At 43.3% G+C, this 144,179-nt stretch overlaps 4 protein-coding genes and 1 long non-coding RNA gene across 5 annotated transcripts; 3 read left to right on the forward strand and 2 right to left on the reverse strand.

The window, feature by feature from the left end:
* Positions 1 to 4,799: 4,799 nt before the first annotated feature.
* On the reverse strand, positions 4,800 to 95,785 carry daam1a (dishevelled associated activator of morphogenesis 1a). Its single transcript, XM_086127343.1, has 26 exons — positions 93,436 to 95,785; positions 74,907 to 75,121; positions 74,734 to 74,823; positions 69,866 to 69,937; positions 69,164 to 69,258; positions 60,199 to 60,418; positions 59,408 to 59,521; positions 51,514 to 51,624; positions 50,988 to 51,091; positions 50,841 to 50,907; positions 49,332 to 49,449; positions 49,084 to 49,222; positions 45,567 to 45,625; positions 44,947 to 45,134; positions 44,207 to 44,458; positions 42,602 to 42,709; positions 42,414 to 42,511; positions 28,629 to 28,713; positions 26,447 to 26,553; positions 25,899 to 25,987; positions 23,941 to 24,109; positions 14,833 to 14,940; positions 13,849 to 13,909; positions 9,302 to 9,436; positions 6,443 to 6,613; positions 4,800 to 5,541 (listed from the first exon to the last, which is right to left on the reverse strand). The coding sequence occupies exons 2-26, from the start codon at positions 75,087 to 75,089 to the stop codon at positions 5,335 to 5,337; spliced, it is 3,150 nt and encodes a 1,049-aa protein (XP_085983469.1). The 5' UTR covers positions 75,090 to 75,121; positions 93,436 to 95,785; the 3' UTR covers positions 4,800 to 5,334.
* A 5,525-nt stretch (positions 95,786 to 101,310) lies between these two features.
* Positions 101,311 to 107,194, forward strand: LOC147196773 (uncharacterized). The gene is made up of 2 exons (XM_086127344.1): positions 101,311 to 104,972; positions 106,329 to 107,194. Exons 1-2 carry the CDS (start codon positions 102,426 to 102,428, stop codon positions 106,662 to 106,664), a joined length of 2,883 nt encoding a protein of 960 aa, XP_085983470.1. The 5' UTR covers positions 101,311 to 102,425; the 3' UTR covers positions 106,665 to 107,194.
* A 3,250-nt stretch (positions 107,195 to 110,444) lies between these two features.
* Positions 110,445 to 110,870, reverse strand: LOC147196774 (uncharacterized). Its single transcript, XR_015102672.1, has 2 exons — positions 110,562 to 110,870; positions 110,445 to 110,483 (listed from the first exon to the last, which is right to left on the reverse strand). It is a non-coding gene; the product is annotated as an uncharacterized LOC147196774 (long non-coding RNA).
* Positions 110,871 to 123,208: 12,338 nt separating this feature from the next.
* gpr135 (G protein-coupled receptor 135) lies at positions 123,209 to 131,723 on the forward strand. Its single transcript, XM_086127692.1, has 2 exons — positions 123,209 to 124,724; positions 128,589 to 131,723. Exons 1-2 carry the CDS (start codon positions 124,618 to 124,620, stop codon positions 129,916 to 129,918), a joined length of 1,437 nt encoding a protein of 478 aa, XP_085983818.1. The 5' UTR covers positions 123,209 to 124,617; the 3' UTR covers positions 129,919 to 131,723.
* LOC147196776 (uncharacterized) lies at positions 128,650 to 137,647 on the forward strand. The gene is made up of 5 exons (XM_086127693.1): positions 128,650 to 128,800; positions 133,008 to 135,959; positions 137,027 to 137,209; positions 137,338 to 137,426; positions 137,560 to 137,647. The coding sequence occupies exons 2-5, from the start codon at positions 135,921 to 135,923 to the stop codon at positions 137,615 to 137,617; spliced, it is 369 nt and encodes a 122-aa protein (XP_085983819.1). The 5' UTR covers positions 128,650 to 128,800; positions 133,008 to 135,920; the 3' UTR covers positions 137,618 to 137,647.
* The last annotated feature ends 6,532 nt before the right edge of the window (positions 137,648 to 144,179 follow it).

Consider the following 144,179-nt stretch of genomic DNA (forward strand, 5'->3'; position numbering starts at 1 on the left):
AATTCCTTCAGTTTTTCATTGATGAGGTTTCTACAGCTAGGAGTCTTGTTTTAAATACTGTATCACATTTGACGACTCTGTCCATGTTCCGTGTTCAGGTGTGTTAAATTATTTTGAAGCTGTGTCCTTGACACTTTTAGAGGATGTGGTTTGCCAGACTAAACCATCTGGCTCCCCTTGTAACTCTGTTCCTCCACATTTCTTTCAGGAGGTTCTCCCGAGTATTGGTACATCGGTCTTGGCCATTATCAACAGCAGCCTCTCTTCTGGTATAGTTCCGCAACAGTTGAAACATGTTGTGGTGCAACACTTGCTCAAGAAACCTGGCCTTAATCAAGATGTACTGCCAAATTTTAGGCTCGTTTCCAAACTGCCTTTCATTTAAAAAAATTCTGGAAAAAGTGGCGAACATGTCGTTAAAATCGTTCTTGGATGAACAAAACATGTTGGCGGTCTTCCAGTTTCAAGATGATGCATTGCAGAGTCAGCCCTGGTATGTGTTTCTAATGACATTCTCCTGGCAAATGACACTGGAGACTATGTGTGTCTGGGGTTTATTGGATTTAACTGCAGCATTTGATACAGTCGATCACAGTATTCCGTTGACTCGTTTGCAGCACTTGGTGGGCATTGGCGGTCGCGCTCTTGAGTGGTTTGGGTCCTATTAAGCTGACAGAACCTTTTGTGTCAGCCTTGGCTGCTCTGAGTCACGGACTACCCCACTGTCGTGTGGTGTTCCACAGGGCTCACTTCTGGGGCCTCTACTTTTCTCACTGTATATACTCCCATTGGGTTACATCTTAAGGAAACATGGTATTTCCTTCCACTGCTATGCGGATGACTGTCAGATCTATGTCCCACTGAGCAAAAAAGTGGCTTTCTCATTGAGGCAACATTTATCTTGCCTGGAGGAAATTAAGATGTGGATGAATGAATGATGAATGAACAATTTCATTGGACCCCTGTGTACTACTCATTCATTTTATTGGTCGACTGTTGCCAGGTAACACATTTTTCCCCGCTACGGCGAAAAGAGCGGAAGTTGTGATTAGTCATACAATCTCATTGGACCTCAGTGAACTACTCATTCATTTTATTGGTCCATGTTTTTCCCGCGATCGAAAAAAAATAATTCAAAAGACGCTTAATATTACACTCGTAAGAGGGAGCACATAACTCCGACTCTGGCATCCCTTCACTGGCTCCCAATACATTTTAGAGTTCTTTTAAAGATCCTCTTGTTTTCAAGTCTTTAAATGGCCTCACTACACCTCACCTCTCTGAGCTCTCTGGAGATTGAACATTTTCCGTTGCTGGTCCCTCTCTTTGGAATGACCTCCCACTGCACGTTCGTCAAGCCCCCTTTCTGCACATCTCAAAACGTATTTTTATTCTTTGGCTTTTGACTCAGCATGAGACTTGATTTTTAGCAGCAGGAATGCCCAGTGAGGCAAAGCGCGTCTCACCAAATTTACAGACACGATGTGGGGCGGTATGGCTCAGTGGTCAAGTGGCCATCTTCCCACCCAGAGGTTGGGTATTCAATCCCCAGTCAATGTGATCATGTCAAAGTGTCTTTCTGCGAGATACCAAACCCCCAGTTGCTCATCAGTCGGTAAATGAAGAAAAAGCGTGAGAGGTAGAAAAAGCACTATCCAGTAAAAGTCCATTTACCATTGTTCTAGATCAGGGGTGCCCATTACGTTGATCCTGATCTACCGGTAGATCCAAGACAGGTCCCAAGTAGATCCGAGGAGTGTCGAGGAGATAAAAAACAAACAACCATTTGTGTGTCTTTGTACATGTTAGTAATATATATATTTTTTGTGTTAATGTACGCTGCACCCTAATCATCCTATCAGTCTCATTTTCACCAAAAAATATTTAAAAAATAAAATGAAGCAGGTAAATCTTGAATTTACGATGGCGCGTGATTACGTCACCGGAAGTTGTTAGCGCTCAGCAGTCTGCAATTGCACCTTGTGATCAGAGCTGTTGCGCTCTATCTTTTATCGTCATTATTCTCATTCAGAGTTTGCTTCGTGTACAATTCACTGAGGGCACAGGCAAAGAATAGGAATCTAGGAGGGCCCAGGGAAGCACTTTAAAACGGTACGTGTGAGCTACGATAGTTAACAGGCTGCAAAAGTGCATCGCATGCCTCAGTTTCAGGCTGTTTCTCATTATGGCGTGCGTGTGCGTGTGCGTGTGTGTGTGTGTGTGTTAGAGGTGAGACCTGTCCTAAAAAATCCAGCCCGACCCGACCGGGCCCGAGGGTATGAAAGCCCGACCCGGCCCGAGCCCGACCAATGAACTTGATTTGCAGGCCCGAGCCCGAAGCAAACCCGAAATTTCATATTTTATTTGTGAGTATTTTTGGCAGAAAAAAACGCAAGATTTCTTAAGGTTAAAATAATCTATACATTTTTATGAACATGACAAAAGCATTTGCACAACGAAATAACGCTGAAACACAGAATAAGAGGCCAGACAAAGAGAGATCTTGAGGCGCATTTGCTTAATTATGCAGAGAAATCCTGCAACCCACTCGGCTTAAAAATAGAATAATTCAAATCAAATAAATAGGTAAAGATATATGAAATTATTTCAATAGTTTTGTTTAAACGAAATTTGACATACAAGTTTCAATTTTCGTTATCTGTAATTTGGTGTGACATGTGCGCAGTGCATGCTCAGCATTTGGCCGTCTGCGGCTGCGCTCCTGTTTAGTAGTTAAATAGCAATTACATTACAGCGCCTTCTGTTTTATCCAAATTGTTTGTTTTAAAACAAGAATTCCTTAGTTTAGTATCCGCACACCGTTTTAGTATACATTTTTTAAAACATATATTTATTTTGGATTGGATTGGATTGGATAAGCTTTATTGTCAAATGCACTGTCTGTGTAACATACAGCACAGATGAAATTTCTTCCCTCTCAATATACATTGCGCCGACATTCCTCCCAATCAAGAAATCAGTGCTGGTACACGTGTGCTGCCGAGAAGGCGCAACCACCAAGCACAAATTCTTCTTCTTGGCAAATGCCATGGCCAAAAATGCTGAAAACAGTCCACATCAGGTCCACACAATGTAACAATAACACTATGTGACAAAACAACAAAAAAACAACAAAAACGCAAGGCTCTTGAAGATCACTTGCCAATGGCTGCCTATCCGGGCGCCATCTTGGGAAACGAGAGAGAAGCACGACCCGACCCGAACCCAAAGCAATGATTGACATTTTAGGGCTTGGGCTCGGGCGGCCCAATCTTACCTCTAGTGTGTGTGTGTGTGCGTGTGTGTGTGCGTGCGTGTGTGTATGTGCGCACGCGCGCATGTGACGGTAAGGGTAGATCCCGGGAGGTTAGTTGATCGAAAAGTAGATCTTCGGTCCAAAAAGTTTGGGCACCCCTGAACTTGACGATTACCCCGGCACAAAAATGACAATGTGCCTATTTTTACACTAAGTGTAGACTACTTTCTGTTCTCAAATTGTTGGATGAGTTGGGAGCGAGGCAACGCACACCATGTGCTGGCATGCCCACAGACACGCAACACGGCCCCAAACATGCATGACGAGACTTGTGCTGGCACAAAAATCAAGTCATGCTGGTTTTTACACTGAGTGCGCAGGCGTCAGTCTACCAAAATGGGGCCCTTGGACATGATTCCAATATATGAGAGTGTTACTCTCTAGAACTGTCCTAATTTACATAATTACATAACATATACTGGAACATTATGTAAAGAAGTGGAAAATATTGAGGGCATTAAATCAAGTACTTTCTTGGCACATGCTCTTTCTTTAAATTAGTGGTTTTCAAAGTGAGTGTTACCGCCCCCCAGGGGGCAATATGAACTTTTGAAGGGGTGCTGGCGAGGAAACAGTCGGATGGGGGTGTTGAATTTGTGAAGGGGGCGTTGGAGCAATTACAGTAAAATGTGACAGTCTACAGTAAGCGTTCCCCCAATCGCTGCAACTCGACGTACGTGCCATTTTGTAAGCCTGATTTGTGTTCCTTTTTCTTGATTTCCATTTTGTAATCCTACCAATATCAATAATTGAGTTATCAGATGAACGATAGCTTTTGAGTCATAATATTTCGCCAATCATTCGAAACCATTGTTCGGGAAGACTCAATTAGTTTCGCATTTCTGGTCAACGATGAGCTACATATGTATGGTGGGTTTAAACTCTCCAATCTCTAAATTAAGATGTCCCAGGAATAATTTATCAAGCCTTTCACACCTCAGCATACAACTGTGTTTTTAAAACTATATACGCTTGTTTTCAAATATTTTTTTGCCTAATCTCAATCGTAGTTTCTAATTGTTACTCAATTTTATGCCTCTGAAAACAGTTTGCATATTTTTCTCCAGGGATAACCGTGGCAACCCCAGACCATCGAAAAAGAAGTGTGGGCAATACTGTACTCTGTGGAGTACTTGAAGTATGGATTTAGACAATCACCGACCAATTAACAACAACCCATGTGCTTGGTTTGTAAGCAAACCTTTTCTAATGAAGCAAAAAAAAAAATTCAGTTCAAGGTGTTTGTGATTGAAAAATAAATGTTCACCATTTTTGTTCATTAAAACCTTTTCATACTCTTCAAATCGTTTGTGATTGAAGAATCAACCAATTCTTATGACATTTGACATTATCGTCATTCTGGTGTTTGTTGGAAGGGGGGAAAGGGGGGCGGGAGGGGGCTGGCATGTTGGTCCGACGGTGAAGGGGTTGGTGGCAAAAAAAGTTTGAAAACCACTGTTTAAATGATTAGTCAACCCCAGCGTGTATTCACACCTACACTGTTTAATTAAACAGATTCGCCGACGCTGTTACAAAATTTAGAAAAATAGCGTTGCAGAACGTGCATTGAATGACCTCCTCTTGACTAATTACAGCAGAAATGGGCAGATCAAGCATGCAGCATGTAGGAATTCCATACTTTCCGCCATTTTTGGGTTTGTGGTATCGGTGCTGCCCTCCTAAATTCTGTCCAATGGGGGCATTGATCGTCACACGCGCCAATGTGTTTACAGAAGAACTTGCAAAAAATACGGTATGAATACGAGCCACACCAACCACACCGCGATTGGTCCGAACCAACCAAGCGGCCCAAAAGACCTTACACTTTGAGATGCATTTTTATGTATAAAAAGTGGTGTCTACTCTAATTTCAAATTATATTCCAATACTGCAACATGGTTTACGTATTTAGTATTTGTTCATACAGGTATCATATCAATGCATACATAGTCTCATCCTGTAATGCTACAACAGGACTTTCACTGTCCCATTGAGATGTTGAGATCCCCTGTGACACGTCACTGGTTTAGTTTTGTTGCTGGTCTCTCCCGGTTGTTGTTGACAGTCTCTTGTCGCCGATGTTTTTTGCGAATCATTCTGGAAAGATTCTTATCAAACACTTCACCGGAGCGAAGTGCAGACACCAAGTCATCAAATTCACCTCCTTCATCTCCTTTCACATTTATTTGCGCTTTCTTTGCCTTCTGCTCCCTGTCTCTCTTCATCTAGAAAAAAATCAGAAAAAAAACAAGACATATTGAACTTTATTTCACTATTAAATAAGACTGCATGTGCAATATTTGTCTATAGTGTAACCATTGCACTCTTTGAAAGTAAGTCATAAACTCTTCAAAATCACGTCTTAAAATGAAGTGCTGAAATGCGTAATAAATTATCATTGCATGTAGACTGTATGGTGGGGTCGAATGCAGCGGTCCCTTACATTACTTCCGTTTTATTCATTTCGAAAACTGCATGAGGTTTTATTTAGAAAAATAACCGGATTCTCTCTTACATCCGTCTAAAGTATGTTACAGGTCAAGGTGCACTTGTCGGTTACCGCTGAAATGAAACCCAAGAGCGAGCAAAATGAGTAAAAACCAAACGTCTTTTGAAAGTTTCTTTGGGAAGGGGAAAAGGCCCAGCCAGGAGACAGAAGAGGAGCCTACGACTTAAAAGAAAAAGAAAGCTCCATTTCATGGATAGTGTCAGAGGTCCTACTTAAAATACGGATTTATCTCACCGGGAGATTCCCATGCACCAAGCCCACTCTGCATGTGGCAATGGTGAGTCGTATTTTTCATTCACTTTGTATTTGCAGTATATCTTATTTTGAAGGCACGATTAAACGTTACCATAGCGACGAGAGAGTGGTGCGGCCAGATAGCACGTTCCTCGTGTCATGAGAAAATACCACAGTTTTCATGCAGGTCATATCATATTATTTTGTTGTTATTTAACAGCCACACCTTCAACGCCGGTGCATGAAAATATTGTCTGACATTAAACCGGTCAGTGGGGCAAAAAAAGTTGGGGACCGCTGGTCTAATCTATTCAAGTCCCATGTAAGCTCTTGTAGATCAGGTAAAACTCAGCAGTTGCAGTGCAATGATAGCGTTCTCCAACCTTGGCCTCCAGAAGTGCCCGTTTTTCTTCCTCCTCCTTGCGTCTAGCCATGTCCTCATTGGCCTGTTTAGCCTCTGAGAAAGATGACAGGAAAGTGTCGAAGATCCCAAAGAATTCATCAGGCTGAAGCTTGGACGAGTCTTCGCCAAAGTGTTGCAGCGCTTGGCCAAGCTTGAACCATATAAGGTGCAAACACGATGTGAGTTCAACAAATAAACAAACACTGTTCAATGGCAAATCATTTTTCGAATTGAAAAAAGGTTTTTCATTGGACGGATGTTTATAATTTGCATGACATTCTTCAACGTTGGGGCTCCTGGCTCTTCCATTTGAAACCTGCCTGTTTTCCTCCCCCTTGGGTGCGTGCGCGTGTGCGTGTGTGTGTATACAGTGGTACCTCTACTTATGCACGTCTCTTCATACGAAATTTTCAAGTCGACATGTCTCCATAGGAAAATATTGCCTCTTGTTACGAAAGAAATTTCAAGACACAAAAGGCCTGCAGCTCCAAGTTTCCTGAACGCAACATACTTATAGCTGCTCTGCCATTGGCTAGTACCGAGCATCATCATGGAATCCCATTGGCTAAGAGGGACCTCTCCCGTGTGTAGATAGAAAATGTTGAATTGGCGTCCTCGTCATTCGCCCCTCGGGCCATGAGGCGTTGCCATAGAATTACGTAAATGTGAATCACCCTGAAAAAGTGTTCACCACTCCGGCGATCGCTCACTATGCTGATGTTTGCCTTGAACATTTTCGTAAGATTGTTCAAAGCCGACAAAAGCAACCGTCCTTGGATCAGTACATGACAAGACACCAGTAAAAAAACTACTCCTGAGAGAGAACATGAACTAAAGAGGGAAAAAACAATGAAGACGCAGTTAAAAGTTAAATGACCATAATTTTTATTCTTTCCTCTATTTTTTGTTTTTTACATTATGCACAACTGTCATTTATTGTGCTATAATCTAAATGTAACATGTATTTGTTACATATTTTGAATGCTTTTTTAACATGTGTGTCAGAATTTTGGGAGAGAGCGGTGGGGTGGGAGGAACTTGGAACAGATTTACATGGGTAACACGTCTCTACTTTTTTTTAGTTTTCTAGTTAAGAAATTTCTTCAATTTCAAAAGTAGAGGTACCACTTGAAGTGTGTCTTCGGCCCATATTTAGTCTTGCCTGTATAACTCCCTCATGTCCGCAATGAAACTCTGTTTTGTAACCAGATGTGTCCCTGAAGCACACCAACTTATCAGTTAACCTTGCTGAACTGCTTACTGGAGACTTTGTGGTGACATTCAGGACATAGGAATGCGCCAGTTGATACCAGCTAGAATCGGTTTGGACAGAAACATATTGCCGAGTGGCAACAGCTTCGGCACAACAGCTTCGGTACCGCCATTCTGATAATATAAATATGTTGTGAGTCCTTTGTGTCTTTGTACTTGTGATGGGCTGCAGCCATTGTCTGTAACGCATTGCTGCCCGGAATATTCTGTAAATAAAAGCTTTGAAGAAATTGTTCATCGTCTACAGCCTGTATTCGGACAACTAACATTCTCACCACCCGAAATTAAACGAACACGCGGAGGAAAAAAAGGCCACCCTCCTCCAACACACTGTAGTATATAAACATAAATATAGCGTCAAATATCTTGACCTACACTGTTGAGTCTCTTTATTGTTTCATCAAAGATGTCGAAGCAGCCGTTGCCTCCTTTGATTTTTCCCATTTTAAATGGATACACTTACTAGTTCAGTCTTGGATGAACTCATCCGAACTTGTCATTTCTGGTAAATAGAGCTCCGTTAACTGTAGACTTGATAAAAGACAATGGGCCTACACCAGTAAATGGCATGGCTCCCGAAACCACAACTGACTGTGGAAACCTCACATTGGACTTTAAGTAGCCTGACTTTTGTGCTTCTCCAGTTTTCTTCATGACTCTGGGACCTTGATTTTAAATGATATGGAAAATTTACTCTCATCTGAAAAGAGGACTTGGGACCACGGGCTTGAGTCATGGAATTCTACAGCTCTGGCCCTTGTATGCAATGTCTACATGTGGCGGTTCTTGATGTACTGACGCCATGCTCAGTCAACTTCTTATTAAACTCATCCAGATTTTTGAATCACTGTTGCTTGACAATCTTCTCAAGGGTGCGGCCATTCCTGTCACTTGCGCATCATTTCCGACCACAGTATCCCCTTCCTCTGATCATGTATCATCTGCGAGCATCCAGCGTCTTTCACAAATTGTTTTGATTGACATGTTTTCTCCTTATTGAAGGTTTAAATGTTAGTTTTCTGCACAGACGTCAAATCAGCAGTCGTCCCCATGATTCTGATGCCTACTAAGCCAGACTGAGTTCATTTAAAGGTTGGGGAAAACTTCTGCAGGTATGAATTAGCTGGTAAAATAGGGACACAACGAGCCTACACTACAATGTTGAACTTTGTCATGATATTGGATCTGTTTTGTTTTTAAGGGTTGGCGTATTTTGCTTTGTGTGTGATGACACACAAAAAGTTTCACTTTTTGAAACAGATGATTGAAATAAATGCTGCGATTGGCTGGCAACTGGTTCAGGGTGTCCATCCGCCCACTGCCCGGAGACAGCTGCCATCGGCTCCAGCATGCCCCGCGACCCATGCGAGGAGAAGCGGATTACAAAATGGATGGATAGATGGATGAAATAAATAGACTTTCCCTCAATATTATAATTTTTGAGCACCCACCTTATATTTTGGTAAAGGCTTACGTGACACTTTTCTTTCAATCTTGAGACTCTCATGTCATATTTAATGTCAACATCCTTACAAAAATAACATGCAGTGAGTAGGTGCTTGCTTACCAGATCTTTTGCCTCAACAAATGACTCTTCAACTTCAGACAAGCTGAAGGATGCCACAGTGAGGAACTGCCTGACGACAGGAACAAATTTATCATTTGGGCCGAGAGAGGTTTGACTTTGCTGGTACTGTAGTTCCTGGAAGTGGAAGTACACACATATACTGTACTATAAACTGTAACACACTGAAAATATACTGGCGGTCTCATTGTATCAGTGTTTACAGATTTTAACTACTGTATATGTAAATTGATTTATTTCAGCTCCTATCAGAACTAAATTCAAACAAGAAAATTGTGAATCATTGCATACGGTCATGTCACAGCCTGTTTTAGCAGTGTACACAGTACACACATCTGATGGTCATGCCATGTGCTCAGTGAGCTGACTGCTTTCAAACTTAGCCTAAGATTTGGTGCCTCCACGACAATACTGTATGCGATCATTTACTTTCCACTCGGAAAAATGGGTTTGCAGACCAAAGGTTAATGCTGCAGAAAATAAAAGTTCCAATTGCTTCAGCTGCCGTTTGAGAACCGCAACCTGAAAATTCAGAACCAAATTGAAGGATAACCTTGCATATGTAAAAATGGCCATGCTTGCTGCATCAACTCTTCTAAAGTTAAGCCATGTTTTTAATACAGTAAATATTCCCACCGACCTCTGTCAAACGGAAATTCCCTCACCCGGAATAAAAACCTATGCATTAAAATTTCGACTATGACATTACATTAACGATCAATTTATAACACCTGGAAGCCATCCGGAAGCCTGCAGCAGCATCAACTCAAGCAAGTCCTGCTCGATACTGCTGAATAACTGTGTCCGCGTCGCTATTTACTCTCATTGGATCCAAAATGGTGACATGCAAGTGACTCTATTGGCATGAGTTTTACTGGAATTGCAAATAATTTTGTATTTCCTTCATTTACATTTACATCCTGTAGATCATGGTGTCCAAATGAAGAGGAAGGGTAATGACTGTGGAAGAGAGAATGCAATGCATCCGGTTACCTGCTAAGAGTAAATTGCTTGTAACTCGACGGACAGTCCCTGCTGAGGAAGACGAAACCACAAACAAAAACAATAAAAACTTGGCCTGAGGGAGCCCTCTCTCAGCTACAGGACTGCTTCTCAAGGACTGAATGAGATTTATTCTCCAACCTCAACCTGCAAGAGTACACTGACACCGCACTCTCTTACATCAAAAACTGTGTTGACACTGTCTGGTCAGGGTTTTTCCAAACCATAAACCCTGGATGAACAGAGAAGTCTAGTCTCACTCTCTACTAAAAAACCCCAACACCGCCTTCAGATCAAGGGACAGGGCCCTGTACAGCGCGGCCAGGTCAGACCTGAAAAGAGGCATCAGGGAGGCCAAAGCAGCCTATAAGAGGAAATTAGAGGACCACTTCGCTGTGAATGACCCCAGGAAGATGTGGCGGGGAATAAATCACATCACGAACTACAAAAACAGAAACGCGGTGAATGCTATGACTGACACCTCACTGGCAGAGGAACTTAACAACTTCTTTGCCCGCTTTGAAGCAGCCAGAACCCCAGCAGTCACTCCACACACACCACTCCCCAGCACTTCCACACTGACACTTCAGGAGCACGAAGTGAGACGTGTGCTAAAGTCTGTGGACCCCAGGAAGGTGGCTGGCCCGGACGGCGTACCTGGTAAGGTACTAAGGGCATGTGCAGACCAACTCGCTGGAGTTTTCACCAGGATTTTCAACCAGTCTCTGTCACAGGCCATCATCCCATCCTGCCTCAAAGCCTCCACCATCATTCCCGTCCCAAAAAAATCAGCAGCTGACAGTATCAATGACTACAGGCCTGTTGCACTTACGTCTGTAGCCATGAAATGCTTTGAAAGACTGGTCTCACAGCATATCAGAGCCTGCCTGCCTCCCACTCTAGACCCTTACCAGTTTGCCTATAGGGCAAACCGGTCCACCGAGGGTCTTATAACCATAGCACTCCACACCGCGCTGAGTCACCTGGAGCACCCGGGAAACTACGTGAGGATGCTCTTCCTGGATTTCAGCTCAGCCTTCAACCACATCATCCCGGAGATCCTGGTCCAAAAACGGACTCACTTGGGCATCTCCACCTCCATCTGCCAGTGGGTTAAAAATTTCCTCACAGACCGCCCACAGTCCGTCAAACTTGGCCCCCACTTCTCCTCCACCATCACACTCAGCACCGGTTCTCCTCAAGGATGTGTTCCCGCTCTACAAATTTGACTGCTCTCCGACCCATCTCTCAAACACCATAATCAAGTTTGCGGATGATACAACCGTGGTCGGACTCATCTCAGGGGGGAATGAGTCTGACTACAGAGACGAGGTCAGGTTGTGTGCTCAGCAAACAACCTGCCACTGAACACCACAAAAACAAAGGAGATGATCCTGAACTTCAGGAAGGGACGAGCGGACCCAGCGCCGCTTTACATTCATGGGGAATGTGAGGAAAAGGTGAGCTCCACTAGGTTCCTGGGTGTGCAGCTCTCTGCGGACCTCTCCTGGACAGCCAACACCACGGCGGGGGTGAGGAAAGCCCAGCAGCGACTCCACTTCCTGAGGGTGCTCAGGAGGAACAACTTGGAGGAGAAGCTGCTGGTGATGTTCTACAGAGCTACCATTGAGAGCACCCTGGTGTACTGCATCACAGCGTGGTACGCGAGGTGCTCAGCAGCAGACAGAAAAGCGCTGCAGAGGGTGATAAATCTGGCCCAGAAGGTCACTGGCTGCTCTCTGCCCAGCCTGGAGGACATTGCCAGCTCACGTTACCTCAGCAGAGCTGCCAACATCATCAAGGATGCATCCCACCCCACCAACCACCTGTTTGCCAAGTTACCCTCGGGCCGGCGTTACAGATCACACAAAACCCGGACAAGCAGATTCAAGGACAGTTTTTTTCCTCGAGCCATTACTGCAATAAATAACCACCGAAAATAATCAAAGCTACTGCATTTTAAACCTAAACTCACTAGCTCACTTGTGCAATAATGAGCAATATCTGAGCCATTCCATTTCATGTGCAATATGTGTCCTGTGTGCAATATAAGCCTCAGTCCACACTACCACGACTGCTGCTGTTGTTGTTTGTTGTTGAGTTTTGTATTTATTTTATTTTATTATATATCTATATATTTTTTTCGAAATGCACTAAGGAATGGCACCCAAATTTCATTGTATGCTATACAATGACAATAAAGGCAATTCTGATTCTGAGTCGAGTAAATAGACGTTTCCTGGAATGCTTTACCTGTTATCATGCTTAAAAACCTTCCGCTAACTGGACTGATAAGAGAGAAGGCGAGTTCCATAGCACTGACTTTGGGCATAGAGGACTTCAAAGCGCCCGCTGGCTGGCTTCAAAAGTTCGTTGCACGACATCAGCTGAGCAATGTTGTCTTGTGTGGTGATCGGGGGGGATGTCAAGTTAGAGGCAGTGAATGAGTGGAACGAAAAGCCACCAGGTCTGTTACTGATCTCCGTTTCCAGCAAATAGTCTTAATTTTGTTATACTTAATTTTGTTCACATACCTGTACTGTATGCTGCAGTTGTTGTGTTTAAACAGTTTTTGCACCATATATCTTTGCATTTTATTGCTTGTGTACATGTATTTTGTTAACATACTTGCATGTTCATAAAGGACATGTACCATAGTTGTTTCTCACATAAGGAAATTCTGTTATAAAGAAAGATTGGACAACACAAATATGATTCCTTACTTGAGAACAACTTACCTGTATACCCAAAATGACCTGATTATGACTACCTAATGTGTGTGCTCAATGAACATGCGCACTAATGCGCCCCTCCTGGTTGTGCGCGCACACACTGAACCTGCATTGTATGTTGTTATTAAGCATGGGCTGATATTAGATTTTGTGAGCAAAAATATTGCCGTGTTACAGTATTAAAATAACTTCTCTAAAATAATCCTTATTTGAAGTTGTGCAAATAAAAATGGCATTTTTACACCATTGTACACAATCTATTTTATTCTTAAACAAAATATAGAATATTTTTTACATTAAGCACTGTGTACCATTTTAAGTTTAAATAAATGAATGAGTGCATATCAACATTCTTTTGGTTTAATTTCTAAGCAAGTCACAGTGTCCCATCACTGGTGACCCTATTTTATAAGAAAGCCATGGACATGTTGTCCTTGGAGCTAACTAGTAAACACTGGTGCATACTCTTTTACACCGATTTTTTGTTTTCCTTAAGAAACCCTCCATCCATCCCCTCCTCCGTGCTTAACTGCTCACAAAGGAGGGAAAAAAAGTTATTGCAAGCAATAAGCTTCAAAGAGGCGGCTCCTTAACGCAACTCTGCAAGCAGCCAATCATATTGTACTCTGCTGAGGAGTCCCCTCAAAAAAGAACAGAGCAGCTCATTACCGATGACCAACAGTATTAGTGTTTTTTGACACCCCGACTTTTTAAAACCCAGGTAAACCATCAAACCGGTAATCGGCCCGTGCCTAGTTATACTATCTATTAGACAAAAAAAAAAAGTTCTCTTACCGCTTCGACGCTTTTGATACCAGATCGCAAATTGGAAATGTCTTTCTCCAATTCCATCATACTAAAAAGATAATAAAAAAGAAACAGAGAGGAGTAAAATAAGATGATGAAGAAAGCAAGTGACATCATCAATCATCAAAAGTTAGTTTCATGTTTGTAAGGAAAATAAATCACATTCTTCAACATTTACGCGGATCTGCAAGTGTTGGTGGTTGATTTTGCCCCCCCCCCATACCAAATACTGAATGCTTAGTTATGTTGACTGTATATGTTGTTCAACTTGTTCAACTTCAGAGGTGTCAAATCCAGGTCTTGAAAGTAAAAAAAATTGCTTCATTCAAGAATAATTAAAAAAGAAAAAAAACTGAATATTTTTCTGGACATACGCAATGAGCTGAAAAATGTACATGCATTGTTTTGTTTTGTTTTCCACGCCAACGAGGTAGCTGGCTCAGCTAGCTGGCTATCTCTCATCTTCTGGCACGCTGTGGTGGATCCTGCTCAACCTTCCCCCTTTCATCTGCTGCCACTGCCATCCACCTTCTCCTTGAATCTTTTACGACAATTTAAGGATTTAAAACCTGCATTAATCCATCAGGATTGTACCTTTGGCGTTTGTGACACGGGATTCTAGTTAAGATAAGCGGTCTTAAAATAAAAATTAAAACTTCGTCAACGATTTGTCGTCCTCGTCTGCTGCTGGGGTGCAGAGCACGCACCACTCACCTTAACATATGAGCCCAGCAGCATTTTACTTTCCTTATACTGCTTGCCCTTGGGGCACTCTGAATGGCCAAATATCACATTTGAACAATGTTCTGAGTTTCCAAACCGTCTGGGTTTGCAATAATAATAATGCAAGAATATATTATTGCTTTATAATGGTGGCATATCGTAGCACATCAGCATTACATTACATTACAACATGATATAACAAGTTGACGGTCCATTACACATGATTAAAAAAAATGGATTTGTACTTACTTGACTTTTGCAGCTTCTGGCACATATTGCAATTCCTCATTCAGGGCCATTACCATAGGGAACTTCTTCTCCAATACAGTGACAATGTAGTTGAGCAGAGTGATGTTTCTACAAATGGAAAATTGACCCACTTTCATTGATTATATCTCTATGTGTTTTATGGAGGGGTTCGACCTTTATGCGAAAAATGGCAACATATCCCACAATCGCATGCATTCAACCATAGCAGTCGGATGTGTCAACTTGTCATTGCAAACAACAGTACTTTGTTAAGTGTAAATATCTAGATTAGTTTACGTGACTAGAAGCTTTTAGTGGACTTTGACGACATGTAGCAATGAAGGAATACACAGAGATTTTCGACAGGCAGGCGTTTGATTGGAGATTTGGATCCTTATAAACTTCCAACAGCAAGTACTGAAGAAAGATCTTTCATATATATCTCCATCCATCCATTTTCCGAACCGCTTTATCCTCACTAGGGTCGCAGAGGGTGCTGGAGTCTGTCCCAGCTGTCTTCGGGCAGTAGGCAGGGGACACCCTGAACCGGTTACCAGCCAATCGCAGGGCACACAGAGACGAACAACTATCCGCGCTGACACTCACACCTTGGAACAATTTGGAGTGTTCAATCAGCCTGCCATGCATATTTGCCGGGTGCTGCCATGCACAGCACCCGGAGAAAACCGACGCAAGCACTGGGAGAACATGCAAACTCCACACAGAAAGGCCGGAGCTGGAATCGAACCCGGGACCTCTGCGCTGTGAAGTCAACGTGTTAGCCACTTGCCTACCAGGCCTCCCTTTTATATATGTGTGTATATATATGAGCTGTCAAATGATTAAAACATTTAATCTAATTAAAAACGCAACTGTCATAATTCACTCAAATTAACTGAAAATTGATCGTGATTAGTCACGCATTTTTTATCGTTTCTAAATTTCCTTTTATATTTTTTGTCCTATTTTTCCCCATTTTAATGCTCTCATCAACATGGAATCATGAATCAGTTTTCTATATGCAAAATGCAAATATTTACTTAAATAACAATTTTGATTTTCAATTTTACATGAACATTTCATGGAATCAAAACAGAGCAATATAACATTATAAAGTGCACATCTAAGGTAAACTAGTCCTCAGCCTATAGTGGATTTAAGCCATGGTTGCATACTACATTTTTCTCAAGTTTGCTTTGAACACAGCAGTCAGGCTATGTTGATTCTGTTGGTCCTTCTTGCTCGGAAGTCTCGCTACGGTTTTGTGTAGACATCATTTCGGATGACTACACTTGGTTAGATGACAACACTAGAGACGTTTTATTTTCAGCTAGGTCGCGACCACTGCACCGCTGAACTCTTGACGTGCCTCAGTGGCGCACCGTCGCTGTCAGACGAACACAGAGAAGCTCCACCCGCTTTATTTAAATGGCCACGGAACACTGTAACCTTCCACACAAAATAGTTCCAAACAAGTAACAATCGCGTCAGTGGCATACATCGTATTCGACAGGCTACCTGCTCTTTATTCACCAGAGGCTCATCAACCTAGTCTCTTATTTCTCTCCCGAAACAGTGTCTTCTCCGCTACGTACAATCTCTGTACACAGCTTGTAATGGATGCTCTCGCTGGCAATCCGTAGTGGAGTCGTTAGACGCAATGCGAATGATTTCAGCTTGAGTCGAGCTGTGGACAATGTTGACAGGCTTGCATGCAGTAGCCATACATTTAGCTATGGCTTCAGCAAATTTGTTCTACGTTGTGTCATCCATTTTCTTCGCTTTGAAATGATCCACAGCTGTCTGTCTTAGACGAGGGGGCGGAGTACTCCCATCAGCGGTGTGCTTGGCCATTATGTGGTATTTCAGACTCGACGTGCTATGATGATAGCTCAGTTTACGACTGCAAAACATACAAGTAACTTTGGTCTTGTCAGTGGAACTACAGACCCAGGACACGCTGGAGAGACTATGTCACCACAACACCTCGGGATCCCCCGGGGAGAGCTGGAAGAAGTAGCTAGGGAGAGGGAAGTCTGGGCTTCCCTGCTAAAGCTATTGCCCCCGCGACCCGGCCCTGGATAAGCGGTAGAAGATGGATGGATGGATGGACGTGCTATGATGATAGCTCAGTTTACGACTGCAAAACATCCAGGTAACTTTGGTCTTGTCAGTGGAACTATCTGGCAACTTTTTAAAATAAAAAAATTGAATCCCGTTAAAATTAATTTAAATTAATGCCAATAAAAAAGCACTAACCTGACAGCTCTAATATATATATATATATATATATATATATATATATATATATATATATATATATATATATACACATATACAGTAAATATTCCCATCCCCGGAATTCTATGGAAAGGAATATCCTTCACCCGGAATAAAAACCTATGCATTAACATTTTGGCTACGATATTACGTGTTACCGGAACTTGCGTAAGCGGATATTCCACTACCCGTAACCCAGATGGAGGTGAAATGCCGCGGGAGCTTAAATACACGCAACGCCCACCCGATGCGATGGAAAAGACACAACGCTGAAACAAGTTTTCACTTCGCGTTTTTCGATCATCCGATTCTAAACGACGACGTGTAAGTGAGTTTTTATTGCCGTGCGTTTTACTCTAATTGTGAATGATTTTAACTTTATTCACTTACATCCTGGAGAACGCGGCACTAGCTTAAAAGCAGCACCCACTCGACATGACCGAAGAAACGTGTTCGCTTCGCCGTTTTCATTCATCAGATTCGAAACGAAGACGTGTAAGAGACTTTTTATTGCCGTGCGTTTTACTGGAAATGCGAAAGATTTTAACTTTATTCACTTACGTCGTGGAGATCATCGCATCGAAACTGTAACGACTGGAGCGGAGCGAGTGAAATGCATCCGTTTGAGCGAGGCTGGACACAAAGTTAAAAAGATCCAGCAGACACTTGGAGTCGGAAAGACGCAAATCTACGAAACTTTAAAAAACAAGGCATCGATTCAACTCCTGATGACAAGCCACCATCCAGCAAGGAAGCAATGCAAATGGCAACAGGGATACACCTGTATTATAGTTTTTGTTATATAAACAGTTTTTGGACAGTTTATTTTTGTATTTTATTGATTGTGTTGTTACACGTGCATTTTGTCAACATACTTGCAGGTTCATAAAGGACATGTACCATGCTCATTTCCCAAATGAGGAATTTCTGTTATCAGGACAAATTGGACAGCGCAAACACGAGTCCGTACTAGAGAATATTTACTGTATTAGTTGTAGAGTAAATAGCACAAAAGTGGGGACTCGTGGCTTTGGTAGATTATTTCTTTGTTCTTGGGCTTTATTTCTGTGTTGTAATAATTAATGCCTCTTGGCAATTAATATTACGCTGTTGGAAAGCTGGTTTAGTCACCTCTTCTATCCTGCTCGATTTGTACAGAACATGCAAGTGAGATGTCCGTATTAGAGAATATTTACTGTACAATCAAACCTCGGTTTTCGAATGTCTCTGTTCTCGACCAAATCGGTTTTCGACCAAAGATTTCGGGGGTTTTTTATGCCTCGGATTACCATCGAAATTTGGTTCTCGACCAAACTGAGCGCACTTGAATGCGCCACATGACTCCTCTCGTATTCCTTACACGAAGAAGTGACGCTTCCTCGTGTAGCGTTCCATTGTGAGCACACGTGTTCAATAAAGATTTTTTTTTTTTAAAGAGTGTGGTTTCGGTTTTCGAACAAATCGTTTTTCGAACAGCCTTCTGGAACGGATTATGGTCGAAAACCGAGGTATGACTGCATATATATATAGATATATACATATATCTATATCTATCTATCTATCTATCTATCTCTCTCTCTCTCTCTCTGGTTGGTAAGTTGTTAGTTGGTAAGGCATCGGTTTAGCGTACGGTATGGTGTACGGGAGACGGCGGTTCGAATCCCGCTTGGGGCAAAAATGAGCACATAACACCATCCAGTGTGGGTCCTTGGGCAAGATCCTTCACGCTAATGCCTACCTCATACAATGGTGAGAGACAATAAAACGAATGACATGCCGGCTCAGACGCCGCCCGGCCAAACAAGGTCTGCGTCAGGTGCTGGGGAACCAGAGCACCTTGATGAAAAATGGGCTCTGCAAAGCGGAGATGGGCGAGATGCGATAACATGGCTCTGTTGGAATGCTACTACTCAAGCAACCCTAGTCAGAGGGGTTACATGCAGAGAATGTGGGCTAAATGGTTACTTCGAAACCCACAGTCACGGTTGACCACGAAACAACTAGTAGCTCAGTGTTCCAACATCCACAAACGGCAACTGCTGTCACAACTTGAGATTGATGAGGTACAACGCAGGTTCCATGGTGAAGGGCCCGAGGCTGCCAGATCAGAGGAGGAGGTCATACCAGAGATTGGGAGGCAAGCCCCAATGAATGCAGATGATGAGATTGGGAGGCCAGCCCCAATGAATGAAATGCTGAGCGAGGCAGCAACTGACCTGAAAGCTAAGATCATGGCGAGAATGAAAGCTGGGCAACCTAGAAACCGATTACAACGGCTATGTGAAGTACCACCTGAAAGCCTCATGGAAAGTGTGAATGCAGCACTGAGGGTGATCCCTACCGTAACGATCACGGAAACCAATGAGCTGATATACGCTTCAGCATCAGTGATCCTAGAGACGCTTGGCTATAAGAGCAACCATGGAAGCCATGAGATACGTTACCCACCATGGAAAAGATGGTTGGAGCCTAAGATCAAGGCGGCTCGGAAAGATGTGAGTCAATTGACGGAGGCCCAGAGAGGTGTGATGAAAAGGCCGATCCCCGAGAGGTACATCCAGATGACCATACCTGAAGCACTCGAAACTGCCAAACAAAGGCTCCAAGCCTTGTCCAGTCGCCTAAAGAGGTACACGAAAGAGAATGAGGCCAGACGAATAAACAGGCTGTTCGCAACACAACCTGCGAAAGTGGTTACTTTCTTACAACTTACTAACAACAGAGCTGACCCACCAAGACTGGAAACTGAAAGGTACTGGAAAGGCATATGGGAGAAGGAGGTTGCACATAACAGCAGTGCACAATGGCTGGTGACCCTGAGAGAGGAGCACAGCACCCTCCCTGAACAGAACCCAGTTACCATAACAGTGGCAGACATACAGAAAAGAGTCTCAGATATGAAGAACTGGACAGCACCAGGCCCGGACATGGTCCACACCGACTGGCTAAAGAAACTGACAGCACTCCATGAGCGCCTAGCAGCACAAATGAACCAGCTGCTGAGGGATAGGACTCACCCGGGATGGCTAACCAAAGGGCGAACGATCCTGATCATGAAGGATCCCTCAAAGGGTGCAGTCCCATCCAACTATCGGCCAATAACCTGTCTCTCCACAACATGGAAGCTCATGTCAGGCATCATTGCGGCTAAGATAAGTGGACACATGGATCAATACATGAGCGAAGCACAGAAGGGCATTGGTAGAGATACCAGAGGAGCCAAACATCAGCTCCTGGTTGACAGAACAGTCGCACAAGACTGCAGGTCCTGACATACCAAACTGTGCACAGCCTGGATTGATTACAAGAAAGCCTATGACTCGATGCCACATACATGGATCACTGAATGCTTGGAGTTGTATAAGGTGAACAGGACCCTAAGAGCCTTCGTTGCGAACTCGATGAGGATGTGGAAAACCACACTCGAAGCCAATGGCAAGCCACTTATCCAAGTGTCCATCAAATGTGGCATATACCAAGGTGATGCACTCTCCCCACTGCTGTTCTGCATAGGACTGAACCCCCTAAGCCAAGTAATCACCAAGGCAGGCTATGGATACCGCCTCAGAAATGGAGCTACGATCAGTCACCTCCTCTACATGGATGACATAAAGCTGTCTGCTAAGAGTGAAAGGGACATCGACTCCTTGATCCACACAACCAGGATCTACAGCAGCGACATCGGGATGTCATTCGGGTTTGAGAAATGTAGTCGGATGGTGACTAAGAGAGGAAAGGTAGTCCACACTGAAGGGGTCTCACTCCCTGAAGGAACAATAGCAGACATTGAGGACAGCTACAAGTAGCTCGGTATATCACAAGCCAATGGCAACCTCGAACTGGCAACAAGGAAAGCGGCTACGGCCAAATACCTCCAGCGAGTGAGGCAAGTCCTAAGAAGCCAGCTCAGTGGCAAGAATAAGACCTGGGCAAGAAACAGCTATGCCCTGTCAGGGATCAGATACCCTGCAGGAATAATAAGGTGGCCAAAGGAAGAGATTCAGACCACGGACGTTAAGACCCGAAAGCTCCTAACCATGCATGGAGGGTTAATATATATATAGTTTGCATGTTCTCTGCGTGTTTTTTCATCGGGTTCTCCAGTTTTCTCCCACATTCGAAAAACATGCTTGGCAGGTTAATGGAACACTCTAAATCGTCCCTTGGTGTGAGTGTGAGCATGGATGATTTTTCGTCTGTGTGTGGCCTGCGATTGGCTGGCAAACGGTTCAGGGTGTCCCCCGCCTACTGCCCGAAGACAGCTGGGATAGGGTCCAGCACCCCCCGCGACCCATGTCAGGATAAAGCGGATTGCAAAATGGATGTATCTGTATTTGTATGTTTGTATATCAAAAAGTCTGTGCACATTAGTCATACACGTCATACTGTTGTCCATGCAAAACGTAGATGTTTGCAAACAGTAAAAGGCAGACATGCTAATCAAAACTAGCACTGATGTTACGTTAAATGATAAACTTTCAAACAACACGCAAAGAGCAGTCCAGGATGCTGTCTACTTATCTTTTTGTATGACAACTATTCACGAAGACACGGGAAACAACAATATGACTGCGTTGATGTGAATGCTTTCTACCATCTTTGTTACCGATTTGTTGCGTGACTGTTGTATGTGTTAGTTGCTCCATGTACAGCACTTTGTATGCAGCGATGGCTGTTTGAAAGTGCTCTATAAATACAGTTGAGTTGAGAGAGCTGAGTTCAGACGACCATGTGATGATCAACCGCTTTTCTTTTGGGTAAGTGTCAAAGTCCTGGTTTGTGATGATTTTCGGGAGACTAAAGAAGCCTTTACCGCCCTTTCCCCCCGTGACTATTACAGCCAACAATGGGACATGTACAAGGCATGGTGAAAAGTAAAGGACTCTCTGTTCGTGGGACTAGCCCAGGGGTGGGGAACCTTTTTGACTAAGAGAGCCATAAAAGCAAAATATTTGGAAATGTATTTCAGTGAGAGCCACACACACATATATATATATATATATATATATATATATACATACATACATACATACATCCATCCATTTTCCAAACCGCTTGATCCTCATTAGGGTCGCGGGGGGTGCTGGAGCCTATCCCAGCTGTCTTCGGGCAGTAGGCGGGGGACACCCTGAATCGGTTGCCAGCCAATCGCAGGGCACACAGAGACGAACAACCATCCACGCTCACATTCACACCTAGGGACAATTTAGAGCGTTCAATCAGCCTGCCATGCATGTTTTTGGAATGTGGGAGGAAACCGGAGTACCCGGAGAAAACCCACGCAGGCCCGGGGAGAACATGCCAACTCGACGCAGGGCGGCCGGAGCTGGAATTGAACCTAGTACCTCTGCACTGTGAGGTTGACGCGCGAACCACTGGCCTACTGGGCCGCCTATATACATACAGTATATATATATATTTTTTTTTATACACGGTATATTCAGATTCAGAAAACTTTATTTATCCCCATGGGGTAATTTGGACTTAATAGGCACGCTCTGCACAAGAAACATGAAAAACAATGACAAACATGGGATACAGTGCAAAGGGCTTGTCGGTACTCGCCGTATGTACAGCGCCCCGAGATCTTAGTTGAGAAAGTAAAACACTAGGGAAGGAGAGGGGGAAAAAAACATGCTCGAACTATTCTCTACTGAGGATAATTTAAGTCTCGGAAAAAAAAGACCCATATATATATACAGTATACAGGTATATACTGTATATATATATAACTGTATTTTAAAAGTGATTTCAACAAAATGTCAGTATCATAAGCCTCTGAATGTATTCTTTCAAATTATTTTGTGATAACACTCACCATGAATGTGAATGTTTTTCTGTTCCTCATGATTGCTAAAAATCCAGCAAGACTATCGGAATGAAAGTCATCTTGCCGGGTCCATACGCGAACTTACTGCTGGCTAGCTTGCAAACTGCTCCGTAGCATGCATGCTTCCTTTCTGCTATCTCTCGCACAGTATTTTGATGGGAACGTTGCATGGGGCATGTCAAAGTGCCGCTCTGCATTCGACCGTTTCATCGATGGTATTTTGTCATTGCAAATCAGACACACAGCAGAACCCGTTCTCTCCACAAAGGCGAATCCTTTGGTCCATTTGTCCCGAAGTCTACCAAACTCGTCATCTTTTTTTCGTCTTACATTTTATTCGCTTAGGATTAGCTTTGAGCTAATGGCCGAGCGGGTTGATTCAGAAGGGGGCGTATACCTGTTTCCACAGCAATGGCAACGTTGGCCAGTATCATCCAATCAAAATGGCTCCTGGAGCCAACTGCAGCCAGAACGAGGAAATGAGCAGTGAAAAATCGATAGACAAGCGAGAATATATATATTTTTTTATCTGCAAGCCAGATGCAATTATCAAAAGAGCCATATATGGCTCGCGAACCATAGGTTCCCGGCCCCTGGACTAGCCTTTCAATGTATGCGGCGGCAATGCATTGTGGGAGATGCAGAAAAGGCCAAACCCCTCCTTAGGCTATTAGAAATGGTCTACTGACAAACACTATTAGTCTTGGTATAAATATGAGCTTAGTTTCTATAAATAAGTGGTTCCCAACCTTTTTGTCCGCTTTTCTGCCTCGGATAATAAATAAACCGAAAGTACTGTCAGTTTGTTATTCTTTCATCTGTGCGGCCTGCCAGCCAGGTAGTTGGAAAGCGCTTCTATAAATAACTTTTTTAAACATAATTTTAATGATGAAAAAAATACCATTCTGTCATCTAAAATGGATTACATCAGTGGTTCTTAAATTACATAGTTATCCAGTAGATTATTAACACATTTTATTTTAGAATGTCAAACGTACTTGTCAATGCTTGACTTGGTGTCAGCAATCTTGTTCAGACTTGAAACTTTAAATCCATAAGCATTTCCCCTCTGTCCTTTATTCATGTAGTTCCCGAAGGCTAGAACCACCTCTAAGAGTTGACGTAGTGTTCGGCTCTTCATTACCTCTCTGGATGCAAGACACAAAGCTGAAAACACAAAGACATGAAGGCAACGTTATCACGCTCAAACCAGTTTTAAAGCCAATGACGGGAGGCCTTGGGGCCAAAACGATCTCAACCTATTCTCAAACTATAAATGGGATGGGATGGTGGAATGTGAACCACCCGGTTTGCCACGTTTGGTCAGCAGAACTGGCGCTTCGGGATGAACCGAACGGCTATGCACTATGGCAGGGGTGTCCAAAGTCGGTCCTCAAGGGCCGCTGTCCGGCCTGTTTTCCAGCTCTCCAAGGAGCAACGCACCTGAATCAAATCATCAGGATCGTTCTAATGCTGCTTCAGAGCTGGCTGATGAGCTGATCATCTGAATCAGGTGTGTTGCAGCCGGGAGAGCTGGAAAACGGGCAGGAAAGTGGCCCTCCAGGCCCGGAGCTGGACATGCCTGCACTATGGTAACCCGTTCTGGAGAATTACATCTTTTACAAATCAATATTGTACTTGCATACATCAGACTTTAATTTGGCTCATCAATATGCAGTCAATATGGAACAACGCTAGGACATAATGTTGTATTTGTATCAGACATCAAATATATTATAATCCTCTTTGATCCATCATGTTATCGAGGTGGTGTTCAGTTGTTCAGGGTTTTTTGCCCAATATGGCAAGCATGGACCAAGTTTTCCTTTTGAGTCATGGGGGCCCACTAATAGATCTAGACAAGGAGGCTGGGCCCATAGGGAACTGAAAGATGGGCTCCACTGTCTCTGAGGTTGATGCCACTGTGGAAGTTAAAACGTTCCTTGATGTAGGACCTCGAGGGTGGATGAGATCCTAAAAGGAAAACAGGTTGTGGGGCTACCTTAGTTGACGATGATCTGCAAAATTGATTGGACGTTGGCCACAGAGGGTACTATTTTCATGCCCAGCACAAGTCTAGCGAAAAGCCCAGTCTCACTGTGTGGATGGGTGGAGTTTTCGTTCTTTTAGTATTTTTTGCAAAAAGGGGAGTTTGCGCTGTTGTGGGAATGAACAGAACTAACTCAGTTACTGGCCAATGAAAGCGGATTAGCTCATATCTTTTATTTTCAGCATGAGAGGTGTGCACAGACTTTGCCATTGCGGAAAGAGAAATAGACTCGTTGGAGTGCATGCAAAAGATTGAGGCGCACAACGTTCGTTGAGAAAACCTGCATTCAACTGAGGGGTGAACGTTAACAGTTTTGGCAAAGGTAGCAAATGTAGAGTTCTTGTCAGGGTTCGTTCAAGGTCAATGGTTAAAATTTCTTTGCGACAAAAAAAAAACAAACAAACAAAAAAAACAAACGCATCTGTCTCCGGACGTTTGTGACCTTGAACAAACACGAACGGGAAGTCATCCTTTGCTAACATCGCTAACACAGGTGCTGGGGAAAGAGAAATCTGTGCTTCCCTGCTTAAGCTACTGCTACTGTGAGACAACCCCAGGTAAACAGAAAAAAAAATGAATAGATGGATTGATCAAAGACAACATTTCTTTCTAACAGGTCTACACCTTGAAAATTTTTATAAGCACATGCACATGTTATGGTAATGGCAGTGCGAACAATCATACGCAGTTTTAAACTGATCATTGTTCCCACTTTGATGTTTTCTTGAGAACCTTTAGTAGAAACAATTTGGAAAAAAATAATCTTACGATTCATAATTAGTAGAACTAACCTGGAAAATCCTGAAGTGCAAATACAAATCGACACGTTAGACTTTTATAGATACTTTAGATATGTCAGAACAAAACAGAGATAATTTAAATAATTGAGGATTTTTCCTTACTTACCTTTGATTTTAGGTTTGACATCAGTCAGTCTTTCGGCAAACTTTTTCTTGAAGTAAAGAGACAAGAGTCTCTGTTGATAGTGGTTGATCCTGCATGGGAATTGTCGGACATACAGTATTAGAAGGGAGCTCAAATATGAATATTAATGTGAAATAGTGCCCAGCACAATAAATAATTTTGTCTGTTAAAGATTTAAATCTTGGCTTGTTTGGGTTTACAGTGGGAACCGGATTTCCACACACAGCCCAAAAACATGTTTATTTTATATTAATTGGAAACACTTCCATGTCCATCTTAATTTTTTTTAGAATACAGAAATGTTAGGGAGCCTTACCGAAATTGTGAAGCATAGAATTGTCACAAATATCCTCAGAAACCAAGGTGTTAAGATTCAGCATTTAGACAGGGAAAGCTCAACTCCCAACCAAAATAAGCAAATCAAATGATTAAGAAGCCCCTCATTTAGCTACTCATGAAGTGTCCTTTGTTACAAAGTCATGTTAAAAGACATTTACATGAACTGTGGTCAGTTGTGTTTTACCGCGTACCTGCTCATCTCAAACAGAAAGCGGTCCGCTTTGGCCATACGCTCAAGTTCATGCTTGTGTTCCTCCAATAGTTCTATGTCACTTTTTTCAGGAACAAACTTGAGAAGCTTCATCACATAAAAAAAAGACAGAATTACATGTCAACTAATGTGTGAAATTTTAACAACCAATAGAACGTTTTAGGGTACGCCAATATTTTTCAGTTTTTCTTAATTGAAATCCATGCAGTTCAATGTTTCATTGTAGTGTAAAATGAAAGCATCAACAAACAATTTGAGTTACAAAAGAAGTCATGGAATCTATTCGAAAACCCAAATGGAATCAAAATCTTTGGCATTTACTGTTTTGCAGCTCATCCCACTTTTGGCATTCTTTCTGCAGTGGAACTCAAATATTTTTTTCTGAAAATCTGTACGATTTGATAAATGTGTGGCACTTTCAGGTTGCTTTGTTTTCGATTATTTGTCCATTTCATTTCAAACCACCTTGTGGTTTAAGCCTGGAGACTGCGCTGGGCCATTATCTTGCTGTAGACCTCTGACCTTGACCAGCTGAATTCAGGCGGAAGGTGGACTACATCCTGGACTGGTCGTCAGTCAGTTGCAAGACACATCGTGGCATCACACGGTGACGTTTAGTGGAAGGACGTGTCCTTCCATTTCAGAAGCCTGTGCCGCGCACAAAAATGGCCGACAATCCAGACACGACACTTCCCTCACAACCAACAGGTGTGGCTACCCAAGCCACTTGATCAAATCAGGGAGGGCTGGGTATAAAACAAAAGTAACAAAAGGAGTATGCACATTTTGTGCAGGCTGTTTTTTTTGGGGGGGGGGGGACTAATAGAATCATCGAGGGATAGAACTGCGCCGTCTCTGGACTTGATGCCACATAGGACGTCAGCGAGGGACATTTGGCTTTTCATAGCCACCCGTTTCCCTGGAGGGTGCTAGGACAATGAAATGATTTCTCAATTTTTTTCTTGGACAAACCCAGTATTTTTTTTTATCTGAGATCTCAGGCATTTTTTGGGGTCAGATCTGTTACCAATAATAGGTAACAGATCTTCCTAATAGGAATTAATACCAAACCTATACCAGAACTTAAATTGCGAAAATCTGATTTGAACACCTTAAGCACTAAGAGGGACTTTGAGAAATACAGTGAACTTGTTTTTTTTCTTCTTTTCTTGTTCGGAGTTAACGGAATTTCATGTCAATTTCATGTCAAAGGAGAGTACTGTATTCCCAGTTATCCTTTATGAAAATACATATCCAATATATATTTTTTTGATACATTTCTGCCTGTGTGTTTTATTTCTGTTGGAGGTTTCTCTTTACTCTGACTGGAGTTTGCTGTTGCCAATCTCACTGCAACCTAAGATAAGTGTACCCTAAATTGAATAGATTTGGATAATTTTATAAATTTGCCAGACATTGATTTATTTGCTCTTTGACACCTTAGTACAGAGGTAGGCAACTCCGGTCCGCAGCCCTGCTTGTTTTTGAAATTCCCTCTTCCAACACACCGGATTCAAATGATCATAACAGTGATTAGGCTTTTACAGAGCTTGCTGATGAGCTGATCATTTGGATCCGGTGTGTTGCAGCAGGGAGATATGGAAAACATGCAGGACTGCGGCTCTCTACGACCGGAGTTATCTATCCATGACTTAGTAACTAAGTCTTAGTAGAAGGGTGACACTAAGTACCTACACTAGTGGTAACTACATTTGCAAATAAACCTTCATGGTTGTGGTTTGCTGTTAAAACTTGGTGAAATTATTTAATCAAGACTGTCATGTATTTGTTCGCAGGCTGAATTGAAGACAAGCAGGGTTGTTTTCATTTATTATATATCGTAACAGTTTGTGCCTCCTGTACAGTAGGTGCCGGTATGTACCACAAAGCTGTAATCTGCCAATGAACAAAGAAGAGGAAGGAGCAGAAGCACATAACGAGTATTCATAGACAGGAATAGGGGGGCTGGTGGATTGACTGACTGACGGCCTGAGTGACGGACTGGCAGACTGATGAATTTAATAGACGGAATTGTTAAAATAACTCAATCGACTGATGATTACAGTTTGGATCACAGGCCGCTGACGAATGACGGACCATCAAATTGTTGTAAAATGTCCACCTCTGCTTCTTATATAAACCGCTTACACGTGATGCATTACCTGTTCAAGCATGTCTCTTGGCAAATCTTCCTGTTCATCCATGGATAGGACTGCTGAGCGAATTTCACCATTTGTTAGTTTCAACCTATGACATACAAAAAAAAAAAGAAACAGAACAAACAACTATTACCACAAACTGGCAAGTTCTGCTCTTTGTCAGACAGCACTGACCAAATGATGCTTTGGTTTTTTGCCAACAGACCTCTGGCCTAATATAATAATTTACGGTATCTCCCAAAAGTGAGTTCAATGCTCACAATTGTATTTGTATGTGTGTGTGTGTGTGTGTGTGTGTGTTCACGCACGCACACACCCACATACACGCACACGCACACACACACACTTTATTTATTTAGTTATTTTCCTGCCTGGCTCTCGGCAAAGACAAACACTTTTTTGCTCTGCTCTTGTCCCCCCACGCCCAACCATCCTTAGTCCTCTGTTTAGTAATTAGTTCAAATCTGGTGTCTTCTCTCTTATTATACCCTCCAGCCGTATTTTTTTTCTTCTAAAAAATAAACCATGGAATTAGTCAGATGGACTCTCAGAATTATGGTTAATTTTTGGAGGGGGGGGGGGGCAAAAGAGCATGATATGGGGAGCCTTCTTGCCCCTCTGGGACATTTGCTGCTTGGCACACCTCAGATCCTTTGCAGAAGTGGAGTTTGGCTTGCCTGAGAATATTGACTGGAGAGGATGTGGAAGACATCTCCAATATTCACCTTATAGTGTTGGCAGTTTCCTGATCTATCGCAAAATTTAGCCAGTGGGAGAAGCTTCATTAGCAGGGAACAAGCTGCCGGCCTTAAAAGATAGGCCTTCAAGCCCCTATCTTTTAAGGGCCTTAAAAGATAGGGGCTTGAAGGGCCTTAAAAGATAGGGGCTTGAAGGCCTATCTTTTTTTTTTTTATAACTAGCATCTTTATTATTTCAACCACACATAGGACCATACAAATCTGAACATATGAATACAGAGGACGTCGTACATTTCCGCCCGTGTTTAGTTTCCACAACAACGTCCATACATGGCTGTGACGGCCCTTTAACATAGGAAACAACAAATGACGTACAAACATATTTGGGGAAAAAAAGAAAAAGAAAAATAAACAACACACCTACAAATAAAAATAGCAGAATATTGTGATCAACAGTGACAAATGTCCCTTTTATTGGATTTATATCCGTAATCTATAGTGACCTCTCCCGATTTGTGGTGTCATTCCCTCCTTCATTTGTTTTTGTACTCCTCCCATTTTTCCCATCTCGTTTTAAACTTCCCTACTTGGACCCTTAATATGTATGTGAATCTTTCCAACTCAAATATTTCTCCCACTATTTCCAGCCATAGGTTCTTTGTTGGCGGGTCAGTTTTAAACCATGTTCTTGTTATGGCTTTCTTGCTGGCACCCAGCAACACTTTTACCAAGTACTCGTCACTCGTCAGTACATTTCCTTGATTTATATCGCCCAGATACATCACTAAGCCGGTCTTTGGTATTTCATAACCGAGTATCTTCTTCAGTTCTCTCCAGACCCCTTCCCTTCCCAATAACCTTTCAGCCTTCGACATTTCCAAAATATGTGTGCATGATCTACAGATCTGTCCTGTCCACATAACCGCCAGCACTCACTCTGCCCTTGTTTGTATTTCCCGGTCATCTCTGGGGTTATAAAAATCTCATGATATTTTTCCAACCAAACTCCCGCCAACGTCTCGAAGCGGTTGTTGATTGTTGTATCCTGCACATATTTAACCATTCTTCTTCCGTTATCTCGGTTTGGAGTTCTTTTTCCCATTTCTCTTTTACATACAGAGTCGAATTCCCCTTGTTCAACAGGAGCCCTTTGTAGAGGGATGAAATCACGTTACTCTTGCCCCCGTTATATGCATCCATCATTATCTGTATTACATCATGTCTTTCAGTTGTACCCATTTTTATTTCTTTTGTATAGTAGTCTCTAACTTGTAGATACCTGAAGAGGTCGCTCCTTTCTAGATCAAACATTTCTTTCATTTTTTGGAAGGTCGGCATCTCCCCCTTCTCTATCATCGTACTCATCGCTGTGATACCTTTTCTTTCCCATCTTTTGAAACCATAATCTTTCCCTGGTTGAAAGTCCTCATCATGTGATAGCCACCTTAGGATTTTCACCTCCTTTTCTAATTTATTTTCTTTTAATATGGTGAACCACGTATTTAAAGTGAATTTTGTTATTTGATCTATCAAGCCCTCCTTTACCCTAAATAAATAATCTTCTGTCCCCCAACAGTGTTTGAGTCAGGTATCCCTCAGCCCTCACTTCAATTTCTTTCCATTTTGCTCTATACTCTCCGTTACACCAACATGCTACTGCTCTGAGTTGTGCTGCACGGTAGTAATCCTTAAAATTCGGTACCGCCAATCCTCCCTTCTCCTTGGGCAACTGTAGTGTCGTCAGCCTAATCCTCGGCCGCTTAACCCCCCCCCCCCCCCAGATAAATCTTGAGGTCAGTTTATCCCATTCTATAAATTGTTTCTGTGGTATGGGTATAGGTAGCGACTGATAGAGGTATAGCAATCTCGGCAGAGTGTTCATTTTGACCATTTCTATTCTAGAGCTTAAGTCTAGGACATGTGTTGACCATCTCCCAAGGTCTGCCTTGATGGCTTGATTAATCTTTGTGTAGTTCGTTTCAAACAGTTTGTCCATGCTTTTCGTGACATACACACCTAGGTATTTTACCGTCTCACTGTCCCATTTTACTTTGTATTTTCCCTTCATCAACTTTGATGGTGTGTAGTTGAGTGCTAGGATCTGCGTTTTTGTTACATTAAGTCTATATCCTGAGTAACGTTCATATTCTTCCAGTTGTTCCATCAGTTTCGGGAAGCTCTCTTCCGGTTGTGTTACGTATGCTATCAGATCATCGGCAAACAGGCTCAATTTGTGTTCTGAGCCTCTCAGCTCCACGCCTTTGATGTTGTGATTCTGTCTGATTGCCTGGGCTAGGGGTTCGATGAAGATATTGAATAGTGTTGGTGAGAGGCAACATCCTTGTCTGGTCGACCTTTCAAGTGTTATTCGGTCCGTCAAGCTGCCATTCACTTTCACTCTTGCAGTCGGCCCATTATACAGTGTCTGTACAACTCTAATCGAATCTCTATTGAAGCCGAATTTTTCCATGACTTTATATAGATAGACCCACCGCACACTATCGAATGCCTTTTCTGCATCCATGCTCACCAACACTGCACTCATTCCTGTCTTCCGAATCGCCTCCACTATGTGTAAAGTTTTTCTTATATTATCCTGGGCCTGTCTACCTTTGACAAAACCCGTCTGGTCTCTTTCTATAATTTCAGGCATGAAAGTCTCGAATCTTTTGGATATGATTGAGGTATAGATCTTATAATCGACGTTAAGTATGGATATTGGTCTGTAGCTACTACATAACTCTTTATTTTTGCCCTCTTTGGGGATTATAGAGACTATTGCCTCTTTCCATGACGGTGGAATCTTGCCCTCCTTCATGGTATATCGTAGTGAAGATAGCAAAAGGGGACGTAGTTCCTGTCTAAATATCTTGTAAAACTCTGAGGGGAAGCCATCACGACCCGCAGCTTTACAGTTTTTTGTTCCGCTGATTGCGATCTCCAATTCTTCTGCAGTAATTTCAGAGTTCAGGGATTCATTATCTTCTTCCCCTATTGATGGTAATTCCAGGCCCTCCAAAAATGTTGTGATACTCTCTTCGTCTGCTGCATCTGGTTGTGTATATAAAGTCTTATAATACTGCTGAAATGCTTCCTCTATTTCCTTTGGTTCTTTTAATAATTCATTCGTTCTGGGGCACCTAATCTTATGAATTGTGTTCAACACTTGTTGTACCCTTAACCTTCGTGCCAGTAATTTACTTGCCCTGGACCCCCCTTCATAGTAAACCTGTTTCACAAACCGTGCTCTTTTTTCCACCTCCGTTAATAATATTCGATCTACTTCCTTTCTAGTGTCTGTGACCTTCATAAGTACCTCTGCGTTATTTGTTCTTTTATGCTGGTCTTCAAGTTCTTTCAGTTGTCTTGTTAAGTTTTCATATGATTCTTGTCTTATCCTTTTAAGCCGTATTGCATGTGCTATAAGTTTTCCTCTTATTACTGCTTTCAGAGCATCCCACACAATATTTGGGTTAACTTCTCCATTGTCATTTTCTTCCCTATATTTGACTATATCTCCCTTTATTTCTTGTACCAATTCCTTATCATTCAATAAACCTACATTCAACCTCCAAATTGTAGATTTCCTTCTACTGGTCAATTTCACTGTCGTATACACAGCGCTGTGGTCTGACAAATCTGTGACACCAATTCTGCATTCTTCCACCCTGTGTCTATCCTCCATCTTCATGAAAAAATAGTCTATTCTAGCATAGGTTGCATGTGGATGAGAGTAATGTGTGTAGTCTCTATGTAACGCGTGTGCATCGCTCCATACATCAATTATCCCTAGTTGTTTTATTTGTGTGTTGATGCACTTGGTTATATGTATCCTAGACTTCCTTGTGCTTGTTGTATCTAAGTCATGGTTCAGCACCACATTGAAGTCCCCTCCGCATATCAAGATCCCATCCATTTCCACAGCTATGACGTTGAAAAGGTCTTCAAAAAAATTCCTTTCACTATCTGGTGGAGCATATACATTGATTAATGTGACCTTCTCGCCTTCCATCGTCCCCTTGACCACTATATACCGCCCTTCTCTATCCTTTATCTCTTTGTCAATTTCAAATTTCACTGAGTTTTTCATTAATATAGCCACCCCTCTTCTATGGCATTCTTTAAATGAACTATAGTATGTATTAGTGTACCCAAACCTTTTCAATTTTTCATGTTCTTGTGGCGTCAGGTGTGTTTCTTGTAAAAAAATGACCTGCATCTCCTCCTTTCTTAATTTTGTCAACACCTTCCCCCTCTTTAGTGGGTTGTTCATGCCATTCACATTTAATGACACCACCTTAATGTCTCTATGTTGAACCATCATTCTTTCTGGAATATCCTATATTTACCCCCATGTCACCGATCACAACATACATACTAAACACTGTAACCGTAAAACATAAAAAATTGTCATCAACAATCAGAAATCGAACCTCCAAAGCTTTAAGGGATTCCCTTTTCACATCCCCTTTCCCCTGTTGGTGGGTGGGGGGTAAAGCCTCTCCTTGTGAGAGGGCCCCCTTAGTGGCAGAGATCATCTCCAGTGCTGATCTCCCAAGCTCACTACAAAAGTCCAACAATTCAGTACAAGAGCTCCCGGCCAGAGCTTTGTAGATTTCTAAACATTCTTTAACCTTCTTCAGTGGATTATTTCGGGAAATGAAATCCCGCCTATCAATCAAATTACATTGCTCTATATATCCTTCGTTTACACCCGAACATTCAGAGCCTGTCGACAGATTTCTAATTATCTCGACTCAAAGTTGCTCCCCCCTTCAAAAACTTTTAACAGCATCCCCACATAAAATTTGTTCTTTACTCACCAACCGTTGAACTAGGGAAATTAAAGAAAGTTATGTGGCTTCCAAAAGTCCTTTGAAAACAACTGCATTCCTGTCCGAGTTCTTTGTTCCGCAGCTTTTGTCCTTCATTCTCCTTGTCTCGTTCAAATTTTCTCACATTCATCTCTTGGTCTTTGTCCACTTGCGCGCTGCCTCCAGTCTCTGTTGTGTCGTCGGGTTCTCTTGTCCAAGGCTGGGCACCTGCCACCCTCTCATCCGCATCGCCTCCGCCACCTCCTGAGCGCTGTTGTATATTTTCACTCCTTCAGTCCAGTGGACCCTCAGTGTGTCCATCGGGGACTGGAACCTAATTCCCTTCTCCTTTAGAATTTTTTTAAGTCCAGCATATTCTCGACGTTTAGCTGCCACTTCTGTCGCGTAGTCATGGTCAAAGGTCACTCTGTTCCCCTTCACTTGAAGCGGCGTTCGCCAGGCCGTCTTGAGTACGTTTTCTTTGATGTTGAATCTCAGGAAGTTTACTATCATCGCTCGTGGTGGTTTGTTCAATAATGGCTTTGGAGCAAGCGCTCTGTGCGCCCTTTGTATCTCCGGGGATTCCCAGCTCTTTATGGATCAGCTTATCAACAAAGTCGATTGTGGAATCTCCCTCGACCCCCTCTTTCAGTCCCCAAATTCGGATGTTGTTCCTCCTCGACCTTCCTTCCCAGTCGGCCACTTTCTGTTGGAGCTTCCTTTGTTGTTCGAGTGAGACAGTAAGAATTTCCTGTACCTCTGTACTCCAGTCCTCCACTTCACCTGCTCTTTCTTCCAGCATCTCTATATCCTTCCTTTGCACCCGGATGTCAGCGTTCACGGATTCAAGCTTTCTGTTGTTTCCTCCCGCAAGTTTTCTAGTCCTTGTTTCATCTCCTCCATTTGTTTGACGATTCTGTCCAACTTGCCGTCTAAATGGTGTTGTCCCGTGTCCATTTTGGCTCTTATTTCTCAGAGTCCGCTCTGTAGATTAGCCTGCAATGCCGAGGCCCAGGCAGGTTGATTGTCGATGTCGCGAGCTAATGCTATGTTAGCAGTAGCCGCTAACGCTGATCCCCCTTCATCTTCGTCGTGCGTGTTTTCAGTCTGTTTCTCGCTCTTCTTCTTCTTCTCCCTTCCCTTTCCCGACAGAGCTTTGTTCATATCCATCTTATCCTATGTTCGGGTCGCAGCCTCCGTTCTTTTGTCGTTTTTTTTCTCCGTTTTTTGCTCGTACGGCCGGGAGCTCCACGCGTTTGCCGAAGGCCTATCTTTTAAGGCCGGCAGCTTGTTCCCTTCTAATGAATGATCAACACTCAGACTCTAGCATTGACCGAAGTCAATTGCAAAGCGGATTCAGTGATGGAGTCGCTTCGCAAAATGGAAAAGAACGAGGTGTAGTTGGCCCGGCGGCCTGGAATAAACTGAATGATTGATTGAGGATTCGGCAAATTGACCTCATTGAGAAGTCAAAAGCTAAAACACCTTCAAGGCTGTCTGGAGTTATGGACGGCCTGTTCCCAAAACAACTGCTCTCTGGATTTTCCCCTGGATGGAAAAAATTCAATAGGACACTTGCATTCCTATTTGCCCTTTACCCCTCCTTCATGAGCCCGAGTCTGCCCTTCAGCCGCAAGTGCTCAACATGCAGACATAAACAGAAGACAATAACACATGCCCTGCAATATAAACGTCTTTGTCGGATTGCTATTTTCTCCAGCTCGACATGCTCCAACCTGTTTGGCTGCAGTGCTCCCATACTGAACCGCCCGCCAATCTGATTGTGACGCGTTTCCCTGTCCCCCACACCTCTTCCATCCTCCCCATTCATAATAATAATAATAATACATTTTATTTATAAGCGCCTTTCAAGACACCCAAGGACACTTTACAAGAACAAAAAACACAAAACAATACGGGTTGGGCAGCGGCAGCCAAACGCGCCAGCGTTCACTCAACCCGGAAGTCAGAAAGAAACCACAAGGGAGGGAGAGGGGGAGAAAAAAACCCACGCTCGAACTATCCTAATTTTGAGGATAATTTGAGTTAGGCAAAAAACTCCTGCACAAGCATATGACAGTTACAACAGGTCACAAGACATAAACAATGAAGACGGTGATACAAGGGAGTGTATGCAGGAGGGGGTGATGGTGGGGGACTAGCTTCCGTGCATACTTTCATCAGGGGAAGGTCGAGATAGCAGATGTTGTTTTGGTAGCAGGCTGCCCAAGAATTTAAGACAGCCTTGAGTCCATGGCTTATGTGTCTCTAGTGGCGTCGATCAGCCAAATCCATGATTTCTGTCAATATTTGAGCACGGATTCCAGTTTCTCCAAGTCCTTGACCATCTTGCAGAGATGCTCCAAAACCGCAACAGTTTGTGGTTGAGCACAGTGTGAGTCTGAGTGTTGGACATCCGCACTATGCCATCCTTAGACCGGCAGCCTCTTCACTTCCAATAGAGCCGCTCCCGTCGGTTGAATTTTGCGATAGATCAGGAAACTGCTCACAACGAACAGCAGCATACCTGTTATCGGAAGGCCGATAATGTAGATGTCTTCCACATCCTCAATGGACAGTGTTGACAGGCACACCATTCTCCGCTTCCTCCAAGGATCTAGGGTGTACCCAGCAGCAAAAGTCCCCGAGGGGCAAGTAGGCTCCCACTGCCTGCTCTTCTCGTCGAGAAAATTTTGTCATTGGCATCGAGAGATCAGCCAACCAATTCCATGTTTGTTTTCGGATGAAAATACGACAGGAGGCTAAGAAAGTTAGACAAAAGACAGTACATGGACTGAGTGGCGAGCAGGGAAGGGTGGGGGTGGGGATGGGGGTGGGGGACAGGAGCAGAAAGCAAAAGCGTCCGCCTTTGTCGAGAGCCAAGCAAGAAGTTCACGACTCTAAGTTTTGAGATTTGTTGTACTTTTCTCTTAAATGTACGCTACATGTACTGAGGTTCTGTTCACGTGCTCAAACCATGCTCCTACTTCAGGAGAATAGTTGGAATCTGTCTGGGGGTTTTTTTACCCCTCTTCTTCCCTGTTGTTTTCTTTTCACATCGAAGATATCGGGGCACTTAACAGTGAACCGCCAGGCTTTCGTTCTGTCTCCCCCTGTTGGTCATTGTTTTGTTCCCCTGGACGGGTTGTAACTGGGAACATACAGGTAAATTCCCTGTGTGTGTTTTATATAGTTGGCCAATAAATTTGATTCTGATTCTGATATCTTTTCATGGACAAATCGAAAGAAATGGCACTTTTCTATCGTGCAATGTAATGCAGTCAGTGGACAGTTTATATATCAGTGTAAATTCCCCTCAAAATAACTCAAAACACAGCCATTAATGTCGAAACCATTTGCAACAAAAGTGAATATAAATCGAGCCATTTTCCCTCCCTGGTATCATGCGGCTCTTAACTCATTGAATCCCAGCCATTGGAGCAAACTCCTCAATCGCCGCTGTTTTTGACTGATTTGCAAGGCCCACAGATTATTGTGTTCTATTGCGTTATAAACATGTAGCCTACCGAAAGAAATTGAGACTCTCTAATTTCAAATATTTTCAGTTCTTTGGCAATCAGCATTAGCAAAAAGCTACATTTTCATCAGATTTTGAGAATGTCTTTGTAGCTTATTCCTAGGCTAAAAGAGGAAAGAAAAAAAATCAGTCTGACTCCTATTTCTTGTCCATCATCGTTTGCGCTGGCCTTTACCTCTATGTTAGCATGTTCAGCTGTGCTAAATTCTTTTGAAACTGTGTCCTTGACGCTTTTGGAGGATGTAGTTCGCCAGACGAAGCCATCTGGCTCCCCCTGCGACTCTCTTCCCCCGCACTTCTTTCAGGAGGTTCTCCCGAGTGTTGGTGCATCGGTCTTGGATATCATTAACAGCAGCCTCTCTTCTGGGATAGTTCCTCAACAGTTTAAACATGCTGTGGTCCAACCCTTGATCAAGAAACCTGGTCTTGATCCAGATGTGCTGTCAAGTTTCAGGCCCATTTCCAAACTGCCTTTCATTTCCAAAATTCTGGAAAAAGTGGTGCACATGCAGTTGAATTTTTTCTTGGATGAACATAACATCTTGGAGGTCTTCCAGTCAGGTTTCAAGACGATGCATAGCACGGAGTCAGCCCTGTTACGCGTTTCTAATGACATCTTCCTGGCAAATGACGCTAGAGACCACGTGTGTCTAGTTTTATTGGACTTAACTGCAGCATTTGATACAGTGGATCACAGTATTCTGCTGACTCGTTTGCAGCACTTGGTGGGCATTGGCAGCAGTGCACCTGAGTGGTTTAGGTCCTATTTAGCTGAGAGAACCTTTTGTGTCAGCCTTGGCTGCTCTGAGTCACGCAATGCTCCCCTGTCATGTGGTGTTCCACAGGGCTCAATTCTGGGGCCTCTGCTGTTCTCGCTTATCTGCTCCCATTTGGGAGGAAGAAATCAAAACCTGGATGGCACAAAATGTCTTGAAATTCAATGAAAAGAAGACAGAGGTGATATCGTTTGGTCCCAGTGGCCCTTGTACATCCCATCCTGTAGACTTGGGCCCCCTGTCTCCTTATCTTAAGTCAACAGTCTCAAACTTGGGCCTTAAACTGGACAGTGATTTCAAACTTGATCGGCAAATTGGTGCCGTTGTTAAATCCAGCTTATTTCACCTTAGGCAGTTGGCCAAAATAAAACCTCTCCTCTCACATGAACACTTTGAGACAGTAATTCATGCCTTTGTCACATCCCGGCTCGATTACTGCAATGCCCTTTACTTTGGAGTCAGCCAGTCCTCCATTAAGCGCCTTCAGCTGGTCCAGAATGCCGCTGCTCGCCTCTTGACTGGTACTCGTAAGAGGGAGCACATAACTCCTACTCTGGCATCCCTTCACTGGCTCCCCATACATTTTAGAGTTATTTTCAAGATCCTCTTATTTGTTTTCAAATCTCTGAATAATCTCGCGCCACCTTACCTCTCTGAGCTCATCCGCCCCTACACACCTGCCCGGCGCCTCAGGTCTGTGGACCAGACATTATTAGAAGTACCAAGAACTAAACTGAGGCTCAGAGGGGATCAAGCCTTTTCTGTTGCTGGTCTCTCTCTCTGGAATGACCTCCCACTGAACATTTGGCAAGCCTCCTCGCTGCCCATCTTCAAAACCCTCCTCAAAACTCACTTGTATTCTTTGGCATTCGACTCAGCATGACTTACATTTGTTCTTGGTTTTACTGTTTGGTGCTTTCTACCGTCTTTATTACCGATTTGTCTTACTGTTTATTGTGCATGTTAAATTGCTCCATGTACAGCACTTTGTATGCAGCGATGGCTGTTTGAAAGTGCTCTATAAATACAGTTGACTTGACTTGACTTAGCATTTACATGAAAGGAGCTCGCTTTGCTTACCCGACTGTTCACAAGCGAGTTATACATTTATATTGAATGGCCACAAATGAGCAATTTGGGTACATATTGTATTTGCTGTATATTGATCGAGAAAAAAAGTTGCAACTTTAAGCATCTGCCCCTCCAAATTTCTAGTTTACACCAAATCAAATACGTCGAACATGCTCACCACAAGAAAATAATTTCAAGTAGACTTTATGTATCGATGTCTATTCTTAAATAACAATGACTTTTTAAAGTTATAGTTTCAAAAACACAGTCTCTGAAATGTCTTATCCATCACTTTGTTGTTTTCTCAATTAAATGCAAAGCTGAAATGAAGTTAAGTTCATAGTTTACCAGCTATTGGTAATGTACACCAGGCATGTCCAGCTCCGGGCCTGAAGGGCCACTGTCCTGCCTTTTTTCCAGCTTTTGCAACACACCTGATTCAAATGATCAGCTCATCAGCCAGCTCTGAAGCAGCATTAGAATGATCCTGATGCTTTGAATCAGGTGTGTTGCTCCTGGGACAGTTGGAAAAAGGCAGGACAGTGGCCCTTGATGACTGGGTTTGGACACCCCTAATGTAAACTGTCTAACCGAGTAACCTTAGCTCAGGGGTCGGCAACACGTGGCTCTTAATTTAAACACATTCACAGGAGCTGCTGCTGGCCACAACTCACGCCCATGCTTTCCACACTCAGACTGACTCCTCAACCTGGCTCGCCCCCTCTCTATGACGTCAGCCCCTACTCAACTAACCCTTAAATACACAAATAACAAGAAACAGATATTACAGTATGGTTTCTGTCAGAGGACAAACATGACACAAACATTATTATCGTTTTCCGATGCTGTAAAAATGTGTCGGAATAAAGACTTAAATGTCAACATTTCGTCAACGAATATTTGCGTCATAACCTGCGACACACGTTTCTATTAGCAGGGCGGGATGTCAGTCAGAAGGCTGTTGTTGAAAAAAAACTTGAAAAAACAGCTCTTTTCATGTACAATTCACAGAGGGGACTTGCTAAGAATGGGAATCTGGGCGGCCAAGAGAAAAAGTTTTACACGTGAGCTACGATAGTCCGTGCCTTGTTCATCTTAGAGGCCGTTCTGGCTGTTGCTCATTACGGCATACGTGTGTAAGTGTGTGCGTATGCGCGCGTGTGCAATAACGGGTCGATCGCGGGAGGTTCGTTGTTCGAAAAGTAGACCTTCCGTCAAAAAGGTTTGGGCACCCCTCCTCTACAGGATGAACTGCAGGCGGAAAAAAAACTTTTAATCATGAATGCTCGTTGTGTATTTGTAGCAAACGTAGTCATGCTGATAGCAAGCTAAGATAGCTCATATAGATACATACAGCATGTGTTGCCTTCATTATCAGGCTCTTTTTTTTTGCGGCTCCAGACATTTTTGTTTTTTGTTCATTTTGGTCCAATATGGCTCTTTCAACATTTTGGGTTGCCGACCCCTGCCTTAGCTACACAGTTTACACACCTGGCTAACTTGCATCTGACAGATGAAGGTAAGCGATATAGACCAGGTTCAGACTGCGTGCAAATCTGATCAAGATCAATCTTACCTGTATCTGATTATTTTTTTAATGACAGTCTGAAAGGCTCAATTCCAAATTGGTCAAATCTGAACTGGGACACTTTCATATGTGTTCCTTGGTCGGATAAGTCTTGGATTTTTTATTTTATTTTTGCAATGCGATCGCAGTCTGAACGGCCAGGTTGCATATATCCGACCTCAATGTCATCTGATGCGCTGCGCTCAGGCAGGGCTGAGTGGGCTTGATAACTGATTCTCCCCAACTCTTCGGAAAATTACCTACTTACTGTACATTTCCGAAGATTTAGCTTTTTTCACCGTAAGGTAGCAAATCATGTCTTCATCAGTAGCTTTGCTTTACCTTTTATTTGTTACCACTACCTCCTCTCTGCCATTTAATGCTGGATCCTTCCTATCCCTCTTAGCACTCCAACACCCTCTTTGTCATCCCCAAACATCACTAATTGGAGTGCATCCATCCATTCATTTTCTGATGGGGGGGGGGTCTATCCTAGCTGTCTTCGGGCAGTAGGTGGGGACACCCTGAACCGGTTCCCAGCCAATCGCAGGGCACACAGAGAAGAACAACCATCCGCGCTCACACTCACACTTAGGGACAATTTTGAGTGTTCAATCAGCCTGCCATGCATGTTTTTGGAATGTGGGAGGAAAGTGGAGTACCCGGAGAAAACCCACGCAGGCACGGGGAGAACGTCCAAAATCCACACAGGAAGGCCGGAGCCGAGATCGACGCAGGTTGATTGGGCACTCAAAATTGTCCCAAGGTGTGAGTGTGAGTGCGGACGGTTATATGTCTATGTGTGCCCTACGATTGGCCGGCAACCGGTTCAGGGTGTCCCCCGCCTCCTGCCCAAAGACAGCTGGGATATGGCTCCAGCATGCCCCGCGACCCTTGTGAGGATAAGTGGGTCAGAAAATGGAGGGATGGATGCATGGATGAACTCATATAGCATTTAACACACAAAAAAGAGCTCCTTTGAATAAGTCCCCTCACAACAGAAAATTGAACTTGAAATATCAGCTCGTACAAAACCCACTATAGCAACTTGATTTTCTTTTCATCAGTCAGCTGAGCTTTGATAAAGCACTTGAGACGACACACGGCTGGCATGCTTTTGGCGCGGTTGTGCCTCAAGTTATTGATCTGGGAAAAATAAACTCTTAAAAGTTACCATGTACCCCCAACAATGTGCTCATGTATCCAGAGGGGTACACGCACCTCTGATTGGGAGACACGGTTTTAAAGCATAACAGTTTGAGCAGTATGAAATGACTATTTGTCATTATTTAGTTGGCTTTTTTCATTCATTGCACACACTGACCGTGACAGCAGAATGTTGCAGTTTTGCGCTCTGCGACCATCGATCACAGAAAGCTCTTTGACTCTCCTTACAATGGCATTGTCATCATCAGTTTCTTTCTGTTAAACAGGGAAATTGTTCAATGTTTAGATCTTTTTGCATTTTGCAGCCAAAATGTTAAGTTGCAAAATACTGAAGCGTCAAATTACTTGTGGCCTTTGGTAAGCTGAGAACGTCTGCTGGAATTTGTCAAGATCCAGAACTTTGAATGCCTTGAGATCGTCAATTTCTGCCCAGATAGTGCCTTTTATTTTGCTCTGCGGAAAAAAAACAACAAAAAAAATGATCTGTTAGGTATAATTGTCCAGTTTCTGCTCATGGTGTCACAGTTCATCCAATATTTTTGTTGTCTGTCATGACCTATTGGTCTGTCATGACCTGGTGCTATGTATGTCATGCAACCCTGTAGGGGAGACCAAGGCTTGATGTCACACTTTTTACACTCATATATGTCTTGGAATACATCACATACATGTACCATAATTTCCGGACCATAAGCCGCGACTTTTGGCACACGCTTTCAACTCTGCGGCTTATTTAATGAAGCGTAAAGTTAAGGTATGTTATTTAACCTTTGAAACCGCTTTCTGTGTCCCATCTTTCTTTGTAAATATCTCTCTCCTGTTACAACGTGGGCACCTGTGGCTTCTAGAGAGGTGAGGCGTATGTGTGTGCAAACTGTCTATTCCTTTAAAAATGTAGTGCATGCTGCTTATTATTAGGTGAGCTCTGTAGTCCAGATTTTACAACATAAACAAAATGTGTACCAGAAGAGAGACCAAAGTCTCAGATGTATACAATATTTTGTTATTATATCATTTTCATTCATTCCTATCATACCAATTCCATATTTTGTGTATGTGCAGCGTCATAAGCAATTTAATAAGTGTGAACATGTGGCACGTTGCCCCACCATGGGGTAAGTTGTCTCACTATCTGTTGGAAGATGTCAAACTGGATTGGAAAATTCTTGCTATTCTTTCACTTGAAAGTGAGCATTGAAGTCAGGCACAGGAAATGTTTATCATTGACCTTGAAAAAGTCATTGAAGAAAGGTTACCATATCAAGCATAGGGACTGCTGGCACTTTGGCCATGGCTTCCAGCCTTAAATGTTTTACATTTCTTCAACTGAAAATTCAAGACTAAATTGAATGACAAACAAGAAAGCGTTGGTTCATCAAGAAACTCTCAACAACTGCAAGGTCTACTTAGAAACATTCAAACAAACCCAAACTAACACGTTTCCTCACTGGTCAGACACGTCTTCTGAATTCTGGCATATGTGAACTGATTTTCAGGGGTGCATCTTTCAGGGTCCCATCCATGACAACAGATCCCATAATGATTGATATTTCGCCCCAAACTACTGTGTTTTCTAATACAAGCTCCAGTTGAAAAGTATCTTTAGATGGAGCAATGCCTGCGGTATGACAAGATGGCTGAATCTCTCTTCTGCCTCACATATAACTGATAGGATTTTTATCTTGAAGAAGGTAGATTTGAAATGAATAAAGTTAATTTAGTTTTTTTACTTTGGGTTGTGCAAAATGGTTCATCTGCGCTTATCTCATCTTACAGTGTGCCTGCATCCTCTTTTCAGGCAGGACACCGCCCCTGATCATACAAAGGAAGAAAACATTCCACCTTTTAGTTGTGTCCTCTGGTGGAGAAGATAATTGCAGTGTGACACCTTACCCATGTGACAACAAGCCACACATGTCTCACCGACATGACAGTCAGCAATACTTGTACCTCAGGTAGCTTGCTCCAGTTGAATGACTTCATTGGGTTTGTTGGCTGAGGAATATTTTTCTGCGTGATACTTCCAAGAGGAGCCCCTGGAGGTGGAGGTGGAGGTGGAGGTGGTGGAGCAAATGGAGTAATACCAAAAGCTGCCAGCCCTCCTGGTGGGGGAAGAGGTGGAGGAAGAGCAGGAGACGGAACAGGAAGAAGAGGAACCAAATTGCCTCCTGTCACAGGAGGTCCCCCCGGAACACTGGATGCCTAATTAGAGCAGTAAATAATCAATCACTTGTTGAATCATTGCCATGCAAGAAAATAGATTACATTTTGATTCAAATAAGTGGACAAACACACTTAAAAAAAACAATGAAACCCATAAAGAAAATGAAAAATAATTGAAATGAATTTCATTTTGCTTAAATTCCCTTTTATGAGATTTTTTGGGCAGAATATGTTCAATTAAAAAAAAAACATAATTCTACTTTGGCAAATGTGGCTCTGTCTGGAATTTATTTGATTCATTTATGGTTATGGACACCCATTAATTTAATATACAGCACACGGTGGATGTTTTCTTTTTTCTTTTTGGTATGCATTTGTTTTGATTTTGTACATCTCACATGCATTTTCAAATGCATAACCCTGGATAACTTTATCGGTCAACTGCACCTGGATTATTTCATTGTGAAATGCAGACCCGTTGGTTTCAACTCCTTGATAAATATTCGATCATTGTGTTGCGAACATACAGAACCGAGTTGCTGCAGCCGAGCAGAGAGTTCCACCAGTTGTTGTTTGGCTTGCTTGTGGTCATTGCACTCTCGCTCCAGTTTGTCTTTCAACTTGTTCAGCATTGCCATCATGTCTTCTTTTTCCTTATTCTTGGCCTCACACTCCCTTTCTTTCTTTTCAAAACGTTGTTTTAGTTCCTGATGATCTAGGGTGGGGAAAAAGTTGTCTTGAAATAATTATTAAACCTTCTGCTGTTAAAATTGTGTGGTAAGCTACACATAAGCGATAAGAGCTTCAAAAGACATAGAAGTATAGAAATTGTATTACACATTACACATAGCAGTAATAAACGGCAGTAAATAAGTAGTCCTTTTCTTTGAGGGGAGTGTGACTCTTCACTCTGTTCAAATGAAATCATGGGAGCAGTGAGGAGAAGAGCTGCCAATTCATGATAAACAGTACATTACATTACAACCCCAAAAATAAGATATTTGGGTAGCGATATGAATTATTTTTGATCTCCAGCTAAATTTCTCATTTTTGATGATATTTAAAAAAATCTACGTGTCTGTATGTTCCACTTTATTTTGGTCACCACATGAACAGGTTCAGAAGAAATGTGGGGTTCGTTTCTCACCTTTTCGCATTGAATCTGCTTGATCTTTCCAATGCCTGACTTCATTTTCCTTGACGAGCCTTTTGAGCAAAACATAAGCAGACAAGTTTCAAGGAACTTTTTTTTAGGTAACATACACAAAGATGTCCTCCTGAATAGAGTACATGCAGTAACTTTCACTTGTGCTTATTGATATTTTAATGGTCTTTTTTACAGGATTTAATAATTATACAACATACATTTCATTTGTTTAAAACAATATTACATACATATATACAGTATATATATATATATTAGAGCTGTCAGCGCGTTTTTATTGGCATTAATGTAAATGAATTTTAACGGGATAAAAATTTTTCTCGCGAGATTAATGTGGCACACGTCACAGCGGATGTTACGTTGCTCTATAAATAAACCAGAAACAAAACAACAAGCGCGCTGCACAGGTCCACGCACGTTTGTTTTGCCAGCCACGGCAGCGCGAGACACCGAAAACGGATACTTAGAGTTTATGAATGGAAAGTTTACTTTTAAAAAGTTGCCAGATTGTTCCACTGACAAGACCAAAGTTACCTGTATGTTTTGCAGTCGTAAACTGAGCTATCATCATAACACGTCGAGTCTGAAATACCACTTAATGGCAAGCACACAGCTGACATGAGTACTCCGCCCCCTTGTCTCAGACAGACAGCTATGGATCATTTCAAAGCGAAGAAAATGGATGACACGACGAAGAACAAATTTGCTGAAGCCATAGCTAAATGTATGGCTACTGCATGCAAGCCTGTCAACATTGTCCACAGCTCGACTCAAGCTAAAATCATTCGCATTGCAACGAACGACTCCACTTCATGATCAGGATCGTTCGCCCTTCGGTTTGCCATCCTGGGTGAGTCCCATCCCTCAGCAGGTGGTTCATTTGTGCTGCTAGGCGCTCATGGAGTGCTGTGAGTTTCTTTAGCCAGTTGGTGTGGACCATGTCCGGGCCTGGTGCTGTCCAGTTCTTCATATCTGAGACTCTTTTCTGTATGTCTGCCACTGTTATGGTAACTGGGTTCTGTTCAGGGAGGTTGCTGTGCTCCTCTCTCAGGGTCGCCAGCCATTGTGCACTGCTGTTATGCGCAACCTCCTTCTCCCATATGTCTTTCCAGTACCTTTCAGTTTCCAGTCTTGGTGGGTCGGCTCTGTTGTTAGGACCCTGCCACTGAGCGTACACTTTCGCAGGTTGTGTTGCGAACAGCCTGTTTATTCGTCTGGCCTCATTCTCTTTCGTGTACCGCTTTAGGCGGCTGGACAAGGCTTGGAGCCTTTGTTTGGCATTTTCGAGTGCTTCCGGTATGGTCATCTGGATGTAACTCTCGGGTATCGGCCTTTTCATCACACCTCTCTGGGCCTCCGTCAATTGACTCACATCCTTCCGAGCCGCCTTGATCTTAGCCTCCAACCGTCTTTTCCATGGTGGGTAACGTATCTCATGGCTTCCATGGTTGCTCTTATAGCCAAGCATCTCTAGGATCACTGATGCTGAAGCGTATATCAGCTCATTGTTTTCCATGATCGTTACGGTAGGGATCGCCCTCAGTGCTGCATTCACACTTTCCATGAGACTTTCAGGTGGTACTTCACATAGCCATTGTAATCGGTTTCTAGGTTGCCCAGCTTTCATTCTCGCCATGATCTTAGCTTTCAGGTCAGTTGCTGCCTCGCTCAGCATTTCATTCATTGGGGCTGGCCTCCCAATCTCATCATCTGCATTCATTGGGGCTTGCCTCCCAATCTCTGGTATGACCTCCTCCTCTGATCTGGCAGCCTCGGGCCCTTCACCATGGAACCTGCGTTGTACCTCATCAATCTCAAGTTGTTACAGCAGTTGCCGTTTGTGGATGTTGGTTCGTGGTCAACCGTGACTGTGGGTTTCGAAGTAACCATTTAGCCCACATTCTCTGCATGTAACCCCTCTGACTAGGGTTGCTTGAGTAGTAGCATTCCAACAGAGCCATGTTATCGCATCTCGCCCATCTCCGCTTTGTTCCAGTAGCCCATTGAATATATATATATATATATATATATATATATATATATATGTATGTATATATATACATATATATATATATATACACACAAACACAGACACAGTCTGTGCTTAAATACAGTGGTGGCTGGTGGAGTTTTCTCCAGGGGGGTGCAAATTTTACTCCAGCTTGAAGGTGTTAGTTTCAAAAGGGCTTTTTTTTCTTCGATACTACGAATGCAGCCAATGGTGCAGTAAAGCTTCTTTCACCGTGGACATTTTGATAGTGGTATTCCAGCAGTTTTCAGTTCATGGTAGCTTTGAGCCTTTGGGGTTTATGGCATCTCAAATATGCTAACCCAGGGATAGGAAACTCCGGTTCCTCGAGAGCCATATCCTGCCTGTTTTCGATCCCTCCCTCCTCCAACACACCTGATTCAATTGAGGATGATCTTTTTAGGCCTCTACAGAACTTGCTGATGAGCTGATCATTTGAATCAGGTGTGTTGAAGTCGAGAAGGCTCTAAAACTATGTCATGTTTCGGTTTGTGACCAACAGTTGGCACTGTGGGGCTTTTCCCTGCAGCTGCACACCTGTTGGTCGTTCGGCAATTATGGCTATAAAAGGACTCACACCCAACCACTCATGGTCGGGTCATTGGTGCTCTTTGCTGCTGGCATGATTGTTTGTCATGTTTCAGTCATGTTTTGGTCATTGTTATGTTTTATCATCAGTCATGTGTTTTGTTTGATACTTTGGACTTTGTTTGTTTTGGATTTAGTTTTCTCTATATTTAAAACAATTCTTCAAGTACACCCTGCTCCTCCCTCCTGCCTGCTTTTTGGGGTCCACCACCACCTCACAATGTGACACCCTACCCCTGTGCTAACCTAACTGAAGAATTACTACCTCAAAATTAAATTTACCTCAATTCAATTCCTCGACATCTAATACCGGAATCATATAATTTTTATGTTCCAACAGGACAATTCTCCCCAACACCTCACTCGTTCTGGAATGGATTAGGCAAGGCTGAAATTAAGCTGCTGTAATGGCTTCCAAAAAAACGTGACCACAACTCCCAAAAAGATGTGCACTGTGCAGATAAGAGTCGTAAGGATGATTAATCGGGCTCTGTACTTTTTTTTTTAATCAATTTATTTTTCAAAGAGGCATTTCTAAAATTCTGGACCTAAATGTAAATTTAAAACGAATGTTATTTAAAGCTTGGAATTATTTATAAGCAAGTAACATCCAAAAGATGTTCATGGTCAGAGAGGGAACATCCAAGTTCAGAGGGAATTCTAATTTTAAAAAGCCAACATGGCCATCTATTCAACTCTGAAAAGTTTGAGCATCTCTGTTTTCAGAGTCAAACTGTGAAATAGATGAGAACATACAAATGAGCTTCCATTTACAAAACAATTTAAAAGGGATTGTAGGCAAACACTGCTTGCTTCATAGATCTGGACAACTAATTTTATTGGTACCAGCAGTGCACAACCCAAAACATTGATGATACTCACATTCGAACAATATTTTTCACATTGAAGTCTTCCAGGGGAGCAACATCTGGGTTTTCGCCTTTGTCTGTCTGCAGAACCAGTTGCTGAACTATCCGATCCAACAGTACCCAATAGTGAACCACGGTACTATTTTGCTTAACTGTGAACAGAAAACAGTCAGTAAGTGAGGAACTATTGCTACGCGCATCGAATACAGGTTGAATCAGTTTGCATAAATTGTATAGATGTCGACAGCCAGAAAGCCTTACATGGCATCATGAGACAATGCTGCAGTGCAGACAGGAGGTGAGGGTAAGCTTCAGTGTGGGAAAGACGTTTCCTGATCAACTCAAACATCTGGCTTGCACTTCTAGTTTCAATATGAACCTGAAATCAGTCATAATCACATGTATCATTGTTATTATTAGTAGTCGTAATAATAAAACAGTGATCCCTCGCTATGTCGCACTTCATTTATCGCAGCTTCACTACATCGCGTTTTTTTCCCCCCAAAAGTACTGTATTTAGAAAAAATGCAGAAAGACTCAGGTTTTGTACATGACTGTAGGCATGATTGGTTCCCCGAACGACATTGACCAATGACAGCACGAGTGGATTTATCCCGTGAACTGATTGGCTGCGCATCTTCGCGTGTCTCGTCACGCTGTTGTGTTTGTGAGAGAGAGAGAGAGAGCGCAAGAGAAAGTGAGCGAGAGAGAGAGATGGTGATTGGGCTTGTCCGAAAAAAGCAGCACGTCTCTCTTCGCCTCCTCCTCCTCATCAATACTGATTAATTGTCGTATCATAAACACGTCGACTACGCAAGGATAGCTGGCCACAGGAGCTAGCTGGAAGCTAACGGCGGCTACACCGTCAGAGCGCCACTAACACAAGACTCGCAGAAGGCAATGCTGCTGGATGTTAATTACTGTATAAGGTTTTATAATTAAAGATTGGAGTAAATACATGTACTGCTGTTGTCTTTGTCTCAAATATGGAAAGTATAAATACTGTTTCCATATTTTAAACATGCTGTTACCCACATATACTTACACAAAAAGCAAACCGTCTTTGCGGTTTTTCACCTATCGTGGCAGGGTCCCGGTTCCCATTAACCGCGATAAGTGAGGGAACACTGTAATACATTTAATTCATAACGCGTCGCTGATAGTGTAGTTGTAAACTCGGCTGACTTGCGTTTGGGCAGCATGGGATCGGTTGCTACTTAGTGACAGTGTGATTGCGGGTTTGAATGGTTGTCAGTCTCGATATGTGCTCTGCGACTGGCTCGCAACCAGTTCAGGCAGTAATGTGACTTTCGCTCCAAGACAGCTGTGATAGGCTCCAGCAACTCCAGTGACCCTCTTCACTGAAGAGGGTCTTCAGGATAAGCAGTGTTGAAAATGTTAACTGCCTATTTCAAAAACCGTCATTTTGACAGATTGTGATGAAATAGTTGGGCTGATCTCAACGCAAGACCGAGTTCCTCTGTCCATGAGTCAGCTATAGTATAATTGCAGTGCAGTCGGGGTGGGAGGCTAATAAAGTGGCTGATTTGCCAAGAGATTTCAAGCAGGGTGTAAAGAATGGATGTTATGTTTCTGTAATTCTTTATCCGTTGTGTATTTTGACCGAACAATGGGCAAAGAGTGATTGATAGGGCATCCAAGATCATCCATCAATCCATCGATGCATTTTCCAATCCGCTTATCCTCACAAGGGTCGCGGGCGAGCCCCTGACCAGAAGTAGAGTTGTTTTTATTTGAGAAAAGACTTACACGGTCAAAGCGTTTGGACAACAGAAGCTCATCCTCATTCCTCAGCATTTCAAAAAAGTCCAGATGTCTGAAAGACAACAGATGCAATGTGTGAGAAGGTTGCCTTCCAACAATATGCTGTTTCAATGACTTTCACGGATTATGCACCTGTCCAGTGTTGCATTATCATGGGAGCGAAGTTTATCAATGACTGTCTGAATGCCCAACATCAGGAACTCGTAGCGTAAGTGGATACGGAACTCCAAACTGGTCTGAAGATGCACACATTCATCCAAAAGACCACAATACAAAAAATACACATGTATACGATGAGAGATGCTGCGTTATGCAAGTAGTGCGGCACAGGACTAAGACTGGGGGGGTTCATCCAGTGCCTTGCTCAAGGGCATCTCAACAGTAGTCAGAATGGAGACTCGAATTTCTCTATCGAGTAGTTTCACTTTGGTTAGTTTGCGTGGGACTCAAACCGTTACCTTCTGATTCCAAAGCCCAAGTCCTTACCAATGAGCTACTTTCACCCGACCGCGATAATGAGAAATTAAAGAAACAAGTTCGAGAAGGGAACATTTATTGACATCTGTATGAACAACAAAATCATTGTCAAATTTTAGTAGAATGGAATAACAAAATGTGTGAAAATGTCCTTCAAAATAACAGACAGGAGTATCTTTACCTCGCCTGGTCCTTGGCTCAATACTGCATTAATGAAGGACATAATGGCAGTCTTTAGATTCACTTCATCTCTGTAGCGACCTGTGGCTCTATCCAGGTCCGTCACGAGAGTCTGCACACAAAACAGAAAATAGAGACCATGGCATGTCGTGCAAGCGAATCATGCAAGGTCTCAGCAACTATTAATTGTGGCTGCATTCATAACTACTTTGTCAAAGTGACCAATGTGGCATGCACGTTGCTCTGTTATCCAATTTCACTTCATTGATCCAAACAATATTTATGTACTGCAGATCCAACAGAGGGAGCACCTGCCAACGACCCCAGCTGCTGCAGCTACACTGAGGTCCAGGAGAGGGGACTGCATCAAGTAGAATTGTGTGTGTGTGTGTGTGTGTGTGTGTGTGTGTGTGTGTGTGTGTGTGTGTGTGTGTGTGTGTGTGTGTGTGTGTGTGTGCGTCTTGGGATCGGCAAAAACACACCATCGTAAAGTAACCATGGCCCTCTTGCTTATCGGTTGCTTCCAAAGGGGGAAAAAATGATTGTGTTTTATATGTTTGTCTTCCAAAAGTGATAAAATGGTGAAACATTAGAACAGGGGTGTCAAACTAATTTTGTTGCGGGCAACTTTGGGGTTACGTCTTCCTTCAGAGGGCCGACAGTGAAACCACAAAAATGAGACAACTCATTGCATTATTACTTGTACACACCAAATTTAATGTATTACTAGTTTGGAAATCAGCCAACTACAATCGTCAATTATTGTTCAAGTGAGTGTAAACAGGGTAACAAAATTATTGCAAAATCTCATCATTTATTGTATATGACAATTTGACATTTTGGTACAGATTTTAGCAAGGATCGTGCAAGTTGACGCACATGATTTTCTTTCGGGGGGCCACATTAAATGACGTGGCGGGCCTGATCTGGCCCCCGGGACTTGACTTTGACACCTGTGCATTAGAACATGCATTTATATTTTTGGTTTTATTTTATTTTGGATGAAAAACAAGTGACGTGTCCTAATTGAACTTGTTATAGGTAAGTATCAAATATTGTTAATGTAGAGGAATTTTCATCCCTTACTATGATTTACTACCTCCTTTGTTGTTGGCTGTTCAAACTCTTGAAAGAAAGAATGTAGGATACTGTTTGAAGTATTTCCTGCTTACTGTGATTCACTCTCTCCTTTATTGTTCCTTATCACACGCACCTTGATAAGGACTTCTCAGAGGAAAATTTTAACATCAAAAAGGAACTGTTTTCTCGAATATCTATGTTGCTAGCACCACATGAACGATCAGACTGAAGACAGCAGGGGGTGGGGGGTTGGGGGGGGGGGGCTGGTCTGTCTCACCACTCCAACTTTTACAACCAAACCGGATCAGATTGGTTTTGACTTTCTCTGTTAATGTTTTGCATGAGGGCGTGACTGTCCAACTCACATGAACATGTTGTCTTTATAAATACTGCGCTCTAATGACGTCTAAAGGATACAGAGGCCAGTAACGATTCGTATTGCGTTGTGATTAAGTGAAGAAAAATTGTCATGGTGTTGAGGTTTTATTCCACATTTTAGAGAAAGAAAAGAACCTGTGTCCGAAGGATCGGCCAATGGCCGAATCCCCTCTGTAGTAAAAAAAAAATTGTGTTAGTTACTTAGTAATGAAAAATTAAGAGTGCTTGATCTTTTGGGTTCTGACATCTTTTTGATCATAAAAAATGCACCGGGGCAAATTGAACGGGTTCCTGACAAGCAAACATACCTGGAGGGTTAATAAGGCACCAACCACTATTGTTGGCTACACTCATGAGCATAAAACAAGTCTACTGGAGGAACAATACTAATTGACTAAGGAGTTTTCCTTTTTATCCAAGTCGCAACGGCAACCTTCACGTTCCCTTGTAAATATACGTGTACATTTTTCCCCCCTTAGAATAGGGATGCCCCAACTTTTTTGACCCAAGATCTACTTGTCAAGCAGTCAGCCTTCTGCGATAAACCAGTTCACGCACACGCACACACACACACACGCACACGCACATGCACACACACACATACACTATGATGAGCATGAGTCTTAACATGAATGCAGCAGAAACATAAACCAGATACAAGACCAGTAGATCTCTGAGTTTGTAAAAAAATAAAAATAAAAAGATATCACGGCCTACCTAAGTGGGAGACCTGATAGAAAGAGGCAAGAATGCTCTTTTGAAGTGTGCAAAGTGCAGAAATATCTATTGTGGATCATGTATAGTAGATCATGTATAGTAGAATGCTCCTATTTCGTGAGCACTTCCGGAGTGAACGCTGGCGAATTTTTGGACGCCGCTACTCCCCGTGATTTTTTTTGATTTTTAAGTCAATTTTTTGATCTTTTAAAGTCGACATATTTTTGTCGACCTGCTTTTATGGTCACTGAGTGAACAACGATCAATCCACACTCGATCGGTCGAACTGTCATTGCCTGTCATCGAGTGTTGAGTTGCCGTCGAGCTGCGGCTAGCGGCTAACTTACCTGCTACCTGTCGCTGCTTCCCGACTTTATTACTCCAGTCCAGCTATGTCGATCAGCTGTGAGTGGCTTGCTTTCTGCTGGTTCGTCCTGTCTGTTCTCCACCACCCATTGGAAGCGCTTCACCAGTATGCTGCCACTGAGCTCAAACCCTATTTTAATCCACACGGTCCACCACCGCCTGCTCTGCTCCAACACCCGGACATCCTTTACGTGCCCCGGCGAAGGTGCACTCACCGGGGCTCACGTCGAAACTATCAATACGACAACTCCAGCTCCATCAGGTCGTTCTGGTCCACCGCTCGCCGCCCACGGAAGAACACCGGACGCCGTGCGGATGCCTCTGTGTTAACACGCGTCCCGAGGTCGGATAGCATCGCGGTCGCTCGCAGCTGCACTGCTGTCAACGTCGGCCTACTGAACATCCGTTCCCTTACGAGCAAGGGCCAGTTCGTCCACGACCTCCTGACAGACCGTGAGTTTGACATTCTGTGTCTGACTGAGACCTGGCAGCAACCAAATGATTATGGTACTCTTAATGAAGTATTTTTTACATCCAAAATCCAATTTATCCACCAGCAGCTCACCCCTTCATCTGCTCCCAACCCTCCTTCTCCATTCTCCCCGGTTCCTATACACCTGTTCTCTGCATTCACCTCCCCATCTGTCCACCAAATCTCCATCTTAATCCAGAAGTCCAAATCCTCTACTTGTCAACTTGACCCTCTCCCTACTGTTCTAGTCAAAGCTTCTATCCCGGCCCTCTCCCCTCTCATCACTAACATTATTCAAACTTCCCTCTCTACTGGCATTGTACCCTCCCATCTCAAAACTGCTGCTGTCACTCCCATACTGAAGAAACCTGGCTCTGATCCCTCCGACTTGAATAACTTTCGTCCCATATCAAACCTCCCGTTCATCTCCAAACTTCTAGAAAAAACAGTAGCTGCTCAACTTCACACCCATCTTTCCTCCAATAACCTCTACGAACAATTTCAATCTGGCTTCCGTCCCCTCCATAGTACCGAAACTGCCCTCCTCAAAATATGCAATGACCTTCTTCTCTCTGTCGACTCCGGTTCACTCGCCATCCTCCTCCTGCTTGACCTCAGTGCAGCCTTTGACACCATCTCTCACTCCATCCTCCTCGACAGACTCTCCTCCATTGGCATCACCAGCATCCCCCTCTCCTGGTTCCGCTCCTATCTTTCTGACCGCACCCAGTTTATCCAGCTCAAATGTTTTAGATCTCACCCCTTTCCCCTCACTTCAGGTGTTCCTCAGGGTTCTGTCCTTGGCCCCTTGCTGTTTCTAATCTATCTTCTCCTCGTTGGTAATATCTTCAGGAAACATCACATTAACTTTCACTGCTACGCGGATGACACCCAGCTCTACATCTCTACCAAACCTAATACCATACTCCCACCATCCTCCCTAACCAACTGCCTGCAGGAATTAAAATCTTGGTTCACCTCAAACTTCCTCAAATTGAATCGCAATAAAACTGAACTCCTCCTCATTGGCACCAAATCCACCCTAAACAAAATAAACAATTTCTCCATTCCCTTTGACAGCTCTTCCACTCCCCCTCTCCTCAGGTCAAGAGTCTGGGTGTCATCGTTGAGAGCACCCTCTCCTTCACCTCACATATCAACCACATCACTCGTTCTGCATATTATCATCTTAGAAACATCCACCGGCTCCGCTCTTCTCTCACTCCTCAGTCCACTGCTATACTTGTTCATACCCTCGTCACCTCGCGACTCGATTACTGTAATTCCCTCCTGCTCGGTCTCCCTCAAAAAACCCTCCATAAGCTTCAGCTGGTACAAAATTCAGCCGCCCGCATTATCTCACTCACACCATACATAAACCATATTACACCTGTCCTCCAACATCTCCACTGGCTCCCCATTTTACACCGCATTCAATATAAAATCCTGCTCCTCACATTCAAATCCATCCATAACCTAGCCCCTCCATACCTATCTGACCTCATCCATATTCCTACACCAGTCCGCTCTCTTCGTTCTTCCTCCTCTCTGTCCCCCCTGCTCGCCTCGTCACCATGGGAAACAGAGGCTTCAGTCGCTCTGCTCCCCAACTCTGGAACACACTCCCCGCTGACCTTCGTAATACGGACTCATCAACACATTTCAAATCCAGCCTCAAAACACATCTGTTTAGACAAGCCTACTCACTCGGACCATAAAGCCATTATTTTTATTTATTTATTTTTTGTTGTATTTTTTTCTTATTTTATTTGATGCTGTTTTTAACATTGTGTTTGTGATTTTAACTGCTTGTTGTAAGGTGTCCTTGAGTTTCTAGAAAGGCGCCCACAAATAAAATGTATTATTATTATTATTATTATACAGTTTTAAAATGCCACTCCAGAAACACATTTTTTTGCCAATGCCCTTGTTGCATTGTGGATCAAATAAAGAAGCTTTGAATGAGAATAAAGAAAAATATACTGTATATAAATCTTAACGGCTCTGATGCAAGAAACTGCTGATCGCAAACAACTTCCGGTGATGCAGGTCATGCACCATAGGTTAAAGCTGACCTACTTTCTTCTTTTTTTTTTCTATTGTGTTGACATGACACTTGTAGGTTGCGTAGGCCATAGAGAGCACTAACAAAAAATATACAACTACTACTACTACTACTACTACAGTGGTACCTCTACTTACGAACGTCTCTTCATATGACATTTTCAAGTTACGAAATGCCTCAACAGGAAAATATTGCCTCTTATTACAAAAGAAATTTCAACACATGAACGGTAAAAATACAGTATCAGTTGCTACTCGCAGCTACGAGCTTCATGAATGCAACATACTTATAGCTGCTCTGCCATTGGCTATTTCCAAGCATCATCCTGGCATCCCATTGGCTAAGAGGGACCTCTCCCATACGTGTCTATGTGTGTAGATAGAATGTGTTGATGGAGAGTCCTCGTCATTTGCCCATCGGGCCATGAGGCGTTCCCATAGATTTACATAAATGTGAATCACCCAGAAAAAGTGTTCACCAATCGGATGATCGCTCACTATGCTGATGTTTGCCTTGGATATTTCCGAAGGATTGCTAAAACAAACGACAAAAGCAAACACCCTTGGATCAGTTCTTTACCAAATGCCAGGCAAAAGCCACTTCTGAGAGAGAACATGAACTAAAGAGGGCAAACAATGATGAGGACGCAGTTAGAAGTCAAATGGCCATCATTTTTATTCTTAACTCTATTCTTTGTTTTTTTACATTATGCATAACTCTCATTTATTGTGCAGTAATCTAATTGTTGCATGTATTTGTTACATATTTTGATGCATTTTTATGCTTTAGGAAACTATAAGTGAATTTTGGAGGGCTTGGAATGAATTAGGGCATTTACATGGAAAACGCATCTCTACTTAAAACATTTTCTAGTTAAATTTCTCCCAGAACCAATGAATTTCGTAAGTAGCGGTACCACTGTACTACTACTAATAATAACAATGATAATACGAACACATTATGTTTTTCCTTTTCCCTTACACAACCTCATGGTCCATTTGGGAACAGTCCGCGGTTTATTGATTGATCGCAATTGACTGGTTGGGCACTGCGGCCTTCGAATATGATTGCACATTGAAGCCTCAAGGCCTCAAATGTCGACTTTCAAAGGAACTGAACCATGCTGGCAAACAAAATCATTTGGTCAATATGTGTTTGGAGGGTGATATAATAATCAGTGATAATTTTACAGTTTACCGGCAGCGAGTCCCAGGGACTCGCTGATCAGAAAAGTACGAGTCCCATTATGCATTTCGAGAGTCCCAAATTTCGAATTCTGAAATGGTCTACTTATTCAATTGCCTATGATAATAAGACAAAAAACAACAACATTATTAATAAATGCTGCAAAAATTTAAATAATTCAGTAGCAGGCCTGAGGATTTCGGAAATTCACAGTAAGCGTTTTTCGGTTCCATCGGATTACCCAATGGGAAACCACGGTAACTAATTTTAGGTTCTGTAAACGTTCATCATGGGAACCCATTTTTCTATTTTGACTGATATTCATAATCAAGAATTCTGAAACTCCTAAGTATAATGTTTCAAGGTTAAATGTTTGAAAACTATGCATTAACAATGAACATTACATCAGCAGCTGTGTACTCCAGGTTTATTCCAAAAAATAAATGGATCAAAATATGATGTACTCATATGGCATCATGAATACAGCATACCACAAAATTTGAGTTTTTTTTCCAATCTCACACTGCAAAGATTAATTTACTGGTAATCATTAATACAGGTAAGTACTGATGTGGCTTGACATCCTCTTCCCAAAACGATGGATGTGTAATTGACTATCAATTTGACGAAAGAATCTAACACGTCATCATTAGTTCTACCAACAGTAAACATTAGCATTACTACATGTTGTGACGAATGTTGTATTCCTAAAGTTACCATGCTACAACCAGTAAATTATAGAATAACCAAGACTGTTTCATAATATTTTTCATAGTGATGAGCATATACAGTGATCCCTCGCTATTTTGCGGTTCATTTATCGCGGCTTCAGTGCATCACGGATTTTTTCAAACATATTCATAAAAATAAAATTATTAATATTCTTATTTTTTTTTAAGTCCGCAAAAACTCCGCGAGGAGCAGCGAAAGTCAGCAAAACAACAGTGAGTCACATAGAGCAACATATACAGTACATGTGGGGTGAGGGGGGGCTGAGAAGATGCAAAGCCATGTTGATTGGCTGTGCATCTTCTTTCTTATCACGTGGGTTACTCTTTGATCTTTAATCGGTGTCTAAGTGTTGTTTAGACGTGTGCTAGTGTGCGTGCGCGCTTGTGTGTGTGCGCGTGCGTGTGTGGCTGAGTGAGAGAGAGAGAGGAGGCTTATAAGAACAAAAGCAGGTCTCTTCCATCCTTAATTGTCTAATCATCCTAAATTGACGAATCATAAACACGTCTGCTGCACGGCGGGCTGGCCTGTGTGTGTGTGTGTGTGTGTGTGTGTGTGTGTGTGTGTGTGTTTCTCTCGTAGTTTTTTTTTTGTTGTTTTGACCGAGAAATTTCCTTGCGTCCCAAAAACGCACATTATTTGGAATTGTGCATCCCGCGGGAAAATTGTGCATCTAGGACGCGGGACGCAGAAGTAACGAGATGGTTGCTAATATGGTGCCATGGCAAGAAAGATCAATACTTTATTCATCCAGTAAGAGAATCAGTTGACGAGCGAGATACTGTAAAACAAATCACGGCACCAGTGCAGGCCACCATCTATGAATCTGAAATTGGACTGGAAGGTTGGAGCGTGTTTAAAGCAGAATATTGGTGTAAAATAGAGTATAAGTAGTAATCTGACCTGGAAGCGTGTTCTTTCTGAGGCAAAGGTCTGGTAGTTCAGCATGGCCTCAAGTACTTTCTTATGGCCTCCAGGCACCAGGCAAACTGCACCCAGAATCTCGAGGACGGCAACCTACAAGAGAGAGAAGGAACCTCATGTACGAAAGGAGACTGGGCTGTATTCTCAAATGTGTCTAAGAATTTTCTTAAATTTGTCTTTTTAAAAAATATATTTAAAGCGAGATTCACAAAGCATTTAGTAAATATCATGTCATTATAATGAAGGTGATATACATGTAGAATCACAAAATGAAATCAGTTATGAGTGAAAATGTGACATTTATGTGTTATATAATGTGTTTACATCCATTTATAAATATTATTTCTAATTATACCTGACTCTTATAGAAGGGAGTTCAAATGAAACATTTGCAAAAGGTTTTAAAAAAAACCTCAACATTTCATGCACTTGTAAATTGCACACCATGCAACAATAAATTTGCTTTGGTTGATGGATCAATTTCCCATAGTTTCCATAACTGATTACAAGTGATTGATCGAGAGTCTCTTCACATGATTACGAAAGAAAAACAAGGATCGGAAGGGAAATATATTCAAATCTTCAGTCTTTCCTTTAAATGAGCCTCCATTTAAAACAATCATTCATCCAAATGCTACACAGACAATATTGCAGATGGTTTTAGATTTTTGTTGTTATTGTTTGTGTGTGTATGTGTGTGTGTTTTTAGGGTGTGGGGGCAACTCAAATAAATAAATAATGAGTAGAATGTGATGCTTGCATACATGTACCTTAGTTTTAACGTTTTCTGTGACAAGACTTTGTGCAATGATGTTGATGCTCTCACTGTGTCCCAGGACATGAGCTCTGCCTTGTGAATTGTTCATCAAAGCCTTGATGCATCCAATCAATGACGTGTGGACCGGAGACTCTGTTGTCTCATAGTCCATTGACTTGAGAAAGTTCAACACACACGATAGGCCATCCAAGTCAATAAACCTTGTGACAAACCTGTGAGACATCAAGCAGAAAGGCGCATCTGTAAAACATACATCAAGTTGAAGAGGCAATATACCGTATTTTCACGACCATTTGGCGCACCGTATTGTTGGGCTCAGTAACGGGTGCTATTTCTGTGTTTGACACATACACAAAACGCACTGTATTATTGGGCGCAGCCAGGCATGGTAAAACATACGCCAGCTTAAACATACGGCATGCATGCACGCACGCTAAAAACACGTTTTTAAAAAGGCAACGGAAGCAAAACTGAGTTCGGTTGTACTTTATTTAGCCATTTTACAATGTACTCACGCGACTGGTACCTGCTAGGGGCGTGCCTTTAGCGTCCTCTTACACGCCCACCCTTCACTCATTGGTGACTGGTACCTGCTAGGGGCGTGCCTTTAGCCTCCTCACACGCCCACCCTTCCCTCATTGGCGACTGGAACCTGCTAGGGACGTGCCTTTAGCGTCCTCTTACATGCCCACCCTTCACTCATTGGCGGACTTCCGCATGCCTGTCGTCACTCACTCTGCCTTTTCTCTATATAAACAGCATGTCGGCCAGAAGCGCTCTCAGTCATGCTTTGGAACTCGGCTCATACACTAGACGCTCCGCATTATAATTTTGGAGAAAATTTAAGACTTTTAATGGCGTCTTATAGTCGTGAAAATACGGTAGTTTTACACGTTATATTTAAAATATATATATATTTTTGCTTGTGTAGCGCTGGTGAAGTCACACACTTCCCAGCATGCTTCTAAATTGTTGTATTAAGTTAAAAGTTGCTCTTTATTTGCTTTGTCACTGTGGATGTCAGGTTAGCTAAAGCAGGCAGTCAGTGTGTTGGGTGATTGTGCGTGAGGTATGGCCGATAGCAGCTCCTGAATGAATAAAGCAGCTGAAGAGTGTTGTCCTTTAAACACAGAAAGGGGCGTTACAGTGGTGTCAGAAGTGGGATTGCAGAGGGCAACCACACTCAGAGATTGAGGTTCGATGGTCCAGAAAGGAGTGAGCCCCGCCTTATAGAGCAACTCCCAAGAGCGGCAAGCACCTCCTGCAACCACGGGTGCATTGAGGAGGCGAAAAGTAACCACGGAGGCAGGTGAGTTGAGAAGCGGACCTGGCTTCCATGGGTACCCTGCGGAAACTAAGGGCATGGGCTATCCCAGTGCCTCATTCCCTCCACACGCAACACTGGAGATGCCACAGCAATGAGGTATAGTCAAGCTGCCACGCTACAATGGAGAAAGACATTTTTTAAGAAGTTTCCCACCTGCAACACAACTGATTCAAATGATCAGCAAGTTTTGCAGGGGCCTGATAATGATCCCGATCATTTGAAATAGGTGTGACACAGGAGGAAACCTCTAAAACAGGCAGCAGAGTGGTCCTTGAGTACCAGAGTTTAAGACCCCAGCAATAAAAGGAGCCTTGTGCCAGCGCTTTTGTCATCCCATGTACACTGATGATGCCGGGAGAAGCTGTTTAGCCTGCAATGGAGAGGAGGCAAGAGTTTGGGCGCCTATTTTGTCGACCTCTGCTGTCATGGGTGGAAAGGATACAGTACCTTCGGCATTAGAGCTCAGGAGGAATTATCCTGACAGGTACTTATGTAGGGTATCCGAACAGAATGGCTCAAGGAGCATATTTGTGTTCTAAGTGAAGCTGAATGTGCTAAGCATGTTTTGTCTGGAAAAGACAGGTCCAATTCCTTTGCCTGGAATTGCTGGTCCCCCACCACCAGGGGGGATCCCCATCAAGCACCACATCACCATTGTCACCGGGGAACGGACCACAATGTTGAGCATGAAGGCCCGACCAGTTTCCTATGCCTGTAACACGGATGGTCCACGGAATTCGCCTGGTTGCAAAACAGGAAACCTGCATCATTGGATTAGACTTGCTAACTAAGTCGGTGGTGGATATACCTGGAGCTGTGCTGCACCTGGGTACTCAAGCTGTGCCATCATTACACTGAAAGGGTGAGGAACTGTAGCAGTCCCCTTCCATACATCCGTTGACCACGACCAGATGCACAAAATCAAAGGTTACCATCGGCAGCGATGATCTGGGCACCTACCGAACCATTGACAAACTGTACAGACAGAGCCGTGAGGGCTTGAACAAAAAACAGATTGTCCAACTTCAGGTCCAACATCTTTGCAACCAAGAATGAGGATTGCACACACACCAATTTGGTCAAGCACAAGCTGGACACCAGGGAATCAGCAGCCACTGCTGCCACGCTGCTGACTGTTTCACCAAAATTGGACATGGTTAAACATAGGATCCAATCAATGCTGGCAGCAGGAGTCAGCAAACTGTCAATGAGCCGATGGGCAGCACCTGTAATTCTGGTCCGGAAGAAAGATGCAACTTGGTGGTTCCATCTGGATTACCATCCCCTCACCAAGGTCACCCGGAAAGACTCATACCCTCTACCTCGAATCGATAACACCATCGATTTTGTCACCAGGCCCTGCTGGTTCAGCTCACCTGAGCTGCGGAACGGCTATTGGCATGTGGAATTGGCACCAGAGGCATATCCCAAGACTGCATCCCATGTAGGCCAAGGACTATGGCACTTCAAGGTCCCATTTGGACATTGCAAATCCCCGGCCGCCTATGAATGGTTGATTGAGAGAGTCTTAGCAGAAATTCCATGATATGGATGACCTCCCAGTCCTTGCTGCCACTTTCCAGAACACTTGGACCATGGGATGGACGTCTTCACTGTGATCCGTAAGGCTAGACTTAGCCTGCATCTGAAAAAGTGCCCTCTGTTCAAGTGAGAGACATTTTTCCTGGTACACATTGTTAATGCAGCTGGGGTAGCCACAGACCTTGAGAAGACGAAGGCCGTGAAGAACTGGCCCGTGCCAAAAGACTAACGATCCGAGCAATTTTCTCAGCCTAGCATCATATTACTGTCACATTGTGAAGGACTTTGCCACCATCGTCAGCCTACTGCATCGACTGACTCAAAAAAGCCAGCTCTTCGAAAAGACAGAACAATGTGAGCATTCTTTCTCCCTTCTGCAGTCGGCACTGGTAAAGGCTCCTGTGTTAACCTCTCCCAACATCCAGCTGCTTTTCATCATGAATGCAGATGCCAGTTTTGTAGGCCTTGGGGCTGTGCTGTCTAGGGAGAACACGGAGAGCAGGTCATTGCCAACTACAGCAGACAGGAATAGGACTGCTGCGGCACCCCATGATTTGGACAGACTTTCCTTCTGATCTGCAAAGTCCTTAATGAAAGTGTCCGTTGGTGTGTGTGGGAACTTTTTAAAATCAGAGATGGTTAAAAGATTAAAGGTGGAGAAAAAAAATCTGGGGTTGTTTTTTTTTAACTGATAAAATTTGAAAAATAAGGTACCGTATTTTCTGCACTACAAGGCGCATCGAAAAGTCTTCCATTTACCGTATTTTCACGACCATTCGACGCACCGTATGGTTGGGCGCAGTCTCATTAATGGGTGCTATTTCTGTATTTTACACATAGACAAAACGCACTGTATTATTGGGCGAATTTATTTTCGGGGGTTCTTAGAAACCAAAACCGAAGTTGTTTTGCAACAATGCACGTAGCCACACACTATACAGGTGTTGGTACCTGCTTGTAGCGTCCCTTTAGCGTCCACTTACACGCCCACCCTTCACTCATTGGCGGACTGCTTCCCCGCATGCCTGTCACTCACGTCTGCCTTTTCTCTCTCTTTCTCTCCATATATGTATATATACACGCCCACCCTTCACTGATTGGCCGACTTCTTTGCCGCATGCCTGTCCACAGTCACTTCCGCCTTTTCTCTATATAAACAGCGTGTCGGCTGTCAGTCAGGTTTTGGAACTCAGCGCATAGACAAGACGCTCCGCATCATAAGGCGCCCTGTCCATTTTGGAGAAAACTTTAGACTTTTAATGGCGCCTTATAGTCGTGAAAATACGGTACTTAAAAGCTCACGGGCGCGCCCTAAAATCCGGTGCGCCTTGTGTATGGTCATTACGGTAATATGTCAAACCCAAGATGGCTCCTTCCTGGAGAAACATAAATTAACGTTTCCTTCAATGAAACTGGGAAAATTGAAAATAATGCAGCAAAACAGAAAATCAAGCGAGGAAATCACAAAATTAATTCTATAGCCCCACTACAGAATTTATTTTGTGATTTCCTCATTTGTGAATTAGAGGTAAGATCGGCCTAAAAAAATCCAGCCCGACCCGGCCCGAGCCCGAGCCCGACCAATTAACTTGCTTTGCAGGCCCAACCCCGAAGCAGGTTGAGGAGTCTATGTCCGTCGTCAGGGTGGTGATCCTTGCAGCAAGAGAGTCAATGTTGATGTCTTTAATATTACGGTAAGAGATGATGCGGGGTGATTTGGAGGTGGAGAGCCAGAAGGTGACGTTAAATTAAATTAGGAAGTGGTCCGTTATAGGGAGTTCATCAGCATTACAGTTGGAGGGGGTGAGGACAGAGCAGCAAATGAGATCCAGGGTGTGTCTTTTAATGTGTGTGGGGAAGTCTGCAAACTGATGGAAGCCAAAGCTGTCAAGTGATGAGGTGAAGTCCATGGTGAGCAGAAGGGCGGTATTGTCCATGTGTATATTGAAATCCCCCAGAATAATTATATTAGGAGATAGAGAGGAGAGATGGGTGAGGACAGCAGACAATTCATTTAAAAAGTCACAATGAGGTTTGGGGGCATGGTATACTGTGGCAATGATTGTTGGAGTGGGTCCGGAAATTTGACAGGCGAGGCATTCAAAAGAGGAGAGAGGAGGGAGAGAGATAGGAAGAACTTTCCACTTCTCGTGGTATAATATCGCGAGTCCACCTCCGCGACCCGTGCCAGGGGAGTAGAATCGTTAAGTTGAGAAAAGTCGCCAGGAGTTTGCCAGGTCTCATTCAGACAAAAAAAGTCAAGCTTACAGTCTCTGAGGATATCCTGGATAAGACAGCCTTTCCCAGTGAGCGAGCGGATGTTGAGCAGTCCGAAGTTGACGCCGGCAATATTGCTGTTGCGAGGAGCATTAGCCGACCTAGCCAGGCCAGCTAACACACTGTGGTCCGCGGATCGGCCGTTGTTTCTGCGTGGCCAGCGGGAGGATGACCAGAAGGAGGTGATGCCCTTGGAGCCATCAAGGTGGAAGCCCTGACGAGACCCACGGTGGATATATTTCCGGGAGGGACGAAGAGCGATGTCCGGGATGTGGTGTAGCGCAGGCGGAGAGCTCGACCACCGAAAGCGGAGCCCAAGAAGCTCTGCTGCTGAGCACTGTAGTAGACCTTCCATAGGTCGATGGAGGAGCAGCAGGATGGTCCAAATTAGTATTGTCATGTTCCGTATTTGGCAGCAGGGGGCAGGCGTTCATTTCTGCCGCCTGCACACCTGCTGCCTATTTGTCGGTGATTGCACTGGCTATATCGCTAGGCGCTCCGGCGGTCGACTCATTGCTGGAGTATTGCATGAGAAGAAGGACAAGTCGTTGCGGCCGTGTGTGGACTATCGTGGGCTCAACGACATTACCATTAAGAATAAATACCCACTTACGTTGTTGGACTCCGCTTTCGCTCCCTTACAATCGGCCACCATTTTCTCGAAATTGGACTTAGGTAGTGCGTACCATCTGGTTCGCGTGCGGGAAGGGGATGAATGGAAGATGGCTTTTAAGACTCCCTTAGGCCATTTTGAGTATTTAGTCATGCCTTTCGGTTTGACTAATGCTCCCGCCGTATTCCAAAGTCTGGTCAACGACGTGTTGAGAGACCTGTTGAATGTATTTTGTTTTGTTTATCTCGATGATATTTTGATTTTTTCCCGGTCATTACAGGAACACAAACAGCACGTCAGGCTCATTTTACAACGGTTATTAGAAAACAGGCTCTTTGTCAAGGCAGAGAAGTGTGAGTTCCATGTACAAACCATCTCTTTCCTGGGATTTATAATCGAGCAGGGTAAGCTGAGAGCCGACCCTGTTAAAACTAAGGCGGTGGTGGAATGGCCAACGCCTACTAGCCGTAAAGAACTACAACGGTTCTTGGGGTTTGCCAATTTTTACAGAAGATTTGTCCGTAACTATAGCCAAAAGGCTCTTCCGTTAACCCGGTTGACTTCCATTAAGATCCCTTTCAAATGGGACTCGGATGCAGACTCTGCATTCGCGAATTTGAAGAAAGCCTTGACTAACCCACCTGTACTGCAACATCTTAACCCTGACCATCCTTTTATTGTTGAGGTGGACGCCTCGGATTCAGGAGTGGGGGCGGTTTTGTCTCAACGTTCTCCGGTTGACCAGAAGCTGCACCCCTGCGCCTTTTTCTCTCGTCGACTCAGTGCAGCCGAGTCGAACTACGACGTGGGAAACCGCGAACTACTGGCTGTAGTTGCGGCCCTACAGGAATGGAGACACTGGCTCGAGGGGACTAAGGAGCCATTCACTGTTTTCACAGACCATAAAAACCTGGAGTACATTCGCTCCGCTAAAAGACTGAACTCCCGACAGGCCCGGTGGGCACTGCTGTTGACTCGGTTTAATTTCACCCTCACATACTGTCACGGTTCAAAGAACACCAAGCCTGACGCCCTCTCCCGTCTCCACGATCCCGCAGAAAGGGACCGCACACCAGGAACCATACTTCCGGACCATTGCATCCTGGGGGCGTTGAGGTGGGAAATCGAGCGGAGGGTTCAGGAGGCTCAAGATGGGGTCCAAGTCCCGGCTGACTGTCCCGCAGGGAAGCTGTTTGTGCCTCCTCCACTGCGTTCGGGGGTGTTGCAGTGGGGGCACGCGTCCAAGGTGGCTTGCCATCCCAGGGTGAACCGGACTCTGCATCTCATCTCCCAGCGGTTCTGGTGGCCAGAGCAACGGAAGGATGTCGTGGAGTTCATCAACGCCTGCTCCACCTGCGCCTGCGGTAAGGCCTCGCACCGGCCTCCGGCAGGGTTGCTCCAACCACTACCCATTCCTCCTCAACCCTGGTCCCACATCTCCCTGGACTTTGTCACGGGTCATCCTCCATCCCATGGGCGGTCCGTCATTCTCACCATTGTGGACCGTTTCTCTAAATCAGCCCACTTCATCCCGCTGTCCAAGTTGCCATCGGCGTTGGAGACCGCCAACCTCCTCGTCAGGCATGTTTTCCCTGTGTACACTGTGCGGGCCATCCTGGAGTCTCGGCACAGGGGTAAGGGGTTCCAGTATCTGGTCGATTGGGAGGGCTACGGGCCAGAGGATCGGCAATGGGTCCCCCGCTCCTGGATCTTAGATCCGTCCCTTCTTCGTGACTTCCACGCTTCTCACCCGTCCAAACCGGGTAGGCCGCCGGGAGGCGTCCGTTGAGGAACTGAGGAAATACGGAACTGTCATGTTCCGTATTTGGTAGCAGGGGGCAGGCGTTCATTTCTGCCGCCTGCACACCTGTTGCCTATTTGTCGGTGATTGCACCTGCTATATCTAGGCGCTCCGGCGGTCGACTCATTGCCGGAGTATTGCATGCCGTGCCACTGCTGTTGCCCATGTATTTTAGAAAGCGCTACTCGTATACTATTGCTGTTCTTTACATTCTTCGACGTCCCATAGTTAAGATTATCGTATTTACCTAATCGATTCCCTTGCCGTTTTTTGCAAGCGTTTTTCGTTGTCTCGTTATATTATTTCCTGGTTTTCGTTTGTAACCAGCGCTTTCTGTTTTTTCAATTAGACGGTGTTATTTTGGTTTGTAATAATTTGTAATAAATATTATTTTGCTCTGTTACGTACGAAGCAGTTCCTTTTCCTGCTTCGTGCGTAACGTGACAAGTATGGCCCAGACAAGGCCCTGTTAACCCTCGTCATGGGGTACAGAGGAGTGGAGATGGCACGGGACCTCGTCTGAGATCCAAAAAGGTCGGACGCTGTGACAGCGCGATTGAGAACAATCAGATGGTGGTTGACGGTTGATGATCAAAAATGGATTGGCGACAGTAAAACCGTAAAAAAAGCTAAAAAATGTTTTGCGGGTGAGCAGCGGCAGCCAGACGCTCCAGCGTTCACTCAACCCGGAAGCAATCAGTGACAGCTGTCAGTGACGTAAACATTCCATGCATCGAATAAGATTCCAATAGCCGACTCTGTAATGGTGTACAGCAGGGGTAGGGAACTCGGATTCCTCGAGAGCCATATCCTGCCTGTTTTAGATCCCTCCCTACTCCAACACACCTGATTCAACTGTTCATGATTGTTTCAGGCCTCTACAGGGCTTGCTGATGATTTGAATCAGGTGTGTTGGAGGAGGGAGGGATCTAAAACAGGCAGTATATGGCTCTCGAGGAACTGGAGTTCCCTACCCCTGGTGTACAGTATAGAAGCCTTAATGTGGCCGTGATGTGACACGCATGAAAAAGATTATGCAATGCTCCTCGATCTCCTCACGATCACCACAAACGTCCAGGTTATGCTTCATGTTTCACGTGTGATTAAATTAAAGTGAAATGCAAAAGTAACACTGTCACCATAAACTTTAAAGATTGATGACGCATCGTATCCATAAGTGATTTATATGCACATACGAAAGAGGCCATTGTCAATTTTGGAAAAAAAAATCCGAATTGCACTGTACACATTGCATGAAAAAATATCTGATGCATTTAAAAAAAAATGTGCAAAAAAATAATAATCTGAACTGACCTGCAGTGTCACCAAAAATGTACCTCATAAAACACGTACAATATGAGACTATAGTGTACATGTCACAAATAATTTTGATGTACCTCATGGGTTGTGTCCTCAGAGCTGTTTTAAGGCCTTCTACAACCCTTTGTCTTCCTTGTTCTTCCTCGTCCTCCATAATCAGCAGGGTCTTTCTCTGACATGACAAAAGTTTTTATATATGTATATATACAGTATATATATCCATCCATCCATTTTCCGAACCGCTTGATCCTCACTAGGGTCGCGGGGGGTGCTGGAGCCTATCCCAGCCATCTCCGGGCAGTAGGCGGGGGACACCCTGAATCAGTTGCCAGCCAATCGCAGGGCACACAGAGACGAACAACCATCCACGCCCACACTCACACCTAGGGACAATTTAGAGCGTCCAATCAGCCTGACATGCATGTTTTTGGAATGTGGGAGGAAACCGGAGCACCCGGAGAAAACCCACGCAGGCCCGGGGAGAACATGCAAACTCCACACAGGGAGGCCGGAGCTGGAATCGAACCTAGCTCGGTACCTCTGCACTGTGAAGCCGACGTGCTAACCACTGGACTACCGGGCCGCCACAGTGTATATATATATATATACACACACACAGAGAGAAAGAGAGAGAGAGGAAATCCTTCTCGGATATCAGTCCATAAAAAGTGAATTAGAGACTACTCATTATTGTCCTCCCCACATTATTTAATTCCAAAAAAAAAAAAATCATTGGCGAGAAGAAGTTGAAAGGGAAGGAGTCTCTGAGGTGTACTTACCGCGGCCATTGAACGTAGCTGGTCAATATAATACTCTGGCCAGCTGGTTGCTCCTTTATCCCCTTCTGCTTCCTGGGATACAAACACATACAGTTTGGTAATGGTAGCAGGCTCATGCAATTTTTAATTCAACATGTAATTGAGCTGCACAATCTTTCACATCACTTGATTATGCCGCTTGCTTCATCTTCTCAAAAAAATAAATAAATAAAAGAGCATGTGCACAATTGATGACATGCCAACATTGCACAAAGTGGTCGTCTTTTCTCATCACGGGCAGTAAAGTGATCCCTCAATATATCGCGCTTCATTTATCGCGGCTTCAGGACATTGTGTTTTTCTTTCCCAAGTACAGTATTCAGAAAAAAAAAGCAGAATGACTCAGAGGTTTTGTATATGCCTATACGCATGATTTGATCCCTGGGCAACGTCAAGCAATGACAGCACGAGTGGATTTATCCCATGAGCTGATTGTCTGTGCATCTTCACAGCCCTGCCCAGCACCTTGCCTTATGTCTCATCACGCTGTTGACTGATCATTCGCCTGCCTCTCTCTGGCATAGTCTCTTTTCTGTTGTGTTTGCTACGTGCGCAGGGGGACGGGGCGGGGGGAGAGAGACAGAGAGAGAGACAGGGTGATTTGGATTCACCAAACGCACGTCTCTCTTTGCCCCATCTTCATCAATCTCGATTAATTGTCTTATCATATACACATCGGCTGCACGGGGGTAGCCGGGGACACGAACACAAGTTTCTTTGTCTCTCTCAGAAGGCAATACTGATGAATGTTACTTCCAAAATAAGGTTTTATAATTTAAGATTGACTGCGATTGGCTGGCAACCGATTCAGGGTGTCCCCCGCCGGCGCCTACTGCCCGAAGACTGCTGGGATAGGCTCCAGCACCCGCCGCGACCCTAGTAGAGGATGAAGCGGTTCGGAAGGTGAATGTGAATGAATTTAAGATTTAAGTAAATACATGTACTGCTAGAGTCTTTGTCTCAAATATGTAAAGTATAAATACTAGTGATGGCAAAATGAAGCCCCATAAAGCAGTGAAGCCCTGCAGGGAAATACTTCACACACACACGCTTTGGGGCTTCAAGCTGAATCATTTCCTCGACTACGCCATCATGTGGACGCGAAAATGTATAACATGCTTGGTGCATGCAATAAAATGGTGGGGTGTAAATCATGCTCTGAACAGATAATAATATGTATTTGAGGAGTGTTTTTACATGAATTGTTCTGTGTTACTTTGTCTATGTTTGTGCTTATGCAACAAGTTAAAATGTGAAATAAGGAGGTAAAATAAAGTGCTTATTCGTTTTTATTTCAAAACAATATTTCATTCAAAGTTTTTGGACTCAGGCGGTTTCTTTTTTTGCTGAGAATTTCACCTGCTTTTGAACAAACTTTCACATGGTACTGATGAAGCAGGGGTGCATAGATATGTGATAGCAAGTTGGTAAGAAGGGGAATCCATAGCATTTCTTTGTCGCTTTTATTTCGAACAACACTCGAACCTATCGTATAATTTCCTGAATCAGTCACGTGGTACACCCCCTTCGCGGGGCTTCAAACGTCACAACTGACGTCATCAACACGCGCTTCGACTCCCCATTCATGAACCACTCATCTAGAGGGGTGTTCACACGGCAAGATTTGGTACGGTGCTACGCCGGGGCTACCCCAGTAGAGTATTCACACGTGCAAATTTGCTCTGGCGTAAAACAGCTTACACCAGAGCAAATTTGATCCACCTTAGGGAGGTGGTTTAAAAATTTGCTCCAGAGCAAATGCTCATTTGTGAAGCAGCACCGATGTAAATTTGCACGTGTGAACGCAACTGGGTTAAATTTGCTCCAGAGTAAATGCTCGTGAAGAGTTGATTACGTACGGCGAGAATGCATTGCTTTCGTGCTCTGTCGGACTTCCGTCATGTGTTTGTTTAATAATGACACAAGACTTGGCTGGTAACATCTTTCCTTTTGTAGGAGACTGGACTGTCTCGGAGTTGTTTGTGTAGTTTGTTCCTTTGTTGTGTGTTCACGGCCCCCATATATAATTTATTTTGTGATTTCCTCTTTTGATTTTCTGTTTGGCGCATTACATGTTTGCTTTTCTGAGTGTCATTGAAGTCATCGTTGATTTACGTTTTCGGGGGCGGTCACTCTCGAGCAGAAGGCACGGAGACCGAGAAGGAGAAGGACGTGCCTGTCCAGTAGTCGCTTGAGTTGTGTATATGTTTTAAAAAGAACCAACACGACAGCTCATTTGTTTTCTGTCGTTTTGCTCCGCTGCAGAAACTGCCGTGTGAACGCAAGTGGGGCTGCTAGCGTGTCAGCACTGGCGTGCTCAGCGGCTTTGTACGTGTGAACGCTCCACAAAACTTGCTGCGGTGTAAAATATATCGCAACAAAATACATCGGTGCAGCGCCGGAGCAAATGTGTGCCATGTGAACACTAGTGATGGGAAAATGAAGCCTCATGAAGCAATGAGGCTTTCCATCCAACTGGTTCGTTCCTGGGCCGAAGCATCATGAGGCTTTATTTGTACTACTGCACCATCATGTGGAAAATAAATGTCATGACAGTGATTAAAATGAGACCATGGATTTGATGTAGAGGTAAAAAAAAAAAATCCAGCCCGACCCGGCCCGAGCCCGACCAATTAAGTTGATTTGCAGGCCCGAGCCCGAAGCAAACCCGACATTTCCTATTTCATTTGTGATGACTCGGGAAGAGGAGGGGTGATTTGTGATAACAAATTAAAGCCTGTCTTTTACACAAAATCTAAGTTGAACAAGTCTGTATAATTATTTACATCCTTTAAACATGTATTTCTGGTCCAGCAGAGGGTACATTAACCGACAATTTTCCATCATTGACGGATTTTTTTTTAAGAGTTGGAGAAAAAAATTAAGGCATTCCGTCATTTTGACGGGTTGAAAATTGGGCCATTCACCACAGCAGCAGTACATCCTTAAGAAACGTGCGTGGCATTTGATGAGGGAGAAGCAGCGAGACAAAGAAGAACAATGACGGCTGGATCATAGAGACATGAAGGAGTTCTTTGAATTGTCATTGCGAAAGTTTAGTATAGTACGTGTTGTGATGAGGCCACTTCTGGGTTTTTTTGCGAACCACGGTCTCTCGTGGCCAAAACTATTCACTGCCTCGTAACGAACAAAAAACAAAGTCAGCGAGAGAGAAGCCCGACCCGACCCGCGGGCTCGGGCGGCCCGATCTTACCTCTAGTCAGTGTCACCTGTCAGCTCATTGTCGTCCCCGTGCGCCGAATTTATTTCGATTTACCCACGAAACTATTTGTTGGCGGTGACGTAGGAATCCCGTCCCGCGAGGCTTCGGGCGGAGCAACGCGCGTTCCGAGGCATCGGGCGTGGCCACAAGCGTAATCGACACACGCCTCGATCCGCGCTTCGCAGATTTTCTTCCGGTTTACTCGGCACACGCATCGGAGCCTCGGCACAGTCGGGCACATCACTAGTGAACACCCCTTACATTACTCGGCACACGCTTCAGGGATTCGACCCGTGGAGCACATCACTAATAAATACGGTTTACATACTATAAACATGCTGGTACCCACATACAATTCCTAGGGGGGAGGCAATGCTCCATCACGGTTTTTCACTTATAGTGACCGGTCCGCCATCAACCGCGATAAGTGAAGGATCACTATAATTCATTGCTGGGCCACAGTCTCTTCCTTAAATACTTTTTCACCAAGCTCTCTCTGTTGGTCAATTGTTAAGTGTAATTTGCTTTCAAAACCTCAGCTCCAACTCCACTGTAGTAGTCACGCCTACAAAGTCAATTTGAGACACCTTGGATTATTACTGACTTTATCAATCCGAGAACTGTTTCTCTCCTGCATTTGCGTGATTCAAGATCACTAACGCAATTGAAGTGCTTTGCCATCACGCTCTCTTTTATTTCTCTAGGTCACGGGTGCCCAACCAGTTGATGGCGATCAACCTGTGGACTGGTCCCAATTCGATCGCAAGAAGTGTAGGGGGAGATGGAACCCCCCCCCCCCCTCCCAAAAATGATTTATGCATCTGTGTGTGTATTAATAATATATAGTTTTGTGTTAGGATGCTTAGGGTGCAGTGTGCACTATCAGTTTCACTTTCCCCCCTAAATATTTGAAAAATAAAATAAAGCAGGTCACTGTAGGCTAAAGGTGACCTGCTCACCGAAGTTGTCAGAGGTCAGCAATCTCTATTGCAGCTTCAGGGCTGTTGCGATATATACAGTATATATATACATGTATATATATTGTATCATTCAAAGTTGATTTCATCTGCAATTCACCAATGGCACTGGCAGCGAATGGGAATCTGGCACATCAGGAGAAACATTTTAAAACAGTACATGTGAGCTATGATAGTGATGGTGATGTTCATGCACTTAACTTGATGCAAAAATGTGTCCCATGCCTCCGCGTCAGATCTCTACCAAGTTAGGCCGTGATTTCCTTATCATAAACTCCTGTATCTACTTTATTTTTTTTTGTTTCATACATGTTAGGGGCCGTTATGGCTGTTGCTTATCATGGCATGCGCGGGTGTGTGCATGTGCAATAATGAGTCAATCGCAGGAGGTTGGTTGGTTGAAAAGTAGATCTTCTGTCAAAAAAGGTTGGACACCTTCGCTCTAGGTCTGGCAATGTGGAAGTGAGCAAAATAAATTGGTGAGTAATTTACCAGTACATCACTTTTGTTTGTGTCATAGGGTATTCCTGTATCCATTTACACATACCAATATACACATGCAAAATTAAATTAACATCTACAGTTATTCACCATGAGAAATAGCTGTACAACATGGAAATGCTTCTTACCATCTTTTTACTCCAGTAAAGCTTCCATTTTTTCTCTGCTGGCAATGCAAACATGCCAGCTCTGTGTTCCTCTGTGAGGTCCAGTTCATCCTTCAAGACAGGCGGAACAGAAGAAAGGAGCTTCATCGATTTTGAATGTCAAACACAGAGCAAGCATCGAATTGTGTACTCACCACCAGCTCAGTGAACATCAAGTCCAGCTCTTCATGAGGGGGCATCGGTAAGGTGGGCTCCAGCACTGCAGTACTGATATTCTCATGGAAGTGGGTGATTTCTGGTGCGTCATTATTCTTGAAACAGCAAGGAAATAAGGTGGCAAAGAGGTGCCCCTGACGATGTGCTCCCTGGGATGTCATGTTCGCTGCCACCGACTGATCAGAATTGCTGCCTAAAGATGAAATAGCAACGCTTAATGCTTATACAGAATGGGTTACCGTAATTTCCGGACTATAGAGCGCACCTGATTATAAGCCGCACCCACGACATTTTTAAGCCATACCTGTCTATAAGCCACAGGTGCCCATATTGTAACATGAGATATTTGCAAAGAAAGTCGGGACACAGAAAGAGGTTTCAACGTTTAATAGTATACCTTAACTCTTCTTTCCAAGTAATGCCTGAACATGGCACTCACACGGCTGTTAAAAAAAACAAAACATTGTTCCCTGTGGAGTAATGCTTTGTTTTAAAATGAAAAAAAAATACTCGCTTGCCATACCACTCAGTCAACCATTACTTCATTAGAGAGTGTCTGCCTTTCCAGTAGCTCCTATATTTTGTTCTTCTACTTCTTCCTTTCATAACTTTGCTGCTGTGAATTGGGAATTTCTCCATTGCGAGACTAATAAAGGCTTTCTTATCTTATCTTATTAGACTTTCTACCATGCACGCTTTCGTGTCAACTTTCATGACGATGTATTTTGGGAGGTTTTCTTTTGGCATATATAACCAGTCGAACAATACCATGACTGTTGTAGTGAATGCTGCCTTGTTTAAATGAAGCACTGTCACTTTAAAATGATCTTTGGATAATCTCGTGAGACTTGGATCACAAAGTGAAGTGAGAAGAACGATGAGCTGTGCTGAGTCAGACCTGATGTAGCTGCAATCGGCATTGTAACCTGGCTGATATTAAGAGTAAAATATCATTGCTTGGGAGTTTGAACGGTGTCACATGGTGGGTCATGTGAACAGCCGTGAAGCAGCGGAGTTTAGTTGTTTTCCGCGTGTTTCGGGCACATACAAGTGCTCACATGCCACTACTGTTATCTATTTTTGTAGAGTTTTCTATTTGTTCGTCCCATTTGACATAACGCAGTCTTTTATTTTATTAATGCTGTACATTTTCTTTGTTGAGTCGGGAATAAAGCCTTCATAAAAAAATATTTAGTGTTCAGTCAAGTCTTTCATTGACCCAGCCACACAGCTTTCGGATTGCAGTCGACCTCAAAATACTGTACAGGTGAAGTGCGCCCTCTCATGGCCGGTTGTTTTCACTGTGAGACATGATAACGTCTCATGGTTACCTTTTCTGCTTGAGCGCACCCTGGTGGCCGTTGGAAAAATATTTAAACAGGCCGTATCATCGAATAAGCGGCAGGGTTGAAAGCGTGTGACAAAAGTAGCTTTTTACAGTCCGGAAATTACGGTACTTTTAAAGACTATCACTTGGATATTACAGTCATTCCCTTCTTACGACATTCACAGAATTCATCGAGTACACCTGCTCAATACAACCAGAACAATATTTGCATCCCAAAATTTGCCTTTACAAATGCTCTTTTGATGAAGGGAGCGCTTGTAATGTTTCAACACGATGTCTCGGTCAGTAGAAGAAAAAAAAATGGTCCAGGGGGAAGTAAGGGGTCTATTGCAACTTGCAATTGATTAAGATGTGGATGTGGATGTGCAACAAACAATGGACCAACAATTTTCTTTTTACATTTGCTGAGCAATATCTTTATAGCCGAAAGCCAAATCAAATACAATGAATCTGCAGTAGTGTAACGCAGAAAACTTGACAAACATGATGAATGTGGGTGTGATTCTCAAACCACACCTGGAAATATTCCTAATTGCAATGGGTGCGTCTCAAGGTGTGGCCCGGCATGCTTTCAGCCAAATTCTGCGGTAATTTCCTTTCACGGTTTACATTTTTCAACACAGCGAAACGTCGCTGCTTTCTCTGCTTCTCAGCAAAAAATGTGATAACACACACGTTTAAGTGAAAGTTTTGTAATTTGCTTTTTAAAACTTCTCCTCCAGATCTACTCCAAGTTGTTTTTTAATTTTTAAAAACCACCAAATTAATGCACTGGGATTAATTGGAAACCAGTCCGGGTCTTTCCCCCCCTCCGCAACTTTTGCCCAAAGTCAGCTGGAGTTTACCCACAACACCAGTCGAGAAAACGGAGGGTGGGGGGGGGGGGGGTTTACTCAATAAAATCTTTCTCACAATTTGACCCTGCAATTTTTGTTTAGGTTATTTGTCCAATCGAGCAATTTTCTATTCATAGTAGAATGTAATAGTAATTTTGCCCAAGGAAAAATGATTCATAACAGCTCTCAGAAGGGTTAATAAAATTCATACTACCACATTTCTGCATAGCAAAGCAAAAGAGGGGAAAAGAGTAAACACGTGTTTTCTGACTAGACAGGCAGGTTGACAGACACACACATGACAGGAATAAATTACATGTGTTATGTTTCTGTCTGGTTACATTTGGTTTTGTTCCCCATGTGCCCTTTTTTGCCACCACCTGTCCTCGTTATCAGTGTGCCTTGTGTTTAACCAATCAGCTCCCTCAACCCTTCGCGCCTTGTCCAGGTGTTTTTCGTTGTCTCGTCACTTTGCTTGTATTTACTTTCCTGAGTTCTGTCAGTCTCGGTTGGGTCATTGTGAGTTGTGAGTATGTGTCTGTGTTCTCAGCTCCTGTCAAATAGTGATGGGTCCATGAGGCCTCGTGAAGCGTGTTGACACAATGACACACTGTGTTGATACTGTGTCGCTGACCACTGACACCTGCTGGACTTTCAAAATCCCTGCAGGCAACCCACTTGACAGACTGAACTGACTGATTTGATGTTGAAGTGTATACAATATCATTCACATCTATGCATTCATATTGTATCATGCAATATGTTTGAATAAGGTGATAATTATGTAAATGAGGATGCTTGTGGGCTTTGTCTTCACAATTTTTTATTCAGAAAAATAAGTTGCTCCAGTGTTTTGAATTTCAGTCTGTTGCGTTTCTTGCATGCTATTTCCCCTGCTCGTATGGCACTGGTGATGCCGGCGTACAGAGAAACTGCTTCGCGAGGTGGGAGAGATTTGGAAAAGTAGTGTGTTGGTCCTTCGATTATAACAGCGGGTCCTATGGCAAGCCATTTGAGCATTTATTCCAAATCCCTGATATCAGACATGAGTGTGTTACACTAGTTCGATCTCTTTCAGCATTAGTTCGACACTCAGCCACACTAGTGACACACTTTGTCGAACTAGTTGCACAGAAATCCTCACTAGCCACTCAGTTTTGGCAACTAGTGCCACTTTTGTCCAACTAGTGCTGACAAAATTCTAACTAGTGACACGTGGAAGCACACAAGCAGAGGGAACTTCCCAGCTAGTCCGCTTTTTTATGCCCTAGTGGCCCACTAGACCAAACTAGTGAGGTTCAAAGTCTTACTAGTTTACTCGTAAGATTTAAAAAGTGTTAACATGTTAACTAGTGAAACGTGGATTGTTCTAACATGTTAACTAGTGGCCTATGATTTCCTGCACTTGTTAACTAGTGGGAGCTGAAATATCCAATAGTTAACTAGTGGAGGATAAAACATTGACTAGTGCACTAGTTTAAGACCGTTAAAGCCTTAATATCCAACTAGTGAGTCCAAAAATGTTACTTGCTCACCAGTGATGTCCCAAATATCCACTCGTTCCACTCGTGCGACATTTTGACTTCACTAGTCGAACTAGTGAAGTCAAAATGTCGCACGAGTGGAACTAGTCGATGTCACCCTACTCACTAGTCAACTAGTTAAATGGTCTTTTGATTTAACTAGTTAACTAGTGATGGCAAAATGTTCACTAGTACAACATGTACTATTGAACATTACTAGTTACGCTAAATGCTAATCAGGAGGCAGGACAGTGTCAGAAGTGAACACCTATTGGCTCCCTGATAAGAGCTCCACCCAGCAAAAAATTAACCCTGTAAAACCTGATTCTGAGCTTTCACAATTATTTACTGCCATTTGCGTAATATCTACAGTATACAGAAGGAATCAAGCAATTTTTACCAGTCAATGTATCTGTAGGTGATGTTTATTTATTATGTACACGGAGATAAAGGGTAATGGTACAGCTCTACAGTATCTTTCCACTTTTATATATGTATGCTCTACTAAATAAAATGAATACGGCACCATATACAGTAAATATTCTCTAGTACGGACTCGTGTTTGCGCTGTCCAATTTGTCCTGATAACAGAAATTCCTCATTTGGGAAATGAGCATGGTACATGTCCTTTATGAACCTGCAAGTATGTTGACAAAATGCACGTGTAACAACACAATCAATAAAATACAAAAATATACTGTCCAAAAACTGTTTATATAACAAAAACTGCAATACAGGTGTATCCCAAAAAATCACAACAGTAAAATACGTACAGTATTTTAATGTTTATTTTTTTCTGCCTTGGGAAAAAAATGTGTATTTTGGATTGTTTTGTTGGATGCATTCTTTGGTTTATGACAATGTTTGCCTGCGTGTCATACAGTTTTCTTGCTAGTTGCAAGTAACTGTCCCGTTGGTCACTGATGTCTGGTAAGTCTTGTGCATACTGAAGGATTTTTGTTGCCATTTGCATTGCTTCCTTGCTGGATGGTGGCTTGTCATCAGGAGTTGAATCGATGCCTTGTTTTTTAAAGTTTCGTAGATTTGCGTCTTTCCGACTCCAAGTGTCTGCTGGATCTTTTTAACTTTGTGTCCAGCCTGCTCAAACGGATGCATTTCACTCGCTCCGCTCCAGTCGTTACAGTTCTTCTACGTTTCGATGCGATGATCTACACGACGTAATTACAGTAAAACGCACGCCAATAAAAAGTCGCTTACACGTCTTCGTTTCGAATCTGATGAATGAAAACGGCGAAGCGAACACGTTTCTTCGGTCATGTCGAGTGGGTGCTGCTTTTAAGCTAGTGCCGCGTTCTCCAGGACGTAAGTGAATAAAGTTAAAATCATTCACAATTACAGTAAAACGCACGGCAATAAAAACTCGTCGTCGTTTAGAATCTGATGATCGAAAAACGCGAAGTGAAAACTTGTTTCAGCGTTGTGTATTTTCCGTCGCATCGGGTGGGCGTTGCGTGTATTTAAGCTCCGGCGGCATTACACCTCCATCCGGGTTACGGGTAGTGGAATATCCGCTTACGCAAGTTCCAGTAACACGTAATATCGTAGCCAAAATGTTAATGCATAGGTTTTTATTCCGGGTGAAGGATATTCCTTTCCATAGAATTCCGGGGATGGGAATATTTACTGTAATGCAACAGTTCTGCAACATATTCTCCCTAAATGATGATGTGAATTTTCAGTTGTTGCTAAATCAGTTCAGGATGCTACAATTTGTGGTGTAGATGCGAATTTAGGAGAGCAGGACAATATATCGCATTGCAATTGGAGCAGCAGCTTGGTTGATGATGTCCCCAAACCGGCTCATCTATTATATTTGTCGTGCAATACAACAAAAACGAGCACAATTGAAAAACAAAGGCTTCTTATATTTTAAAATAAAATAATTCACATGTTTACCGTTCTGAGGATTCTACAATCATGAATGAAGGCATTATTTACAGCAGGTTGACAGCAGTGTGATCGAGCAGATTAGATGGAGTAGAATTTTATTGGGGCTTCACCGATTTATTTCATACAATTCATATCCAAAACACAGTTGAAAAATATTTGATTGTTAAAATATTTAAATACAAGAACTATATCAAGAATTTAACAAAACATACACTGTTTTTTTTATTAGGAGAAAAGTCTCAAAACATCACAGATGACAAACGTTGTGCCTCTCCTCCTCCTGTTCTTCAATGAAGCTGATCACCCTGCACTCCCGTTAGAAACATCGTGCTGCTGAAGGTGTGCCGGCAGAATGGTTGTGATGCAGGAGGTGCTGTGGACTCTCCCAGAAATGAGGACCTAGTTTAGTTGTAGATCCAGTAAAACATAGTGCAAATGTTACATTATTTATAATGCACAGTTACAGTCTTGTGAATATTAAAAAATGTACTTCATGTAATGCAGGCAAGCAAATAATTCAAACGAACTAAGGCAGCAAACAGTAAGAGCAAAATCATGTGTCAAACATTAACTTTAACTCTTTTTTAAAGGTCAATTAGCTTGTGAGGAATAAGACAAAATGTGACTGTCAGACAGAGAACTGTCAGAGCAAACGGCAGATTTTAGAAAGTCCTGCCGAAATAAATCTGCACCCGGCTGCGACTGTCAGCGTTGAACTGCCGCCATTGCTGTCAAAGTCAGACACATCTCCGAAATCGTTGGAGCAAATTTTTAAGCAGGCTTCATCTTGATAAATTGACCACATATTTGACATTTACACAATAACTTTACCGCCTAAAATAATCGTAAAACAACATTTTGTGTAACAACAAGAGTAATATTTACCCCAAAAGCTTTCAATGCGTCTGAAAGTTTTCTCCTCCGTTTTTGTTGGGGCTTGGGTCGAAATGCATCATGATTGGCTGCCCGAAGTCCACGTATCTGTCGGACGTGCTCTCATTGGTCTACAATACAATCACGGATGAATAAATACTCAAAGGCAAGCCCTTTGAGTATTGTAAACAATTGTATTGTAAACAATTCACCGAGGGCACGGGCAAAGAATAGGAATCTAGGAGGGCCCAGGGAAGCACTTTAAAACGGTACGTGTGAGCTACGATAGTTAACAGGCTGCAAAAGTGCATCGCATGCCTCAGTTTCAGGGTTTCTCATCATGGCGTGTGTGTGTGTGCGCGTGCGTGCGTGCGAGCGTGCATGTGCCAGAGATGTGTTCCTCGAGGCCAAGGGGCGGTCCTCGGTCCCAAGGCCTCAGAGTCAAGATCTTGGTCCTGGCCTCGAGAGTCAAGTCCTTGGCCTTGGCCTTGGATTGCTGGACAATGAGGGATTAGAGCCTCGTGTCCCTTTGTCAAAAGACCGCTAAAATCACGAATGAATCTAATAAATTCCATCAAAGAAAACCCATACTGATGGATTAACTCTGTCGCTTTAAGAGGGGCGGGTCTGCCACTGACAGGTGACAGTTAGCGCAACGTGTAAAGAGCGGCATCACAGTTAGTTTCAATCACGGTTCGTTCTGTTCGTGATCGGCAGTTTAAATAGCGTGTAAAGCCTTTCTGTAACAGTGGTGTCTTTTATTTAGTTATTTTTGCACAGTCGTCACGTTTGTGCGGTCGCACCAGAATGTTTGTTTGAACCAAGTAATTTGCGTTACAACTGGAGTCAATAATGTCGGCAGTTCACTTCCGGGTTTGGCCGTTGGGATTTGGAGTCCTTTTGCTCGATTCCAGTTATGTTTGCTGAATGCTTTCTCATGTTTGGAATAATGAATATTGATAATACATAGTTTAAAATCATGGTTGATTTAATTATTTATTATTATTATTGTGAAGTTGAAGGTATTAATTAATGTAGTATTAGTGGTAGTGGTAATAATAGTCGTACTCAGAGAATGGTTAGAGATTCAACCATCTCGTTACCTCTGCCTCCCGCGTCCTAGACGCATAATTTTCCCACGGGATGCACAGTTCCAAACAATGTGCGTTTGTGGGACGCAAGGAAATTTCTCAGTCAAAACAAACAAACAAACAAAAAAACTATGGCAAGCCTGAGGATTTCACAGTAACAATCGTGACCGGTAGCGTATCGTTTCCGTGGCGTCATTTTCACGGTACCGAAAAATAGTTTAATTATAAAAGTCACCGCACTTGAATTGACTGTGTGGTCCACGCGATTTCGCTGCGCCGTATGTGTGTTTGTGATGTGGTGTGGTGTGTGAGTGTGTTTCTTCTAATTTACTTTCGTTTTGTTTTGTTTTCAGTGTTGGGGGTTGGGGGGGGGGGCACAACAGATGACGTTATGTGCGCATGCGGGTTGTTATTTTAGTCCGCAAACTGAGGAATCGCGCGGATGAAAGTTTGAGATGGCGGCGAAAAAAACTCACCAAGGTCTACTTGGATGATGCATAGATGGATGCATCCATCCATCTATTCATTTTCTGATCCGACACTGATTTTCTGATTGGACACTTGGGTGAAGAGTGGGTGGAGCTGTCAACTGATCATCAGCTGGCAGTAAATTGGTGGGGAAAGATGCTGGTCTGACCTGGGAAACCCCAAAATATTGTGATTTTGCTGGGAGCGTGTGGCAGAATCCCTTGTCAGAAAGAATTTAAACTCAAAACTCCAGCAGAGCTTCAACCATGTTGACTCAGGACCTTGTTAGTCGATGGACAGAATACGGGGCAAACTCTGGAACGTCTAGAAAATTATGATGAACGACGGCTTGAGCAAGGTGAGTTATCCGACACTCAGTTGTCGACAGGACAGTCCTTAAGTAGTGGCTTGATTGAGATGCAAAACTGGTGCGCAGCTAAAGGGAAACACCAACCACTCAGGTGGAACTCAAAACAAACACAGACAGAACATGACAGTTACAGTGTTGCAAAAGCGTGAGCTTGGACTCAACTATAGCATGCCCCTTCACAGGTACGTGCAATATTTGCCACAATTCCTTCCCTCAGTTATTTATTATAACTGTCACCTTGCGTAGTATATGCATAATGACCTGAAATGAGTCACAAAGATTTTTTTCATTAATGCGATTCTTTTCAAATGTGGGTGAGGCCGGTATTGGTTTGCAATGATTATGTGCTCAGCGTATGTGTAGGGCTCATGTTTTGACAAGGGTGTCGTTGTGCACAGATGAACTTGTCGTGGGTGTTTTTTGTTTGTTTGTTTGTTTTAATCAATACATCTTCGACCCTTGCAGGGAAAGGTTTTTTTAAGCCACTCTTATCTCGTGCATGGAGGTTAAACACAAGGGACCCGCATGACAAGAGATGCAGACAAAAAGGGAACAAAACCAAATGTAACCTAAAGAAAAACATAACAGAATAATTAAAGTAAGAGTTGGTAAGAACTATTCAAGTATATATGGCATCAAAGATGGAACACCACAGGGCAGTAGCATAAGTCCTCTGTTTTTTGCAGGAATAATAAATGGTGTTTTGAGGAACGGAGAAGGAGATAAGGGTGTCACCCTTTGCGGAGGATGGAGAGATTTGGAAAATAGGAAAGACTCAAGCATTCGTAATAAGTAAATTGCAAGAATCCATGAAAAAAGTGGCAGATTGGTCGTAGAAATGTAGAATGCAGATAAATTCAATCAACCATAGATTTGTCACGTTTGCAAGGTGGTGGTGGACCCCAAAAAGCGGGCAGGAGGGAGGAGCAGGGTGAACTCGAGAAACTGTATTAAAACAGAGAAAACTAAATCCAAAACGAACAAAGTCCAAAGTATCAAACAAAAAACATGACTGACGCTAAAACATAACAGTGACCAAAACATGACTGAAACAAACCTGACAGCAGCAAACAAACATGACAGGTACAACAACCAAACAATGACCTGACAATGAGTGGTCGGGCAGGAGTCCTTTTATACAACCAATTACACAATGACCAACAGGTGTACAGCTGCAGGGGGAGCCCCACAGTGCCACCCGCTGGTCCCAAACCGAATCATGACAAGATTATGGCTCTGTCGTGTACAGATCGGCAGCAAAACAGTTCCAAAAAAAGTTGGATGTAGTCCAAAATCAGGATATGTACAGGAGCACTTTTAACAACTCCTAAAACAGCATTAGAAGTAAAATTGGATATTTGTAGGAAACAGACGTCAGTTATTGGGCCAGTATAAAAGGACAAAGCCAGGATCACCCGGTTCATCAAGTTTTGGAACCTTGTTGGGAGAAGGAAAAGAAGAATTGTAGTAGTCCAAAGGTGCCGATTTCAATAATACCCCCGTTGATACTTGCCGATATATAGGATATACAAGAAATAGTGGGAGTAGCAGTGTTCACACTAGAATTCGATATTGAAATGGGTGAAAGGAGAGGAGGCATTTTACAGCCAAAATGTGAAACCCTTTCATGCACCCTGTAACCTGATAACAGGATAAGCTGTCCACAGGAGTAACTGCTGCCCTGAAAGGGTTAATGGAGAGGTTTCAGTGTTTACGGGGGAGATGGTAGCATTATTACTGGCAGAGGACAACAGACCATTATGTCCACTTTTATGCTCAGGTTCAAGTTCAGTGGTAACCAGTTTACAAATTAGTCATTCAGACGGCAGATCGGAAATAGGACTGGAAATTCAACAAATATTGTATATCCATCCATCCATTTTCCAATCCGCTTATCCTCACAAGGGTCACGGGGGGTGCTGGAGTCTATCCCAGCCGTCTTCAGGCAGTAGGCGGGGGACACCATGAACTGGTTGCCAGCCAATCGCGGGGCATACAGAGACAAACAACCATTCACGCTCACACTCACACCTAGGGACAATTTGGAGTGTTCAATCAGCCTGTCATGCCTGTTTTTGGAATGTGGGAGGAAACAGGAGTACCCAGAGAAAACCCACGCAGGCCCGGGGAGAACATGCCAACTCGACGCAGGGCGGCCGGAGCTGGAATTGAACCTAGTACCTCTGCACTGTGAGGTTGACGCGCGAACCACTGGCCTACTGGGCCGCTTATATTACTTTTATACATTTTTATTTCAATGCATGTAGCAAGTTGCAATCTGTTGAGCTCAAATAAATGCCAAATGTTTAAAAATAAATTGCTTTTATTTTTCATTAAGCTATTATAAACATGTTTTACATGATAGATCAGGGGTAGGGAACTCCGGTTCCTTGAGAGCCATATCCTGCTGGTTTTAGGTTCCTCCCTACTACAACACACCTGATTCAAACGATCACCTCATCAGCAAGCTCTGTCGAGGCCTGAACAATTGAATAAGGTGTGTTGGAGTTGGGAGGAATCTAAAACAGGCAGGATATGGCTCTCGATGTACTGGAGTTCCCTACACCTGCGATAGATAAAGCATAATGAATAAAAAAAATCACAATTACTTTGTTGAGTACTAATTACTTTGACAAAGCAATAACCGTGGTAGTGAGTCAATTACTTTTTGGAAGAAGTTATTTCTTAGTAAAATTATGATTACCGGTAAGTAACATGCCCAACATTGACAGTGACAAACAATCATTTGAAATGTTTTGCTCTGAAAGTTTAGGTCAAGAAGCACCCGGAAAGGGCTTCTTCATTAGCTATGCAGACAGTAATAATAAATTCATCATAAATAAGAACAACATTTCTAATATATATATATGTATATTGTGCGCTGGAAAAAATATATTCAGAAAGACTAATCCTAGCAAACATTTACTGACTGTCCTTGAGTGAGTCACTGAATACTCTGCAGCGCCAGTATTGCCATTGTGTTGATGACACTGAACTTTAACCAATCGGCTCCCTCAAGCCTTTATGTCTTGTCCAGATGTTTCTCGTTGTCTCGTCACTTTGCTTATATTAGGTTCCCTGCCATTCTGTTAGTCACGTTTTGTTTGCTACTTTGGTTCCTTGTAGTTTTCAGGACTTTGTTCGAGTACTTCAGTTAGTTTTTTCCAGTGTACTCCTGTTTGCATTTTTCTTAAAGACATTTTGGTCAGTCCACCCTGCTTCTCCCTGCCTCCCTGCTTTTTGGGGTCCTCCAACTGCCACCACGTAAAACATGATATATAACTTTCCTCTAAACCCCAATTTACTTAATTTAATCAGAAAAAGCTTCTCCGCACATCATATAAGCTTTTATCAATACCCCCCCCACGAAGAAAATAAATATATAAATACCACCACTGCACTCTCCCTATTCACTTGCCCCAGTCTTACTACATGCTTTAATTTTTAGAAACTCAAACACTTCAATTTTTAATGGATAATGGTCACTGCCTATCGTTGTTCCACTCACGACATCCCATTCACACACCACCAGCCAACCCATCTGAAGCCATTGTGAGAGTCATTGCTGACTCTAACCTGTCCTTGTTCCTTTCCCAGTATTCATACACACCACCTTTTTCATTTCTAATATCTCTTCCACTACGAGTCCATTGTCATCACTAAAACTTTCCCACAAAGTACTGTGTGTATTAAAATCCGCCACACCAAACCATCTTACCTTTCAGACATCTCATCATTTCCTCCACTCTGTGAAGGAACCCTCAGCTTCTTACATAAATTCTCCTAATTTATGATGGTAACACCACCTTCTCTGTCAACACTTCTCTTACTACATACTCCATCGCTATCCCTTCCCCCTTCACTCTATACCGCGTACTTTGACAAAAGTCGCACACCAACCCCCTTATCTATCTTCTAACACATATAACTCCATTTAACACATTCTCTAATGCAGGGTCAAGCCGAGTTTCTTGTGTACAAACGACATCATGTTTGTTTTCATCTTTCACCCCTCAACACTTTCCTGCAGCCTTCTTCTTTTAATCTCGTCTGCTTTTTTTTTGGGGGGGGGGGGGGGGTTTACCTGCTCACCGCAGTTTTTGACCTAAACCCTATCTAGAAGGAATTGAACAAGATATTCTGCCTTTCCTTATTTTTCTTTTCTCCTGTTTGTTCCATATGTGTTAAACGCTCAACATCGTCAATCTGTTTTTTATTCTTGAACCTGACAGATTTCAATCGCGTTCATCCGTACTTCGTATTCTCCTTATGTCACCCTGCGTTGCCGTCCACAATTACAACATTTCTAGTAGAGCTTTAACCCTGGAGAACCCACGGGGTCAAATTTGACCCCTATAAATTCTGCTACTCAAATGCTACCCTTAAATCCCAAAGGGTCAAATTTGGCCCTGATCCTAAATTAGGATTAAAGCATTAAATATTTAAAAAAACATATATTTTGGTGTTCAGTGAACATATAGCAGGCATTTAATGTAAAATTCATCATTTTCCAAAGAAGAAAACGGTTCTTGGGTTCTCCAGGGTTAAATCAAAAGAGGGGTACAACCAGGGATTTAGAACACACCGTGGAACCTCGAGTTATGAAAGACAATTTTTTTAACAAACATTTCAAGTTATGCGCAATTTTTTTGCCTTCAGTTCCATTAACGTTTTCGTTTTGCGGACCGGCTCAGCATGGATGAGCTACTCGCACTATTGAACCATTATTGGCTCAGAGCATAACTCATTGCAATAGTTGTGCTCTTTTGTTTGTTTGTTTGTTTGTTTTTATATCCTCTTCATTTGAACTCAGAATGACTTCAAGGTTACTATTGGCTGTAAAATGCCCCCAAAAACACCTAAAACTCAATGTCTGCTCCATGGCAGCAGAAATAAAAATGTTGTGCACGTGTGCGGCTGGAAATTCCGCTTACAATAGGTGAAGGCTATTTAACAGCATTTAGCGGATGAAACACAGGGGTAGGTTTCTCAAAAGAAAAAGAAATTAAATAAAACATTTTTATACATAATATATATATGTCATGATTCGGTTTGGGACCAACAGGTGGCACTGTAGGGCTCCCCCTGCAGCTGCACACCTGTTGGTCATTTGGTAATTCGTGCTTTAACAGGACTCCCAGCCCGACCACTCATTGTCGGGTCATTGTTTGCTCTTTGCTACTGTCATGTTCGTTTGTTCATTGTTGCTTTTTGCTGCTGTCATGTTTGTTTGTCATGTTTCTGGCCATGTTTCTGTTATTGATAGTTTTGAGCTTCAGTCATGGTTTTTGTTTGCTACTTTGGACTTTGTTTGCTTAGGATTTAGTTTTCTGTGTTTTATCAATCAGTGATGTGTTCCTCGGAGTCAAGTCCTTGGCCTTGGGTTGCCGGTCCTCGGACACAACGAGGGATTAAAGTAGTGATGGGTCCAGCGACACCGATGCGTTGATGCATGCGCCGGGCTCACAGAGCAAACCACGTGTCGGTGCATGTGCTGCTTCATTACGTCACGTGATTGACACGTGAACTGCACCGGCGCAGTGTGGACTGCATCGGCTGCGTTGACACAGTCCAGGCTGCGAATTGACACGTGAACTGCACCAATGTTAACTGTTGGTAGAACTTATGATGACGTGTGTTAAATTCTTTCGTCAAATTGATAGTAGATTACACATGCATCGTCTTGGGAAGAGGATGTCAAGCCACATCAATACTTACCTGTATTAATGATTACCAGTAAAATAATCTTTGCAGTGTGAGATTGGAAAAAATACTCTGATGATGCCACATGAGTACACCAGTTTTTGATCCATTTATTTTTTGGAATAAACCTGGAGTACACAGCTACTGATGCAATGTTCATTGTTAATGCATCGTTTTCAAACATTTACCCTTGAAACATTATACTTTTGAGTGTCAGAATTCTTGATTATGAAAATCAGTCAAAACAGAAAAATGGGTTCCCATGATGAACATTTACGGAACCCAATATGAGTTCCCGTGTTTTCCTATTGGGTAATCCGACGGAACCGAAAAACGGTTACCATGAATTTCCGAAATCCTCAGGCCTGCTCCTGAATTATTTAAATTTTTGCAGCATTTGTTTATAATTGTATGTATATGTTGTTGTTTGTATTATTATCATATGCAATTGAATAAGTAGACCATTTCAGAATTCGAAATTTGGGACTCTCTCAATGCATAATGGGACTCATACTTTTCTGATCAGCGAGTCCCTGGGACTCGCTGCCGGTAAACTGTAAAATTATCACTGCAGAGATTACCACTTTTTCTGCACTCAGTGATTGACTTCTATGCAAAGTCATTTCTCAACTTGTCTTCCATGCCACGTCATGCCTGTTGAGTGTTGATTTACTTCATATTAACTCATTGAATACCACCCCTTTTCACTGTAGCAACCCCCTCAATCCCTCACATTTCACTGAATTTTGACTGATTTGCAAGGCCCACAGAATTTTCTGTTCTATGGCTATATATACATGCAACCTGTCAAAAGAAAGGTGAGACTCTCTTCTTTCAGCAGAAAAAAAAGTTTGTTTCTAGCTTTCTCCGTTCGTTGGCAATCAGCATTAGAAAACTGCTAAGTTTGATGGAAAATGCAGATTTTCTGCAGAAATCCAGAGAAAATGAGCTTTTTGTAAAAGCATGCATTTCAAGCATCATTTCAAGTTTTACACTATTTTTTGCTTTTGTGGCAGCTCAAATACCTCAATAATGTGTTCCTCCTACAAAAGAACATTACAAATAATGTTTTTGTCGCAAAATAATTTATTTGCACACAACAAAACTATTGAACTATGAACAAAAGTGCAGCTGTGGAGAAGATGGTTTTTGGCTTCCATCCAGTTTGTCACCACATCGATTCATCCCACCACGTCCAGATGCACGACCTATAAATTATAGAAACGTTATAAATAAATATATAACGACGTTTCTATAAATTATAGAAACGTCGTTCAAATAAAAAGTTGCAAATATATCTTGCTGCAGAGTGAGGTACAATAATTGTATTTACCTTTCTTTCCACCACCAAAGCGAGCAGTCGTCATCTTTTGGCTTCTGGTTGGACAATCTGTAATTTATAGAAGTATGTACAATTACCACACTTTTATTTTTCTATTTTTTTTATTGTTGCTTTCCACTTACATTTCAACATCTCTCACACACACACACATACATGCTCGCACACTGCTATTTACACCATTCATTCCACGTTGCTCAGCATCCAATTTGAAATGAAATGGAATATGAATTTAACACGAGTGGTTTTAGCAGAGCTGAGCGGACCAAATGTGTCCTGTTTTTTTTTGTTTGTTTGTTTTTTGAAAACCTATGGCGACATGCAAGTCAGCGCATTTACGGCGCATATTTTCATCCACATCTACGAGACGCATCAACCGTACATAAATGATTAGTGTTACTGGCAACTTCATAGTATAGCGGGGAATGTAGCGGTGCATAAAAGTGACTGAGGAGGTATAAGAAGTGATGAAGTTTTGAATGGGAACTTGCAAGCTAGTCAGCAGTTACCTCCTCGTTCCAGCGGCTCTGGCGAGGACTCTCAGCTGCTTTCCGTTATGTCCAAAGGCACATATTCGTCCGACATCGGGATCCAAATCGCTCTCCAATTCATCGTTTTCGCCGTCGTCTTTACGAGACGATTCCAACGAATCGCTGACGTGTGCCCGGCGTCGGCCATGCGAAGCAATGCAGCCTCTTTGCCGTCATCGCTGGAAGTCGCCGGGGAGACGATTTGTGGGCGACGTGGGGCATCGGGAGGCACAAAATGCTCTGCCAAGCGATGATCGCTGACGTGGAGAGAGTTCATCTTCATCAGATGAACTCGAAACTCGGCGTGAGCTCGGGCTGCGTGTAGCACGCCATGTTTGTGCAGGCCGACGTTCGTTTGACGGGTGCCGCTTTCGATTAGTGACCGAAGCGTCATTTTCTCTTCCACACAAACACCATCTCATTTGTTGTTTTGTTTGGAGGACGCTTTTATACCGAAAAATAAATCATTTTTAATTAGTTATTTCCTTTTCTCCATCGTTGCTAGTTGCTAATGTTCCAATCCACTATCCACATACGCCCCTCCTTCACTGTACGCCCTTTCTACTACTTCTGCTGCGTGATCCTGGTTGATTTTTGCACCACTGCCACCCGATGGCCATTTTTTTGCTATTTAACATTGCCGTCAAGCCTAATCCTGTGGTGAGAAGTTGCATCGGACTCTCTTGCACCCTCCCCCATGAAAACACGTGATTGACGTATTAATACGTCATGGGGAGGGAACGGCTATGCGCAAATTGACGTATTTATACGTCAAAGGATGTAAATGAGTTAAGAAACTACTGCACTAATACATCCATCCATCCATTTTCCGAACCGCTTGATCCTCACTAGGGTCGCGGGGGGTGCTGGAGCCCATCCCAGCCGTCTTCGGGCAGTAGGCGGGGACACCCTGAATCAGTTGCCAGCCAATCGCAGGGCACACAGAGACGAACAACCATTCACGCCCACACTCACACCTAGGGACAATTTAGAGCGTCCAATCAGCCTGCCATGCATGTTTTTGGAATGTGGGAGGAAACCGGAGCACCCGGAGAAAACCCACGCAGGCCCGGGGAGAACATGCAAACTCCACACAGGGAGGCCGGAGCTGGAATCGAACCCGGTACCTCTGCACTGTGAAGCCGACGTGCTAACCACTGGACTACCAGTGTACTAATACATTAATTCATAAATGTATATCATATGCTTTTATTTTTGTTTTTCTCAGTATAAATAACACGTACCCTGACTGTTCTACTCTTTGAATAAAAACACTTCATTCAAGCGTTAGGAAATGCAAAGGGTTATGATGGAGGGGTGTTGCAAATCATGAAGACCTGCCAAGTGGTATGATAGCATTGTTTTATACATGTCCTCGGCTAGGCCTCAGCTTCAAAATCAGTCCTTGGTCCTTGGCCTTGGCCTCGGAGACAAGTCCTTGGTCCTTGGCCTTGGCCTCGGAAAATTTCTCAAGTCCTTGGCTTTGGCCTTGCGTCGGAAAATTTTCCAAGTCCTTGGCCTTGGGTTGCCGGTCCTTGGACACAACACTGTTATCAATACACTTCTTCAAATACACCCTGCTCCTCTCTCCTGCCTGCTTTTTGGGGTCCACCACCACCGCGCTACATGACAATATATATACAGTATATATATATTTTGCAAGCAAGTCTCAAGTCTTAACATTTCGAGTCTGACTTGAGTTAAGTCATGTGACTCAAGTCCCCCCACCTCTGCTACCATATGGAAAACATGATGGAATTCTTGGGGGGGGGGTTGGTCATGAAAATGCAACAATTCAAATGATAAAAGTGCCGTTTTATGGGTTAAAATCCCCCCTCCCCCCAAAAAATCTCTTTTTACTTTAAATGAATTTTAAAAAACAGAAATGATCATTTAATAGTTTTGTGCGCATTCCTCTTTGTCCTTAAGTGGCCCAAAGGGGTCGTAAATTTGAGGATATCACAAGAGTTAAATGTTCACATCATCCAAACGTTTTGGTGCAAGGATTTAGAGTCATGTGATTGACAATTTTGTGTGGTGCAAATGGACATCAAGCAATTCACTTTTCAATTGATTAATTTCCCATTGTAACTGAGCAAATAAAAAGCAGTCAGACAAGCAGAGCTGTAGTATGTTCGTGCAAAAACTGTCACAGTGTTATGGTGCGTATTTTAGAGTGAGACAAACATGTGTTGACAAGTGCTTCATCTACTTCTTTTCAAAAATGAAGCAGGTGGTGCAGTTTCTCTGGGGTGACGAATTGTGACCGACATGACATTCTTTTGGAAATGGCATATGGGGAGGTCATGAAGGGTGTGTCATGAAAACATAACCACTATCTCTGTTTGAAATGTTTGGTCAAGACAAACTGGACGTTTTTCATTCCACAAGTTTGAAAGTGTCAGTTCTTGTGTGGGGAGTTGAACTGACCTTTTTCAAGATCCTCAAGTAAAGCACCAGTCTAGCATGCCGGGTCATGTGCACACCCTTCAAGTTTAATCTTGAAATTCCTTACCTTGGTGCAATCAGACTTGCTCCAGTATCATGCAGTGGATGCCATATTTAGCTTCAGCATTCGCGATGTCTTACATGGTGTCAGATGATGTCACTGGCCTGTATTCCAATATCATAAATCATTTGACCGAAAGCTGATCACTATGAGGTCTATAACTTCCCAACATCGGAGAGCATTTATGCGTGTTGTTGAACCGATACACTAAAAGTCTTGCAAGGTTGCTCTGTCATCAGCTTTCAACAAACAATCCAGGTGTTGAGGGACATTAAAGCCCCCGGTATGAAAGCAAATGTTTGCACAAACTCCAAAGCTATTTTATGATGTAAATTGATTGAATGTAATCCTTGCGTGATAAAAGTTCCTTCAGGTCCAGTGATTTGATGTTGTCGGGATACCCGAGTGTCCAAAAAAACACAAAATCCTCTCCACAGGTCCGCACAACCTCAACTGTCCTCCGCTTTCTTTGAGCGAAACTAGCCGCACTTTTTTTCTTTGAGCAGAAACCGACAGAACAGGCACGTTGACAGTGCGCACGAGTGTGTGCAGAACAAAAAAAAAAAAAGAAAACCACACACGACTGCATTCCTGGTTGGGGCAGTCACACCCGAACCTCACCCACTAGATTTTTTGTGCGCGATTAATTTCAGGAGAGAGAAGCTTGTTGGCCTGCTTCGGTGCTTAGATCACAGCTCTTATAATACATATTATAAGATACATTTTATTTCCTTGATGAATTCTTTCTTCTCGTGGCCTGACCGATGCCAAAATACAAGATTTCAATGTATCAATGACAACATTCACCCTACTTCCTCATTATGGAATGCCAAAACATCATACATAGATCATGAGGTCTATTTGCAGAATTCACTTTGTTCCATGTAAAAATATAATTCAGCATTTAACCAGTGGGCAGCTTGGCATGAAGTAGAGATTGCATTAAATATTGATGTCCCCCAGCATATATCAATACTGTTACTGTCCAGTCTCCCAGTACTGGAAGATTTGATGTAACGTGATCGATCATCCATTCATTCTGCTTTACCCTCACATGAGTTGCGGGTGTGCTGGAGCCTATTTGAGCTGTCTTCGGGGTAGTAGGCTGGGTATACCCTGAACTGGTTGCCTGTGAATCGCAGGGCACACATGGACAAACAATCCATCCACACTCATATTGACACTGAGGGACAATTTAGAGTGTTCCATTAACCTGCCATGCATGTTTTTGGAATGTGGGAGGAAACCGCAGTACCCGGAGAAAACCCACGCAGGCACGGGGAGAACATACAAACTCCGCACAGGAAGGCTGGAGTCAGGATCGAACCCACGACCTCTGCACTGTGCGGTCGACGCGCAAACCACTAGACCACTGGGCCAACCTATCTATTTATTTTTATTTTTTCACAATCTTCTGTTTGCACTGCTGTATTTGATCACCCAATTGAACTATCTCAGTCGTTTATATTTGGCAGACATCTTTTCCATGCATTTTTTTTTCCTTTTTGGTGGGTGGGGAGGGTAGTTGAAAATTTGTCATCATATATTAATTGCTTAATTATGGTTTGTGGGAAAATGCCTAAAAGAAAGATTCAGCTATGCTAGCTCTCATTCTCGGGATTTTACTGACAGATATCTGCCATTCTATAAATCAAATTGATGTCATGTCCTGTGATTTTTTTTTGCCTGTTGGTCATGTGCGCTCTTTATCGTCAGTCCATCATTGTGAAGCAGTAGGCGGAGTCACTAAGCTGCAGCGATTGCAATCACTCACATCCGCCTAATCAGCAGGAGATGGTATTTAGGCTTTGCTCCAAATGAACAGAGTATTGTTCCGCATGCCATTTTTCTGCTTGCCATTCCTGAATAGCTCTTGTTGCAACTGAAGTCGTCATCGTCGTCGTCATTCCAGTAGAACTTAAAGTTTGTGTAGTTAAGTTCTACTGTGATTTTCCATTTCTATTTTATCTCATCAGCCTACTAGAAGTTGTTTTTTTTTCTGTTTCGGTTTTTGAAATAGCCTTTTACTCTCCTTTGCTGTTACTTTCCTCTGTGGCTCTGTCCAGCACCTTTTGTTAATAAGTAATTCCCCTTGTTTTTGGTCTCGCAACTACATTTTGTCACTGATGTTTTGGGTTACTGCTCTCTGTTTGCCTGTATTACTTGTTCGAATAAAGCCTATGTCGCTGCTCTCAAATACTTTGCGGTGGTCATATTTTCTAGCTGTAAGCCATACAACGGACATTTCACTGAATGACGGATATTTCACTGACTGACGTTAGTAGGCCAATTACTCAAGCAGATAAATCCACATAAATGTTGGAGGTCACTGATAGTTACATATAACTTTGCTAATGGTTCATGCTCGTGCATTGGTCAAAACTACGACAAGCAAACTACATCATGAGCCCCACTCACCTCTCCCAGCCCACGGTTGAACCAATAACTACAGTGATCGCTCGCTGTATCTACCCCGGTCAAGGATGACGCCTCGTACTGATGTCCAAAAACGTTTACTCGTGGAACACCGTGAAAACTAAAACATATTTCACACAACAATAAAAATTAAATATCTTGAACAGGACATTAAATAAATAAACACAAAATGACATACCGTGTGCACCTTGGTAAACCGAAAGTAGATCAAATTACAGTAAATCACATAGACCACACGGTATTGTAGTTCTGTCTCTCTCTTTCTCTCTCTCTCTCAAGTTGTCTTCTCGATCTTTCTCTCATTCCTCGCTATCCACGGCACGTGACCCGGAAGTGATTCTTATCAAAACATTCCAAATAACCTATTCAGAGGATTCAAAGAAAAAACATATATGAAAGTTCACATAGAAATACAAAATACTTTGCAAAACAACAAGCCTAAAATAAATTGTATTTTCGTTGTCATGGCAACCAACAACTCAGTCTTGGCGCCAGTTACACTCCCACCAAATTACTGTTGGAGTAACATTTGTAAATGAAAAATTACTTTACACCCTTGAAAATAATCAACAGTTCTAATCACCCTTGTTCTGATGTGTCTTTAAGAAACGAGACAAATTTAATGTCATTCAAACAAACAATGGAATTTACATATTCTAAAAAATTGGCCAGTTCTAGATTGAATATTTGACACCTTAACTTAGAAATATGTCTGATCAGCATCTGATGCTTTCTCCCTAGTTACCTTTAACTAGAACCACTAACTTCTGTACGGCTCTTTGAACGACGGAAGGCTTTTCGTTCTCCTGTGTAAAGTTACTTTTCTCACTTGTCTGTCTTCATCTTGACAGTCATAACGGAGGGTCTTGAATTTCAAATTTGCTTGAAGACTCAGTTTATTTTGTTTTGTTTCGTTTTCTGTGTCAATGTAGTGCCTCTGATTTGCATCACTATTTTCTTGAATTCTCTGGGTCCGACTTGCGACAAAAACATGGAATCGCTTGGCTTCATTTTTAATATACTCTAGAACCACTCTCGCTTTGCCAATCGTGTCTGGTATAAAACATCTTGGACTCTCACTTTTATCGAGGTTCTCCAAATCCTTTCGCCAAGTCTCCCACCTTAACTTCAAGTCCATAGGTAGTGGATTGTCCCATCCTGTACCACCCTCACGCATCTCTTGTCGTATCCACTTTCCATCAAAGATGAATGGGGCTAGAAAACCAAGATGGTCATACGAAGAGGCTACAACGGAAAGAGTCTCTCTTTGTGTCGGGGGTCTTTTGTTCTTGATGGAGAAACTGTCACCTTTGATCTTCCAACTTTTTTCATGCGCTCTTTGCACTGGTAAGTCATCAGGCCTGACATCATCATTCTTTGCGTCCTCAGCACATTCTGCTACATCGATTGAATTGAGCATTTCTAGATTGTTGGAAAGGAATTTGTGGAACTGTATGTTTCCTTTTGCACACGGAGGTTGGGCTTCTTTCATAAGATCTTTCACCTCCGCAACTGACTCCACGCTTATGAGTCTGTCATCAACACAGAAATTCTTATTCATGAAACTAGCTGCATTGGGGAACTGTTTCTCATTATGGATGGCAAGACATTCCATGGCATCGTTGGCACAGCCAAGGGAAGTTGACACTCCAAATAAGTGCACCTCCTTCCGGTATTCTACGAATTTCGAGTTGGAGTCTACGTTCTCTGCATCATCATCTTTCAAAGCACTCTCCATAAACTTCAGACAGTCACTTCTGAACTTGTCATCTCTGTCCAGCTTTCTTTTAAATCGTTTCTGTCGTGCCAAAGCCAGCACTTTGTTGTCTGGGAGGTGAGGTTGTGCTTTGAAAGGAACAGGCATTTCACAATGGCCGCGCTCATTTTGTTGGAGGCCTCCTTTTAAGACTTGCTGAAAGAGAATGTCATCTTGAGTTATACCTATTTTCCCTGCTTTCATGTCTGCAGGATCAGACTTCAGAACTTCAATGATGGCTGATGGTGTTTTGGGTGGTAACTCTTTGACAGATACTCGAAGACAAAGACTTGTCACATCTCCTGCATTTACACATTGTGCTGCTCTTCCTACAATACTCCAGCCGAGATCAGTTCTGACAGCATAAGGCTCATAGTCACCTCCAGTAATGACCTCTCTTGGAATCAAGGCTCTGGAGCAGTCATAACCGATCAATAGTCCAACACTACAATCCATCGGTGGGTGCATCTCTTGTGTTATATCAACCAGATGTTTCCATGAAGTGGCTGTTTTGCGGGTAGGAATATGTTTGCGGTCAAAGGGAATGAAGTCTCTTGTGTAGGCTGGAGGTAGGTCAATGGAAATATTTGAGGAAAATCCTCTTACTTTAAGTCCACAAACTCTTTCGCTCTTTATCACTGAGTCTTTTCCCATCATCGTGGAGAGTTTCAGTTTAACTGGGTCCATGTTGAAGATATCACCTATGTTATATGTTTAGCTTAAAACTTTGTATCATAGACAGGTCGACCTTGACTATTAGGTCTCTGTCCTGAACATCCGCTACTTAAAACAAAGAATGTAGTGTGAAGCTGGGCTCCTATTTCCCCTTGAGTGATTAACAGCCCCCCAAGTGTTTTCTTTTGCGTCTCCCACCTTGGGAAAGTCCCTGAAGGCTGTCAAGTGCCTTCGAAGAGGAACCCTAATCTCAAGATTTGTGGACCAACAGATATGGTCTGTACTTTGTCAAAATGCCAAAATCGAACTTTGCTTGACTTTCTTTGTTTCAGATTTTTACATGAGGGGAAGGACTGCCCGCCCCTAATTAATATAATTAACATACTATGCCTATATGTACGTGTGACTGTAGTTGCTCGGGGCTTCCTGATGAAATCTTAGACTCACAGGAGCCCGAATCGATTCGTGTTGTGCCCTGAACGTTCAGTAAAACATCTTGCAAGAACTTCTCCATTTCCAGCCTCTGACTTTTGCACATCAACTCAGCCCGAATCAAACGAACACGCGGAGGACCTGGGGAAGTGGAGAACGGTCAAGGGATCCCGCCGTGTCGACAACAACACACTTCCCCCTGTTTGATCATCCTCCAACAATTGGTGACCCCGACGTGATTCGAGCTGATTGTCGGTCAACAGGCAGAATTTCGGCGCGCCATAATTGATAAGGTAAGAGGACATTTATCCTCTCGATTGATTTTCTGCCCTGTTGACTGATATGATGTGATGATTCACGTTTGATTTGAGACCAAATTAGTTTGGGGCTGGTAATTGAGAAACCCAGTTTAAACGTATTACTAGGTGTATTTCGCTCTAATTCTGAGTTCTAGAAATAATAATTCCTCGTTTTACGTTTTAAACCGGTTTAAACGTATTACTGGGTGTACTCCGCTTGAATTATCGAGTTATAGGAGTAATAATTCCTCGTTTTGCGGCTTAAACCAAAGGCCTAAAATAACCGGTAAAGAAGAGAAGTACAAGAGAATAAGAGAAATACAAGTGAATAAGGAAAAAGGGATAGGAAAAAAAACTCGTCTTCAGGGAGGTTGTCTCGTTCTGTTAAGAATCCTAGAGACTAGAATTCCTCGAGGAAGACGAGTTGATTTTAAGAGAAATACAAGTGAAGTACAAGAGAATAAGGAAAAAGGGAAAGGAAAAACTCGTCTTCAGGGAGGTTGTCTCGTTCTGTTAAGAATCCTAGAGACTAGAATTCCTCGAGGAAGACGAGTTGATTTTAAGACTGATCTTATTTTAGGCGGGGTTGTTTCGTTCTGTCAAGAATTTTAGAAACAGGAATTCCTCAAATTTAATAAGATCATAAAGAGAATACAGGAGAATTCACTTGTACAGAGATTCGCGAATAAAGAGGTTCGCGAATAAAGAGGTTTGCGAATAAAGAGGTTTGCGAATAAAGAGGTTCGCGAATACAGAGGTTCGCGAATAAAGAGGTTCGTGAGTCAGAAGTTTGTGGACAACGAAGTTCACGGATATTAAATACTGCAGTTCGCGAATAAAAGGGGTTCCCGGGAAAAAGAATAAAGGGAGTCACACATTTCAATTTACAGCATAAGGTAGGGCGAGATTGATAGGGAAAGAATTGACCTCCATTTGTGTGACGTTAATTAAATAAATAAGGCCGCTAATAAAATAAAAAGAGGAGGGGAGAAGAGGAGTTTGTAATCTGTGTGTCGTGTCTTTGTTTGTAATCTGTGTGTCGTGTCTTTATTTGTAATCTGTGTGTCGTGTTCTTGTTTGTAATTTGTTTTGTGTTGTTAAAGTATAAAGATGGATGGGGAATTCGATAGGGCGTTGGAGTGGTTCGATACCCGTGTTATTCCAAACCATGGCCGTAGTGTGCTGCTGAGTGATCAAGTGAGAAGTGCATGTAGTGTGTGTGTGGGCGCTTTGCCAGAGAAAAGTAGGGAAGAAAAAAGGGATGAACTGAGAGAGTGGGTGAGAGAATGTTGTGACAAGGGCTGGTTCCCGCCGATGTCTTCGGCTGCGTGCTTGGTGACTCTGATGAAAGAAGTAGAAAAAGCATGTTTGAATAAAAAGGAAAAATTGGAGGAAGATGTGAAAAGAACAAACAAGTTGTCTCCGAGAGGCAGGAAGGTGAGAGGAAGTCTAAAGAAAGTTGAAAAATGGACAAAAAATGCCAGACTGTTGGCAATGGGCTATGCTGTAAAACAGTCAAGAAAAGAATCTCAGACAGAAAGTGTGAGAGTCAAGCAGCTGCCCTCTGCGCCGCCATCCTATTGTGAGTCTGCCGTGGGGCGACAAAGTGTGCCTATTAACCCTTTCACCGACTCACCTTACGCAAACGTAAAACAAATGCTTAAAGATACATCTGTACCAGTTTGTCCTATCTTGTCAGTTTATGGAGGCAGCCTACAAGTGGACTGGGATGGAGTTGGCGCTGCGGGTCGACCACCTTCTGATCCGACCAGACAGACAGCTGCGGACTCGCTGGCTGCAGGAGTCACTGCTTCAATCAACATGATACAAAAAGACTTTGACGAACTAATGAAATAAAGGCGTGAGCCGCGACAATTGCTAGACGGAGCTATAAAATTTAAAAGTTTGTTGACAAGACATCAGGTAGTGCCGAGGAATGTTAGTGACGAGCTACTCGCACTCTTAAAAGACGCAGAGGAGAAAGCACACAGACAAGAAGAGGAAGAGGTGAGACGCAGCCGTGAGGCTAGAGATGTTATTTTTGAAGAGAGACAGAAGGAGATAGAGGAGGGGGAACGACGGAAGGATATGGCGACTGTGAATACACACCTATACATGTCCCAGCTGCAGAAGGAGATGACTGACATGAAAAGCGAGTTACAGAGCCTTAAAGATACACATCCAGACTCACCACTGAGTACATCGCGACACACTGAAATCGACACCTCATTACATGCAGATGCTTCACAGAGCCCGTGAGGCGTGTACACTCGTTCTATGGGAGGGATTGCTTTCCAAGCTCCCATGATATCCAAGGTGGACCCTGTGTCGGGATGTCAAGCAATGTATTATAAACCATTCACCCCCTCTGACCTCAGTCTGATGTTGCAGAAACTTCCTCCCATGCAGAATGATGGAGAGAGCTGGCTGAAAGCCGTCCAGCGCGCCACGACAGGTCAAATTCTCACAGCAGGTGACGTAAGAGCATTGATGACGCAATCGTGCCCGCTGTCTCAGAGACTCTTTTGAAACAATCGGGACTTACAGACATTATGGACAACATCGCACTTACTAGCACACAGTTTATGAAAATACTGACAGCATTAGATGCTTTGTTCCCCATACCCGAGGTCGTTATCTCTGACTTGATGTTTGCTCCAAAGTCGGATGAGGATGCAGCAGTATTTATTGATCGCGCTCAAGTCGATTTTGCGCTAAAAACAGGTCATCAACCCACTGACTCCTCTCTTTATTCCCAAGTATTTCGGGCGGCTGTGCTAAAAGGGGTTCCCAAATCCGTAGTCCAGTCCATGGAGTCAAACCCTGATCTCCCTGGCGCTGACCACGCTCGCTGGCTGTCTCACCTGAAGCACCATCTACGGAGACATAGTAAAGATAACGAAACAAAAAATGAAAAGCGAAAGAACGTTGAATCCCAATTGACTATTATGCAGCTCCAAAGCTTGCAGAAAAAGGAGGAGCCCGTGACTCCACCAGCTGCTAACACCTCATCACCTTCTGTCTTTTCTGAGTGCATGATGTATCAGTCGGGACCATTCAGGGGTCGGAGAGCGCCCCCTGGTGACCAAGGACAATGTTTTAACTGTGGCAAAATGGGCCACTGGGCACGTGACTGCCGAGCCAGACCACAAGGACAAAGATGGGGGGGCAGAGGCAGAGGACAACAAAGGAGCTACGACAGAGGAGGCTACGCACAGTCACGTGGCAGGGGAGACTACAACCAACAATCCTATATCGAGCCACCACAACAAACTGTCATGCCACCTCTACAACCTGGCCCTCCTCAACCACCAAACCAACAATACCTGCCACCGACTGCCGGTCAATATTCGCAATGATGGGGCCCTGGATCCACTAGCCGCGGTCTGCAGGAACCGATGATCAACTTGACGGTAGGAGGAACTTCTCTACCTTTCATGGTCGACACTGGAGCGCGACATTCCACCGTCATGACCTTACCACCAGAAAGTTCCCTTACTACCGGCGGCATCTCATTAGTTGGATTCAAGGGAGAGGAAACCACCCTGCACATGATTACCCCTGTCCGCACTCAATGTTACTCACAAACGTTGATGCACTCTTTTGTCTTTGCACCAAATTGTCCAGTGAACCTGTTGGGTCGTGATCTCCTCATCAAGACGGCCCCGATCATAAAATGCAGCCCTGATGGACTCACTTTGGAGTTCCCTGATGGGAACTCCTGCCACTGCTCTACTCAATCTGTCTACACGGACGCTCAACTATTACAGCTATTCGAGGGACAAGTCACCTCACCTGCAGTTGCCTGTGCCACAGCTGACATCTACTGGGCGAGAGTGGACACAGATTCAACTGATTGGAGGAAGGCGGAGAGTTTCTGGACGAAATGGTCGCCTTGGGTTCGCAACCTTCGCACTTATGATATGGTGTCGGACTGCATGCATTGCACACTCTACTATGACAGAAAAAGTGATGAAGTGTACAGTGAAGCATTTAAGGAAGTTGAGGGAAACACGTGGCAATTGAACATGGGCGATTTGTTTGTAGGAAAGCCAGGAGTAGCCTTTTCGGTTTCTCTAACAGACGAACAACAAAAATGGTACATGATGGCAGATCCGTCCGACCCGTATATGCCACCCTGCCATCCACATGTCTCGCTGATGGTTTCTCCACAACACACAGCCAAGGATCTTGGTCCATTCGTGAGGGAGTGTACAACGGCGACTGATTGGTATGAAACAATACACGAAAACTTGTTGTATTCCAAATCTCTCGATGCCTACTGGATCCAATCTGATGCATTTTATCCCTTTTCAGTTCTTGAACATAATCTTTTGGACAGGCATCATGGCAGAGAAATGACCGATAGTGGTCTCGCTGCATCCATGCTCGAACAACTTCCACAGCACTTGTGGGCCACCGACTCAACAGACGTGGGACGATGCAACGTCACTCCAGTCATTTTTCAAATAAAACCCGAGCCGATTTATATTCCACAGTATCCAACTAAAGAATCAGGGCGTCTCGGTATAACAGACACAATAAATGGGTTGCTGGAAGCGGGTGTTCTATGCAAAATTCCGCGTTCGCGATATAACACTCCCATCCTACCCGTAGAGAAAAAGAATACCGGAAAATACCGCATGGTTCACGATCTACGCGCCATCAATGTTGCTGTCTTGACACCTACCTTGCCTGTTCCCAACCCGCATTCTACCTTATCTCAACTTGCACCATCCCACACTCATTTCACTTGTATAGACTTGGCGAATGCTTTCTTTTGCATCCCGCTTGATGACTCCATGATGGAGTATTTCGCATTCACATGGAATAGTGAGTGCTATTCGTACAACCGACTGCCACAAGGCTTTGTTCTCTCTCCAGGCCTGTTCAATGCCTATTTGAAGCAACTTTTGGCGCCACTAATTCTCCCAGCCGGAGTACTATTGATCCAATATGTTGATGACATTCTGCTGGCTGCTCCTTCTGAAACTGTGTGTGTTGAAGCCACACGATCTCTGCTTGCTCACTTGGCAACGATTGGCTTGAAATGCTCGAAGAGCAAACTTCAAATCGCACGCCCTCAAGTTTCATTCCTTGGGCGGCTCATTTCGAGACACGGGACAGGCATGTCACCTTCACACAAGGATGACATCTTGCACCATCCCAAACCCACCAATGTCAAGCAAATGCTTGCCTTCCTGGGACTTTGTAATTATTCTCGACACCATGTTCCAGACTTCGCTGAACTCACACGTCCTTTGCGCGCCATGGTTAATGACCAAGGCATGCGAAACTTGACTCACTCTCTTACCTGGACTTCTGATGCAGACCAATCGTTTATCAGCTTGAAACAGTTTCTTTCCTCTGCGGCCTCGTTGGCCATTCCAGACTACACCACAATGTTCTTTCTTGATGTGTCTGAAAAATCAAGCAGTGTGTCTGCTGTGCTTTTTCAGAAAGGGGGAGTTGGTGAACGATACACTTGCTTGTATGCATCCACTCCACTTGACGTATATGAACAACGACATCCTTTATGTGCGGCTTTTGCCTCAGCTCTTGCTCGGCTCGTTCAGAAAACATCGCACATAGTTTTACATCATCCACTCACTATCCGCACATCACACAGCACTGTACAATACGTCACAAGCCAGGCATTCACCATGACAGGAGGGAGACAAAGAAAAATCGAGACAATACTAACCCAACCCCACATCTTGTTTACGCACGAAGGCGTCAACATGGCGGAAGGAATGATGGAAGGAAAACCACACTGCTGCACACAGCGGATAGTGGACGAAAACACGCTCAGAGAAGAACTGTATGAGACACCATTGAATAATCCAGACATGATACTGTTTACAGATGGCTGTTGCTTCAAAGGAGAAAAAGGACTCCAGTCGGGATTCGCTGTGACACGAATGACGGATGACGACTTCACGACGGTAGTAGCAAAAAGACTAACAGGTCCCCAATCAGCACAGAGAGCTGAACTGATTGCGGTTCAAACAGCTTTAATGCTAGCCCAGGGAAAAACTGCCAACATTTACACTGACTCAGCATATGTGCACGTGGTAATACACACGGCTCTGGCTGAGTGGCAACGAAATGATTTTGTGACTGCTGTAGGAACGCCAATTAAGCATCATCAAGACATCCTAGCATTGCGAGATGCCTTAATGCTGCCCAAAGCAGTGGCCATCATTAAATGCAAAGGACATTCCAAACGCTCAGACTTTGTAGCAAAAGGAAATGATTCGGCTGATAAGGCGGCGAAAGAGGCAGCAGGCTATCATCTTCCCACATTGCAACTAATGATCAGTGAGAATGAATTAACCGATAGGGAAAAGGTGAATGAGGATACGGTCAAGTTGTGGCAAGAGCAAGCCAGTCCAGAAGAAAAGAGTGTGTGGAAGTCGAAAGGGGGTGCAAAGAGTGATAATGGAATATGGAAAAAGGATGGGAGATGCATCCCACCACAAAAACAGTTGAAACAGTTGATAAGTGAAGCCCATGGAGTGTGCCATGTAGGCGTGGATGAAACACTGAGACGACTCCACACCTGGTGGCACCCTTTCATGAGAACGATTGTAAAAAGTGAACTACAGGACTGTAGTGTTTGTAGCAGGTACAACAGCATGCCTACGACGAAGCCACCACAGGGCACTCACGATCCGGACGTGACTGCTCCTGGTCAAGTGGTTTCGATGGATTTCACTGACATGATCAAACCAGTGTCAGGATACAGGTATTTGTTGGTAATTGTGGATTCTTTTTCAGGATGGCCAGAAGCCTATCCATGCAAAACGGAAACAGCGAACGTTGTGGCTAAACACTTGATCAATCATTACATTCCAACTCATGGGTTCCCAAAGAAAATCAGGTCCGATAACGGAACTCATTTCAAAAACAAACATCTACAAGAAGTAGAAAGGGCCCTGGGTTTAAAACACTCTTTTGGTTCAGTGTACCACCCACAGTCCCAAGGTCAAGTTGAAAGAATGAACAGGAACATCAAAGAAAAATTAGCAAAAGCATTAGCATCGTCTAAGCTAAATTGGGTACAGGCTCTCCCAATTGCCTTAATGAATGTAAGGATGTCACTAAATTCAGCCAAAGGGTGGACACCATTTGAATGTCTTACCAACAGACCGTTTCCGGCACCAACAGCTCCCCTGGAGGAATCGCAGGTGGAGGGACCGCCTGGGCTGCGACAGTTGACCTTTACGTTCTCCAGCCTGACCGAAAAACAGGCCGATGCTCCACCGCTAATGAATGTTTGTGAACTTGTGTGGTTAAAGGTTCTGAAAAGGAAGTGGTCGGAACCCAGGTGGACGGGTCCATACAAGGTGACGGAGAGGACTTCATCTGCGGTTCGCCTGCAAGGAAAGGGAGACACGTGGTTCCACTTGACGTCTACCAGACCAGCTCGAGGCCCCACAGGGATCAGCTTCCATCACATCAACAGCCAGGGAGACCAGCCTGGGACGACTACAACGCCTGACGACTTCGAAACAACGCTCGACGAATCCCGGACAGAGCCAGACGACTCCAAATTGAACCCGGCAACAGACAACGCAGGAGCAACTTCCACCCAGGAAAACTGCAATCCAACAGCAGCTGAGCTCACATCTTGAAAAAAAAAAAAAAAAAACCACACACAGCATTCCCAGCGACTCACCCTGAATTCAAGTGGTCTGCCCTAAAATTGTCATCACACTCAAAGTATCCACCGACGATGATCGCCAAGTATTTGATCGGTTTGTTGCTTGTGCAACTCGCATCCACCAGGCGAGAAACTCCCCTCTCGTCGAACGATCGCTGCCCCACTCCCAAAGCTACCACTCACACCACCTTGGCATACGGAGGAATACTCTCCTCCTCAGCCTCCACCGGAGAGGGCATCTGCTTGCATATGATAGGAAACACCCAAATAACTTTTGAATTTGACGCATGCACAATGTTTTCATGATCACCGCCATTTTTGCATGCTGGAATTACACATTAGTATTTTTGACGTTTGCGTTTATGTTACTATTATCACATCTCATATCGTTTTGAATTTGTCTCACCAATGTATTTGCTGTTGAAACATCACCTTTACATAATGTTTTCAGATGCATTTATGGGTTTCGGACTCTTACGAGCCCGAGAGAGGGAAAGCTTTTTCGAGCGAGTTTTCGGACTCTTATGAGTCCGAGAGAGGGAAGGCTTTTTCGAACAAGTTTTCGGACTCTTTCGAGCCCGAGAGAGGGATTGAAGATATCACCTATGTTATATGTTTAGCTTAAAACTTTGTATCATAGACAGGTCGACCTTGACTATTAGGTCTCTGTCCTGAACATCCGCTACTTAAAACAAAGAATGTAGTGTGAAGCTGGGCTCCTATTTCCCCTTGAGTGATTAACAGCCCCCCAAGTGTTTTCTTTTGCGTCTCCCACCTTGGGAAAGTCCCTGAAGGCTGTCAAGTGCCTTCGAAGAGGAACCCTAATCTCAAGATTTGTGGACCAACAGATATGGTCTGTACTTTGTCAAAATGCCAAAATCGAACTTTGCTTGACTTTCTTTGTTTCAGATTTTTACATGAGGGGAAGGACTGCCCGCCCCTAATTAATATAATTAACATACTATGCCTATATGTACGTGTGACTGTAGTTGCTCGGGGCTTCCTGATGAAATCTTAGACTCACAGGAGCCCGAATCGATTCGTGTTGTGCCCTGAACGTTCAGTAAAACATCTTGCAAGAACTTCTCCATTTCCAGCCTCTGACTTTTGCACATCAACTCAGCCCGAATCAAACGAACACGCGGAGGACCTGGGGAAGTGGAGAACGGTCAAGGGATCCCGCCGTGTCGACAACAACACACTTCCCCCTGTTTGATCATCCTCCAACAATGTCTACCTTAAGCTTTGCACATAATTCTTGATCGACAAACGTGTGGTTGCTTTGTGTGTCCAAGAGCGCATATGCTAGGACCTCCGTATCAGTTGCATTAGGTGCTGAGATCCAGACGGGCACAATCATTGATGTACTCCTACCATCACTTCCATTGACACAACAAGATAGTGAGCATGTACTTTCTTCCGTGGTGTTTTGTGCTGAGGCTGTCTCCGTTGGAGAACGATCTTCATGTAATGCGGTTGGATGACTCTTTCGGCATACTCCACACATGGCTCTATTTTTACATTCCTTAGAATTGTGACCTGTTCTCAAGCATGCAAAACATAGCTTGTTTTCATAGATGTATTTTCTTTTTTCCTCTAAACTCATTTCCATAAGCCTCTTACATTTATGTAGAGAGTGTTCTCCTCCACAGCATATACATATGCCTGGATTTTCGGCATCTCGTAAATTGTTTTCATTGGGGTCTTGATCGGCTGTAGAGATTTGCGAATCTGGGATCCTCACCTTTGTAGCAAATGTGTTTGCTTTTAGGTGCCAACCTCCCTTTACTGTCATCTCGGTAGCTTGTCTTAAGGCGTATAGAGACGACACTGGATTGCAAGCTATGCGTGCCTCTTTTGATATAAATGACGCAAAGTTATGGAAACTTGGATAGTCTTTACCTTCATCTAGCTGCTCTGTGACATGACGGTTCCACCTGGATGTCACCCAATCTGGTAATTTCACCAGCATTTTCTGGTTCTCCTCACAGTCATTCAAAACTTGCAGACCCTTTATGTGAGGCATAGCATTACTACAAGTTTGGAGGAAATCGCTGAATTCTCTCAATTTAATATATTCCTTCCCACCAATCTTTGGCCATCCGTTGAGTTTTTCTCTGAAAGCCCTCTGCACAATGAAGGAATTACCATATCTGGTGTTGAGTCGATCCCATGCTTGCTGATAGGCTTCTTCATCTCTTCTATAAAAACTGCCTTCAAGAGAAGATTTTGCCTCCCCTGCTATGTACCTTTGTAAATAAAACAATCTATCTGCAGGGTTTGAGCATCGCCTCTCTATCAGAGCTTTGAAGCTTGTACTCCACTCTATAAAGTTTAGAGGATCACCTGAGAATACTGTAGGCTCTGGGTTTGGAAGGCGACTGAGTGCTAATGATTCCTGTAATGTCTGAACCAAGGTTGTCTCATTTTGTACAGTTTGCTGTTCGTGACGTGGGGCATGGTGAGAAGAAGGAAATGCAACATACTCTTTGGTGTGTACGGGGCTGCTTCTCCCATTCCTTTCCTTAATTTCCTCTTCCTCATATACACCTAACTGTGCCTTAATTACTTCCATGTCTCTCTGATTTTCAAGTTTTTTCAACTGCTGACGTTGAGCTTCAATAGCCTCTTCCATGTTAATCTCAGCTTCCTTCGCAGCCAGAAGAGCAGCCATTTCGGCCCGCTTAACCGAAATGCTTGGTGATTCGGACGGGTGCCCGGAAGGCTTGGCACTGGGTGCTGTAACTATGGAGGCGGTGGAACCATATATGGACCTGGCATATTCATTATCTAGCAGCATGTGTAATTTTGCGTTTTCTGCCACAGCATCAAAATCATCTTCATCTTCTGTTAGACGGATTCTCATTACTTGCAGTAAGTCTGCTGTTGCCGCTACACATGCATCAACTTTTCGGCGTAATTCTTGACTTGGTGTTGTCTGGCTTCGGACACTGTCGTATATTTCTTTTATCTCACCCTCAAGCTTCTCAACTTCATCCATCATGTCGTACATGTCTTGCTCAGGGCACCATTGTTTTAACTTTCTTCGGGTTTCTCTAACATGACTTTTCCATTTCTCATAAGTTACATTCAACTTGCCTTCCTTTTGAATGAACTCTTTCTCTTTTAGTTCCTGCATTTTAGGTGTCAAATGTCTTAAACGAGAGGATTTTCTTATTTTTGCCTCAGCCTCCTTTTCCACATTTTCATGCTCTTGCATCTTATCACACTGACTGTCGCTATTTTGAGACATTTTTGGAGCTTTCAAACTTCAGAACCTGAGTTTTACAGAGCAATAATAACAATGATGCGCTTGTCAAACATTCAACAGATATTTTCACACATTCAAGAACTCACATTCATTAGTTCTCATTTATGATAATCTTCGCATATGTTCTATCCATCTACTTTGTGAGCTACTGGAAGCTGTATAGGCCTTTGCCAACTCTGGTTAATGTCCACCGAAAACTTTAGCTGCTACAGGATGAGAAGCAACGTCGCGCGTTGTAATCTTGCCTTACTGCCGGTTGAGGAGGTTGAGTGCGACGACGTTCGAAGTAGCTCGTGGATAGCAGCGTGGCACGCGGGTCGAGTGCGACGACGCTCGATGTAGCTCGTAGCTTGCTACGTGATGTGCGCCGAAGCCGATAGCTTGCCGTGGGGGGAAGCACCTGCGCGCCGAAGCCTCCAGAAGGATGGATGAGGACACGTTTTCACTGTATCTACCCCGGTCAAGGATGACGCCTCGTACTGATGTCCAAAAACGTTTACTCGTGGAACACCGTGAAAACTAAAACATATTTCACACAACAATAAAAATTAAATATCTTGAACAGGACATTAAATAAATAAACACAAAATGACATACCGTGTGCACCTTGGTAAACCGAAAGTAGATCAAATTACAGTAAATCACATAGACCACACGGTATCGTAGTTCTGTCTCTCTCTCTCTCAAGTTGTCTTCTCGATCTTTCTCTCATTCCTCGCTATCCACGGCACGTGACCCGGAAGTGATTCTTATCAAAACATTCCAAATAACCTATTCAGAGGATTCAAAGAAAAAACATATATGAAAGTTCACATAGAAATACAAAATACTTTGCAAAACAACAAGCCTAAAATAAATTGTATTTTCGTTGTCATGGCAACCAACAACTCAGTCTTGGCGCCAGTTACACTCGCTATATCGCGCTTCATTTATCGCGGCTTCAGTACATCAGTTTTTTTTCAAACTACTGTATTCAGAAAAAAAAATGCCGAATGACTCAGAGGTTTTGTATTTGCCTGTACTGTATATGCAACGGGCACTCATTCAAGGCGCACAATTGGTTCCTGGCGCGACATCGACCACTGACAGCACGAGTGGTTTATCCGGTGAGCTGATTGGCTGCACCTTCCCTTGTGTCTCATCACGCTGTTGACTGATTTTTCACCTGCCTCTCTCTGGCATACTTTCTTCTGTGTTTGCTACAGGTGGGGGGGGGGGATAGGGGGAGAGAGAGAGAGAGAGAGAGAGAGGGAGACAGAGAGAGAGCGAGAGAGATGATTGGGCTTGTAGCAGCAGCATGTACATAAACACGTCGGCTGCGCGGGGTTAGCTGGCCAAGAGCTAGCTGGAGGCTAACGGCGGCTGCAGCGTCAGAGCATAAAATGAGAGTCGCCCTCTACGTCACCAACACACGTCTCTTCGCCTCTCTCAGGGGACAGTGCTGCAGAATGTTAATTACAGTGATCCCTTGCTATTTCTTGGTTCGTTTATCGCGGCTTCGGTGCATCCGGATTTTTCAAACATATTCATTAAAAAAAAAATATATATATATATATATATATATATATCTCGCGTGGGTTACTCTTTGATCTTTAATCAGTTCCTAAGTGTTGTTTACGATGCTGCTAGTGTGTGCGTGTCTGTGTGTGTGGCTGAGAGAGAGAGAGAGGGTGAGAGAGAGAGAGAGGAGGCTTATAAGAACAAAAGCTGGTCTCGTCCATCCTTAATTGTCTAATCATCCTTAATTGACTAATCATAAACACGTCTGCTGCACACCACGGGATCGCTGGCCTGCGTGTGCGTGTGTGTGTGTGTGTGCGTGCGTGTGTTAGTGCTCTCTGCTCAAGCGCAAAGGCCCACGTGGGGCAATTTTTTTTATTATGTATATGTTAATTGGTCGCTACTTCTCGGATTTTCGTTTATCGCGGGTGGTTTTGGTCCCATTAACCGCAATAAACGAGGGAGTACTGCATTTAAGTAAATACATGTACTAATGCAGTCTTTGTCTCAAATATGTAAAGTATAATCACTGCTTACATTTTTTAAACATGCTGCTACCCACCAACACTTACACAAAAATACCGAGGGCAGGGGTGGCCAACCCGCGGCTCGCGAGACGCATGCGGCTCTTTGGCTGGTTCAATGCGGCTCCCAGGCTTTCACACGACAATTGTCGAAAACGCCTCGGCGAGAGCGCTGCCATTCAAACAACGGCAAAACACAGAACGTACTATGTCAGCCTATCACCTATCCCATTACTTGATTGAAATAGAGGGCAACCAATCAGATGACTGAATCACTGATCGCAATCGACCAAGAGCCAGCGGACTGTAGTGATGTGTTGTTCGCGAACGAGCCGGCTCTTAGAGTGAACGATGGGAGCTGGTAGAAGAGGAAGGGGAGGGTTTTACACACACACACACACACACACACACACACACACACACACACACACACACACACACACACACACACACACACACACACACACACACGCTGCAGTTTAGAGAAGGGGGAGGGTTTAGAGAAGAGACACACACAGCAGCACACTGAGAAGCACGCAAACAAGACAAACGAGGAGACGAGAGAGTTAGTTAGCGAAAAAAACAACATGGTGGAAAGCGGAAAGATGAGAAAATGGATAGGAAACGCAGTGAAATTTGGACTCATTTCAATTTAATTGATAGTTCAAAGGCAGCGTGGAGACTGTGCAAGGTTAAAATATCCCATTGATCAGGCTCCACAAATAACCTGCACAGGCACATCAGAAAAGTCCACCCATCAGTACAATTTGAAGAGAAAAGACAAGCAAGGGAACCAGCTATTAATGAAGGTGCTAGTGTGTCTGCAACTGTTGCTGCTGCTGCAATGTCACAACTGCCTAGATGTACAACCCAGAGCTCTATGAGCCACTTTATGCAAAAAGCTATAAACCAGCAAAACAGAACACAATTGACGATGAACTGGGTAAAATGATTGCAAGTGATTTTCAGCCATTTTGTGTTGGCTGTGTGTTGTCGCAACATCTGAGAGAATCTTCTCCAAAACAGGGCAAATATTAACAGAGAGGAGAAACAGGATCAACCCCTCAAAGCTGAGGCACTTGGTTTTTCTTCATGCCAATCTTCGCGAAAGACAAGTTAAAACTTTTACCTGGGTGCTGCTTTCTTCTTTTTGTTTTACAAATTTTAACTTATAATTTGTTGTGTGGTATTCAAAGCTTACTTATGTTGTTTTACTGTAAATAGTTAAAAGCTTATAAATATACACATTCAGAGATTGGAACTTTTTGTTGACCTTGTTTTGATATGGGTCTTTGTACTTTGTTTTTATTTTTGTAGCACTCCATGTTGTACTCCATGTTGAGTATGTTCAGAAGAATATACATAAAGCCATATAAATAATAAATATTTGATATACCATCTATTTTTTGCATTAGTAATTCATTTTACGCATAATATTACGTTATTTTTGGTAGTAAATTAATTTAAGCAACAAAAAAACTAAGGAGCCATTTGGGAGCCGAAAGAGCCGGAATTCCCATCACTAGTCCCAAGTAGCAGGAGGAAATGGGGAGGGGTGGAGTGTATGCATGTGTGTGTGTGTGGCTCTTTGTAGTAACACTATAAAAAAAATTGGCTCTTCAGCTCTGACTGGTTTGCCACCCCTGACCTAGGGGGAGCCAACCCTCCTGTGCGTTTTTTCAGTGATCGAGGTTGGGTCCCAGTCCCCTTGACCGCGATAAGTGAGGGATCACTGAATATTGTTACCATTTCCATATCACCTGCATGTGTAATACTTATGTGTGTACTGTTCAATAGAGGCAGTGCTGGTGTTCTTTAACTGTTGTTTTGGATTTAATACGGTATGAACAATGCTATCCACCATTGAATGTATAGCATTATGTTCCAAAGCACACTCAACAGTGCACATTTCTTTTTATGTAAGACGACAGAAAAATTGTACCGTCATATTTATTTGGGCTGGATGATTATGGAAAATATTTTCCACTACATTAATTAAATGTGCATATTTTCGGTAGTCTTTTACGGTGGCCAACAGGGGTAAACGCAATGGAAACGGCTGATTGCTGAAAAAATAAAATAAAATAAAAAATGATGGAAACAAAAAAGACAAACACGCATGCGAACTAAATGCCAGATGAAACAAAAGCAAAACAACCACGCATGTACGAAATGCTGTCAACGGCCAAACTTAGCAAACACAGTAATGGTGCAAACAAAAAACATCAACACTTAAATGCAAAACACACACACACACACACACACACACACCAGATCAGACCAGATCCTCCCCATTTTCTGGTCTCACGTGAACTTCTATTTACTTCTGTACCATCCTTTGTCTATTGTGTAATTTTACTTCCTGTATGTCTTGCGTTAAAAAGATATTATACAAGCGTTGTTACACAAACACGGTTCGAGCCATGTAACCATGCTGCTTAAAGAAATAAAAACGGAAAAGATAACGTCCATGTGTTTAGAAAGACCTGAAATAAAACATGCAGTTTTTATTTTCTCCTCTTGATGGCCAACCGAATCAAGCCAGCAAGAAAATCTGGTCTCACGTGATTGGTCCCGTAGTGCCTGGCTCTTTAGTGTTTTTGAATTACGTGTGTTTCGGCAGCGGGTTTTTAATTATTTATTTTTAAATTTTGTTTTGTAGTTTGAAATGTTTGCTTCAATTTGCCCTTTCCGCGGTTCGCCTCTGAATACAAGTACAGGAAAAAGTTAGAGTGGGAAGAAGCAGACGCCATTGCTTACGTGCGTGTAAAAAGGAGGAAGGAAAATGTCATTCACATACAGAAAAATGTACAAAAAAAATAAAGCTGAACAAAATATAATACAGTAATTGCAGATATCATTAATTTAGCGTGAGGATTGATACTTAAATTTAAGCACTCACGGTGGAAATATCGATACATTTGGTATCATTCCGCCCATCCTTTGTGGATGCAATCATGTATGTTCTGATACATCTTTAAAAGAGGATTTTTGTGCTTTGTTTTTGTTTTGTTTTATTGTTTATTGAGCATATATAGTATACACAGTAACAGGTTGACAAAAGTCAAACAAAAATTATGTAAGGAAAATTAGAAAGTAGATAAAAGAAGAAAACACACATCATCACGGTTGTATGCTCAAGGGAGTAGGAAGAAGTAAGTAACTTATCTGGTCCTACCCCTTATTTTAAAGCAATTTGATTAGATCATTTTTCAAAACAAAGAAGAAAAGAAAAATCTACATATCATCAAATGCTTTTACCCTTATGTATACTATACTATCCTATTTATACACCTTTTGGTTTGTATATATATAGTTATTCTTTCTCCTTTTGTATACCAATTTTCTGATGTTCATTACAATTTTCATTTCTTGAATACAATTGATAAGTTGATCAAATCAAAACAAGAACAAACGGTTGTCTTACTATATTTTATAGTATATCAAATTTATCTTTTTAATTGTGAGTGGAAGGGGCAAATAAACATTATGGAGTTACAGAAACTAAATGGAACATATAATGCTCAAGTTAACTGCTTTGAAAATTGTCATCTTATTACATTTTCATCCTCACTTTGGTTGTGAATGTGGAGATCTGCTCATGGCAGGGGAGCATGGGCAAATCTATTCTAATGGGTTACATGGCTGTGGGCCACCCCCAAAGTAATTTTTTTAAAAAAACAGTTAGATACATCACCTTAACATGTGTTTAAAAGTAACCGGGGGAAAAAAATACGGCTGAAACATCTGTCATGCATAATTGCTTCATTGGTTTGGTTTTCATGTGTTTAATCATTTCGGACAATGTCAACGTGTACCATGGAGTCTTGCATTTTTCTCTGTGCGACCTTCGAAGGAAAAAGTTTGGACTACACTGTTCTAGGGTCAAATTTGGATGAGTTCTGTGTTGGTGATGCAATTCCCCAAAACACAAATATATTATCTGAAATGAACAGTGCACTGCTGAAAAGGAAAATGATGAACAGGCTTTCATTTGTATAACACTTTTCTACCTTAGATACTCGAAGAGCTTTAACACTGTTTCCTTACTCACCTGCCAATGAGAGGATCAGGAGCAACTGGGTTCAATATCTTACTCAAGTACACTTGAACATATTGGGGATCAAATCCCCAACTTCTCAGATGGGGGACAACTGCCCAAAAGATGACTACAATTTTTTTTTCAGGGATGCTTCTCTGGCATGCAGGGAACGAGTTGGCATCTTATTATGTTGAAACACTTCCAATTTTCAGCTTGATGTCCATCTTTTTTTAGTGAAAATGTGAACTCTCTCTGTTTTGATAGAATCAGAATCATCTTTATTGTATGTAGAAATACAGAAGGAATTTGTCTCCGGTAGGACAGGTTACAAAGCAACTATGATAAACAAGGACACGAAAAATAAATTACGGAATGTCTTTCCATACTTAAGGTTACCGTTGTGCGGTAGTACCACCCAGTGATAGCGGTGAGACAATGTGCAAAGTATCAAACGGAGATAAAGTGATCAGTGGTGCAATACAAACTATGACGGTTGTGCAGTTGGTGCAGATAATCATTGCACCATTTTTAAAGTGACCAGTAGCAGTATTTTTAGAACAACTTCAAGTGTGCAATTGTACAGAAAGTCCTTGAGCGTTTTTAAGTGTCTGGTGCTGTGGAATATTGATCCACGACAGCCATTCAAGTATGAAGAGAGCTGGAGCTACAATGACCATTGAGGTACTACTGTTCCACAGGGGTGTGCAACCATGCAAAGAGCCACTATAGATTTGAGTTACTGTTTGGGTAGGTAATTGCAAAAGGGAAGAAGCTGTTTGAATATCTGCTGGTTTTGGTGCGCAAGGATCGGTCACGCTTGTCTCAGGGGAGTAGCTGGAAAAGGTGGTGGGCATAATAAGTCCTTGTGGTCCATGGTGCAAAAAAAGATTGGGCACTGGACCGCTGCCCTACAGCAGTGTTTTACAATCTTTTCGAGCCAAGGCACGTCTTTCATTGAAAAAAAAATCCCGTGGCACACCACTAGCTGAAAAAGTGAAAATTTTAACAATTAAAGTCCATCCATCCATCCATTTTCCGAACCGCTTGATCCTCACTAGGGTCGCGGGGGGTGCTGGAGCCTATCCCAGCCGTCTCCGGGCAGTAGGCGGAGGACACCCTGAATCAGTTGCCAGCCAATCGCAGGGCACACAGAGACGAACAACCATCCACGCCCACACTCACACCTAGGGACAATTTAGAGCGTCCAATCAGCCTGACACGCATGTTTTTGGAATGTGGGAGGAAACCGGAGCACCCGGAGAAAATCTTACATTGTTATTATAAGCGTTTTTTTTTAACATTGATGAATGACATTATATTACAACATCTTGAATAGGAATCAAATAAACGTCAATCAAATATTTTATAATTTTTCATATTTATTCTCACTCAGTGTGATAGATGGTTTGGATGAACACATATCTGAGATCCTGGCAGCAATCCATGAAAGACACACGAAGCTCTTCCTCCACAGCTCTCAGTCTTTCTCTGTTTTTAGCTTTTACAGCAGTCAAGCTATTTCGAAAGCCGCTTTGGGTCCGAATATCTCATTTACAATGGCTTTGGAGGTGGGAAGTACCGTATTTTCCGGACTATAAATCGCAGGGTTTTTTTCATAGTTTGGGGGTGCGATTTATACGATGGAGCGAATTATGTGTGAAATTATTAACACATGGTTGTCATTTCCCATGTTATTTTCACAACAAACCAGAAGAGGTCGCTCTCGGCCTGTGTTGATAAATCGACGATGAGTCTGACGTAGGCGCCGTAGAAGAGGAAGCATCGTCTACCTCCTGAGTTGGGGGAGTTGTTTAAAAGTGACATAGAGGATGAAGATTTCATTGGATTTAGTGATTTGGAGTGAAACTGATAGTTTGGTAAACTTGTTAGCATGTTCTTTCTGCTAGAGTTAGCTGTATAACTCTTAATATGTTACGTCGTTACTGACATTACTAGGCATGTCAGTCATGTAACGTTAGTATACCATACACCTATTCAGCCTGTTGTTCTCTATTTTATTTTTATTTTAAATTGCCTTTCAAGATGACCTGTATGTTTTTGGTGTTGGATTTTATCAATTAAATTTCCCCCAAAAAATGTGACTTATACTCTAGTGTCACTTACAGGTATATATGTTTCCTTCTTAATTACCGTATTTTCACGACTATAAGGCGCCATTAAAAGTCTCAAATTTTCTCCAAAATGGACAGGACGCCTTATGATGCGGAGCGTCTTGTGTATGCGCTGAGTTCCAAAACCTGACTGACAGCCGACACGCTGTTTATATAGAGAAAAGGTGGAAGTGACTGTGGACAGGCATGCGGCAAAGAAGTCGGCCAATCAGTGAAGGGTGGGCGTGTATATATACATATATGGAGAGAGAGAGAGAGAGAAAAGGCAGGCATGCGGGGAAGAAGTCCGCCAATGAGTGAAGGGTGGGCGTGTAAGTGGACGCTAAAGGGACTCCCCAAGCAGGTACCAACACCTGTATAGAGTGTGGCTATGTGCATTGTTGCAAAACAACTTCGGTTTTGGTTTCTAAGAACCCCCGAAAATAAATTCTACAAAGAGACACGCCTACGAAGCTCAGTTCAAACTTCAAGCCATCGGTTATGCTTTTGGCATGCGTGCCCATCTCACAGCAGCGGTGAAAAACCAAGTCAAGCAAATGAACTCTGAGCTTGCTGTTATTCCCGGAGGCTTGACTAAAGAACTCCAACCGCTGGACATCGGCATCAACCGGGCGTTCAAAGTAAAGTTGCGACTGGGCGTTCAAAGTAAAGTTGCGAATGGCATGGGAACAATGGATGATCGATGGCAAACACAACTTTACAAAGAGTGAGAGGCAGCGCTGGGCGAGTTACGCCACAATTTGCGAATGGATTGTGGCTGCTTGGACGAACGTGTCTGCTTGCACTGTTGTTCGAGTTTTTGGCAAAGCCGGCATCATTTCTGTGGAGCCACATGGCAATGAGAGTGACTGACAACGAGAGGGAACACGGCGTTTTTGATGGATTACCGGTACTTGCACAATTGTTCAATTCTGATACAGAGGATGAGGACTTTGATGGATTTCTGGATGATGATTGATCGAAAAACGTGAGTACATTGTACGATGGCTAAATAAAATACAACAGAACTCAGTTTTGCTTCCGTTGCCTTTTTAAAAACGTGTTTTTAGCTTGTATCTGTATGTCTTGGCATGCTACCGTATGCTTCAAGCTAACGTGTTTTTAGCGTGCGCGCATGCATGCCGTATGTTTAAGCTGGCGTATGTTTTACCACTTTAAAACTGCGCCCAATAATACAGTGCGTTTTGTCTATGTGTCAAATACAGAAATAGCACCCATTAATGAGACTGCGCCCAACCATACGGTGCGCCGAATGGTCGTGAAAATACGCTATGCTTTTTTTTTGCCTGGTACGATTTATAATCGGGAGCGACGTTTAATCCGAAAAATACGGTCTGCATTGCTCTGCCATTGGGACTTTTTTGATTTAGCCACAAGTTCAGCGACATGGTAACTTGCTCTCAGGGCTCTCTCATTTACCTTTGAGGTTTTTCTCATGCACTTTGCTTGTTTCTCCGTGTGTTCACGCAGGAGAACAAAATACTCCACATTTTTATTTCGAAGTGAAAGGTGGTTTGTTTGGAGATGGAATTTAAGGTTACTTGGGGACCATCGTGCTGTTGGGAGCTTTTCACCACATACCAAGCACAGCGGAGTCGGTGCCGTTGCATCTCCGGTAAAAGTAAATCCAAATGGAAGATAGCTTTCATTGTCTTGAAGCACAAGGCAATTAGCTAACTGTTGCTGCTACCTCCCGGTATGGAAGAGTACTCCATGATTACTCTGCCAGGTGACAGACCGCACAGGTATCCAAATTGGATAATTTCCCACGGCACACCTAACAATATCTCACCAGTGTGCCGTGGCACAGTACTGTATTTGAAAAACACTGCCCTAGACAAGTGTGCCAAGGTTACTAGCTGATCACAGGATCCCATACAGCAAGTTAGAGTTGGGCATACGGTATATATCTATTGATTTATAAAACAGTCAATTCTGTTGTTTTCATCAGCTGCCATGATGTAGCCCTGGTATGTTATAATTAGAAAATGAGAATGCTTTACATCTGTCACTTCAGGTTCCGGTTAGGTTTCTGCTGCTGCCGCTGACGTTGCTGTTGAGCAACCTCCAACTGGGTCCCAAAGCGGCTCCTCAAGCCGCAGCGACCCAGGTACCTGCAGACCCAGTTGTCGGCTGTTGACTGGGAACTGTTCGTAGCCCGAAGGCACGCCCAACAATGCTAGGAGGTCGTTCCTAAGTTGGTCTGCTGCTGTTACTGCTAAGACCGCTGCAGCAAACTTCTTTCACCAGGGTGAATTTTACAGACTAGGTACTGTATTTCATAATATGTCCTTTCAGTCCGTGGTGCAAAAAAAAAGACTGGGCACCGGACGGCTCCCTTTGAGCGTCATGGTTCTGTTTGTTTGTTTTCTGAGTAGGATCAGAAGGCATTTCGTCCAGCGCTGCACCAGTTTGTCATTGTCATCATCTCCTGCCTACTTCAGGACTGCCACGCCGACCACTTGTCATGTTGTATTGTGTCTCGTAGTGGTGTGTTTTAGTTCTGTTACGTCTCGGATAAACCGAGTTTAGGGGGGATCCAAAAAGCGTAGACGAAAACAAGGTCTCCGTAGGAAAAAATAAAGTTTAATGCATCAATCGCACCGAATAAGGCGAGAACATAAAGCGCTGGTCCACAATAAGGACCAGAAGGCAAATCCAAACGAGTAACAAAAAGCGCTTGCACAAAAGAGCAAGGAAGAAAAATAAAGACCGTAAAACACAAACGAAAAACAATGTATCACAAATACACGCACGAAAGCCAAATCACCAAAACAAACCAGTACTTACTCTATAATGGGTACCGAGAAATACAACGCGAAATCATGACGAGGTCAAAAGCCAACTAGTCAAAGAACAGCAAAACAGCAATGCAAAAGACAATACTCCCACAACAGGTGTATGGCGGAGGAGTCCTTAAATACTGAATCTATTAATTACAGATTGGCAGCAGGTGCGCCAGAAAGTCCGCTCATGCCACCTGCTGGCCAGACCGCAAAACCGAAACGTGACAAGTTCCTAGTGTGTTGTTGTTACTTCTCAACTCAACTGTATTTATAGAGCACTTTCAAACAGCCATCGCTGCATACAAAGTGCTGTACATGGAGCAACTAACAACTTTGACTTTTTTGTCTTTTCATGCCTTTGTTGTTGCTTTGGATTTAGTTTTTCCAGAGTGTCCCCTGTATTTTTCTTTATACATTTTGTTCAATACACCCTGCTTCTCCTGCCTCCCTGCTTTTGGGTCCTCAACCGCTGACAAATATGACATTGAGAAGTGTGCTTAGCGAGCTGATCACGCATCTGACGGTACAAGTCAGAGGATGACAATTAATATTTCAACAAGCCCTGCAACTCACCTGTATTATCTATGCATTTATTATTATTTTTCATAAAACAGTGAATTGTTTTTGTTATATAATCTGCAATTGTGTGTAGGAAATAAAAAGTGAAAACTGGAAAAAAAAGGAAAAAATTGTTCAGTTATATTAAAATTACACATTCCCACATAATGAGAAACCTCGATCAGATGTGCAGGAAGTCTTTCATGAGGTCAGTGGCTTGGGAACAATCATGAGTATTGAAGTCTGTATTCTGCTCATATTTAGTCATGCTGTATAACCTTCCCATGCCCACAGCGTAGCTTGGCGTCCTTGTAACAATCATCTCCTAGAAATGCAATACTCTTGTATTATTCCTCTCTTCTTAGTTAGGTTTGATGGTTAAGGTGTTATTCCTCTCTGTTAGTTGTGTTTGTTCAGACACTTGAAAGAAACAATGTAGAATGCTGTTGAAGGTATTTCCTGCTCACTGTTTTTACAATCACCTTTAGTGCCCTCGACCCCCACCACTTTTAGGGCCCCCCTCCACAGGACATGTTTAACATCAAAAGAGGAACTGTTATCTCAAGTATCTGTGTTCCTGCCATCACACCAAATGGTGGGTAGTGGTGGTCTGGTCTCACCTCACCGCTCCCAACTTCTTCCAGCCACAGTCAGATGACATGTTACTTTTTGTTTCTGGGATTTGCATGAGAGGGGTACCTCCCCGCCTCTCATTATCATATTGTCTCTATATAATCTCATTAATGTGTTTCTTTTACGCTTCCTGATTCAAATCTGGACCCCTCAAGAGCCCGAATCGATTCGTAAACCGCAGGAAAATAAAGTAAACCCTTCGAAGGAACTGTTCATCGCCTCCAGCCTGTATTTGGAGTACCAACATTCTCCTTCGTCCGAAATTCAATGATCACGCGGTGAAGAGGAGGCCACTCTTCCCCCAACAGTATCACACCCAAAAAAATTGTGCACCCCTGAAAATATTCCAATTTTTGACCACAAATGTTCTTTCAGGCCACATGGTTTAAGTAAAGTGTACACTTTAGGAGAAGAATGTGAAGGATGTTTTTAATCCTTTGAAGAGCTCCATTGACCTATATTTAAGGGGTTAAGGGCTCGCTCCTTAAGACTTTCTATAACTCGGTGGTGGCCTCGGCCATCCATTATGGCATTGTCTGCTGGTCAGGCAGCATCTCAGCCCGGGACAGAAAGAGACTGGAGCGACTGGTCAGGAAGGCCAGTTCTGTCCTGGGCTGCTCCCTTGACACTCTGGAGGAGGTGGGCAACAAAAGGATGCTAACTAAGCTAAAAGCTATGATGGACAGTCCCTCCCACCCTCTCCAGCCCGCCCTGACAGCACTTGGTAGCTCCTTCAGCCAGAGACTGTTACACCCGCGCTGCAAGGAGAGATACCGACGCTCGTTCCTACCGATTGCTGTCAGGCTGCTGAATAAAAATAGCAACAATAATATTAATAATAATTAAATGATGTGGAAAACAACTGTAAATAGCACTGCGATTTATCCATTTTGTATTTATATTGCACTTAATTGAACGGTGTTTGTTTGTTTTTTCTTCTTTCTGCCTACATTCTTGCTGCTGGAGGCTGTAAATTTCCCCAGTGTGGGACAAATAAAGATATCTTATCTTATCTTATCTTATTTTTGACTCCTGTAAAACGTCCACCGCACTTCTCTCGACAAGCGTATTCAAATAGAATACGATATTCTACAATAGTGTTCAATTTACAAGGACAATTTATTTTACTCGACACGACTTGGATGAACGTGCTGCGGCGTTACCAGGACAACTCGGAAACGTCAGCAAGACAGAAAGAAAGAAGAGACAACTCGTCAAGGAGCGGGACAGAGAGAGAGAGAGAGAGAGAGCGCAACAAGACGTTGCTGAATTTTTTGAAAAGCGTCGAAGTTTCTGATGAACAATACATCGACGGGAAAATGGAACTGTTCTTGAACAATGGCAGAACGGGGAATTTATGTTTTTTAAGGCCTTTTTTCGCGAAATGGAATATCAGTGCATCGCTACCTTGCTGGATTCTATTATTTGCAGTCTGCTGTGTTCGCAACACATTTAAAGAAGACGCCGCGTCGGGCTTCGTCAACACGCCCGAGAGAAAGCGTTTTGCCGCGAAATGAAATGCATTAATTTGAGGGTTTTCAGTTAGCTATTGAGCTGAACGTTGAGTCTGACGCAATAGCATGTTTGACAGGGGGGTAAGCGCCCATCAAAGAAAAATCACACCATTTCCTCTCGAGTTTATTGTTCTCGCAATGACGTACAGTGCTCTAGCTTCCGCAGAAGATGTGCTTTTATAGAGCATGTCATCGCTGCAGTATTTAACTATCTGGATGCAAACACTTACGGCCCATGTAGCATATTCTTTTGCCAAAATGTTGCCCCTTCTCCGACACTGCTTGATAAAATATTAATCAGGGTAAAATATTGCAGTCGTCTTCTGTAAAGTAATGAATGTGATGTCAAAAAAAACATGGAGCTGCAGTTACTGGCGAGAAATGCAAGGTTTGCTACAAAGGGATATATCAAATGCAGAACACAAAAAAAGATACAAAAACATGAAACGTGCATTTTCACTTGTCGCTAGTGTTTTAGCAATAGCTGTTCCAATCATCAGACACCCTTGATTTTAAGTGTGAAATGTAAGTTGTTGATGCTGCTTGTCATTTTTTTTGTATGACTGTGGGATGAATCACGGCATCAATCAATAACCAATTGCAAGATGTCCACAGGGAGCCTGTGTCACATACTATACTATATGGTCTGATTTTGAAATACTTGCTTTAGATGTTGAACTGTATGTCAACAGTCAGCTCAGACTTTGTTTTAATCTGACATCTCAAAACAGAAATGAACAATTGCAGTAAGGCGCTTACTTTTAACAAGTCAAAGAAGCCAGCGGCAGTAAAGCTGTCCCATCTGTCCATCTTTTTTTTTTTTAGTTCACTGGATGGTGGATTTTGTGACTGACATCAAAAACTACTGTACCAATGGATGAAGAGGATAATCATTTATTTTGCTGAGGACAATGACTGTGACTGCACGAAGGGGTGGGCAAGATTGTATTTTTGAGACTCATCAATGGAATCAGCCATGAGTACTGCCCTGTGGGAAAGGAGTGGCAGCAACGACACCGCTGACATGTCAGTTTTGAGCAGCACCAACCAAATGAACACCGAAGTATCAAGGTAATTGCTTCCATTGTGGAGGTTTTTATTTATTTATTTATTTTTACCATTTCAGCAAATTCCTCTCTCTGTCTTGAAAGATAAAGGTGAAATGAGTAGGATATGTCACGTTACGCTCGAAACGACAGAGGAATCGCTTCGTGCGTAACATCAAAACGGGAATAAGTGGATCACCGAAACAGCAGGCTCAGAGAGGAACTTTGTCACAAAATAATATTTATTATAAACAAAAAGCCCCGTCTAAACGGAAAACAGAAAACGCTGGTTAATAACGAAAACCAGGAATTAAATATAACGAGACAACAGAAAACGCTTGCAAAAAATGGCAAGGGATAAGATTAGGCAAATACTATAATTATATATAAGAGACGTCGAGGAATGTTACGATCATCAATATTCTTAAGGTAGCGTATTTCAAAAAGGTATGGGCAACAGCAGTGGCACGGCATGGAATACTCCGTCAATGAGTCGACCGCCGGAGCGCCTAGATATAGCAGGTGCAATCACCGACAAATAGGCAGCAGGTGTGCAGGCGGCCGAAATGAAATGCCTGCCACCTGCTGCCAAATACGGAACATGACAGGATAAGGCCCAATTTGATTTTGTAGCTATATTAGTGGTCCTTACAGCACTGTATTCTAGCTCAGTGGTCCCCAACCCCCATGCCACGGACCGGTACCAGTCCATCGGTCATTTGGTACCGGGCCGCACAGAAAGAAAAGAATATCTTACATTACTTCCGTTTAATTCATTTCAGAATCTGAAAGATGTTTTATTTTGAAAATTTACCGGATTCTCTGTTACATCCGTCTACAGTATGTCACTCTTGGCGTGCTTCTCGGCCACGTGATTGGTTACCGCTAAAATGAAACCCAGGAGCTAGCAAAATGAGTAAAAAACAAACGTCTTTGGAAAGTTTCTTTGTGAAGGGGAAAAAGGCCCAGCCAGGAGGCAGAAAAGGAGCCTACGACTTTCAAAAAAAAGGCTACATTTAATGGACAATATCATGAGTCCTACTTGAAATGTGGATTTATCTCAATGGGAGATTTCCAAGCAGCAAGCCTATTCGGCGATGGTGACTGTATTTTTCATGCACTTTGTATTTGCGGTGTATCTTATTTTGAAGGCACATTTAAACGTTACCATAGCAACCCGCGAGCGTTGTGGTCAGATTGGACACTTAGTGCATATGCAATCAAAACTTGTGACCAGTTTTTTTCCCGGGTGCCATCTGCCCAGATTTGTCCATTGATGGTGTGGAAATGCTCATGGAAAGGATGTAGCAGGGTGTAAAGGAACTCCTTCCTTAGAAGCGGTAGACTGCAGAGCAGACAAGAGTGTCCCAGCAATTTTTGTGAGAGCATTTTTGTGTCCGCCTTTTCAGATTCCTGAGAACCAAAAAAGTGAACCCACATTTGAGACTAAAAGTTGTCTGAAAAAAACAACATATGCTAAACTTGCTTCACCGACTCTGGCCGAAAGCCTGGCGCTGCCGTGCTCCTGCGACCACCTGTGTGCAGAGCAGAGGGCGGAGCCAAGGCTGCGCACCCTCTTCGGCCGTGTGCTGCATGACGAGCTTGGAGGAACCGATAACTAGACAAGAGATAAAAAATGCCATCAAAAGAATGAAGTCGGATGTCACTGGAAAAGCAACGCCTACTCCTGCAAGTAGGAATGAACAGGAGTGTAGTGTAGTATGCTAATGCCATCATGGTTAACCGTCATCGGAGATCGAAAGTTTGGGAACATTTCAACGAAGACGCCAGAGCTTTCGATGCCAACCTTATTTGGTTTTGTAATATTATTGAATACTTTTAAGATGTGTTTAATTTTGTTTGCTTGAGCCCAAATTTACTCAGATGGTTGCACAGTCTTCTAAATGTAAAAACAAAACTAATAAGGCATCTGAGGTCATTGAAGTTCAAAATATTTTTAGATGATCATATTTTGTATTCCTTACAGTAATTATACATGTAACTATGCATAGTTTTTGTTGTATTTTTAAATGCACGTAACATTTGTTATAAAGGCAACAGTACTGTACTTCACTAAAAGTTCAAACATTGTATTATCATATACTTGTCTTTGTTTTTAGATTACCCAAGGAATGCTGGAAATTTAATAAAAATTAAATGTACTATCGTACTTTTTTTCATTATTAATTTTTACAGACCTTAAAGAATTCAAGATAATGGTTATATAAGAGCAGCTGCTTGCTGGTGCTGTATGCTGCGATTTGCATACCTTTACCCTCTTAAAATAATGGCTTAAGATGTAAAGAAATTGCCTTAAACATCGGCTACATCGGTACTAGAACAGATCATTTATTTATACACTTGATATGAGTGTGTGCATGTGTATGTGTGTAGTTAGAATTGCAAGACTTTATTCTTTGAGACAAGTGAAACCGGGCAAAGTAACATTCTGACAAGCTCTTAAAATGCACAAATAGGTTAAAAAGTTAAAATCTAATGCTTCCTTAAATAATTAATTAAATAGTATGAGAGCAGCCCGGTAGTCCAGTGGTTAGCGCATCGACCTCACAATGCAGAGGTCTTGGGTTCAATCCATGCTCCGGCCTCCCTGTGTGGAGTTTGCATGTTCTCCCCGGGTCTGCGTGGGTTTTCTCCGGGTCCTCCGCTTTCCTCCCACATTCCAAAAACATGCATGGCAGGTTAATGGAACACTGTGAATTGTCCCTAGGTGTGAGTGTGAGCGTGGATGGTTGTTCGTTTCTGTGTGCCCTGCGATTGGCTGGCAACCAATTCAGGGTATCCCCCCGCCTACTGCCCAAAGACAGCTGGGATAGGCTCCAGCACCCCCCGCGACCCAAGTGAGGATCAAGCGGTTCGGAAAATGAATGAATGAATATATATATATATATATTTTTTTTTGAAGTTTGTTTGTTTGTTTGAAGTCAAGATGGCGCCCGAGTAGGCAGCCGTCAGCAAGTGCTCTCATGAGCCTTGCTTTTTTTGTTGGTTTGTTGGTTGTTTGGTTTATTTTGTCACTTTTGTTTGTTGTTACGTCGTGTGGACCTGATGTGGACTTTTTTCAGCATTTTTTGGCCACGACATTCATCAAGGAGGAGATTCTGTGCTTGGTGGTTGCGCCTTCTCGGCAGCATGGGTATACCAGCACTGTTTTTGACTGGGAGGAATGTCGGCGCCATTTGACTGTCGTTGCTGGACAGTCCCGGGGCGCTTGTGTCTTGCGCCTGTAATGGGCAGCATTTTTCACAGCCCCGCTTTGTTGAGCGGAGAGATCGGTGCTGTTGAACGGTCTGCGGCTGGATGGATGTAAGTCTTGAGGAGCCGACGATGAGAAGAAAGGAGTGTTAGCGCGGAGCGCCGATGCGGATGTGGAACTGGGAGTCGCGGCTTGGAATTGAAGTGGATTTACATGGGACAGGAGATGTGAGCCAATCTCATTTCGTCAATGGACGCTACAGCTTCGTGTTTGCTTTCAAAACTTAGCTTGTAGCAGACGTGTGCACATTTTCAGCATGACGTCTCTGATCCACTGGTGAAAGGACACTTTGATCCTCTCCTCTTTCATCTAGAACTGCTTCAGACAACAAAGTGTATGCAGAAAAGTGGTGAAGATTGCACGACTGTCTGTGTCCTATGTGTTGTGTTATTTTTGTTATTTTGACTGCAAAATGGCGCCGCGTGAGTGGCTACCTTTCCAGCAGCTCCTATATTTTGTTGTTCTACTTCTTCCTTTCATAACTTTGCTGCTGTGAATTGGGAATTTCTCCATTGCGAGACTAATAAAGGTTTTTCTTATCTTATCTTATTTCCCGTTTCTAACATATTGAAAAATGATTTCATATGCATGACTTACCATATTTCTTCTTTGTAGGGTTGTTTATTCATTTACCAACCTCGTGACCACCACCCCAGAGGCCACAGTATCCAACAGTGAAAATCTAACTTCGTTCAGAGTCCAAGGAAGCCATGAGACAGCAACACCATTAGTACTGAGTGCCGCAGAGGCAAACACAGTCCTGAAGGGCATTTTGGTGGCAGCCCAGGCCCTAGTTCTCCTCTCCATCTTCCTCTTCTCCAGCCTTGGTAATTTCGCAGTCCTAACTGTCATCATCAAACACAGACAGCTCCGGACAGTTACAAATGCATTCATCATGTCTCTGTCGCTGTCCGACTTACTCACAGCCATCCTATGCCTGCCGTTCTCCTTTGTCATGCTCTTCAGTAAGGACGGTGTCTGGATGTTTGGGCAACGTTTCTGCATGGCTAATGGATTTTTCAACAGCTGCTTTGGCATCATCTCTACCCTGACCATGACTTTAATTTCGTTTGACAGGTATTATGCCATCGTCAGACAGCCACGGGCTAAAATTGGACGACAGAAAGCCACTAAGTTGTTGATCGCTGTGTGGTTAATAGCAATTGTTTTTTCTCTTCCGTGGTATGTTTTAATGCGAAAGTCAACACAAGTCCATAAGCAAGGTTTCTACCACTGTATGTATGTTTTCCACTCTGGGACCTCGCGTCTGGGGACAACATATAGCATTTCTCTTATAATTGTGTGTTTTTTACTGCCCTTTGCCCTGATGTGTTTCTGCCACTACAACATCTGTAAGACAGTTCGTCTCTCTGAAATACGAGTCAGGCCAGTGACCACATATGCTTATTTACTACGATTCTACAGTGAGATGCGCACAGCCACCACAGTTCTCATTATGATTGTTTTTATCATTTTTTGCTGGGGTCCATATTGTTTAATGGGGTTAGTCACCGCATTAGGGGACTACACTTTCAACCCTGCGATGGACACATTTGCCATCTGGCTTGCGTGGACAAATGGAGCCATCAACCCCTTGATCTATGCATTGAGAAACCCCAATATATCAATGTTACTGGGACGGAGTCGAGAAGAGGGCTATCGGACCAGATGTATAGCGGCGTACTTGTCTAACCACACCCAGAATCAAGAGATTCGACTGAATCAAGTAGAGCGGATAAGGCACCGCTATCTAAGTCGAGTGGGAGTTAATAATTGCAAACTATCAAATTCGAGTCCAGGAAAAAGAACAGAGGCAGAAGGTACTATGTGGGCCTGTAAAAATCCTGCTGTGTTTTTCTGCAGGGATACCCAGTCAGAAACCAAAACAACAGTCCCCAAATTTGTCAGTGTACCAATGATGACGACCGCCGACACCAGCCTGTGATATTTAAAAACAAAATGGGACCGCTGTATGTTTTTTTAAATTGTTTTTTTTAACATGTTGTATTTTTAATTCTCTTGTTGAGTAATAGGTGTTCTGTAGTGAGAAATCTTGTAACATTATTAGCAAGATGATTCACTCTTCCAGATAAGATAGAATTAATTTTTTTAATTTTAGTTTCTGAAAATGATATTTAATTTGGTACCTAAATTCAGATTGTAAGAGCAACATCAAAATGTTACCCACTAATAAACTCATATTTGTTCTTTTTTTATTTAAATGTGCTTTGTAAATGTCATTATTATATGACATTATTGCCTGTTCTGCATATACATGTAAAGGTTTAGGATTTAGCAGTCACCAGAATGAGGCACAGCAAGGCTTCATGAACTCAAGTTCAATTGTTTTGTTGAATATTTTGAAAAAGGTAACTTTGAAATCAAGTTCTGGATATACTTTCAGAAGCAGGCTTGGATGCAGGACACATTTGTAGGGTTCAAAGTATAAAGATATATTTATTTGAGGATCAGTGACTGACAACTCAAAATAGGCAAGACAAGGCAACAAGGCAAGGACTGGTCGGGTCTGTGGCGAGAGGCTGGACTGCACGCACAAGGACGAAACACACTGGCACAGGACAAAGGGAGACAAGGACCATTGAAACACAGGTGCAAACAATTAGTGTGACAATCAGACTAGCACAGGAGGAAGGGTTCGTGACTTGAAACGAGAGGAGAGTCATTCTTTCAAACTAAAACAGGAAGTGACCAGACAAACAAACAACCCTCATCGCGATGTGATATATACATACCGAACGCAATACACAATAAATCGTCATAATATTAATCAAGATAATTTGGATAAGAAATGCACTGTACCTATTTTGTAAACATGAACTCAGTCAATGACATTGAAACTTTCTGCAGAAAGAAACTGAGATAGGCTCCATCACGCCCACCACCCTCGTGAGGATAAGCGATTTGGATTGATGGATGGAAACAAAGATAAAAGAGAAGTAGGAAGTAGGAGCTGCTGCAACAGGCTGCTGCCTCAGCACCTTGGAAATTCATCCATCCATTTTCTGATCCGCTTTATCCTCACAAGGGTCGCTGGTGTGCTGGAGCCTCCCCCAGCTGTCTTCGGGCAGTAGGCGAGGGACACCCTGAACTGGTTGCCAGACAATCACAGGGCACACAGAGCCGAACAACCATCCGCGCTCACACTCACACTTAGGGACAATTTGGAGTATTCAATCAGCCTGCCATGCATGTTTTTGGAATGTGGGAGGAAACCGGAGTACCTGGAGAAAACCCACGTAAGCCCGGGCAGATGATGCAAGCTCCACATAAGAAGAACGGGCCCAATTTGAACCCTGCATCTGTGCACTGTGCGGCGGACGTGCGAACGAGTCGACCACATGCTGGCCATGAAATTATACCATTTTAATTATTGTTATTCTTATAAAATTGTTCCATTTAGAGTTGGTAATGGTGCACTGCCACTCACATTTGCCAAACCTTCCTTGCTGAACTATATTGCATTACAATGCTTGCATTTTCAGCACCGTACTGTAGCCTGTCTGGTTTCTTTCTGAGATGCTTTTTTGTTGGTCACCACTACACATCAAAACGTTGCTCAGACCCTGAACTAAAATATTGTTTCATTGTTTCAAGGATTATGTGTCTGAGACAGGGTTAGTATTGTAATTGAAGAAATGATTGATTTATATGTTGTCTGTTTTACTGTTGTTGTAATTTGTCTTTTAATGTGCTGTTTTTCATTGCATTACAGTTTGTTTGAAGCCTAAATATATCTAAATGTTTTTTTATTATTATTATTATTTTGGGCACACTGCAGTAAAAGATTGGGGAGCAAATCTGATCTTAAAAAAAACAAAAAACAATGATGTCCACATAAAGGCAAAAATAAGTCAAGAAGCAAATTATAAGGTACAGGCTTAAAAAACAGGCGTGTCTCAATAAATTGCGGTCCAGGGGCCACGCAGTTTACAACTTAATCCAGAACTGGGCAAAGTATGGCCCGGTTACCCCTCATTTGGCCCACAGACAGTGTCTCTGACCGACCCTCCCAGTGACCATGAAGTCAAATTAAAAATACTCTGTGCTTTTATTTTGAAAGTTGTGCTTTTACGTAATGTACCCACATGCGGACCATGTTCAAGCAAGGTAGCGACCAAGAGCTTCGAATTGTGTCGGCACTGTTGCCAAGTAAGATGTGTTTTTGCTAGTTTTATTCTGACCCCTCTTGGGGTCAGAATTACCACGACACGAGTGCTATTTTCGACACACCATTTATATTTTCAATGTAAAATCACAAAACGAAACAAGCCCCCAATAGTAGCATTATTAATTCTAATTCCTCTTCACTTAAACATTTAACGTTAAAAATGAAAAGAAAAACGGACATTACATCATATTTCTATATGAAAAAGAAACAAATTGATCCAGACAGAGAGAGAGAGTCAGATGATGATGGTGGTGAGAGTTCTGAAGAGGAGCAAGTTGAAAGCACCAGAGAGGGAGAGTCAGAGTACACGGGATTCATTTATTTTGAGAGCGAGGACAGGGATACAAATGAAGATCCTGAGAATGAGGAAGACGAGACTGCAATAGAAGTGTAGTGTGAGACACAGACAGAGGATATTTGCGCTTCAACAAGCACTGGACCAACAGGTATGTGATGCTGAAAAGAACACAATCCTGTTCTGTGTGTGTGTGTGTGTGTGTGTGCGCGTGTGTGTGTGTAACTTTTTTAGTCTCCCTTTTTATTTTAATTTTTATTTAACAGGATCAATATATAAGACGTTGCCTTTTAAAATTTGGATAGTTATATGCATGTAAAACATCTAGCTTCATTCAGTGTATTTGCAATTTTTGTCCCCGGCAGGCTGGTACCATATCATCCCCTGGTTTGAATATTCTCAACAGATGGACATGGCGTATTGTTACGCTTGCAGACATTTTAGCCCTCCTAATACTGTTTTTTTTTTCTCATCACTGTAATGTTATGACTACAATTTCAAAGTTTGAAGAAATAAAAAGTCAAATAAGATTTTGAATCTGTCTTTTTAGCCCTGGGTTGAATGTGCCCCTCCATCAAAACCCCTGGCCCCAGCCCGGCCCCCTCAGTGAACCCCGACTGCCCTTCAACAGACGCCTCCTGGCGGCCCACCCGGTTTCGATGGGTTGGAAGAGTGGAAGGTATGGAGAAGGGACGGGTCCAAGATCCAGGAGTGGGGGACCCACTATCGATCCTCCGGTCCGTAGCCCTCCCAGTCGACCAGGTACTGGAACACCTAACCCCTGCGCCGAGAGTCCAAAATTGTTTATCCATCTCCACAATAACCATATTGCTTTTTACAGATGATACACACATCGGGTCTGGTTGAGGGATAACTAGGCTTCAATTTTTAATAATTTTTTTTAAAACGGTCGAAAGGTCAACATTTTTGGCGTTCAGATCAACTTGTCGGGACCCAGGTCATATTTTCCCTTTTTGGAGGCCTTTTATTCCCAAATGCAACATCGGATTTTGACGAGAGTGGTCAGGTTGGATAGCTGGCGTGCTGTAGTTATCCGCTGACCTAAAGCCCTCACGGGATAACAAAGATTCAATTTTTAAGATTTTTTTTCAAAACGGTCGAAAATGTCAACATTTTAGGCGTTCAGGCCAACATGTCAGAAATCAGGTCAATAAGGAGAGGAGCTCAAAATGTCATATTTGAGAGGCATTTTAATTGGTAATGGAACATTCGATCTGAATGCCAGTCCTGTGGTTGTATACCTGGCGTGCCCTAGTGTCTCGACAACCTGGTGTGGTTGCGCGATCACCCAGATTGATTTTTTTAATGATTTTCTTTTAATATCAGGTGAAATTGATGTAGAATTACCATTGACTTTATTTTCTATCTCCACTTAAGAACGCTTATTGGTGCTGTTCTGAGAGTTCTAGTTCTGAATCTTTACCCGACAGCCAAGAAATTACTTAATTTATACTTTTATTAATTTCTTTTAACCCAAACAAATGACGTTTATGCATGAGTGGTGGCTCTTTTATTTTGAAGGTGGCCAACGCCGCTCGCTGGCGACAGATTACCGTAATGCACAGTATTGACAATCGCAGTGGCGGCTCACTTGACTTCGATTTTGCAAGTGGAGGCTGGCTTGACCGCAGAAAAATTTCCCGCACCGTGTACACCGGGTCACTGTCGATAATCTGTGGAGGAGGAGGGAGAAGGGTCCAGCTGCAGACCTGGATGAGGCCGATTCAGAGAAAGGTAGGTTTAGGCAAGTAACTTTGCGCCGGATATGACGTCAGAAGGATGATGCCCGATTCCGAAGTAAGTCGCATGTGGATCTTAAAAAGTTTAAAAGGCGCTGCAATTGATAATAGGGGTGTTCACACGGCAAGATTTGGTCCGGGGCTGCCCCAGTAGAGCGTTCACACGTGCAAATTAGCTCCGGTGTAAGCTGTTTTCCGGGGCTACGCCGGACCTAATTTGCACGTGTGAACGCTCTACTTTGATCCACTTCAGGGAGGTGGTTTAAAAATTTCCTCCGGAGCAAATGCTCGTTTGCAAAGCAGCACCGATGTAAATTTGCACGTGTGAACGCAACTGGGTTAAATTTGCTCCAGAGCAAATGCTTGTGAAGCGTACGTACGGCGAAAATGCGTTGCTTTCGTGCTCTGTCGGACTTCTGTCATGTGTTTGTTTAATAATGACACAAGACTTGGCTGGTAACATCTTTCCTTTTGTAGGAGACTGGACTGTCTCGGAGTTGTTTGTGTAGTTTGTTCCTTTGTTGTGTGTTCACAACCCCCCGAACCCCATATAATTTATTTTGTGATTTCCTCTCTTGATTTTCTGTTTGGCGCATTACGTATTTGCTTTTCTGAGTGTCATTGAATTCATCGTTGATTTACGTTTTCGGGGGCGGTCACTCTCGAGCAGAAGGCACGGAGACCGAGAAGGAGAAGGACGTGCCTGTCCAGTAGTCGCTTGAGTTGTGTATACGTTTTAAAAAGAACCAACACGACAGCTCATTTGTCTTCTGTCGTTTTGCTCCGCTGCAGAAACTGCCGTGTGAACGCAAGTGGGGCTGCACCGACGCTGTGCCGGTGCAGACACGCTCAGCGGCTTTGTACGTGTGAACGCTCCACACAATTTGCTGCGGTGCAAAATATATCGCAACAAACTACATCGGTGCAGCGCCGGAGCAAATGTGTGCCGTGTGAACACCCCTATTTTAACAGCAAAATCAACTAAAAGTAAAATGGAGTGTTATTTTAATGCACAACAACAACTACGACGGTAATATTCAGTCGACGAGCTTTATGCTAACTTGAATCCCGGCTACATTCACATTCTCTCAACGATAGAATATATAGCGCAAGTGAGGATGAAATGTTTTAGCACGCCTAGTTGTTAATTAATTAGATGATAATGTCAAACGACGTTGACATTAATAATTTAATTTCGGATGAATATATGTATGTTTGTGAATGGGTAAATACTGGTCATTTTTAAAGGGCTTTGGGCTACGTCAAGGAAGTGCTAAATGCGCAAAATATGTGCATTCAATTAAAAATTGACTGCGCATTGTGTCATGTTGATCAGTTTAAAATATTAGATTTAAATGCATCTGTGCTAATGCAGAATTTTACGTAACATTATTTTCCCTGTTAATGTCCTCCTCGCACTGGGAAAAAAACACGCAACGTCGTATGGGATCCCTAATACTTTTGACAGTAGCAATTAAAAATAAATCATAGTTTTATTATTATTGCCTTAGTTTTCTGTAGAATTATATTGACATAGTAGATTTCACATTTCATTCTCTTTATTTTCCAGATGTATGTCACAATACAACGAGGGACATCTGTCCCTGAGCTGCAAAAACGCAACATATGTTGCAGTATGTACCACTGTCCATTCTGCCAGCCCGCATGGTTTAAACCCCCATACTACTGCAAGGTAAAGGACCATGTGGAGGGCCATTTTAACCGAACAGTATCACATGAAGGTAAGTTTGCGAGACACAATTTGTGTGAGTCACAGTATCGATAATTGTTATTTGGATGGCTCCTAACCAATCACTCAGTGACCTGTTGTAGCTGATCATTTGTAAAGATGTTGTCTATGATAATTGTAAATTATTATTTAAAACGTTTAAGCTCTATTTTCTATTACAGGGTATACCATTCATAGATGTGGGCTACAATGCCGACCAAAACTGCACTTTCATTGCATCTATTGCCGTGGAATAATAATGCGCCGGGTACCCTTCATAAATCACCTTCGCATGTGTAAGGAAAATCACCCTGCTTTGATGGTCTCTGCTGCTGCTGCTAAGGCGCCTGCATCCCCACGATCCACCGCTGTCTCACCTTTTGCTGCCCCACCCACCGCTGCCCATCCCTCTGCCCATCCCTCTGCTTCCCCACCCTCTGCTGGACCTTCTACCGCTGGACCTTCTACTGCTACGCCACCTGCTGATGCACCACCGTCTGTGCTGCCTGATGTGGCTGCATCATCCATTGCCCCATCTGTTGCCCCACTCTCCACTGCACCTCTTGCTACTGCGCCATGTGCTGCTGCATCATCTGTGCTGCCTGCTTCTGCCCCACACAGTGCCTCGCCACCTACAGTGCCCATACCGCTAGGTGGACGGATGAAAAAAATCCATCATCGACAGATTACTCAAAAATGTCCCATCTGCCGTATTATGTTCAATAAGAAAAACATTAAAAGGCATATTGAAAGAAAGCACACGAAAAGGCAAAAGGATGTGACAGCAATGCACCACCTCGAGAATGAGTGCATCGATCCCATTAATGGAATATATGCTGTTTCAAAGTCTCACTGTGGTACTTGTAGTGGTATTTTGCAAATGTCCTTTTTTTAACCTGAACTGAAGATTTACATTGTATATTAAGGAATGTTATTAGCTACCAACAGAAAAATATGTGACTTGTTTATCAAGCTTTATCATTTCTAAATGGTTTAAAAAGAACTGGCATTTGATGCCTATTTGAATTCACAAAATGACCACACAGGCCACTTATGCAATTTCCACAAAATTGTCAATAGGATGTACTCAACGGCAAGCCAAGATATTTTAAACATGAGTGCCTGAAGGTGCCTGTCTACTTGGACACAGAGGAACACCGGGATGTCCTTTTTAGACATCTGAGGGGCATTGTGGATCGAGAAGGAACTCCCAACAACATTGTGAATGAGGTGGACTTTTTGATGGCTGTTCTATTCCCAGAGGTAATGTTATCCCCAGCTGCTCCACACGTTCAAAATAGATACAAAAAATATAGGTTTTTTTTGGTATTTGTAGATTGTGGGAATATTTTCTAAAATATTTCAATGTACAAATCCTTTTCTCTTAATAGGCTATTATTTATGGTCTCGCCGTGACCCACAAGGTCTCAGTGGCACATGCCGAACACTTATTTATTGTTGGACAAACGTTACACACAAGGTAAGAGTAAACTCTCTAATTCTCTTTCAACTAAAATGTAATTAAAGCCTTACTCCCTTTCTCATGTCCCAAATAATACATTTCAAAACATTTCAATTTCTGTTGCATTTCATGTTTTACAACCTTATTTCAGTGAAAGAGAGGAATTTGAGCAGAGGATCGAAAAGGAGTTGCGACAACAAGGGAAGTGAGTGAGTGAGCAATAAAGTGCTTTTTCAATACTTTTTGTGTTTTATTTTTGAATCCTGCAGTGCTTTAGAAATGGACATGGATCATTTAGGGAATATAGATATACATTTTGGCGGGGATACAGAATCTGGTTTTATTTTATCTATTTTTTGTTAAACTTAAGAACAGTTCCATCAAGCTTCATACATGCTGGTTTGAAGTTGTGTGATATTGATATTTTCAGAATATGTTTTATTTATTATAATGCATAAAAATCCAGGTGTTTTGTAATTATTTTATTATATTAAAACCTTATGAATTATTGATTCTACTCGTCAAACCTGTTATGTTAACCACGGAGTCTAAGAGCTACTAATTTTAGTTGTATTGCAAAGTAGGTCATCAAATAAGTCAAAGTGATTCTATCTCAAATTAGTTTGATAAAAAATATTAATAATCTTAACTTAAATTTTAAAGATAGATAAAATAATTTAAATTCCCTATTACAATTAATGAATATTACACTTTCATCCATTTTCCGAACCGCTTGATCCTCACTAGGGTCGCGGGGGGTGCTGGAGCCTATCCCAGCCATCTCCGGGCAGTAGGCGGGGGACACCCTGAATCAGTTGCCAGCCAATCGCAGGGCACACAGAGACGAACAACCATCCACGCCCACACTCACACCTAGGGACAATTTAGAGCGTCCAATCAGCCTGACATGCATGTTTTTGGAATGTGGGAGGAAACCGGAGCACCCGGAGAAAACCCACGCAGGCCCGGGGAGAACATGCAAACTCCACACAGGGAGGCCGGAGCTGGAATCGAACCCGGTACCTCTGCACTGTGACGCCGACGTGCTAACCACTGGACTACCGGGCCGCCACATTGCACTTTTATTTTGAAAATCCATTTGCGTAAATTTACCACAGCCACTTCCGGCGTATGTCTACCATTGCCTAAATCTACCTCCTCCGAGTCTGCAGCTGGATACTAATCGAGGGGAGGCAAGGTGGGAGGAGGAGCCAGGGGACTGGTAGCCACTTAAGCAGGGAAACGTGGATGGTGGGCGGCAACCGGAGCTTGACGGAGACGGGGCTGATGACTGATTCCACCACTAACGGTCCGTGAAGCAAGGCCCCAACTTGCTCGAGGTACCGGCCAGACGCAGATCCCTCGTCGACAGCCACACCTCCTGGCCCACCTGATATGCCGGCGCCGGGCGACGATGACGATCCGCTATCATCCGGTTCCTGGAGGCGGTGCGAGACAACGCGTCCCTGATCTACTTCCACACACGATGAGTCCGTCTCAGATGGAGCTGCACCGACGGAACCTCCACCTGCCCTTCTTGCGATGGAAAAAGCGGTGGCTGATAGACATAAGCAGACATAAAAGGAGACCGACCTGTGGCTAACGAGACGAGGGTGTTATGGACGTATTCCACCCAAGGCAGGTGAACAGACTAAGACGAGGGACGATGGAGACACACGCAACGTAGAGTTGCCTCCAGACTGCGGGTGGTAACCTGACGATAAAAATCATGTGGACTGTATGTATGAATTTCGTAAACGTGGAGTTATAGATAGCAGTGCACAGTAAAGTTAAAACCACTGAATAAATGTGAAAAATATATCGGATTCTGTGCAAAAGAGAACAAAAGGTTGATGTAAACCACTGGTGGGCAAACTACGGCCAGCGGGGCCGGATCTGGCACATTTGTCTTTTTAATGTTGCGCACTGACTTGATGTTGCAGAGCAGGGGCTGGGGGGAGGAGGTGAGACAGAGGTAGAGATCTTGTCTACCACTTACGGACCTCTGTCAAACGGAAATTCCCGAACTCAGTAAAAAAAAACACGTATGCATTAAATTTTCTACTACTATATTTACATTAACAATCGATTCATAACAATGGAAGTTCCGGAAGCCATACGGAAGCCCGCAGCAGCGCCAACTCAAGCAACTCCCACTCGATACGACGGAATAACTGTGTCCGCGCTGCTGTCTTCTATTATTGGATCCAAAACGGCGACATAAAAGTGCCTCTTTATTGCAGTGAGTTTGACTGGAATTGCGAAGGTTTTTTTTTTATTTCATTCATTTACATTTACGTCCTGTAGATCATGGCATCCTAACGAAGAGGAATGGTAATGACCGTGGAAGAGAAAGTGAAATGCATTCGATTATGTGAAGTGGGTTACAAACATTCAGGAGACGCTTCGATTCGGAAAGACTCAAATCTAGAGACTTTGAAAAACAAGGAAGCGATTCTTTCTCGGCCGATTCGGGCAATTTCCCTGCTCAGACGGACAGTCGAGTCAATGAACATTTCCTAGAATGGTTTGACTGTTACCGTGGTAAAAACCTTCCGCAAACTGGACCGCTGATAAGAGAGAAGGCGAGCTCCATAGCGCTAACTATGGGCCATCCCATGGCTGGCTTCAAAAGTTCGTTGCTCGACATCAGCTGTCTTGTGTGGTGATTGAGCGGAGGTCAACTTCGACACAGTGAGTGAGTGAGTGAGTGGAAAGAAAAGCTACAAGGTCTGTTACTAGTCTCATTTTGTAGCAAATAGTCCTACTTTTCTTAAACGATATTTTGTTCATATACCTGTTACCTGTATCCCTGTTTTTGTGTTATAAAGTGTTTTTGGGTAATATATTGTTGCACTTTATTGCTTGTGTTGTCACACATGTATGTTGTTAACATACTTGGACGTTCAAACAGGACATGTAACGTAGTTATTTCCCACAAAAGGAAATTCTGTTATAAGGAAAGATTGGACACCGCAAATATGATGCCTTACTAGAAAATACTTGGATCTCTCTACTTCTACTGGTCAGATCACAACCCATCTGCAGCAATGCACTGGCTAAGATGGGTGATCAGCAACACTGTTCTCATTTAAAAAAAAAGTATGATCAGAAAAGATAAGAAAACCTTTATTTGTCTCACAATGGAGACATTTGCAATTTACAGCAGCAAAATATGGAGGGATACTTTCTCATACTTTCATGCTTTTGTTCTGTTGATGTTTGATATGGACTGTCAACAAATACATGTACTGTACTACTTGTGCTGTGTCATGATATCAGGTAGAACGTCACGAAAGTGATTGAAAGTGGACGAAGTCCTGGGAACCAATTCTTGATTTGGACACTAGATGACGACAGAGACCATTGAATGAGTCTTGACGCCAACACTATAATAGCAAATTCTATCCTTTCACTGTAAAGTATCTTTTTACATACCAAAGTCAATGCTTCTAAAAAGGAACCTTCACAAATGACTTAAAAAGATTGGATAATGACAGGAGAACATGAAATGCTCGGAATACATTTTGTAAATAATACTTTAATTTCTTTCTTTCTTTCTTTTTGAAATGATGTGATGAAGTTAACAATATGATATTACTCAGTTGTAATAGGATGCTTTTCACAGCTTTGTGTGGTAAGAAATAACCTGTGTACGTTATTTTCCTCTCAAACAATGTCACATGCACACGAGTGGGCACACGTACACACGCACACATACACACACACAAGTGCACATGAACGCGTGTATGTATTGTACAATATTCATTTATTTTTGGCAAATGTTGAAATTGTAGATAGATACGTAAAACTACATAGTCTTTACCATCAAAATTGCTTTTTCAGAATTTTTTGTTTGTTTTTAGAAGAAAAGTACTCTATATGTATTTGAGCTGTCATAAAAGCAGAAAATATTGGTGTCAAAGTTGATATTTTCCCTAAACTCAGAAAATCCCTCGATTTCTTTTATTTCCCTCCACCCCCAGATTATCCGTTAAACTTGTCGAGGCTCCACCAGATATGGGCACTTGACTCTATTTTGCCGGTCCGTCCTCCGTCTGTGACCTGGGTATTCCTCAGTCCTTATTCATATAATAATAGTCACGCATCATGACAGTCTTCACCTGTAATGTAGGAATCTGAACATCGCCAAATGTACCAAAACTGCAGTCAATGGTCACCCAAATTAATGTTGACACATTTACATCACTCTTTAGCTCACATCAACCTCTGAAAATATTTGAATGATCGCCCAAGTATGAAGGATTTTATTTATTATTTATTTATTTATTCGGGATTTTAAGTATTTTAGGGTGTTTTCCTCTTCATAGAGGCACTCACTCCAAAGCTTCTGTACTTCATGAGAGAAATGTGTCATCCATAATATTCAAAACACATGGCATGTCTTGCTACACTTTGAAAAATGTGCAGGACTTTCACATGCAAACATGGCGTCACAGTGGTCTACACAAGGACTGCATGACTTAGGCTGCTCGGGCATGGGGACAGTTGACCTCTGTTTTGAGGTCTCCATTGTTGGTCACTGCCGAGCCGAGATATTTAAAGGTGGAGACAAAGTGGACAGGGTTGCCATCAAATACAAAAGATGGTGGGTCAGGTCCATCACCAACATGCATCAATTCTGTCTTGGGCGATCTTATCATTAGGACTACGAGCTTTTTGGACTCCTCGTTGAACACTGAGAGACTCACGAAGCTGATCGGCAGTCTCGCTAAACAGGACGGTGTCATCAGCATACTCGAGGTCCTTGAGAATGCAGTTGGCGAGTGGCACTCCAGGAATCTGCTCACAGACTCTTGACATCAGGTGGTCAATGACACAGTTAAAGAGCCCTGGAGCGGCAACACATCCCTGCCTTACCCCGCTGTTGATGGGGAACCATTCGGAGTCTTGGCCATTCACACATACACAGCTTTCCACACCCTGGTACAGCTGTTTGAAGAGTACTCTCTGGGGATATTAATTCCTGTCATGTAGTGGTCGACCTCCACGGTCGCTTTTGATGAAGCGTTTACCACTCTGGTCTACAGGAGTGTCCAGGTGTTGCCAAAGGCTGGCTGGTGAAAACAAAAATATAGTTGAAACCAAATAATGTAATTCAAGTTTCTGGGAACCACAGTCTCCCAGGACATGAAGTGGGAAGTCAACACCATCTCCATCCTGAAAAGGGCCCAGCAGAGGATGTACTTCCTGAGGCTGCTGAGGAAGCATGGCCTGCCACAGGAGGTGCTACTTCAGTTCTACACGGCAGTCATCGAATCAATCCTGTGTTCTTCCATCACGGTTTGGTTTGGGGCCGCCACAAAAAAGGACAAAATCCGACTTCAACGGACAGTTAGGACGGCGGAAAAAATCATTGGCACCGCCATACCCACTGTTGAGGACTTCTAAATTCTAAATAACACATTTCCTCATTTCTCCTGGATGGTCATGCTGTGGGGGGCAATACTTGATGGGATGGGCTGGGAATTAACATGAATGACTGCAGCACATTCATTTCTCAGCTGTGAATCAGCCTCTGTCGTTGTTGTTGTTGTTGTTGTTGATGTTGTATCACCGCAAGCGCCTGAGGATAGTCCGCAGAAGCGCCAGCGATGCCCGTGGGAGAGACGCGCAAGTTCATCTAGAGTCTGGCCGAGTCCGTAGCGCTCGGCCAGGAAGGCCGGGCACCGGAGCCAGAGGTGCAAAGACGTCTCGTCCTCCTCCGTGCACAACCGGCAGGTCGCATCCTCTGCCCTACCGATCCGGTGTAGCCAGTGGCGGAGCAGGGGGTGGTGGCCGCTGCGGAAGCGGATGAGGTTCGTCCGATCCTCTTTCGGAAGGGCCGACTCCTCGTCAAGTTTGAGAGGCGCCGTGTGAACGGCGCGTAGTCGGGGATGTGAGAGCCCCGGAGGACGGCCATCGTGCCGGATGACCGTGGCTCTGGTGGAGGCATCCGGGCAGGCATCGGGCTGCTGCATCTCAGAACCCAGCTTGGCCTCATTGTCCGCGAGGTCGTTACCGGGGAGATTGCAGTGTCCAGGGACCCAGAGGAGGTGCACCCGTCCGTGCTGGCCGAGGGCCGCAAACCCCGCTCTTAGCCGGAGGATGGGATCCCCAGCCGTGGTAGAGTTGGCGAGAGCGTCAACCAGGGACCGGCTGTCGCAGATCAGCTTGGCCGAGAGCCACTCGTGCCGGTTGGTGTCGAGCCAGGTGATGGCCTCCGCCATGGCCGCCAGTTAAGCTTGGAAGGAACTACTCCGGCGACCGGTTGCCGCGTGCCATCGGTGAATGACTGTATCGCAGTACCACCAAACCAGCACCACCGTCCTCGACGCCTCCCCGCGTGGACCCGTCAGTGTAGACCTCCAGGTCCGTTTCTCCAACCGCGGCGATGGCAACCAGGGCACCAGCAAGCTGTTTGTCCGTGGAGTTAGTCTTTGTCACAGCAGTCATGGCCACCAGTGGTGGCGGAGCGCGGTCCCAGGGAGGAGGGGCAGGTCTGGGACCACCCATCTCATGCTCACCCAGAAGTCCTCGCCGCGCCAGTCGGACCGGCGCAGGCGCTGTCGTACCGGGCGCAGCAGCAGGGTCCTTCGAGGGTTGTCAGGGGGCAGACTGAGCCAGCGATCCACCAAAAGCAGCGCACCCGTGCGGTAAGGTGATGTCAACGGGGGGAGGCCAGCCTCGTGAAGAACCGCCTCCGTTGGTGTGGTCTGGAGATGTTGCGTGATGGCCCGCGCTCCTTGGAGTTGGGCACGCTCCAGCTTC

This window comes from Hippocampus guttulatus, chromosome 13 (assembly GCF_054856545.1).
Source record: "Hippocampus guttulatus isolate MCC_2025c chromosome 13, RoL_Hgut_1.0, whole genome shotgun sequence".
Classification (NCBI taxonomy): Eukaryota; Metazoa; Chordata; class Actinopteri; order Syngnathiformes; family Syngnathidae; genus Hippocampus; species Hippocampus guttulatus.

Bases quoted from the DNA above. Each gene is read 5' to 3' on its own strand.
- daam1a (XM_086127343.1), bottom strand. From the start codon at position 75,089: ATGACATCCCAGGGAGCACATCGTCAGGGGCACCTCTTTGCCACCTTA. The intron at 59,522-60,198 runs GTACATGTATGC...TCTCTCTTGTAG, and splicing joins CAGAAAACGTTAAAACTAAG to GTTGCCGTCCTCGAGATTCT. The intron at 28,714-42,413 runs GTCAGTGTGTGC...TGTATGTCATAG, and splicing joins TGCAACATTCTGCTGTCACG to GTTGAAACTAACAAATGGTG.
- LOC147196773 (XM_086127344.1), top strand. From the start codon at position 102,426: ATGATCAACTTGACGGTAGGAGGAACTTCTCTACCTTTCATGGTCGAC. The intron at 104,973-106,328 runs GTAGTAGCAAAA...GTGTGGTTAAAG, and splicing joins CGGATGACGACTTCACGACG to GTTCTGAAAAGGAAGTGGTC.
- gpr135 (XM_086127692.1), top strand. From the start codon at position 124,618: ATGGAATCAGCCATGAGTACTGCCCTGTGGGAAAGGAGTGGCAGCAAC. The intron at 124,725-128,588 runs GTAATTGCTTCC...TCTTCTTTGTAG, and splicing joins ATGAACACCGAAGTATCAAG to GGTTGTTTATTCATTTACCA.
- LOC147196776 (XM_086127693.1), top strand. From the start codon at position 135,921: ATGTGGAGGGCCATTTTAACCGAACAGTATCACATGAAG. The intron at 135,960-137,026 runs GTAAGTTTGCGA...AATTGTCAATAG, and splicing joins CCGAACAGTATCACATGAAG to GATGTACTCAACGGCAAGCC. The intron at 137,427-137,559 runs GTAAGAGTAAAC...ACCTTATTTCAG, and splicing joins GGACAAACGTTACACACAAG to TGAAAGAGAGGAATTTGAGC.